The sequence below is a fragment of the Bidens hawaiensis genome, unplaced genomic scaffold (assembly GCF_021521415.1).
Source record: "Bidens hawaiensis isolate Kalapana, Puna unplaced genomic scaffold, B.hawaiensis_p1.1 tig00011760_1, whole genome shotgun sequence".
NCBI lineage: Eukaryota > Viridiplantae > Streptophyta > Magnoliopsida > Asterales > Asteraceae > Bidens > Bidens hawaiensis.
Genome location: NW_027491931.1, coordinates 697,367 through 820,033, shown reverse-complemented (window position 1 = coordinate 820,033; position 122,667 = coordinate 697,367). Strand labels below are relative to the sequence as shown.

Here is a 122,667-nt window from a genome sequence, read left to right as displayed (position 1 = left end):
AAATTAAATATGGTGAGTTTGAAGGTGGTGATGGTGACTGGTGGTGGTGGAATCGTAGAAGAGAGTGGGAGAAAGAGTGTTTTTTATGTATTTTTAGATTTTTAATTAATTATTAATATTTCTGTAAATAATGGGTAAAATGACCAATTTGCCCTCAGGTGCAAGTCACATGTCCTGACTTAACGAAAAAAATTAACTGGGTTAGGGCTAAAGGACAAACGTTGTTGGATTTGTAAACGTAAATGATAAAATATATCACTTTTGAAGATAAGGGACAATGAGTGAAATTTGGTACAAACATAAAGGACAATTTCTGTAATTCTGTCTATTTATAATTAAGAAACAGTTTTATAGTAAAAAAAAGGGAAAATTCTCAAAATAAGCGTTTATGAAAACGTTTTTAGGTTTTAGGTGTCATTTGTCAGAAACTCTCAAAATAGGTATTATAAACTAGTCGTGACGAGTAATTTATGATTACACACGAGTAGATTGTAGAACCAGTTTAAACTTGCCAAGTGCCCTTAAATTGACCGTAACGAGCAGATTCACTAATTATTTACTAGTCACGACTAAATAAGTTTCATGCCTCGTAATTAAAGTTCACGAGTAATTCATGCATCATTTTGTCGAGGCGACTAGTTTACCTGGTTTATATTCCCTACAAGAGTAGTTTATTAGTAGTTAACTTGTCGCGACTAAAGAATTTATGAATTACTCGTGGACGTTGATTACGATGCATAAAACTTATTTAGTCGTGACAAGTAAATGGTTAGTAAATCCGCTTGTTATGGTTAGTTTAAAGACATGTGTCAAGTTTTAATTGGTTATACAAACTACTCGTCATGACTAGATTATAATGCCTATTTAAGAATTTTTACAAATGGCACCTAAAACCTGAAAAACGTTTTCATAAACGCTTATTTTGGGAATTTTCCACAAAAAAAAATAATATGGTCATGAGTCTTATCAAACCCAGATAACTTTTAAAATTGGTTATAACATCTTATTTATTTTTAAAGTCATTTCATCATTAAGTCCTAATTACATTATTAACTTTCATACAATAGCTAAATTAAAAAGTTCTAAAAAAATATATAAATATTAGAAACGAATAATGTAAAATAACCCCGTGATACAGGGAAAAAAACTAGTTGTTTAATATTTATGGAGCATGTTTATGGGGATCTTAGATAAACGTTGTTTTCATATATTCCTGTGGTGATGTAGTGTATAAACTCGCACAAAAATGGATACGTGTCTGCATGTTATTGTACACATTTTTTGTTGAAACAAAAAGTAATAAAACAAAAAGTCAATGTCTAACATATATGTTTGTTTTCATGGTCAAAGTGGCTTTTCTTGTTGATTTACCTGTGTATAAATACCACAACAAACCATCTGGATTTGAAACAAAACAAAACCTGAAAAGCATCATGTCTAAAGAGTGGTTTCGGAGGGCATATGTCTGCACCAGGCCTTTTATGTTCATGATTTTGTTGCAAACTCTGTATGCTGTCAACGGTTTAGTTGTCAAGTCTGCACTAAACAAAGGCTTGAATCATTACACTTTTGCGGTTTACCGAAACGCATTCGCAGCTCTCTTCTTTGGTCCTTTTGCTTTCTTCCTTGAAAAGTCTGTTTATTAGTCATATGAATCTATGGTTGTCTTTCTAATTATCATTTGTTTGATCACTGTTTTTTTTTCTGTGCAAACAGGAATATTAGGCCAAAGATGACGATTTCGGTCTTCCTAAAGATCATGTTGCTGGGATTACTAGAGTATGTATTCGGTAATCAATATTTTAATTTTGAAACCGGAAATAACAAGGAAAAACTAAACATTGAAAGAGTTACGTACAGTTGTGGTTCTTTTTGTTATATTAATTTACCTAATTTGTGCAAATTCTCATTTGTCATAAACTATGCTGAACGTCCGTAGCATGCGTGTTTAACATATATGCATGAATGAATAATGATGACTAGTTTGTAACAAACTAGAAACTAGGTTGCGTGTATTATCTCCAATGATAATATTGGACGATTCTAATTAACAGGCCAGTGATAGACCAGAATTTGTTCTTTGCCGGAATGAAGTTTACGACGGCGACTTTCGCGACGGCTATGTGCAACATTCTCCCTGCCATTACCTTTGTTATGGCTTGGCTCTTTGGGTATTATTCTTATTCCTCAAGTTAACATATAATTACTTCAGCTTAGTTTTTAATATATTTTGGTAGACTTGAGATGGTGAGGATAAAGAGTTTACATAGCCAAGGGAAGATCATAGGGACATTAGTGACGGTTGGTGGAGCCATGATAATGACACTGATAAGAGGCCCTTCTTTACAATTTCCATGGACAAATCATCATACTCTTCATCATCAAAATTCTATAAACATTGTTAGTTCTCAAGACCAGATTAAAGGATCTCTCATGATCACCGCGGGTTGCTTTTGTTGGGCAAGTTTTGTCATTGTCCAAGTAAGTTTATATGATATTGCAACCAAATATTGGTGGCAAAAGATACTTATTCTCTTTCTTTGTTTGATACAAAAAAGGCAATCACATTGAAGTCGTACCCGGCTGAGCTCTCTCTCACAACGCTCGTGTGTATGATTGGTTCATTGGAAGGCTCTGTACTCACTCTTGTTGCTGAGAGGGCCAATGCCTCAATCTGGGCAATTAACTGGGACATCAAACTATTTGCGGCAATTTACAGTGTAAGAAAATATGACAAGGGGATTTGTTTCGAGACACCATATCTAGTAAACATAAAACTGCCGTTTACAGAAAAAAATGGTGTACGAAAATAAATTCCCTTGTATGAAAACTATAACAGTCTTTACTCGATTCATGTCTTTCGAATTTTTACTTTCCAATTTTAATTGACATTATCACGGCCAATTCATCTATTATGACTAGTGTTGGATTTATAAATCTCGCATAAAAAGTTAGCTATACGCCTCACAAGTGTCACAAATGTTGGAAGTTTGTGACACTCTTAATTTACGGTGATATGTCAAGGTGTTGTGAAATTTGGGTAGTTTCATATGATCTTAATCAACTATATATATATATATATATATAGAAAATGGTTCAAATAAAAAGAAAGAGTTTCCTAAGAATGGTAAGAACCAATAGAGTTTTGACAGGTGGCATTACAACATATGGTGAAAGAATAATTCTAATAAACTATGTCGGTTATAGTGATGAAAGAGTAATTATAGGAAACTATGACGGTTTTTGGTAATTTTAAATCTCAACCATTAATTAACATGATCAAATGGCTATGATTCATTCATGTAAATTACTCAAATCTGAAAAATACATTTGTTGATGAAAGCATAAAAGATAAATTACCTAGAAGCTTACATATACGTAAAAAGAAAAAGAAAAACATAAAAATTACATATACATATATGTAAAAAGAAAAAAAAAACCAACATGAAAATTGCATGTGTTGATAACATTTCTAATTTTGAAGGTTAAAAATTATTTGGGGAGATTTATTCATTAACGAATACTTAGTGAGATTTTCTAGGAGATCTATTATTATGGTTATTTGTTCAATAGACCATAATACCCTTATCTTTAATTAAAAATATATATTAATAAATAAATCTAATTGGTTGAAATGATTTTTTAAAGTTCTTAATAAGATTAATGGTTCTTAATTGATTTCAACCCTATATATATATATATATATATATATATATATATATATATATATATATCTATATAATTGTCTACCATAAAATTCTATGTGTCGTTCTCAGGTTGCTCCCCCCATTCTCTAGAGCCACCAGATTGCTTGATTTCTAAATGGAGACTTCTCATGCATTTGACCCGAAATCGCGGGTATGGGTCTTACCAAACCCAGATAGTCTTTAAATGGGTTATAACATCTCATTTATTTGTGAAACTCTTTCATAATCAAACAATAATTTTCGCAGGTCATGGGTCTCACCAAACCCGAATAACCCTTAAACGGGTTATAACATCTCATTTATTTGTGAAATAACCTCTTAATCATCAAAAAATAATTTCCACGGGTTATGGGTCTTACCAAACCATAATAGCCCTCAAATGTGTTATAAGATCTTATTTACTGGTAAACACTTTCATCATCAAACCCTAATTTAATTTATCTCCTTTACATGTTCTCCGTTGTTGGTCTATCATCTCCATCGACGGTTAACTTCCAATACTACCCACCATCGTCAACTTAATCAACGTCCCTCTTTTCGTTATACGAATATTTGTGTTCATATTTGTTTGTTAAAAAACTAAAAAACCTACACATCTCAATTGAAATACCCTAACACTAAAAAATATAATTACAAACTAATATATATGTATTAAATTAAAACAAAACTACGTTAAAAAATAAAATAAATCATCATAAAATAGCAAAAAACGATTAGAAACAAAAACTTAAATAAGCCCCCGTAACACGGGAGGATCAAACTAGTATATATATATATATATATATATATATATATATATAAGGCATGAGTTAGGAAACTTTTAATTTTTAAGAGATAACGAACTTGTTATTTTATATACAAACTATAATGCATATAATTTTTAAAATTTATGGGTAGAATGATCAATATCTTCTATAAACTTTCATTTACAAAAAATAAATAAAACTTAGGTCCCTAAACTTTACTCAATTTTTGTTAATTCTTAAAATAGTTAGACATATACCTTTTATTATAAAATAATCACCCCCACAACATTTTAACGGCCGTAATTTTTTTCACACGTTAATTTATTTTTTAAAAGCATTACACCATAAAAACAAACATTTTATTTTCCTTAATTTGAAAATGACATTGCCATACTTTTTAAATTCTAGAAAACTTACATGTTACGTGTTTGCGAGTTAGGATCATTAATGGGTCGGGCGGGCTTGGATTTGTTTAAGACTGGATTAGGGTCAGAACGGGTCAATTAAAAAAATGTTAGTTTGGTTCGCGTCAATCGGTACAGGTTCGGGTCGAAAGGGTTCATGTCATAACAGGTTTTGAGTTAGAACAATGTCCGGTCAGAATATGATACAAGTCAAATCGGGTTGGTATTAAAAATGATTTATTTGCAATTACTTTACGCGAATGACATTGTTTACGTGTTGACACTGGTTATGCGTTCGATGACGTGTTTCCACGCACACCCGCAGCATCGTGCGGACACCTATCCAGTGTATGGAAGATGGGTCATGCAAGTTTAAATGGGTGACCTGGTTTGGCAAGTGACACGGACTATGGTAGGGTTCTGCATAAAATTGAAAAAGTTGGTTCAAAACAAAAATATCGGATTTTGATAAAAACATCCGAATGATAAAAACAAAAAAACCAAGGCCCACAAGGTTTCTTAAGAACTCAAAAACCCAAATATTCGGATTTTGATTTAGTTTTGGTTCAAAATAGATTTTAAGAACATTCACAAATCTTTTCATATTTCTAAATTCAAAATTACACTTTCACTTTTTCTTCTTTCTTAATTAGATTCAATTAAATAATATTTTTCTTTATCTTTTTCATTACATTTTCTCTCTATTTACCTACAATCACTCATATAGCACCATAAACTACTCCATAAATTATAAAACTCACATAATTTAATAGATATGATGTGAATGCTTCAAGAGCATTATCATCTCTTCCTCTATTTTCAAATCCAAAATTATATGAAAACACATTACATTTTATCTTTCTGTTTCTATTAAATAATATTTTTTTACATTATTATTATCTTTTATTTCTCTTCACTCACAACTACTTCTAACAAATATTAAAAAATTTATAAGATGCTATATAAACTTTTCAAATATGCAGAAAATCACTATAATTTCTCTCTATTCTACTCACAACATCTTAAACTATTTCCTATATTATAAGAACCTAACTCAATAAATTTGATGGACGAATTGTTAATGCTCTAACCAAGCTATAAATAAAGAATTCGATTATTGGTTTATTAGTTTAGAGTATTCCCGTCCATTCCTCTCTCTCTAAAGCTAGAATTAGACTAAAATAATTGTTTTTTTTTATCTCTCTCATGTTTAATTAAATAATAATTTTTTCTATGTACATTTATTATAATATCATTACCTTTTCTCTCTGCTCTACTCACAACTATTTTCAAAAAATATTAAAATATTTAGAGGGTGCTACATGAACTTTTCAAATTTACAGAAAAATTATTGCATTTCTTTCTCCTCTACTCACGACACCCTAAACAATTCTCTAAATTATAAAAACACCACCCATATAATTTTATAGGTAAAATTTGAATGCTATTAGGGTTTCATGTTTGAATTTGGTCCTTAAACCAATACGTGCATATATTGTTGTTTTTTAATTTATAATGTATCCTTCATTTCTTATAAAGAACAATTAATAATTTATTTACAGTTATCCTTCATTTTAATCGGGTCTCACAACAAATGCTTTATATTATTTTAATAAGCTGTCTATTTAAAAAATATATATATATAAATTATAATGATTACTTTAAGATAATAAAGTTAAAACTTTATAAGGATTACTTTAAGAAAATGAAGTTAAAAGTATGTATACAAATGAACCGAACATTTAGTGAATTGTTTGGCGGGAAGAATATTTAGTGAATTGTTCATGAATTGTTTGGCGGGAAGTTCGTTTATTTAATAAATGAGCGTGCACGTGTATGAATAAAAAGTTTGTATTCTTTTTATTAAACGTACGAACACGAACACATATTTCGTTTGTTCATCTATGTTCGTGAATGTTTGTTCATATATGTTCGTTTATGTTTCTTTGTGTTCACTTAAGTGTGTTACTTTATTTTTGTTTGGGTTCATTTAAGCATGTTGATATATGTTCAATTATTTGTGTTTATCTTTTATTCATTTATGTTCGTGAACAGTTTGCTTAGATTTTACATAAACAAACATAAATGAACACGCACATATTCATTTTTAAACAAATGAACTAGACGGTCAATTAATCCGTTAGTGGTCAAATCCGGCTAAAATCGGGAATAATAGAACTTAGTTGGCATTTTCCGACGAGGTTTCGGCCCAAATCGGCGGTTTCCGGCGAGATTCCAGCCAAGATTAGCGGGTTTTAGCGAGATTCCAACCAATTTCCGGCCAAAGTGTGTATGTGTATATATAAAACTAGAAATTATATATAAAAATGTGCATGTGTATATAAAAAAACTGAAATAATACATTAAAGTCCAATACGATTAATCCCTGATTAATCATTAGTCCCCACGCCACTGTCCTATTAGCGGCTTTTACAGCCTTGTGATAAACATCCTTCACTCCCTCTTTGTAGTGCACTTATAAAATTTCTGAACCCAAGCTGGCACTCATAACTTTGGATTTCTGAATCTAATTTTCAACATTTTTAATCTAAATATTATGATTTAAGCTGCATAAATGAGACAATTCGGCGTACATGTTTATGTGAATATTCACAAAAGTGAAGAATTAAGCTACCTGTTGTGTACCAATATATTTGCCAGTTTCTTTGCTTGTTTTTGACAACTTTGTTTTTCTTGGCATGGTGTGGATATAGGGTATAATGTGTTCTGGCTGCGCATATTACATTTCCGGAGTAGTAATGCAGGAGAGAGGACCGGTTTTTGTGACCGCTTTCAACCCCCTTGGGATGGTTATTATCGCCATTTTGGGGTCTTCCATTTTAGCCGAGAAACTGAACTTGGGAAGGTAATAATGTTGATTACCTGATCACTTTCTTATGCTATTACTAGTTTTTATTTAGTTATAAGGTAACAGGTTCCATCCCTTTAGAGATCAAGGATTCAAACCTTGTTCTAAGCAGGTTAGGTAGATTTAGGAGTACTTTAGTTGATGAAAAAGTATAAAATAATTAAGTATAAATAACTAGAGACGTTAGATCCTAAACAAGTAACAATTTTTTGATGTTTTGAACTTTATCGGATTGTGATATAGTTGAAACCAGGTAGCATCTTTTATTTTTTATTTAGAGTTCTCAAAACATATTCCATCCATGCTTTATCAAAAGACATTTACTTTCAAGCTACAATTATAAGTCTTGAATTTATTGACCTTAATTCTTCTGAGACCAAACTATATAATCATATTTAATGTCAAATATCATACTTTGACCAAACCGATAATGGTTATATTTTATCGTAAATTCTTTATGGGTCGTGCATGGAGCATATACAGAGTACATTGTATTAGAAAACCACAAGAAAATAGTTTTTGTTGTTCTCGAGATGAAAGGATAATTGTGTATGCATTTAAACAAAACTTCTAAAGATTGTTTATATTTTTACAGTGTTGTTGGAGCAGTAGTTATAGTGGTTGGCTTGTATCTGGTCCTATGGGGCAAGAGCAAGGATCAAAACCAAAAAGCTCAAGACTCAGTAGATCAACAACCCTGTGATGGCAAAGGCACCCAGGATAAAACATGCTGTTGATAGTGAGATAATATCTGGTGATAATGACTTTGAATGATCATGTTGTATGTGTTTCTTTCTTGTAGATATATCATGTTATATATTTTTTTAATAGCTAACAAATAAAGAATTGTCTAGGTACTCAGTACAGGGTGATTCAATGGAAAATTTTCACTGTCAGCTGGTCTAACCCAGCCGTACGTAGCCCTTAAACATCTCCAATAGGTTATCTTCAGTTCTAGGAAAAACTCAACCGCTCGAAAACCCATTGATGATAAAAACACGTTTATTCATTGAGCTACCCTTCCCAAAATATTATATGTGATGATCAAACCTAAATCTCATTTAAAAAACTTAATCTTCCTACCACTACACATGTTCGAAAGTACATCATGTTTATTTACACATGTTGCTCCCTACATTTAATACATTTATTATTAATAAAATACGTCCGGCAATGATCCTAATATAATCTTTAAATGCAATTACCGTTACTTTGTTTAAAGTTTATAAAAATGACAACATAAGTTTGTCATTTTGTTATATGTAAAACCCCATTTTGCAAAACGTATTCTATTATCTTTAAGCATCTATTTATACTCTAAAAATATTGACTGTCACAAGATACCATTTTGTGTTCACCCAAAACAATTTCCGAGACCTTGAACACGAACTTCACTATCTCGTATAGATTTGATCGACAAGACTCAAAGACATACTGTTGAAAGAATAAAATTTATACTCGTTTTTAATATCAATTCAATGTTTTATTTGTGAGGTAAAATCTGGATAATATTGGGCTGGGATACATGTGGGCTTTGTTTTAAGTGGCTGGAAGCTAATGGGCCAAAGTGGGCTGAAGCAGTTGGGCTTGAAGTGTTGTTGTCCAAGTTTATATAAAGACTTAAAAACAGGATTTATTTTTACCAGACGTATTTGGTATTCTCACTTTCAAGTTGTTACATGAGCAGATAGATCTAGGGTTTGATTTCTGTTCGAGTTGTTTGAGATCATAGCTAGTTAGATCTTTAAACGTCCGAAATTAAAATCTTTGTGTTGATGATTTTGTAAGTAATCAAGATCTTGTAATCTTTCACTGGATTGGTGTGTTTTTGTTGGTTACATATAATAAAGATCAGTAGTTACTCTTCTCTGTTTATCATTTTTGACATGATATCAGAGCATAAAGAGCTCTGATTCTTGGGATTCCGCTGTTGTATCAATATTATTTGCAAAGATTCAGGGGTTTCAATTCGGAACCCTAATTTTTTGGGCGTTTTTCTCTAGTGTTGGCGTTTAGATCTGAGGAGTGACTCTGTCACGTGGTTCTTATCTTTACGGCGGTTGGCGATTCGCTTCTCCCTAGTTTTTTTTTCTATCAAAGATCTATAATCCTAAGTGAAGGTTGTAGGTCTTGACTCTTGGAAGGAACACCCTAACTTGGGCGCCCCTTGGTGAGTTCGTTCCATTTTTCTTGTTAATTTTATTACATGAATTAATTGTTTTAGGCATAATTGGCTGGTTAGGTATTCCAGCAAGTGGATAACATGGAGAGACATCCCCTGTTCTGTGTGTTGCATTCTTTAATTGTTGCATGTTGTTTGATCTTTGTGTGTATTCTTGTTAGTTGTAAGTATGGGTGATGCTTCTAGTTCTAGTACTTTGATTAGTAAGCTTGATGCTAGTGATCCTTTGTTTTTACATGCTAGTGACTCTAGTAGTCTCACTATTGTAAGTATCAAATTATCTGGATCTGAAAATTACACAGTGTGGTCTAATGCAATGAGTCTTGCACTTCAAGTAAAAAACAAAATCGGTTTTATAGATGGTTCTTGCATTAGATCCACAGACGATGAGATACTTTCAAAACAGTGGGATAGGTGTAATTCTATTATGCTAACTTGGATTTTAAACTCTGTTTCTGAGGAATTATATCTTGGTCAAGTTTATTCTAAATTGGCCTCTGAAGTTTGGATTAAATTAAAAGAGACATATGATAAAGTGGATGGGTCAATTGTGTTTAACATGTATCAAAAAATTAATATGTTTTCTCAAAATAACATGCCCGTGTCTGAATATTATCATAAATTGAACATTATGTGGAAACAACTTGACCAGATTCTTCAGTTACCTGCATGTACTTGTAATGCTTCTAAGAAATTTAATGATTTCAATTTGATGATTAAACTAATGCAATTCTTAATGGGACTTGATAGTTGCTATCAATCTGTTAGATCAAATCTACTAACTAGAGATGAGCTTCCCACTGTTAAGGAGGCGTTCTCTATAATCTCTAGGGAAGAATCACATAGACAGTCTAGTAGTAGTAATCAAAAGGGACAATCTCAAAATATGGGATTTGTTTCTAAATCAAATCACATATTTTACAATAAAAGGAATACCTCTAGAGTTCAAATCAAAGTGTGAAGTGTTCTCATTGTGATAAAATGGGACATACTGTAGATAAGTGTTTTGAATTAATTGGTTATCCTAGTTGGATGAAGCCTAGAAATGGACAAGGTAAAAAGACAAATGGTAATAATAATAATAATAATTCTGTGGTTGATAATGTTGCTTCTATTAATAATTCTACTAGTACCCCATCTGTTAGTGGTCTTTCTTCTGAACAAATTGTTAGGTTGTTAAGCTTGTTAGATGAGAAGACGGGGGATAGTCATCAAAGTTGTAATGTGTCAGATAATATGAGTCCTTGGTTTTGCTCTATGAGTATTACTAAACCTCAGTTTTGTTTTGCTAGTTCTAGTAATGTTAACAATGTGACTGGGTGGGTGGTAGACTCGGGAGCAAATCAACATATGGTTATGACTGATAAAGATTTAATAAATCCAATATATGTTATTGATCTTAATATAAAAGTTAAACGTCCTAATGGAACTAGTGTTGTGGTAACTAAAATTGGAAATATTAAACTAAGTAATCGTGTTACTTTATGTGATGTTTTTGTTGTTCCTGATTATAATGTGAATCTTATGTCTGTTCATAAACTTGCTAAGGATAGCAAGCTAACTGTATCATTTGATGAATTTAAGTGTTCCATACAGGATTCTTTAACAAAGAGTGTCCTGGTGACTGGTAATCAAATTGATGGCTTGTACATATGTGGTGGGTCTACTGTAACTGATAAGGTGTGTTTTAATAGCTATAGGGTTGTTAACTTATGGCATGCTAGGTTAGGTCACTCGTCTGACATTGTTTTAAAAGTATTAAAAGATCGTCTTAGTCTTAAAAATATAGACTCACTTGTTCCTTGTGATGTTTGTCATAAGGCAAAGCAGCACAGGGAACCTTTTCCCTTGAGTGATCATCACTCCAAGGAGCTAGGAAAGTTAATACACCTTGATGTATGGGGCCCTTATAGGGTTCCAAGTAGAGAGGGGTATAGATATTTTCTCACTATTGTAGATGATTATTCAAGGGCAGTGTGAGTCTATCTTATGAGACATAAAGATGAGGTTTTTGATAATATCAAGAATCTTATAAATATGGTTAAAACTCAGTTTAATAAAAATGTAAAAGCTTTAAGAAGTGATAATGGAACTGAGTTTGTAAATAATCAAATGAACTTGTATTGCCTTGAAAAAGGCATTATTCATCAAACAACATGTGTCTATACTCCTCAAGAAAATGGGATTGTTGGAAGGAAACATACACTTGTTAAATGTAGCTAGGGCTTTGCTTTTTCAAGAAGGGATTCCTCTTAGATTTCGGTCAGAATGTGTGTTAACTGTTGCGTATTTGATTAACAGGACTCCATCCTCTGTGCTAAATGGTAGGTCTCCGTATGAGTTGGTGAATGGGTTTAAACCGGTCTTGAGTCATTTAAGAATGTTTGGTTGTCTATGTTTTAGTACTGTATTAAATAACACAAATAAATTTTTAAGTCTTGCTAAAAAATGTGTTTTTCTTGGATATTCTATTCATAAAAAGGGTTACAAATTATGGAGTTTAGACTCAAAACAAATAATTTTTTCTAGGGATGTAAAGTTTTATGAGTCTATTTTCCCATTTGTTGATAATAATGTTTTGAAAGATGTTGACACAATTAACTCTGATGTCAACAACTTAAATTTTTTTGACTTGTTTGATCAAACTGAAACCGAACGTTCAAATGACCAAGACCTTCCCAATGATGAGTTTATAGCTTATCCAAACAGACATGAAACCTCTACCCATCGGTCTCAGCAGTCTAGAAATGATTCTATTACCACTGAGGGCAGGGCAGGTAATGTTGATCAGCAGCCTGGTAGTGTGGAATCAGATTCTAGCAAGGTTGGGGATGTAGGAAGGGGTAATGTTGTGTCAAATAATAATAATGATCATGCTTCTGAGGGAATAGAGGCTGAAATTGAACACATTACACCGGTTGTGTCAAGGAGATCTACTAGAAATGTTAGTTTTCCTAAAACTTTAAATGATTTTGTTGTAGAAGGCAAGGTCAAGTATGGTCTTGAAAAAGTAGTCAATTATTCTAATTTGTCTACGAAAAATTTGTGTTTTACTTCCTTATTAGACAAAAAATCCGAACCTAAAAGTTATTTAGAAGCTGCAACTGATCCAAATTGGGTCGCAGCTATGAATAATGAAATAGAGGCTCTAAATAGAAATCATACATGGGATTTAGTTGAGTTGCCGCCTACAAGGAAAACTATTGGGTGTAAATGGATTTTCAAAATTAAATATAAGTCAAATGGGGAAGTAGAACGATTTAAAGCTAGGCTAGTGGCTAGGGTTTTAATCAAAAAGGAGTTGATTTCTTTGAAACTTTTTCTCCTGTGGTCAAAATGGTGACTGTTAGATGTGTGCTATCAATAGCTGTTAAAAATGATTGGTCAATTTTCCAATTAGATATTAATAATGCTTTTTTGTATGGTGACTTACATGAAGATGTTTATATGTCTTTGCGTGAGGGATATTTCTCTAAAGAAGAAACTAAAGTGTGAAAACTAAGAAAATCTTTGTATGGCTTGAAACAAGCGCCTAGGATGTGGAACGAAAAACTAGTAAATGTGCTCATTGAGTTAGGTTTTGTTCAAAGTCAATGTGATTATTTCATGTTTGTAAAAACAAGTAATTCTGTGTTTATTGTGTTACTTGTTTATGTTGATGACATTGTTATAACGGGTAGTTGTAACAAAGAAATAATTAAAATTAAAGAATTTCTTAAAACTAAATTTTTGATAAAGGATCTTGGTGATCTTAAATACTTTCTTGGCATTGAAGTTCTTAAAATTGACAAAGGAATTTGTTTGTCACAAAGAAAGTATTGTTTAGATCTTCTAGCTGAGTATGGAATGACAGGGTGCAAACCAGTTAGTTGTCCTCTAGAACAGCACTTTGTGATAACCAATATGTGTAAAAAGGAAAAATGTTGCTTTAACCAATATATCTGGTTATCAAAAATTTGTGGGGAAATTGATTTATCTGTCACATACTAAGCCAGATATTGCATATTCTGTTCACTATCTGAGTCAATATATGCATAAGCCCACTAATACACACTTACAAATTGCATTGAGAGTGTTACGGTACTTGAAGGGTGCTCCTAGAAAGGACATCTTGTTTGGTAAAAGTGATACTCTGGATTTAAAGGCATATTCGGACTCTGATTGGGCTAAATGCTTGGAGACAAGAAAATCTGTCACCGGTTATTGTGTATTTTTGGGAAAGTGTTTAGTAGCATGGAAAAGCAAAAAGCAGTTAACCATTTCCAGGTCTTCTGCTGAATCAGAATACCGTGCAATGTGTGCTGCAACATCCGAGATAATGTGGTTAATCAACTTGTTGTCCGAACTTCAAATCAAGGTTAGTGTTCCTGTTAATATGTTCTGCGATAATATGGCTGCAATATCTATTGCAGCCAACCCTGTTTTCCATGAGAGAACAAAACATTTTGAATTAGATTTATTTTTCTTAAGAGATTAAATTTCAAAAGGTACAATAAAAACTATTTCAGTTAAATTTGAAAACCAAATTGCTGATGTATTTACCAAGGGTCTGCTAATTAGTCAACATACAGAACTGTGTAATAAGTTGTGTTTGTTTGATGTATTTAGCCATTGAATTGTGGGTGGGTGTTGAAAGAATAAAATTTATACTCGTTTTTAATATCAATTCAATGTTTTATTTGTAAGGTAAAATCTGGATAATATTGGGCTGGATACATGTGGGCTTGGTTTTAAGGGTCTGGAAGCTAATGGGCCAAAGTGGGCTGAAGCAGTTGGGCTTGAAGTGTTGTTGTCCAAGTTTATATGAAGACTTAAAAACAGGATTTATTTTTACCAGACGTATTTGGTATTCTCACTTTCAAGTTGTTAGATGAGCAGATAGATCTAGGGTTTGATTTCTGTTCGAGTTGTTCGAGATCATAGCTGGTTAGATCTTTAAACGTCCGGAATTAAAATCTTTGTGTTGATGATTTTGTAAGTAATCAAGATCTTGTAATCTTTCACTGGATTGGTGTGTTTTTGTTGGTTACATATAATAAAGATCAGTAGTTACTCTTCTCTGTTTATCATTTTTGACACATACTTAGACAGCACGAATTCTTCACGATCCTTGTTCGAAGCATCAATAGATCCGAATATGGCTTCACCTCCAGCTAAGCTAAACGTAACTCTCCATTTGCTTGTCACTCAACATTTCATCTGTGACATCTGCCCAAATCCGACCCGACCCAGGAACCCGTTTTCGGATCCGATTTTAAGATTTAAAATTTGATTATAATCTTTATAAATTTATCAAATATATATTACTAATAATAATAACTCCTTGTCGCCGTCCCGCCCCTTTTTCTCTCTTGTCGCCGTCCCGCCCCTCTGCTTAACCCTTAAGCCTTGAACCTCTTTCTCTTAACTCTTTGCTTGTGCTTTGGTTCTTCCCGCCTAAGGATGTCTGCGCAGCTCCACGCGCCAGACTCCTTACAAGGAAGCCTGCGTGAAGACCAGCTGTTCCTGCGATTCGCGAGGCGAACTGTTCCCGCGGCGCGCTAAGGATTGTAGTTCTTCCCGCGGCGCGCTAAGGATTGTAGTTCTTCCCGCGGCACGCTAAGGATTGTAGTTCTTCCCGCGGCGCGCTAAGGATTGTAGTTCTTCCCGCGGCGCGCTAAGGATTGTAGTTCTTCCCGCGGCGCGCTAAGGATTGTAGTTCTTCCCGCGGCGCGCTAAGGATTGTTCTGTCTGCCTTCGCCCTCGCGCACTCTAGCCTTCTCGCGCTAGACACTTAAGTCTTTTCTCCAGTTTAAGCCAGCCTGTATGCTTTTGAAATATCTTATCTTCTGTGCTATACCTGCCAAGGTATGGGCACAGTAGGCCAGATCTGACATCTGTCCGAAAAGTCACTTTCGGCGCAGCTTGCTTACCAACCCTCTGGGTTGTTAGAAAAAGTAACTGGCATAATCTTTTAAAATCTTCTTTTCCATGTCTTGAACAGTACTTTGACTGACCCCTCCCATGCTATGAACAGTAACCTGTCAGCCTTCCCCATCCCCTGTAGCTGCCACCATATCTTTTGCTTTTGATATCTTTTGCTTTGATTTGATAAGATCTTTTCCCCAATTCAAGGGATGTGTTCCCTGGGGTTTTCCTATAAATACAACTAATTTCTTGGATAATTAAACACTACACTCAAACACTTAAAACACTCCCCAAAATCTTTCTCCCTTACTCTCAGCCGAAGATCCTCAGCGACGCCTCCAACTCCCCTCTTTGCAATCCGTCTTCTCTTCTTTTCTGCCCAGAAATCTCGGTAAATATTTAATATATATTTTTTTTAAATAATTTGTTTAAGTGACTTGCATATATTCAAGACATAAAAACCAATCGCTAAACCAATAACCTTTTATTTATAGGTTAACTTTCGCTTGTTTAAAAGTTGGTTCTTGCATTATCTTTCAACACACCTTTTACAAGTGAGTAATCTCGAACCTAATCCCCTTTTTCTTTCAACGTTTTGGGATGTTCATGTGTTCGTACAACTTGAGTCTTAAACTTGTTTATGAAATTTTATGCGCAAAACCCATGTGTTATGGACGTTTACTAGTGTTGTATATTTGTATGTGAGAATCATTAACCGATTTGATCGGCCTATTCCGAAGTTTTCATGGATCCATTAGACGAACACGGGAGACCTATCATTTACGATTTTCTTGGTTTGTTTGCACATACACGTTTGATTATTTGTTTTTGCTCGATTTGGAGCACGCTATGAACTATGAGCTATGATCTATTTAGGCTTGATCACAATCTGTTTACACACTATGTTGAACACCAGTTATACACATGTCGCGCGCAGTGCTTTGTTATTATCTATTTATATCTATTAAACTTGATTTCTCACCGACACGCAAGTGTTGACGTTTTATTTTAACACATGTTCAGGTTTGCTGTTGCTGCTTTTGGAAACTCGAGGACACGTAGGATGTTTTCTTTTACTTTGGACCTAGTTTAAAATATAACAAGACAAATTTATGTATTTGAATATTTTGAGTTATGATATGTGATTTATGTTACTTTATGGTGTGTTATGCGCATGCGCAATGAAATGTATTTATTAAATATTGACACCCAAATAGTGTCGCGAGTAATGAAACAATTCGTAGCGCCCCGATGTATAATCCGCCATCGGTCGGGGTGTTACAGATTGGTATCAGAGCTCCGTGACTTTAGGATTAGGTGGTTAGACGTAACGACCTAGAATACCTAAGAGTCCCTTCTCGCGCATGAGAAAAATCTCATGATTGCGCGCTAATTGTTAATTACTCGATATTTATAAAATATGCTTGCGCATACGCAGCACATGATTTCATGTTTTATCCGCGATCTTTCGATTTTTATTGTTAAATTTCAGTTCGTTTCTTTACTTACATATTCGTTTGTTGTTGGGACTTAACATTGAAAATCCGAAAAGTTATGGTGATACATGAATAGTTGATTTTCAATCCCCATTAACTTTATGTTCTAAAATTGAAGATTTGAAAAGTCATGGTGATACATGAATTGTCAACCTCCAATACTCATTTACTCGTATATTTTAAATTGAAGATTTGAAAAGTCATGGTGATACATGAATTTTCAACCTCCAATACTCATTTACTCGTATATTTTAAATTGAAGATTTGAAAAGTCATGGTGATACATGAATTGTCAACCTCCAATACTCATTTACTCGTATATTTTAAATTGATGATTTGAAAAGTCATGGTGATGCATGAATTGTCGATTTTCAATTCGAATTCGTTACCTGTATTAAGTTTGCATTTAAATTCATATTTTACTTTAAAATTTGATAGCATTTAACTCCGCGAAACAAGCTTTACAATGATATACTTTGCGCTAAAACGATTTCCCATACCAAGATATTAGCAAAAACTAAAACTTTTATAGAATGCCTCCGCTATCAGCTCGCCGTCATCAGAGGAGAGAAGCCTCGCGCAGACGTATGCAGCGTCGTTCCCCGGAAATGGCCGCCGCAATAGCCCAAGCCTTAAATCAAAATAATACCAACCCCTCCGGATACAATATTAAGTCCTTTAATGCGGGTAACACTCCGAAATTCACAGGGCTCGAAGGAGCCACCGTAATGCTCCAATGGCTCGAGAAAATTGAGAACACTTTCCTCCATTACCCATTGCCCTCCAGACCGACGAACCTTATACGCCTCAAGTGTCCTGGAATCAAGGGCGCTTACATGGTGGAACGGAGTAGCTCACGCGCGTGGCGCAGAGGCTGCTTCTAGCATGCTCTGGGAGGAATTCAAGGATCTTTTGACTCGAGAATTCTGCTCTCCCAACGAAGTAAAGCGCCTTGAGGAGAAATTTTGGAACTTGAATTACAGTGGCGAAGCGCGCGAGTACGCTACGCGCTTTCACGAACTAGTTTGCTTGTCCCGCACCTTTTCTCTGCGCATCCTACTTCGAGATAAATTTCGGGACGAAATTTCTTAAAGTAGGGGAGACTGTGACATCTGCCCAAATCCGACCCGACCCAGGTACCCGTTTTCGGATCCGATTTTAAGATTTAAAATTTGATTATAATCTTTATAAATTTATAAAATATATATTACTAATAATAATAATTCCTTTCCGCCGTCCCGCCCCTATTTCTCTCTTGTCGCCGTCCCGCCCCTTTTTCTCTCTTGTCGCTGTCCCGCCCCTCTGCTTAACCCTTAAGCCTTGAACCTCTTTCTCTTAACTCTTTGCTTGTCCTTTGGTTCTTCCCGCCTAAGGATGTCTGCGCAGCTCCACGCGCCAGACTCCTTACAAGGAAGCCTGCGTGAAGACCAGCTGTTCCTGCGATTCGTGAGGCGAACTGTTCCCGCGGCGCGCTAAGGATTGTAGTTCTTCCCGCGGCGCGCTAAGGATTGTAGTTCTTCCCGCGGCGCGCTAAGGATTGTAGTTCTTCCCGCGGCGCGCTAAGGATTGTAGTTCTTCCCGCGGCGCGCTAAGGATTGTAGTTCTTCCCGCGGCGCGCTAAGGATTGTTCTGTCTGCCTTCGCCCTCGCGCACTCTAGCCTTCTCGCGCTAGACACTTAAGTCTTTTCTCCAGTTTAAGCCAGCCTGTATGCTTTTGAAATATCTTATCTTCTGTGTTATACCTGCCAAGGTATGGGCACAGTAGGCCAGATCTGACATCTGTCCGAAAAGTCACTTTCGGCGCAGCTTGCTTACCAACCCTCTGGGTTGTTAGAAAAAGTAACTGGCATAATCTTTTAAAATCTTCTTTTCCATGTCTTGAACAGTACTTTGACTGGCCCCTCCCATGCTATGAACAGTAACCTGTCAGCCTTCCCCATCCCCTGTAGCTGCCACCATATCTTTTGCTTTTAATATCTTTTGCTTTGATTTGATAAGATCTTTTCCCCAATTCATGGGATGTGTTCCCTAAGGTTTTCCTATAAATACAACTAATTTCTTGGATAATTAAACACTACACTCAAACACTTAAAACACTCCCCAAAATCTTTCTCCCTTACTCTCAGCCGAAGATCCTCAGCGACGCCTCCAACTCCCCTCTTTGCAATCCGTCTTCTCTTCTTTTCTGCCCAGAAATCTCGGTAAATATTTAATATATATTTTTTTAAATAATTTGTTTAAGTGACTTGCATATATTCAAGACATAAAAACCAATCGTTAAACCAATAACCTCTTATTTATAGGTTAACTTTCGCTTGTTTAAAAGTTGGTTCTTGCATTATCTTTCAACACACCTTTTACAAGTGAGTAATCTCGTACCTAATCCCCTTTTTCTTTCAACGTTTTGGGATGTTCATGTGTTCGTACAACTTGAGTCTTAAACTTGTTTATGAAATTTTATGCGCAAAACCCATGTGTTATGGACGTTTACTAGTGTTGTATATTTGTATGTGTGGATCATTAACCGCTTTGATCGGCCTATTCCGAAGTTTTCATGGATCCATTAGACGAACACGGGAGACCTATCGTTTACGATTTTCTTGGTTTGTTTGCACATACACGTTTGATTATTTGTTTTTGCTCGATTTGGAGCACGCTTTGAACTATGAGCTATGATCTATTTAGGCTTGATCACAATCTGTTTACACACTATGTTGAACACCAGTTATACACATGTTGCGTGCAGTGCTTTGTTATTATCTATTTATATCTATTAAACTTGATTTCTCACCGACACGCAAGTGTTGACGTTTTATTTTAACACATGTTCAGGTTTGCTGTTGCTGCTTTTGGAAACTCGAGGACACGTAGGATGTTTTCTTTTACTTTGGACCTAGTTTAAAATATAACAAGACAAATTTATGTATTTGAATATTTTGAGTTATGATATGTGATTTATGTTACTTTATGGTGTGTTATGCGCATGCGCAATGAAATGTATTTATTAAATATTGACACCCAAATAGTGTCGCGAGTAATGAAACAATTCGTAGCGCCCCGATGTATAATCCGCCATCGGTCGGGGTGTTACAGATTGGTATCAGAGCTCCGTGACTTTAGGATTAGGTGGTTAGACGTAACGACCTAGAATACCTAAGAGTCCCTTCTCGCGCATGAGAAAAATCTCATGATTGCGCGCTAATTGTTAATTACTCGATATTTATAAAATATGCTTGCGCATACGCAGCACATGATTTCATGTTTTATCCACGATCTTTCGATTTTTATTGTTAAATTTCAGTTCGTTTCTTTACTTACATATTCGTTTGTTGTTGGGACTTAACATTGAAAATCCGAAAAGTCATGGTGATACATGAATAGTTAATTTTCAATCCCCATTAACTTTATGTTCTAAAATTGAAGATTTGAAAAGTCATGGTGATACATGAATTGTCAACCTCCAATACTCATTAACTCGTATATTTTAAATTGAAGATTTGAAAAGTCATGGTGATACATGAATTGTCAACCTCCAATACTCATTTACTCGTATATTTTAAATTGAAGATTTGAAAAGTCATGGTGATACATGAATTGTCAACCTCCAATACTCATTTACTCGTATATTTTAAATTGAAGATTTGAAAAGTCATGGTGATGCATGAATTGTCGATTTTCAATTCGAATTCGTTACCTGTATTAAGTTTGCATTTAAATTCATATTTTACTTCAAAATTTGATAGCATTTAACTCCGCGAAACAAGCTTTACAATGATATACTTTGCGCTAAAACGATTTCCCATACCAAGATATTAGCAAAAACTAAAACTTTTATAGAATGCCTCCGCTATCAGCTCGCCGTCATATGAGGAGAGAAGCCTCGCGCAGACGTATGCAGCGTCGTTCCCAGGAAATGGCCGCCGCAATAGCCCAAGCCTTAAATCAAAATAATACCAACCCCTCCGGATACAATATTAAGTCCTTTAATGCGGGTAACCCTCCGAAATTCACAGGGCTCGAAGGAGCCACCGTAATGCTCCAATGGCTCGAGAAAATTGAGAACACTTTCCTCCATTACCCATTGCCCTCCAGACCGACGAACCTTATACGCCTCAAGTGTCCTGGAATCAAGGGCGCTTACATGGTGGAACGGAGTAGCTCACGCGCGTTGCGCAGAGGCTGCTTCTAGCATGCTCTGGGAGGAATTCAAGGATCTTTTGACTCGAGAATTCTGCTCTCCCAACGAAGTAAAGCGCCTTGAGGAGAAATTTTGGAACTTGAATTACAGTGGCGAAGCGCGCGAGTACGCTACGCGCTTTCACGAACTAAGTTTGCTTGTCCCGCACCTTTTCTCTGCGCATCCTACTTCGAGATAAATTTCGGGACGAAATTTCTTAAAGTAGGGGAGACTGTGACATCTGCCCAAATCCGACCCGACCCAGGTACTTGTTTTCGGATCCGATTTTAAGATTTAAAATTTGATTATAATCTTTATAAATTTATCAAAAATATATTACTAATAATAATAATTCCTTTCCGCCGTCCCGCCCCTATTTCTCTCTTGTCGCCGTCCCGCCCCTTTTTCTCTCTTATCGCCGTCCCGCCCCTCTGCTTAACCCTTAAGCCTTGAACCTCTTTCTCTTAACTCTTTGCTTGTCCTTTGGTTCTTCCCGCCTAAGGATGTCTGCGCAGCTCCACGCGCCAGACTCCTTACAAGGAAGCCTGCGTGAAGACCAGCTGTTCCTGCGATTCGGGAGGCGAACTGTTCCCGCGGCGCGCTAAGGATTGTAGTTCTTCCCGCGGCGCGCTAAGGATTGTAGTTCTTCCCGCGGCGCGCTAAGGATTGTAGTTCTTCCCGCGGCGCGCTAAGGATTGTTCTGTCTGCCTTCGCCCTCGCGCACTCTAGCCTTCTCGCGCTAGACACTTAAGTCTTTTCTCCAGTTTAAGCCAGCCTGTATGCTTTTGAAATATCTTATCTTCTGTGCTATACCTGCCAAGGTATGGGCACAGTAGGCCAGATCTGACATCTGTCCGAAAAGTCACTTTCGGCGTAGCTTGCTTACCAACCCTCTGGGTTGTTAGAAAAAGTAACTGGCATAATCTTTTAAAATCTTCTTTTCCATGTCTTGAACAGTACTTTGACTGACCCCTCCCATGCTATGAACAGTAACCTGTCAGCCTTCCCCATCCCCTGTAGCTGCCACCATATCTTTTGCTTTTGATATCTTTTGCTTTGATTTGATAAGATCTTTTCCCCAATTCAAGGGATGTGTTCCCTAGGGTTTTCCTATAAATACAACTAATTTCTTGGATAATTAAACACTACACTCAAACACTTAAAACACTCCCCAAAATCTTTCTCCCTTACTCTCAGCCGAAGATCCTCAGCGACGCCTCCAACTCCCCTCTTTGCAATCCGTCTTCTCTTCTTTTCTGCCCAGAAATCTCGGTAAATATTTAATATATATTTTTTTTAAATAATTTGTTTAAGTGACTTGCATATATTCAAGACATAAAAACCAATCGTTAAACCAATAACCTCTTATTTATAGGTTAACTTTCGCTTGTTTAAAAGTTGGTTCTTGCATTATCTTTCAACACACCTTTTACAAGTGAGTAATCTCGTACCTAATCCCCTTTTTCTTTCAACGTTTTGGGATGTTCATGTGTTCGTACAACTTGAGTCTTAAACTTGTTTATGAAATTTTATGCGCAAAACCCATGTGTTATGGACGTTTACTAGTGTTGTATATTTGTATGTGTGGATCATTAACCGCTTTGATCGGCCTATTCCGAAGTTTTCATGGATCCATTAGACGAACACGGGAGACCTATCGTTTACAATTTTCTTGGTTTGTTTGCACATACACGTTTGATTATTTGTTTTTGCTCGATTTGGAGCACGCTATGAACTATGTGCTATGATCTATTTAGGCTTGATCACAATCTGTTTACACACTATGTTGAACACCAGTTATACACATGTTGCGCGCAGTGCTTTGTTATTATCTATTTATATCTATTAAACTTGATTTCTCACCGACACGCAAGTGTTGACGTTTTATTTTAACACATGTTCAGGTTTGCTGTTGCTGCTTTTGGAAACTCGAGGACACGTAGGATGTTTTCTTTTACTTTGGACCTAGTTTAAAATATAACAAGACAAATTTATGTATTTGAATATTTTGAGTTATGATATGTGATTTATGTTACTTTATGGTGTGTTATGCGCATGCGCAATGAAATGTATTTATTAAATATTGACACCCAAATAGTGTCGCGAGTAATGAAACAATTCGTAGCGCCCCGATGTATAATCCGCCATCGGTCGGGGTGTTACATCATCCTTCGACATCTAGTGATCCAAAGCCTTACCATGAGAGTTCTGTAAGGCCCCGTTACCGGTGCTCTACTTTGGACGTTGGATTTACTCATAAACACAGTTCTAAACATCAGAGTTAATTAAAACATTCGCGGAACATTAAACATTCATAAAACTTTACATAAAAATCCATGACTTGTCTTAAAATAAGCATTCTTGTCTTTCAAAATATCATAACATTAAACATAAACATCTTAGGTCTTCAGATGCCAGACCTTTATTCTTCTGCCATGTGCCCTCGCTCAACCCAGCTGTCTCATTCTACTCACCTGCATGCATACTAAAAGTTAGCTACGCTGAGTGAGTTCTAGTTAATCATGTAATATACAATACCTTCGCCTACTTATACATACGCATCCGAAGATACGTATTATATTCTTAACATGTACCTCTTTCTTTCGTACATATATAAATATATACATTCTTTCTTTCATTCTTCCTTTTATTCTTTCTTTACATACTTTGCATCTATCAATACTTTACATACTTATACGTTTTAAAGAGTATTACGCCCTACTGCCTCGAGTATTATTAGGGCTCGGTCCCCTTTTCTGCCTTGAGTATTATTAGGGCTCAGTCCCTTTCTGCCTTGAGTATTATTAGGGCTCAGTCCATTTCTATCTTGAGTATTATTAGGGCTCAGTCCCTTCATTCTGTACCTGACTATCTCTTATATCCATTCGTAACATACGTACATATCATTCATACATTATGCACAACATTATATCCATAATCATAACTTGTCAATACGTGCAATATCCGAAGATCGTTCACGCACCGACAAGCAATCATTCACATCTTTCACATCATACATATATGGCATACACTTATCTCTTAGGATAAGGGTATTAACTAATCACATCGAGTATGCACACAGCCCCGAAAACATAACAAGGAATGGGGCTAGAACTCACCTGAATGCGGTTACGTTCACCGTTAATAGTTATTCCTTTCTTGAGTTGTGCGCGGCTAACTGTATAATGATTACATGTATTAATTAACTATTACTACTCATATTGTATTTCTATCTTTATATAACCCACAACGAACGAGGGTCCGGGGGCAGCGCCCCTAGCAGGGTCCAAGGGGCAGAGCCCCTGGCTGGGGTCGAGCTGCCAGGTCAGCTTGGTAAAAATTTATTTCTATTAACTGTCTTATCGCATTTTCCATTAGCATTTTGAATCATTGATTAATTTGCTACATAAAAGTTCAAGGGCTTTCTTGTAATTAAATCATTCTTTTATAAATCCAGGGACTGTTCTGTCATTCATCAAACTTCTAATTCGTTATCTCTTTTAACGAATGATTATAACGAATTGAGGTTAATTCGTTATCTTTTCCTTAACGAATCTGGACACGAACTAAGGCTAGTTCGTTATTCTTTCCTTAGCGAATCAGGTCACGAATTACCTCTAATTCATTAACTCTCCGTTAACGAGCTAGGGTTAGGTTAGAGAATGTCAGAAACATTCTCTGACATCGTATCCTCGTACCAGCCGCCTTTTCGGCGCTGTCGCCGGAAACACGCGATTTCGCCAGAAAAATGAGTTTTGACTCGTTTTTCACCGTTTTTCGCCCCGTTCGATCCAGATCTGAGCTAGGGTGATCCCTAAACTCATATTAGGTTCGGTTTATACCCGGATCCACCCGGATCTCGTGACTTAAACGGTTTAACGGTGTCGGTTCGTCATTTCGTGACCATATCTAACGGGTTTAAGCTCATACGACATAAAACTATCATTAACTCGGGTCGGTGCTCGGTTTCCTTCATGGTTTCGGTTTAGATAGGGAGAGAACTAGAGAGATAGAGAGAGCTTAAGTGTGTGTTTTGGTGGTATATGGAATATGTGTGAAATGAGGTAAATGGGTGATTTAAGGTTTATATAATTATGGATCATGGGCCTAAGCCCATGGTCTTTCTTCTTTCTTTTATAACCCAAGTCCATAACCCATATCCATTTAACCCAACACTAGCCCGACTCATAATAACTCGTATTTTCATTTATTAACCGAAACTAGAAAACGGGATGTTACAAGTTCGTCATTACATAGTCTTACCTATGCACCACTACACAAAGAAAGCATTAGTTCTAAAGTGCAAATGAGGTAGAAAACTTAAGTGTGAAAGATGAACTAAAGTATCAATCGAAAACTGGTGTTGGCATCAGGGGCGAAGCTCAATGGGGACCGGGGGTGGCCCCGGCCACTGCCGTTTTCTCCGTTGGTAGGGTAAATTTCGCGATTTTCCTTGAAAATTTTTATAGGTATTAAGCGCGGTCACCCCCGATGTATTTTTCCAAAATGCTACCGGTCACCACTGATTTTTTTTTTATAAATATAATACCCCATCGTTTAGTTATTTTTTCTAAAATATCGCATTATTTATAAACAAAAGTTACAAAATAGTAGTCGAATAGTAAAAGATTTGTTCTTATAAATATTTTAGGTCTTTACAATTCCTCTTCTAGGTATTCCACCCATAGGGATGAGATCGGTACCATACCATACCGATACCAAAATATTCGGTTCAGTACCTGTATTGAAGGTAAAATTTGAGATATACCGATACCGAAAATCAAAACTTTGGTACATATTCGGTATAGACGGTACCAAATCTGTACCGATTTCGGTACCGGTACCAATACTGAATTTGCTTATCTCTACTCACCCTTCCTCTCACATTATCATGAATATTTTAAGTATTTATTGGTTAAAAATTATTTTGATTTTTTATTATAAGAACAATTGTTTGAATAAATGATGAAAAATTAGATATATACATGTTATATTGTGATCCGACCCTATCATAGCTTTGTTATTGGTGGGATATACTGAGTACGATGATGATGATGATGATGATTGTTTGATCCGGCCCGACCCGAATCACCGGCACGAACCGAATCGTCGACTCGAAAATTTTTTAGTCCGTGACTTCGGTCATCCCCGTGACTAAGCCCAAGCTTCGCCACTGGTTGGCATACTCTACGCCACTTTTGGCGTATTATATAAGAAACGCTAAATCGTGTACACATGGTTTGGTCATCCCCTTTTTTCTGCGTACAATTTTGACTTAAAACCAAAGTTACACAAAGAGACTTGAAATGAATTATATTCCAAAATCCAATCTTATATATCATTTCTCCAACTATGACAAACATGAAGTAGTCTAAGGAATTTAAGTACTCAATCAATCCGTTGAAACAATATACCTGCATTTAAATTATGTGCATAGATATTGAAATATATTGAAAATCACAAAGGTCAAAATATATACTTTCTTAAGTTTACGTCTTACAATTTTTTATTTGCAGGATTCAAGTGCATTTTAGAACTAGGTCAGTTACATTTCATACATTTATTGGTTGTTGTATTTTTGGACTTTTTTTTTCTGAAATACGTAAAATAAGTAACTTATGTAAACATATTCATTGTTAAATTTTATAGTTAGTTTTGTTCATTTTTATTACTTACATTCATTTTACATTCGTCTTACAATCGTTTTACGTTCGTCTTACAATCGTAAAATATAAAAAGTATGTAAACAAATGGAATATTTTCTTTTTTGCTTGATATAGAAATATGTAAAAGATGTATAAGATCTAAATGGGCAAAACATGTAAATCGGGCTTCGGTGACACACAAAAATCGTCACTGTAGGTAGTTAGTGACGCTTTTTTTTTCGCTAAACATGTCACCAAAGGTCACGCCATTGAAGATGTTGTTTGGTGACACACAAAAAATCATGACTGTAGCATATAAAAATCAGTCACCGTAGAGTAGAGGTGTCACTATAGACCAGTGATTTTTGTTCCAATGTTATCAAATAATGTCAATATAAACCATTTACAGTAACATATGTTTTTTTGGTTAGTGGCAATATATCAACAACTGGTCACATGAATTTTTTTTTTCAATGTGACGTTTTACTTGAAATGGTCACATTGCACTATGTTCAGTGTGACTCTTGTTTAGGTTTTAGAGACACAAATCGTTTTTTGAGTGTGACTATTGGTTGGTATTTGATCAAAATTAGAAACCAAGTTGTTAATCTAAGTTGTGACTATTAAATCTTCTAGTGACATAACACAAATTAAAATGTGACCTAAAACGTTTAATATAAACTTATCTTCTTTTAAGTTTCACTGTTGTGTATCCTTTAGTCATACTAACTTTGAAAATATCTTGTTACATTTCCATTTAGTGACGTATATTACGTAGTTACATGACCCTAACACACTTGTTGTCACACTATTATTAAATAAATGTAAGTTTTTATGTATTTTAGTGACAAATAATTTTGAACAGTGTGACAATATGTACTTAGCTATCACACAATTGTTAATCTAAGTTGTGACTATTACATGCCTTCTAGTGACATCTCTTATTTTAAGTGTTATTGTTGTGTATCCATCAGTGATACTATCTTTGAATATTTGTTGTTACATTTCTCTTTAGTGACATATATTACGTAGTTACGTGACTCTATAACATACTTGTAGTCACAGTCTTTTCTAATGACTGTGCCTGTTTATGGGATGTAGACACAAATATTTATGTAGGCAGTGATTATATGTAGTTAGTTATCACACAATTGTTAACACAAAATTACCAATATATACCTTTTAGTGACACTATCTTTAATGAATGTGACCATATACATACGTTAGACACAAATTATTTAGTAAAATGTGACTATATATAGTTTATAATCACCCAAATGTAACCTTTTTGTGACATATGATAATTTAAAATGTGACCAAAATGAATTATAATCACATGAATTTGATTGCAATTCACATTTAGTGACATTTGCGAAAAGTTTAATAATGGAGAATATATAAATGAAACGATACAAAAATATCATTAAAATAAAATGAAATTCTTCTACATAAATATAAATTTTTAAACGGAAGTAATTACAAATATGCATCCTAATCTACCAACATCAAACTTTCTCATAAACTCATCAAATTGTTTTTGTCTCCTTTCTTCATTTTCCTTAAGTTCTTTTTCCATTTGTTCCGTTCATTGCACTTGTTCTTCCAACTCGTTTCTTGACTTCCTTTCATTTTCTAGTTCTTTTTCCATTTCGGATATAACTTTTTGAACCTAAAATTGTTAAAATATTAGCATCATAACTAGTAAAGGGTTAATGTGAGACAAAACCTTAAAGCCAAGTAGGGGTGTTCATGGTCCGGTTTTCACGGTTTTTCGTCAAACCATAAACCAAACCGTTGGTAACGGTTTTTGATTTATGTAAACCAAAACCAAATCGTATAACTTTTAAAACGAAACAAACCAAACCAAGCAGATATAAAATAATTAACTAATATATTACCCGAAAACGAGAAAACATACGAGCGATCACATTCTTTGGCACCATTCTGAATATAGCCCAAGGTTCATCATAGTGCTCGATTAGTATTTTTATGATATTCCTATGAATCTCATGACTCGCAAACCTATAATATTGAAATAACGAAGTAAGTATATTTGTAACATAAATAATGAAAGTGTTAAAATTAAAAACATACTTCCCATAGGTATCCCGAGGCACGATATATGATGTGTTCCAAAAGTATGCATTTGTAGACCATCGACATCGCCACTACCAAAACCATCCTCATGTGATCCAGCAAATGATGCCCACCATGATGGTTTTCACCCTTCCTAGGTACAGTGGTACGTCCACACATAGCACGACGACTATCACGCACAATCACATTAGACATAATGTATACACAAACACAAACTTGAATCAACGACTCACTGGTGATAATAATCAATGTCAACTGTACTAAAAGTCCTAACATGTATCCACACATCGTATCATGGCAAATCAACCAAACATTCATCAAAAAACTTAACTTATGATCACTTAGTTCACGAGACAGATTATAGCATGTACAAACTGATTTTATTCACTAAAATAAAGATTAAGTATAAATTCTACAACATTTACCACATTAGAATATATGAATTAGGTTTCTAAAAAAATTTTTATTATATTTTTATCATGCATACAAAACTCACAATAATTCAACCATTACAGATATGTACCAACAGTTCAGCAGATTGCACAACAAACACTTGTTTAATGGTTCTATCAACTCATTAAACCAAATTGTGCAAGACCAATTAAGTTATCTTCAAAACTCATAATACTAATTTTCAGAACTTGAACCAACCCGTTAGGTTTTGTCATTAGGGAGTTATGGTGTCGGAAAGACAGACCAGAATATAACTTCCCGAATCAGCTTTAACCAGTGTTTTTGTAAAATCATAAAAACTATTCAAAACTCGTCCAAGAATTACAAACTTTACCTTTCTGGAAACTAGACTCGTAGTACTATGTCCTAGAATCAACAATAGTTCAATAATCATCATTTAACAACAAGTTACATACCAATAAATAAACGAAAATTAATCTGTCAGCAAACTGTTGTCATCAAAACTCAAACCCTAACATATTTATGACATCTCTAGGGTACTAATTCATCAATTAACCTTTTAGTGATGAAATAAGATGTACTAAGATTCAATTAAAAGTGAAATACATACCTTCTTAGCGATGAAATAAGATGTACTAAGCTTCCATTATAAGAAATAACACTTAAAATTGAAAATCCTCAAACTGGTTCTTAGGGTTCTTTACACTCAACATGAATCCGGCATAAATCGAGATAAAATTGATGGAAACCGACACCACACGTGAATTCCTCTCGCAAAAATAATAAGATTAGAGCCCGGAATCAAAGAATTTGGATAAGAATTGAGTGAGTTAGAGAATTAAGGATGAAAGATTATGGTGGGTGTAGAGAGATGAAGAAGAAGAAAAAGAACAAGAAGGAATGAAGAAAAAGAAAAAAAAAGATAGGTTAAATACGTGGTTAAATTAGATTTAAAAGTAAGAGGGTAATTCAAAATTTTTTGAAGAAAAGAAGGGTGAATTTAATATGAAATTTTGAGGGAAGTGAAATTAATAGAAACTAAATATAATTAAATTTTTTTAATTTTAATAATTGATCCGCAATATCGAACCCACATGACTCTATAAATTACGTAAATTAACTAATTAGACTCGAGTTACGACACAACTATTTATTATTAATGTTTTAAGGGGGATTTTTTAACTAATATTAAACTAAGAAAGTAAATAAACAAGTAACCTAGAAACAAGCAATCAAACACAAGATCGAAACCAATAAGAGAATGAATCTACCTAGGTAAGAATCCCATGCATCAACAATCATCAAGCAATGGACAACTAACATGATATGGAAACTGATATCTAAACATATTCATCTAACAAGCCCTAAAGGACCCTTAACCGAATCAAACGAAATCCCAAAGAATAATTATTAGATTATTAAGCAACCAGTTGGAATGATTTCTTCACAGTTATCAATAGGGTAAATTAATAGTATCATAGGCAAGCAATCTCACGAAACACTAAACCCTAGATAACTTGATAAGCTAGACACGACATCATGAACAAGGATCAACACAATAAACAAGCAAGAATATTGTCACTTATCTAACCTAGAATGCGATTGACCAAGACACATGGACAACTCCTCACCTTACAGCTATTGGAATTTAGCAGAACATTCAAAATCCTAATCAACGATCAACAAGCTTCTATGATCTAATAGGCCTATTCAATCACAATAATCAAAACACCAAGTAATTGATTAAACATGAACCTTAAATCTAACGAACCAAAATCAAGAGATAAAAGATCTATGTGAAGCAATAGTTAACAATCAATCAAGATAACAAACACTCATATGCATCATGAAAGCAAAATCAAGTCTTTACTATTAAATCAACAAAACAATAATCAAAACAATCGTCCAAATCAAGAATCAAGCGTCAAACATGTTCATCAAACCTAGGTAGACATGAAGTCTAGCCTAGAATCATTCTTAAAAATAATCCCAAACAAGTATTAAAAACAAAGAGAAAAGACATGATAGAAACAATGAACAAGGAATGAAAGTTATAGCGATAAAACCGTTGGTGATTGATCCTTGAACACCTCCTTGAAAGAACTCTTGATCCTCTTCGATTCCTAGCTTCAAAACTCCTTCAAAACCTTGATTTTTCTCCCAAAATCGCTGGAATTAAGTTGTATATTCGTCTAGGTTTGCAATCCTCTCTTTATATAAACGATTTGGGCCTTAAATTGCAAAATATAGCCGATCAGATTGCCTAAGCGCCGTGCGACGGGCCTTGGCATCCCCGGTCGCGCAGCGCGGCGCACACCAGGAGGGGATTCCAAATTCTCTTGTTATTTTATTGCTAAATCAAGCTTGATCTCTTCCTTGAACTCCAAGCAACGATAGGAACCATCTTGGCCTTCTTTTCCTTGACTCTCAAAACACCATCTACATGAAAACAAATCAAAACTCTAAGTGAACTAATTATGTAACCAATGATGAGCAAAACCGAACTTAAACTTCACATGAAATGATAGAAAAAATTAGAGTTTAACATGCAAGACACCAAAATATTTAAAACACGATAAATATATATAAACTTGATTTAAGTCCTAAATTAATATAAGATCAAAGAAACATGAACTAAACCGAACTCAAACCATTAAATATACACAACTTTACAAGGGATTCGAGATGTATAAATAAACGTATATCAGCAAGTCACAAATTATTGGCCTTACAATCACCCCTTGACTTATGAAATTAATCGTTTAACCGTGTCACACATCGTCACAAATCACCCGATAAAATCTGAATCCTCTTTGTTTCAATTCACCCCCTCAAGGTATGACCCACCTAATCCATGAAGGATTTCTCGCTTATTTATTCACTATCTCGGATATTACGCTATATAGGCATGAGATGAGCTCGAATATCCATAACTCGATTTCGAATTACCAGGTTCAATGATTGAATGACACAACTTATTAGTTCCTCTTCAAATCCAAATCCAATATGTTCGAAGTTCACCACACGGTTGCAACTTCTCGATCGTCTGGAAAAAATATAAATAATAAATTTTGAACTCTCGGTCAAACAATGGCGAAGACCCGATCAATTTGACTTTCTTTGGTCAACCCAATCACTAACCTTCAAAATTTTACCTCCTATAAAAGAAACTTTCAAAAATAACCAAAACGTCCTTGGCAATAATCGCAACCCAAATGATAATAGTCTGGTGGTTCATCAATAGCATCAGCCTACATTGATTTTAATAGAAATCCCCAAAACTAACAGAAATATCAGTTCATATTTCAACGATGTGGGTCCAAAACCTTAATTTGCTAGCCACAAAAGATGGAAACTAATAGAAATTAGGTTGTGCAGGGGAAAGTTATCACTTAGTCCTTTTTGAGTTGCCATATGATAACAATTAAAAATAATGGCATACAACCCAACATCAATTGTTTATCAATTTTTGAGATATAATCTGATGAAAATCAAACCCAAATCCACTTCATTGATGAACATAGACATCAAACTAAAGCCTTCTAACATCAAATTAAACATCAAGCGTACTGGATCCACTGTTAAAGTTGAGGACTCATGCCGATTTTGACTTTCTTTACATTTGACTCATACATACTAGACCACTTTTCATTTCAAAAAACCCCCAAATCACCATGAAATGCTCACAAATCTTGTACATAAACATGTGAAATCCAAAAACGAACATTGATCAGTGATATCTTCACCAGGTAAAGCAACATATGCTTCTATTCAAACCAAAACAACCTCTTGTTCTTCATAAAAGCCCACTAAAACTTCATTAAAAAAACTAAAAATGAACCTCTAAACTGCGGTGGATCCAGATATGCGAATCCAAGAAGAACCTCAAGCGCTTTTATATCTAAAATCTTCAAACTTTATTACCAAAGCTTCAACGGATCTTCAAAAACTTCGAAAATTAACGTCTCGGTTCAGGTAATCGCGGAATTAGAACCCGAATATCAAGAACAAATTTGAATCAATTGGTTCAAACCCGCTCTAATGCCAATTGTAGGTCCTCTAACACCAAATCTAAACAACGAAGGAATTTTGTTCTTGATAAGCGGTCGAGACGGGTGCTGATCAAACAAATAATGTAATGATAATATTGAATGACTCTGTAATCGGTAATAAAGTTTTCATAATATTAAAGAACTGATCCCACCCAAGGTGAGCTCCCCTTAGGAGTTTGATTACACCATACAATACACACACACACATGACAAATACAAGTCCCTATTTATAGCAAAACACAAATCTTCTAGTAGACCTTTCCCTATTGAAGTTAAGCGCTTGCAACGAAGCTCTCGTCTCAGATCTGGAATTCACGCCCACTTTAATTATTAGCTTGACCATAAATATATTACGAGTTTCTTAATATTGATGTCGCAAGTCATAAATTATTGGCCTTACAAGGAGATAATGATGACATTCGTGATTCATTTGACAAATGATGGTGGTAATGGGGGTGTAGGAAATAAAGGAGACAGCACAGAAGATGCTCACCATGATTCTGAAGCACAAAGGCGGGCCAAAAACCTAGAAGAAGAAAAGCGTCTTCAAGAAGATCAAATCATGGAGCAAAACATTGAAAAACAATAAGGGGATATATGATGAGTTATCTTTGGGTTCATTGTATGCTATCACAAGCAACATTAAGTCAATGTATGATATTAACAACGAGCTTAATGATAGTGTAATTGATAATGTTGGTCCTTCGCAATACTTACTGAGCCTAAAATGTCAAATACTCCAGCTAAGAAGGGAGTAGCTACCGTTCGCAAGAGAAAATGGATTTCTTTCACTTTTCGTTGGATCTTTCAAGACCGATACGATCCCTTTCATGATGCTAGTCCTATAATATTCAAAAAATGGAGTCGTGAAAGTGGAGCTTGGGCAATTAGAAGATGCAATGGTGATCTCACTTATCGACAACATGGTTAGCTGCACACTCTCTCTGAAATGGACATGGATCACTTTTCAAGACAGACCTGTGAAATAGATAGAGAGGCAGGCGTGGCTCACTGGGTTAATGACAAAACAAGAAAGGAGGGCAAGGAAAAGTTTGCAGATTTTGAAGTCTATAAGGGCAAGAAGTTTAGTTACCCCACTGAAATAGATAAGAATTCTAAAAAGTTGAGAAAATTCTTGAGATAAAATATGTCTGCAGATGGACTTACTATTTATCATGGTGATGCTTTCAAGGATAACCTATTTGGTCCTTTAAATGGTTGGAGCTTTGATCAAATACAGGCGAAGCAGTCATATATTATGGAGGTGTTAATCACCTTCGTTTCTCTGAACCTCTACAAGTTTTTAATGGGAGATCTTGAAGACATTGGTAGATGCTAAACCTACATCATCAATAAGGGTTAGAGACGAAAACTGCTATACAAAAGCCTAGAGGGAGATTGTTGGACATTATTTTGTTATCTTAGGTTTTGTATTAAATAGCTCGTTAGTGTAATATTAACATAACTTTCATTTAACACTTTGTATTGGGCTTAAGGCCACTTTATCTTGTAAGCCAAATGGACAAGCCCATTTGGCCCAATTAATAGAAACCCTAAGGAGCATGGGGCTTCCTATAAAAGGAGCACTATTCACCATGCTCCTTAGACATATTTTGGCAAGCTTTATATTCTCTTCCTCTTTTGATGTTGATTCGGTTCTACTTAAACATAATCCGAGTGTTATTAGTGATGTCCGCTCACTATTAACACAGATTGATCTGAAACGAGTTGTTAGATTAATCCAGGAACCTACATACTGTGTGATAAACATGTTTTCTCGTTTGTGTGTTCTTCCGTTGCATCGCTTTGTTCCTAACAATATTAGGGATACTTTTTGTTAATTTCAGGTGACTAACCGATTGTTGTTTTGCTGAAGGTGTATCTGCTAACTCTCTCTGATTACTCTTATTGACAAAAAAAAATATTGAGAAGACCTTACATCTTCGTTTCTTTTATTTAGAAATCTTTCTACACTATTGTTTGTGATCTCTTGTAAAGGTTGTTATCTTCATATGTCGTTGGACTTGTCCTTTGGAGTAATGGTGGGTCGATGCGATGGGATGCAGAATATGAGAAACCGGAAGGTGTCTGGGGTACAAAAGATGATTTACAATTGTATGATGTATTTAAAAATCAAAATTAACCCAATAGGATTAGATTTTATTGATTTGGGTCTTGAGTATGATGTTTTAGAGGTGGACATTTAGACTTAAATAAGAAAATTAGTCTATCTACTTCACCACAAACTAGGCTAGATGGTGGGACTTGGTGTATAATAGGTTTTCATGAAGACGTATGATTTGGTTAACGACTTGTAGGAGATGGTATTGTTATGTCATGGTGTTGTCTTAAAGGCTAGTGAGCTTTGCGCGAGCTTTGCATGTTGCTTTTTTCTTGTCTTTTTGCTCCTCTATTATTATTATTATTATTATTATTATATAAATAAATATCAGCAGCTGTTGTCACAGAATATTAACTGTTTTACCATTTAAGATTTAAGTTTCATTATTCTGACAATATTGTTAGCTGGCAAGTTGGCTGAAGTTGATTTTGTTAAATTGCACTTGAAGTGTTACTTTACCCGGGTTCGAATCTTTGCTTTGTTGTTGACTATTGAGCATCTTTTTTATCTATTTATTGGACATCATGTTTTTTCAAATATCTTTGAATTTTGATTCTTCTTTTAAAGGCTTTTTTTAGTTTTATTTAAGTATTATAATTTGACGAAGTTAAGTTTTAGATTTAGTTTCGGTATCGTAACGAATCTACGCGATGCCAACTAAATACGCATCGGCTCATCGTCAAAACTCCCGATTTTGTTTCTTTATTTCGGTGCCGTAACGAACCTAGCCAATAACGAAATTATTTTTAATGTTTACTTCTGCTACGATAACGAACCTAACTGATACCGGCCGAATGTGTGTCGATTCGCCTCTGCAACACCCGTGTTTTTTTTTGTTTCAAGTATGTTAATTTTTCGAAAATATTTTTTGGGTTTAGTCCAGTTTCATGGCGAACCTATCGATACCTACTGAATTCTTGCCACAACGTCTGTATTTTTTCAACCGGATAAACATCATTTTATATATTATTTTTTGTATCATAAGCTATATGTTTAGTATTTTGTTTTTCTAATTTAGCGTTTGTACCGGTACAAACCTAACTGATACCGACCGTATGCCACTTTGATCATAAATTATACGTGTGCTGACACTATTTCGGGTGTTCACCTACAAATTCGATCGTGGCGAACTTAACCAATAACGACCGAATTTACGTCAAGTCGCCGCAACATGGCGGGTTTTAAACCTAGTTATTATTATTATTATGGGTAAGAATTTGTAAGATATGATTGGTGTTGAAGCTTGAAAATACTATTATGCATATTTACATTTCTAATTTTTTTTTTTAATAACTTTTCTCCTCTCATTCTTGAATTCTACTAACCTTATCATTTATAGCAGCACATACACACAATTATTGACTGACAATTGACAGAGCATCACTTTAGAAATCATAAACAGTTGCTAAAGCTTTGTCACTAGAAACAACAACAATTGTTATGTGGCAGCACTAATGCCCAACTTGAAACATATTTAATTAAGAAAACATATACCTATAACACTAATGACTTTTGGGCATAATCAAATTTAAAGAATAATAATTTAATCTTTCTACCATTTGCTTTTGATACATTTGGTTTTCTGGCTCCAGAGGCTGTGAAATTTTTGAGTAGGGTTCAGCGCGTCGTACACGGAACCTCTTCAGCTTCTAGGTCTCAAAGCTTCGTTTTTAACAGGATTGGCTTTGCTGTTCAAAAGGGGGTTGCGGCGCAGCTTGTTGTCCGTTTGCCTGCCACTTTATTGTAATCGTTTTATAGTAAATTATATAAAACTTCGATTACATATCTGTATACGACATATACGTGTGTGGACTATCTTTACCAAAATAAAAAATTGTCCCATATAATGGAAAATTGTGATCATCTTCAACAAACTAATTGGATGATCATACACACCAAATATAATTGCTTGGCAAAACACTGAATGCTTGTCCCTATCGTATTAGTATGCAAGTCCGACGTGGATATCATTAGACTTTTATCTACAACATTATTATACAATCCTTTATATATAGGGGGTTGATTAAATTAAATATAAAGTTAACTAATAATGTATCAGGAGCGTTCGTAGAATTTTAAACCATTATTACACTATTCTAATAGTAAGAAATGGAAGTAGTTGACTTATGCGAGGCACACTTGCAAAGAGTGTTGTTAAATGTGAAGCATGTTACGTCTATTTATGAAATGTCATGTACTCTTATAGTACGAGTACATTAGGTATGATACGGTCATACGCGTGTATACATATTTTATGTACTCCTGTGGTACAAGCATGGAAAGGTATGACGTGTACTCTCATGGTATGATGTGTTAACTTTACCTTAGGGTAATGCTTAGACTGGGTTGTTCAAAAGGTTAACGGCTCATGGTTAGCTTGAAGTTCACTTGAAAAATACTTGAAAAAAGCTTGTACCTAAACGAGCGGAACCCAGGGCCGTCGATGCAGCTTGTGTGTGTATAAAATTCCTTTTTGAATTTTAAACTTAGTTTGAACGAGTAAATTACACGCGCGTTGCGCGGGGAAATCAGTCGGTAAAACCCGATGGTGGTAGCAGAGAGTGAACCCGAATATGGTGGATATTTGCAACGTTCGTTATTGGAACTAAACTAAAAAAGTTTGTTAATTTAGCATGTTTAAAAAAGTATGCACGGACGTTGGTAAAATCCGACAGTGAGTCGACGTGAATTTGATCAATATCGGTTACGTTCGTTACGGTATAAGCAACGTTGGTAAAACCTGGACGTTTTCGGTCTCGAATGTTGAGGCGGTGAGTTAGAGCAGCTTTCATCATGTCTGTTACTGTTTTGGTTGCGTTCATTATGGTACCTAACTAAAACAAAAAAAAAACGAAGTTGAGGTGGACCAATGGTGGCATAGGTCGTTAAAATCGTGTGTTGGTAAAACCCGAGCGTTGTCGGTCGCAATCATTGAGGATGTGAGTCTACATGATTTGGTCGGTTTACGTCATGCTCATTATGGTACCGAAACTAAAAAATTGTTTGGTTACATTCATCATGATACTGAAACTAAAGCGTAAAATATATAAAGTTGAGGTGGACCAATGGGGTGGCGGGATCACTAAACCTGGAGTTGTCCAAACCCAAGAATGATCGATACCGGGCGTTGAGTTGGTTAGAGTACACGAATTCGATTGGTTAAATAAAATAAAAATGATGTTCAGTTGATATAAAGGAAAAAAATACATATTGATGTATCTTTAACAAGATTCAAACCAGGGCACACGAACAGAACAACATCAAGCCAACACACCCCTGCCACCAAGGCAGAACTAACTTTATGTTTACATTTCATAACTGTCTACTATATCTGAAAATTAAATCATGACACTTATTTCACTTACATGGCACCTTACATGGCACCAAAAGTCTAGTTTAGTATATCTAGATAATAAGCTCAAAATGCTAAATTATAATTTATATACTAAAAAGAGTTTTATATATATATATAAAATAAAATTTCTTATTTTTATTTTTATGTATATGAGCTTGTGTAGAAAATAAAAAATTGTTATTTTTCAAAATAACAAGTTGGCTCCCAAGCCGGCTCAGGCTCCGCTCATTTATAAACGAGCTAAGTCCGGGCCCACATTTCGAGCTCGTTAAGATAAACAAGTCAGCTCGGTAGAATCCATTAAGGCTCAGCATAGCTTGTTTACAACTCTAGTGACATTTAAAAGTTATGAAAGCTAGAACTTACTCATGTGCAAACTTTTAGTATGAATGTCAGATTTAGTAGGATGTGTTTGAGTGATGTGTGGCTTAGAGTAGGAGCTAACCGGCTTGAAAACTAGCATCCTTACTGTATAATATATATGTTTATGTTCTTTATTTAGATGTTTTGACGATGTATGACTTATGTACCCCCGTGGTACGAGACGTTCGGATTTCCGATGTGTTTATATGAAATTCTTTGAGTTTAAAAGCTATGTTAAATGTGTAAACCTAACCGCTATGACTCCTTGGGTTCATGGCGTTACATATGTTTGTCTATTATTAGCTACGGATACCAGTGGCTTCCAATATATATATTTTTGATTTAAATGAAATCTTACATAATCTGTTGAAATATCACCAATGAAATTTATCGACTAAAAATTGTCATAGGTGAAACACCAATTTTCTTGTGATGATACCGATAGAATTCTTTGTTTGTTGGTAGTTACTAACGGATTTATGAGGTGTTTGACGGCAACATTTTGGTTTGATTACAGATAGATTTTCCAATAGGTATTTCTATCGGAAGTACTAGGTTTAATATATATCATGACTTCATCCAACCCGTCACTGCTCTCAGCCTCCTCTTACTCTCTCGATCAATTGTCAAACACCACCACACCACGAAATAGCCACAACCGACACCACCAGACTACTGCAACAAAAAAACAATTTCATGAGCTCTTTGTGAGCAAAGCGGTCAATATTAGTGATACCAAGAGCCGAATATTACACTTTTCAATTTTATACATGATTAACATGGTATTTAAACCATATGTAGTCTTTCCATAAAAAAGATGTTGTCAAGAGTGCTCTTTGATACGAATTATCTACAAACCAAAATCATGAACATTAAACTTATTAATCTTCACTTTATTTTACCATTACTCCTAACTAATAATTTTTAAAAGCCCAAAAGCTTTGATACTAGGAAGCGCATGATCAAGTTAAGAAATAATCGATGAAAATATATCAAGACAAAGCCGTAAATAAGAACACGTGAATATAATTAATAATTATATGCCTCACACAATAGTGTGATTGAGCTACATGAGGAGTCGTGTGTATTTTCCATCATAGAAATTAAGAGTAATAAATAATAATTCACGAGATGCTTATCTTAATATAGCCATATTAGGGTTCACAGTTTGTTCTACAAGTTTACACAAATGACAGTGTGCCGCCCTCAAATTCCGTATGGTCCAAGTCATTGCAAAAACCATATATAGTTCTAATTTTGATCTATCTTGATCATTTGAGTATCGTCATTTATGAATGAGCATAGAGAATCCATGTTTACATAACTTGACACGCACTAGTATAATCAAACAAAGAAACGCGTTGAAAGCCGATAAGCGCTTAAGAAATTATCAAAGCCAAAAACTACAAAGTACGTGTAGACACAAGTAGGCATATGCCTATGTTGTTCCGTAAGGTTACGCTCGATCTGTTAGCTCTCGTGAAAGCTATCCAAAATCAAACAACAAAACTAGCAATCAGATAATTTAAGCTTTTCTGCTTAAATCTGTTATGTTTTTGATGTCTAACATGATGTTATGTTTAGATGTCTCATAGGAGAGATCAAATGATATGGAGATCAATCAAATTTTAACGAATTTTTAATTTTATTTCAAGGATTGTTATTTTACTCACATTAGTTCTAAATTTAACAAAATATGGGATTGCAATCCTACAATCTTTTATCTAGGCACAACGAATATAAGGTAGTTTTTCGAGTCATTAAAGTGACCAGCTCTTGTATATTTAATTTATCTCAAGTATTTTAATATTTGAAAACTTAATACATATATGTAAGGTATGTTTGGCAAAACTAGCTGTTAGCTGAAGGTTGGAAGCTGAGAGCTGATGACTGGAAGCTGCTAGTTGTTAGTTGTAGCTTTTTAAATATTTTTAGGTGTTTAACAGAGTAGCAGAAGCTTTTAATAAAACTAGCTGGGCCTCCGCGTGGTGAGACGAAATGGGCGCACAACCTAACATCAACCGCATAATCAGTGTCAGTACATGATTCACATGATGACAGTGCATACATACCCGAATGTAGACGTGTAATTCATGGAAAGGCTGTAAGCGTGTAACTGATATCGAAAATCAAGAAACAAAGCTTAAATATATAGTAATTTCAAATATATAATTTTTTAAACAAGCCTATTTTGATCCGAATCCTTTTCTAAACAGACATTGTTCTAATTTGAAACATGTTCTGACCTGACCCCTTTCGACTCAAAAGCGTACCGATACGAACCAAACTAATTTAACCCTTTTTTTATCGACTCGTTCTAACCCTAATTTGGTCTTACACATGACTTGAGCTCACATGACTCGACTTGTTACCGATCCTAACCGATAATCACGTAGTATGTTAATTTTTTAAAGTTAAATAAGTATAACAATATCATACTCATATTAAAGATAATAAAATGCTCGTTTTTATGATGTAATTTGTTTAAAAAATTATTAACGTGAGAAAAGGTTACGGCCCTTAAAAAAGTCGTGGGGCTAGTTAGTTTGAATAAGGGTTAAATGTGTAACTATTATACTCCCTCCGTCCCATTTTAAATGTCATGGGACCCAAAACACACAAATTAAGAAATGTGTGATCATTTTATTTTATGAGCTGTAAAATGATAATAATGTCCTTTAAGTTATTATGGCATTTTAATTGGGACAACAAAAAATTGAAAATTGAAACATCTAATATATGTAATAGTAAGGGCACAATTGAAAATTGAATTTATATGTATAGAAATGACATTTAAATTTGGACAACCAAAAGTGAAAAAATGCAAATTTAAAATGGGACGGGAGGAGTATAAATTAACAAAAGTTAATAGAAGTTCAATTACCAAGCTTGTAAATTCAAATGTAAAAGCTTGTAGCTAGCTCTTTCTCAAACACTAGTAATAGTAGCGTTCAAATGTTGAGCTTTTTTTACCAGCATAAAAGCTTGAAGCTACCTTAACCAAACAAACCTTTTTATTTAATATGAGCTTTTTCTTAAAAGCTTGTAGCTAAAATCTTCTAAAAACTCATTGTCAAAAATACCCGTAATCTTGTGTATGATCGATAATGCAAAGATGAGCTTTAGTGGTTGCTCAAAATGAAGAAAAAAATAATAACATAAATAAATAAAAAAGAAGAAGAAAGAAAACAAACAAATAAAATAACATTCATGCTAGGCACATAATATCACAATCAAAACTCACTTCACCTACCAATCAAATTCAAAGAGTAGTGAATTTTAGTGGAAAACCTCACCAAATACCAATCATCAGTTTGTGAAGCGCGCATTGATCGTGTAGAAATAATATTTTTTTTCAACGAATCTAATTCTGCAAAACAATAACCATTTAACTTTGGAGGTCAAGTTTCGTACACTTTGATTATTTATGAAGACGTCTTTCACGTTGGTAACGGTGTTTTGTCAAAAAAGTTATAACATTTGTATCTTATTATCCAGGTTCGAATCCCCTTTATATATAATGGTGCTGTTTATATCTCAGAGCACGCATATAAATCAGGATTCAAACCTGAAGCTTCTTAGAAAAAAATACTCTACAGAAAACCTCTTGACTACCACATCAAAGTGATGGCAATGGCTAATTTAAGATTTTTTTTTTATCCATACCATCCCCTTACCACAAAATTCAAAGGAACCAACCAATATCCTAATAACTATATGTACGTATTCTATAAATCACAACTTATGTTTGATATGTATAACTTTCAATAGTTTTTGATAAAGAGTTACTGGAAGCAAAATTCGAACATCAACCCAGCCCACCTCTTAAGAGTTACTTTGATTTAAATAAGTCTTAAAATATAGTGCTAACTTGAAATGAACATTTCTTGTCAGGCTATATCTATTATGGGATAACTAGCAAAAGTTAGTTATCGCGTAACGTCACTGGCATACAGGATAAGTAGCTACCCGTTAATTTAAGCGTTGTGTGATAACTAGTCACTACCGCGTTAAAATAATAATTAACGTATTAAAAAATTTAATAAAAAATGAAAGCGGTAAAGTTAGGCGAGGTGGATCATTTTTATTGATTTACACAATTAATTCATTTGGTTGATAGTGGGGTGGACCTATCATTTTCTTTGATAGCGACGTTATTGTGGTGGCGCACCCCATCTATGGCGCCCTAACAATAAAAAAAGCATGGCATGGTGTTCATGACGTCATTATACTAATTGTGTGACATGGATGACAGCTCAACAACACATGACCTAAATATATATATTACGTACATCACGAATTTCCCAACGATATATTGTAAACATTTCTCCCCATATAAGACAACAATATCCATCATCTATACATACTAAAATAGGTAATTAGTTCTTCTGAAATAATGACATTCAAACTTTTACAAAAAGTCCAGATCAAAACCATTGTGTATAAATACCACCACAAACCATTTCGCTATCAAACAGAACATATACCAAAAAACCATCATGTCTAAAGAGTGGCTTAATAGGGTATATGCCTGTACTAAGCCATTTGTGTTCATGGTTTTCTTGCAAACTTCCTATGCTGTGAATGGTTTAGTTGTCAAGTCTGCTCTAAACAAAGGCTTGAATCATTACACTTATGCTGTTTACCGAAGCGCGATTGCAGCTCTAATATTCGGTCCTTTTGCTTTCTTCCTATAAAAGTCTGTTTGTTCATGGGATACTAATGTATAGTTTTCTTTCTTGTTTTTAATTTGTTTAACCATTGTTTTTTTGATGCAAATAGAAAAATTAGGCCAAAGATGACGATTTCCATTTTCCTGAAGATCATGTTGCTGGAATTACTAGAGTATGTTTTCAGTATTATATAATTTTATTACAAATGTGGAAGAGAAAATAAAACACTAAAAAAATTAAGTGCACTATGATCTTTGTGCACATTCTCATTATTGCCCCTGTAGCGTGTGTGTTTGGCATATATGCATGGATTATGACTAGCTATAGTTTGCTACAAACTTGAAGAAATTATTTTTCGTATATTATTCTCCAATGATAATTACGGTCCATTATAAATACAAAGCAGGCCAGTGATGAACCAGAACTTATACTTTGCTGGAATGAAATTGACAACGGCAACTTTCACGGCGGCTATGTTCAACATGGCTCCCGCCATTACCTTTGTTATGGCTTGGATCTTTAGGTAATCTAGTTCCTTAATTAATGTTTAAGTCTTAATTTTTTTTTGTGTTCCTGTACTTTTGTTTTTTATCAAATTTGTTTATTTATCAGTTATTTAAAAAAAAGAAGCTAACTTTTGTTTAATTTATTAATAATATATATGTTTTTTTACATTAACCAAGAAGCGTTTTAAATTCTTACTTTTTAAGTTTATTCTCATCAAATTTTTTTATATTCACTAAAAGAAAACTGTTTCATTTGTCATTCTTACTTTGATAGGAATGGTAGAATGATTAAGGTGTATAAGTTCATACGTTCAAATTCTATAATGTGCAAACTTTTAATTAGTCACTAAAAAAAGAAACTGTTTCGTTTTCCGTATCTTTTTTTAGGATGGTAGTAAGAAACAAGGTTTCCAAGTAATTTACGACCAATTTTATTTTGGTTGGAAAAAGCGTCTTTGGAAACTATTATTTGATCAATTCCCAACTAAAACTGACAATTCTTTTACCATTGACATTGCGACTGTTTACCTACAAAAGTATCCGGTTTCTTACTTTGGTCCTCAACATTTTGCGACCATTTTCCTACCTTGATACGTTTGCGACCATTTTCTTATCATTTTTCAAGAATACACATAGCCCATGATCTGTTCTAATTTACGTTCTTGTACTAGGTTTAATAAAACCGTGTCCCCACTATAGTTACTAGGAATACTTTTATTAGAGACCAATCATGGGTTGAGTTACCACATATCAACTTAATATAATATTGGTTTCATTAAAATAACTAAATAAAAAAAATTATAAAAGCAACATACCAACTTAATCAGTGGCGGATCCAGAAATTTTGACAGTGGGTGCAAAAAACGGACAACATAGAACGGGCCAAGCCAAACTAAAACGGATCAAACCAAAATGCGTCAGATCAAATGAAATTACATTAAATAAATCACGTATAGAAATCTAAACAATAAATTTTCCCAAAACATAATAACAAAATACATATTACAATTGATGAAAACTTTTGCATAATTGTTACGGCACAATTCGCTCTTATGCACACAAATAAGAATAATTAAAGTTAAATAGTGTAGAATTATAAAAAAAAAAGAAAGATCGATACTCTGAATGTCTTCATATATTGGTCAAATTTTTATAATGGTCCGATTAAACTAACAAAATATATCATTATATTAATAACTAATTGATGAAGTGGTTCACAATTAAACAATCTAACCTTAATTGTTATTTTGTGAAAAAAAAACTACACTTACGTTTGAAAAGTTGGGTCGGAAAGTTGAGTTTGGGGCACTAAAAAACACGGATGGGGCACTTGGGGTCTTTGAACCTAATATAGTAGAAGTTTATAGAAGAAAATACGAATTTGAAGGGGTGCATACGCTCCCCCTAGCTCAATACTGAATCCGCCCCTGAACTTAATATAATATTGGTTTCATTAAAGGGTAAACTTAAAATACAAAGGGAGACAAAAATGAGAAGAGTGAGAAGGATTTGTAACCATACAAAAAACACCTTAAAAATAAATTCAAAAACAAAATAATTAAAAAAGTCATAACTCAAAATATAAATTAAAGTAAAAAATTAAAAAATCAAAATGTTTCCCCAATCATTCCCGTTCAAAAAGAAAATACAAAAAAATAAAAAATAAAAAAATGACGAAAAGACACAATGGCAAGATCAAAAACACAATAACAAAAATAAACAAAATACACAATTATAACTAAAAAAGACACAATAGATCGCAAAATATAACACAATGCCGAACAAAATATAACATAATGTTGAGCAATATAATATAATATGAAGAAAAAAAGACACAATGTTAAGGAAAAAAGACACAATCAATGACAAAAATAATCACAAAACACAATGATAAACAAAAAGACATAACAACTTTTTTTATTTACCATTGTGTTTTTTATAAGAACGAGATAGTCGTTGGAAACATTTTTGTGTTTTTAAATTTTTCGTTTTCTTAATAATTTTGAATTATAATTTTTAATTTTTTTAAAGGTTTTGTGTGACTAGAAATTTTTCTCATCCTTTTCATTTTTATTCTCCTTTACAGAAAAACTTGGCCCTTAGTTAAAATAACTAAATAAAAAAATATAATAAAAGCAACAACCTTGTTCTTTGAAGTTTCAACGTCCTACGTCATGACCCAAAAACCTTCAGTTTTGTTCAACTCTCATGCCAGATGTCCAAAATTGATTAGTATATGTACCAGTTTACAATTTTTTATTTATATCTTTTTTCATAACTTTTATAAACAAAACACCAAACATAAAAATAAATAACCTCCACAGCTAGAGAAACCACCAACAAAACAAAAAACACAACTACATGAAAAAAAATTACATCTTTGACCAATCTATATTCATATTTTTCAAGAGTAAAGTGTCGTTTTAGTCCTTGTGGTTTGGCAAATAATGCGAATTTAGTCCAAAAACTTTATTTTTTGCATATGGACCCTTCACGTTTCCCAGTTCTTGCCAATTACATCCAAATCACTAACACCGTTAAATTTTATCGTTAAGTCAGGGGTAGACATGTCTTTTCACTATTTCTTTATTATAATACTTATTTCAGTGAACTGCGGTTTTCGTCCTTGTGGTTTGTCCAAATCTGCGGTTTTAGTCCAATAGTTTTAAGTTTGCAATTTTCTTCCCTATGGTTTCATTTCACTTACAATTAAACTTGAATTCCCTAATCTCGTTAAGTTTAGTTATTAAACCCATCAGTGTGTCATTCACGTGAGGGGCAATTTTGTTCCTTTTTTTTTCCCTTTTTCCCCAAATACACCCCAGCCCCTCACGTGAGAGGGTTGCGAATTAGGGCTGAGGTTTATTTGGAGAAAAAAAAGACAAAATTGATCGTCACATGAGGGGCACGCAAATGGGTTAACGACAAGACTTAACAAGGTTAATAAATTCGGGTTTAATTGCAAGTGAAATGAAACCATAAGGAAGAAAATTGCAAATTTAAAACTACTGAACTAAAACTGCAGATTTTGACAAACTAGAGGGACGAAAACCGTAGTTTACTTAAATAAGTATTATAATAAAGAAAGAATGAAAAGACATGTCTACCCCTCACTTAACGATAAAATTTAACGGGGTTAGTGATTTGGATGTAATTGGCAAGAACTGGGAAACGTGGAGGGTCCATATGCAAAAAATAAACTTTTTGTACTAAATTCGCATTATTTGTCAAACCACAAGGACTAAAATGACACTTTACTCTATTTTTCAACCTATACTTGTATAAAAGAAAACCAAGCAATTTAATTTCTCCAATTAAATTCCTCCATCTTAATTAGTTTATCTTCAAAGATCTTATCGTTTCTTGCAATAATCACGATCCCATGAAAGACCTTCTTTTCAACTTCTCCAAGATCGACAGAATTATAAAATCTAACATGTACGCCTCTTACTTTAAAATCGAAGACGAAAGAAACTTTGTACCAACGACTAATATGCTCCTGCACCACCGCCGAAATCAAACACCCGGTGGTGATATGGTCCACCGTCTCGTAATCTGAATCACATAGAGCCTCCAGTGGCGGATCCAGAAATTTTGTTCAGTGGGGGCAAAACGTAATTGGTAAAATGGATCGGTTTTTACACTGTAGACGAACTAATTACCATATATTTAATAAACAAAGTGGGGCTGAAACACGCTCTTTAGTACCTATCTTTCTTCTAGAAAGTCATGACCAATAATGAAGATTATCTAAATAAACAAAAACTAGATTCGTAGTAACTAGTAAGACAACCTTTAGTACCGGTCTTCTTTTATCACATTATGTTTTGGATGGAAAGAATATAAAAGACTCCAGGCGTGTGAAAGACATTGAATGAGGGCATATTGAATTATGATCAATTATTATATGAAATTTACAAATTAATTAACAAGTTGAGTGGGGTCATTACCCCCCCCCCCTCCCTCCCTGCCATGCAAGTAAATCCGCCTATGATAGAGCACACCGACAAACCTCCATCATAATGTTCCTTTTAACAAGTGCATCCTTTGTTGGAATCATGTTCAATTCTGTTCTCCAAACATGAATATTGCATTTCGTTGGGACCCATTTGCTCCATTTCAATATATAACTGTTATTGAAGTCCTTATTCTTCTCTAACATCCTCTTCACCGAACACACCGAAAAATTGTCATCCTTACTTCCCAACCTCTTCACCGAGCGCATGCTCATTAACTGAAAACATTTCTTCTCACAAGCTGCCTCCACAACTCAGAGAGCAGCCCTAAAACACCGAAACAACGTTACTTAAGCTCAAAATTCCACCATTTCGATCAATCTAAGGATATGTTTTCCCCCTATTTTTAAGCCAAAAAAATCAAGCGATATTATGTCCAATGATATTTTCAATAATGAATTTTTTTTTTGCCTCCGAACCCTAATAATTTAATTACTAAATAACTTCTATTATTTATATTAAAATAAAAAACTGAGTACTTCCTCCGTCCCTCTTTACGTGTCATGGTTTGAAACACACAAAATTCAAGGTAGATTGAATGATTACTTAGTTTGTTTACCAAAGGACAATAATGCCCTTAAAAATTGGATCCATCAATATTGTTTATTAATGCTAGTTGTGTGTATTTAAGGTTAAACTTGAAAATTGGCTAATAAAATTTTAAAGTCGACATTTGTAATGGAAAAAACAAAAAAGAAAATATATAGACACTTTTAATAAGACGGAGGTGGTTCAAAGCATTTCTAATGTTTTTTTTTATATGCTGATGCAATTTTTATTAGAAACAGTTGTTTGTTTAATAAAAAAAATACTTTTATGTAAAAATTTGAGTCAGTTTCGATTACGTAGGAGGAAGAGAGATGTTATTTTTTTAATATAAGGTTAGACTACGTCACCAATAAAAGTTGTCTAACCCAACTATCAAGTGCCAACCTCTTCATGTGTCCTATGACAAAAGATCATAATTCTTGGACCCACCACTTGAATCCTTCTGCACTAATGTCCTTCTAACCGTCGCCCAATTTCTTCTCTTGTTCGCTCTCCTAACACTAGACCCAAAATAAGGCCCATCATTGGGTGAACGCGATCATCTCCCATCTTGGATCCCAGCAGCAACAACAGCTACTGCGTGGGACATTACTATCATCACAACTCGTAGACTTAAACAAGGTAGGAACGCGTTGAAGAATACGATGAAATTAGTGTCGCTAAAGAAGAATTTGACACCAGTTGAAGGTGCATGTAGCCAGGGAACGCTGAGTACGTAGCACCCACTATGGCACTTCGTAAAGACATCTTTCTTTCATTAGTGGATTATCATCTAATTAGTGTAGAGTTGACCGCTTGTTATGCTAGTATATAAATACCTTCATTTATTTCTTCCTGCATGATTGAAATATATTGAGTCTTGATCATAATTGCTTATACTCTCTATCTTCTCCTATCTAAGAGGAGTGAGGAGTAAGAGCATCTCCATCACTGCTGGAGGAGACAGATCGACCATCCTCGCCTTTTTTCCTTAACCTAGCTACCCATGAGTGTCTGTCTGCTCGTTGAAAAAGATTGAGTCCTAATAAGAGCTTCATACACCGTCACTTCTTTCTCATTTCCCTCACATTAGTGTCCGTCTGCTCGTCCAGATTGCCAGACTTCTTCTCCTCTCCTCTCCTCTCTCTCTCTGCAATTTCCACTCTATCACTTATCCATACAAGATCCAAATAGATCCGGATAAGGGGAAGACTCCCCCATTTTGCATGCTCTAAAAATGATACACATCAAAGAAACCCTCTAGCCGGTAGCATTTGACAATATCCTAGCTAGTTGATAGTAGCCCGAATAAATATTTGTCAAACTCTATATGAATACACCAAAATTCCGGCGCTTTAAATAAAATCTAAATGCAATTCTCTATAAATATATATAGTTTTCCAGTGATTTAAACTTGCATATTTCTTTACAATTACTTTTTCAAGTGTATTAAACGGAAAATATCGTTTGACAGTTTTCCGACCTAATGGTTATTTTATTTTTTGGTAGGCTGGAAATAGTAAAGATGAAGAGTTTGCATAGCCAAGGAAAGATCATAGGGACATTAGTGACGGTTGGAGGAGCCATGATAATGACACTTATAAGAGGCCCTTCTATACAATTTCCGTGGACAAATCACCATACTCTTCATCATCAAACCTCCGTTAACACTTTTAGTACTCATGATCAGATTAAAGGATCTCTCATGATCACCGCTGGTTGCTTTTGTTGGGCCAGTTTTGTCATTGTCCAAGTAAGTTGTCCGTATATATTTCGATCTTGTTCCATGGATTTTACGATGTGAAACCAGAAAAAAAGAAGCATTTGATGTGTTTTGCAACTCTAAAAGAGATAACTATCTTGGACAATAACATTTAGATGATACTAGCAACCAAATTTCAGCACAACAAATTCTAATTCTCTTTGTTTCATACATATGGTGTAAAAAAGGCATATACATTAAAGTCGTACCCGGCTGAGCTCTCTCTCACGGCGCTGGTGTGTATGCTTGGCACATTGGAAGGGTCCGTACTTACTGTTGTAGCTGAGAGGGCGAATGCCTCCATCTGGGCCATAAGCTGGGACATCAAACTATTTGCGGCAATTTACGGTGTAAGTACTAAAAGAGCAGTTCTCACTCTGCATATCCATAGGATTTTTTGATAGTTCACATTAATAATTAAGTATATAGAAATAATAAAAACAATATTAATCTACATAAAAAATAAAAATGTGGAAACCGCAAAAAATCACCTAGAAAAATACAGAGATTTAAAATTTTAATATTTGTTACTTTCATATGGTAAAAGCATGAAATTTAAGCGATTTTTCAACTTATATAAGTTATAAGTGTGGACTTGTTAACATGGTTTTCCACATTTTTAATCTATTATTAAGATTTAAATTGCCATGCCATTTTTTTTATTAATATTCCCACATACATGTGAAGAGTTGAGTTAATTACAATGGTTTGGATGCAGGGAGTATTGTGCTCTGGATGTGCATATTACATGTGTGCAGTAGTAATCCGGGAGAGAGGACTAGTTTTTGTGACTGCTTTCAACCCTCTTGCGATGGTTATTATCGCGGTTTTTGGGTCTTTCATTTTAGGAGAGAAACTGAACTTGGGAAGGTACACAACTGTCTCAGTTGATGATCACTTGCTTAAGCGATCATATGTTTCTATTAAGTTATTGGGTTAAAATATATTAAGATAATATAAAATAACTAAATTATAAATAGTTGAATACATTGGAGCCAAAACAAGTTTAGTATTTATGAAGTTGAGTTTAACCGTATGGAATTTCATGTTCATGTTAAGCTTGAAGCATATGCTAAGAGTTGAGTTAATCAGAATGGTTTGGATGCAGGGACTATTTTTCTTTAAGACATATAACGTTTGTGCTTCAAAATTTTACCGTGTTTCATTAAACAAAATTTCAAAATTTATTTTTGAGTTATTCTAAGTCCTAGGTATATGGACCTTGAACCTTCTTTGAGCCTATGCACGTCATTTGTCAAGGAAATATGCCAAGCAATAATAGTAAATTCGATCTTATACCATCTACAATCAAGTTAAGTCTTGTTAAACATGCATGTATATATATATTATCGGTGATAACTGTACATATACATGGTGCATATATATAGAAAGGTGTATTTGAAAACACACAAGAAAAAAATATTGTTTTTGTTCCCTCGAGATGAAAGCACGATCGTGTGGGCATAAAGGATAAATCACAACTTCTAAAGTGGACTCTCACCTAGTCACCGTATATATACCCCTTGTTTTATAGAAAGGAAACTCTCTTAAGGTTTTTTTAATTTTGCTATAGTGTTCTTGGAGCGGTAGTTATAGTCGTTGGCTTATATGTGGTCCTATGGGGCAAGAGCAAGGATCAAAACCAACAAGATCAAGAGTTATCGATAAACCAACAACATTGTGATGGCATGAAGACACTGGTGTTAAAGCACAATCTTGTTGAATCCTATGAGAAAACATCTGATAATCATAACTATGTTTAGGAAATGATCATGATGTATATATTTATTTTGTTTATCGGTCATGTCTGATATCTATAAAAATGTCGACAAGATTGTCATTACTATTAATTCACTTAAAAAGAATGATGAAACTCACGATCTAAAAAAATATAGGATCCAAGTTATATATATCTATACTATCTTATAGTAGATAGAGGAAAGACAAGATTGTAATTTTATCAAATCTCTTAATTTTGAGAGCTTTATCACTCTTGATACACAATGTACAACCTTGTAATGCACCACTTCAAAACCACATATCCCGTGTTTTTCTGTTTATCAGACGAGTCATTCAAAATTCAAATAGCCATGTTACACCAAAATAAAGAGAAGAGTTTTGAAATATAAACCACACTAAAAGTTTCCCTTCTCTCTCTCTTTCTCGCACCTAAATTATCAAGAACATGGTCGTTTAAGATTCGATTTAAAGGTTCTGATTACATGTTTGATTTCATATTCGATCGATTTCTAAAATGTTTTCTTCAATTACTATTTCTCCTATCGATGATTCCAGGTCCACCTTTAGTTCCAAGTTGGTTCTTTCATCGTCGCTCTACTCGGTAGAAGAATCGGAGGCGAAATCTTAAGGGAGATTATGGTATGTCGTCGGTAAGAACATCTGACGGAAGCCAGGATGTTCTTATTCATAATCAGGACCCAATAAAGTTAACTCTTGATGCCGTACGAAATTTGTACCTTGTATATATATCTATTGCGGCATATGATTCGGTGACTATCAAGTTGTTTAGACTTTTGATTCCTAGTGAACTTAATTAAACTCTAGCAGCAAGCTTTGATTGATTGTGAATGCCTAGGTAAATTCTTTTCCACTATATTTATTCATACATTTTAAATAATTTAATTAGTTAAATATAAATAATATAGACAATTTAAACATAAGAATTTACAAGTATAATGTTAATATATCATTTTAATTTTGAGAAATAGCGAGTAACTTCAATAATAAATTTCATTTTCTAAAGTAGAATTTTTTTTCATTTATCTTATAATAAAATTTGAATCAATACTACCCTGAATGTGTTTCCAGTCAAGGAAAAATGAAGGGAGATAAAGAGATTCGATACCTGCATGGCCAAGAAACAAACATCACTTTTTACCACTACACTAGAGAAGCATCGCGGCTAAATGTGTCGACTTTTTAGTAATTATATATATTGCATATAAGTTTTGTGAAAATAAGGGGGCCCAAAATTTTTGGAGGCCCAAAGCCCCAGCTTGGGTTTGTTATACTAATTGGTCGGCCTTGGTTACCAATGATACTCTAATAAGTCGATTGAATAGGATGATATCATTCTTAAAATATAAACGATTTTACATTTGTTGTGTTCTTTTTGTAGAATGTAGTCCAACATTTATGGCCTAAACCATAAAAAATTATGGATTATAAAGTGGCACGCTCGAAAAGCTCAGTTGGTTCCGAGCGTGTCCATTTTTCGAGTTCATCTCATGTGACCATTGTTCATTGAATTTCACAATTAGTTGTTCTAATTTTTCATAACGTGAATGTGCCTCGCTCTTGAGGATCTCGCCTCAGTTATCGGGACCTAAACGCTTTGGAGTGCCTCACACTTTTTAAAACAATGAATACGTAGATTCACCACAAATTGATCTTACGAACAGGTTTTTTAAAGACCATTAAACACTGCTAAGAGTTTTCACCTACTATTGTGACCAGAAACTTCTTGGATTGGATGTTGGTAGTGTTCTTGAAGTTACCAACTGTTTCCCTTTCCATTATTGTAACATCCTACTTTCGGTTATATTAATAAAATAAATTTTGTTTATTTTATAGTGTGTCGTTTATCAATTTAAATAAATAAACAAACTATAAGATGATGGGCTTGGACTTTAGAAGATGGAATAACAAAATGGAATGAGCATTAGGTCCATGGGCTTAAGGGAGTATAAATACCTCTTAAACCCTAAACCATTCCATTTTTATCCATCTCAACATCATAGCCTACACCATCAAAAACACACACAACACCATCTTATAACCCGAACCAAGATCCGAAGGCGGAAACCCGAGCTTGTTGGTGCTGGAACGTGGTGACGGACCAAAACAACATCAAGGCTTAACCGTGTTCGTAGTTCGGATCGTTTAAGGTACGTTTATAACTAGAAATCATTCATTAGGGTTCGGATTTGTTTGGGGAATCTTAGATCTGTTTGAGAATGATAAAAACGAACCCAACAAAGCAAACCTCACCGAAATCCATTACAGTTTGATAGGTTAATTGTTGAATGAATAAACGGGTTAGGAAATGATCCAATCGCACCCCATAAAACCTGATATTTGAAGGATTGGATGATTGGGGTTTGTAGGCGATGTGATTACGAGTTCATGGATACCAAAATCGTGATGCTTCGTTAAGATTTGAGGTTCAATTGCAAAAATCCGTTTCTGTTGACTATTTGCTGTTCTTGGCAATTTTGACTCTGACCCCGATTCAAAGTCTGGATAAGATTGATTCAGTTCGTTATGTTAAGATAACGAATTCGTCCATCCATTCGTTACGTCCAGTTAATGATTTAGTTCAACCATTTGTTAAGACAAGATAACGAAGTAGCTCAACCAGTTCGTTCTGTTAAGATAACGAATCAAGTGATTCGTTACCCACCAATTCGCTATGGAAAGATAACGAATCAAGTGATTCGGTACTTACCCAATTCGCTATGATAAGTTAACGAATCAGAGGACGAATCAGATGATAAGGTGACGAATCAGGATAACGAATGGGGATTTATCAAAGACGAATCAGGATAACGAATTTGAAAAATAATTTAAAGATAACGAATTAGCTAACGAATTATGCTTCATTCGTTATAGAGAATGGGTTAACGAATTTGAAAATAATTTAAAATCCTAATGGAAAATGTGTTAAGAAAGGGGCTCTGCCCCTTGAATTATGCTAGGGGCTGCCGCCTCTAGAACCCCGCTGCCAGGGGCGCTGCCCCCGGACCCCCGTTCGTTGAGGGTTATAACTAGACTAGAAACGCGTTATGAGTAGTAATAGTTAATTGATACATGTAATTATTGTACAGTTAGCTGTGCACATCTCAGGAAAGGAATAACAATTAACGGTGAACGTAACTGAGTTCAGGTGTGTTTCTAGCCCCATTTCCTTGTTATGTTTTCGGGGCTGTGTGCATACTCAATGTGAATGTTAATACACTTACCTTCAATGGTAAGTGTATGTCTTAATGACGAATGTGATAGTTATGAATGTATGTTTGACAGTACGTGAATGACCTTCGGGTATTGCACGTATTGTTAAGGAAAGTATAGTATAGTATGTGTGATTGTATGTGAATAAGGAAGTATGTACGACTATGATATGTATGATATTAAATGTAGGGATGTGATAATAAAAGGTAAGGTAAGGTTAAAGAGTTGCTGAGGCAGATGGGAGAGCTGAGGCAGACCCAAACTATGGTGATTGTTAAAACTTTTAGAATTCTCATTGCGGAAGAGGGGAGAGCTGTGGCAGACCCAAACTAGAGGCGTATACACAATTTTTTTGTACGGGGGGGGGGGGGGGGATACGGAATGATGGTGGGTCGATGTGATGGGATGCAGAATATGAGAAATCGGAAGGTGTATGGGGTACAAAAGATGACTTACGATTGTACGATGTATTTAAAAATCAAAATTAACCCATTAGGATTACATTTTATTGGTTTGGGTCTTGAGTAAGATGTTTTAGAGGTGGACATTTAGACTTGAACAAGAAAATTAGGCTATCTACTTCACTACAAACTAGGCTGAATGGTGGGTCTTGGTATTAAGGGCTAGTGAGCTTTGCATGTTACTTTTTTCTTGTCTTTTTTCTCCGTTGTCGCCGTCATCGTTGACACTTAAAAACTACCATGCATATTTATATTTTCTACTTCTTTGTTTTGTTTCTTTTTTTTCTTTTTCTTTTTTTCTTTTTTCTTTTTTTTTTTTTTTTTACTTTTCTCCTCTCATTTTTGATTCTAGTAACCTTATCACTTTTAGCAGCACGTACATATACTATTATTAACTGACGATTGACAGAGCATCACTTTAGAAACCATAAACAGTTGCTAAAGCTTTGTCACTAGAAGCAACAACTATTGTTATGTGGCAGCACTAATGCTCAACTTGAAACATATTTAATTAAGAAAACATGTACCTATAACAGTCATGACTTCTGGGCATCATCAAAATTAAAGAGTAATAATTTAATCATGGGTCTTTAGTTAACTAGTTTGGATCATTACATATCTGTATAGGACATATATGTGTGTGGACTATCTCTACCAAAATAGAAAATTGTCCGATATAATGGAAAATTGTGATCAGCTTCAACAAACTAATTGGATGATCATACACACCAAATAGAATTACTTCGTAAAAAACTGAATGCTTGTCCCTATCATATTAGTATGCAAGTCCGAGGTGGATATCATTAGACTTTTATCTACAACACTATTATAAAATCCTTTATATATGCGGGGTTGATTAAATATAAAGTTAACTAATAATGTATCAGGACTCAGGAGCGTCCGTGGAATTTTAAACCATTATTACACTTGCAAAGAGTGTTGTTAAATGCGAAGCATGTTACGTCTATTTATGAAATGTTACTCTTATAGTACTAATATAGTAGTGTATGGTACGGATGTATACACATTTTATCTACTCTTGCAGTACGAGCATGGTAAGGTATGACAGGTACTAGTGTGGTATGGTGCGTTACCATTACCTTAGGATCACGCTTAGACTGGGGTTGTTCAAAAGGTTAACGGCTCGTACAGTGACGGATTTGGACGAAAATTTTAGGGGTAACGTTCAAATTCTTTTTGTTTTATTGAATATTGATGTACGGCCTACATCAAGCGTACACGCATAAAGAAACAACGGACAATTTTTTATTTGATTTAGGCTAAAAGTTGGTTAGGCTTTAAACTTTAGTTGGACTTTAATTGGTTTTAACTTTTAATTTGATTGGGCTTTAAACTAACAGGGGTCACGTTATATTTTTTCAGGGGTAGCGAAATACAAAAACAATCAAATAATAAAATAGCTTGCATTACTGACGAAAATTTGAGGGGTAACGGATACTTCCACCTGTTACTAGCTACATCCGGCCATTGGGCTCATAGTTTGCTTGAAGTTCACTCAAAAAATACTCGAAAAAAGCTTGTACCTAAACGAGCATAACCCAAGCCAGGGCTATTCTCATTCACAATCAAACTCAACCCAACTATTTATTAAAATATTAATTTGTCTCTCATCCACCTATACAACCAACTAGACCTAAATTTTAAACTCCCACTGAACAACCTAATTCAAACCAATTTTATGTTATAGAATATAATTTAAATGTTAATATGAACTAAAAATTAAATATAAACTAAACTTAAAATTTCAACTCCCGTTGTCAATTCAACTCAATACAAAATTTTTTTTATTATAGAATATAATTTAAACGTTAATATAAAGTAAAAACATATAATAATAACTAAAAACTTAAATATAATCGAAACCATACTTGTTTGTGCAACAACAGAATCCTCAATGAAAAAATAAAAAAATAACCGAACTCATTTTAGTTTTAGTGTTATGTTTTAAAAAAACTGGATCAAATGCATTTTATTTTTAACATGAAAACAGTGAGAACTAATTTGCTGTTATCATTAGGTTTATTTTTATAGGTGTTTGCTGTTATTTTTTATTCATATTTGCTAATTTTCGATTATGAGACGTTATAAGTATTTGTTGATTAAATTTTTGTTGTTATTATTAAATTTTTTTCTTTTGCTGTTATAAGTATTTGCTGGTATTTGTTATTATTTTGTTCTTGATTTTGATTCTTTTGTTGTAATTTTTAGGTTTTTTATTTGTTATTATAAATCATTGTTTATGTAGATTGGTACTGTAGTTGGTATTGTTTCTTACGTTCTTATTTTTTTTTAAATAATATTATTTTTCTACGTTCTCATGTTATGATTAAATGTACATGAACATATCCCATGTTTTAAATATGATATTCTAATTTTATATGTTTTATTTGTAATATGCTTGACATTTTATTATGTTTTAAATATAAAAATAAGTGGCCAAGTAATAGAGTTTCTTATTTAAAATTGGATTAAATCAATTTTTTTGTTTGTCGTCGTGTAGACCTAACCAACTACTGGTCGGTCCAACTAGAGGTGTAAAAAAACTCAAATCTGAACCGGACCTAAAAAAATCCGGAACCGGTTTTTTTAACCCGGGTTTTTAATACCTGAACCGACCCTACCTGTAGGGTTCGGATAGGGTATGACTTTCGATGTTAAAACCCGAACCCGATCTAAACCCGATAATACCCGAAACCCGGTTTTAGTTATACCCGGGAACCCCGATTCTAGTTATACCCGAAACCAGGGAATACTCGGATATTAGTGTTTGTGCACATGTCCGGGTACCAACAGATCTATAGTCTTTCTCTAACGAATCTTTTTTGAATCACATATTTGATATAAGCACTTATTTAGAGCAGAGCTTTTTGATATACTAAACAACAATTTAAAACACATAAAATATATGTTTTTTTATATCAATTGTTTAGTTGTTTATATATGTTTGAATGAACTTTGAAGTGTGTATAAAAAAATGGAGTTAGGATAAAAAAAAAACAAAGTAGGCCTGTTAACAGAAGAACGTTACATAAATGTTTTTTTAATACCCGGAAATAGGGCTTTAAAATACCAGGAAAACAGGTTTTTTCAAAACCCGGAAATAGGGTATTCAAATACCCCGGGTATTGAAGACCCGGCTCAATACCCGACCCAGACCGGTACACACGGTATGGATTTTCAAGTCAATACCCGGACCCGAACCCGACCTGGGTTTAATTAATACCTAATTTTTGAATATCTGATTATACTCGAACCCGGTTCCATACTCGAACCCGGATATTTCTAATACCCGATTTGTGCATCTCTAGGTCACGCAACTTAGTCATGAGAAATAATTGAATTTCCATTTTCTCTTTGACTATTTGCACCAAACCGAGCGACCAAATAACTCCCAATGGGAGTGGTCTTAGAATAACGCTTAGACCGGGGTTGTTCAAAAGGTTAACGGCTCGTCTAGTGGCGGATCAAGACGAAAATTTTAGGGGTAACGTTAAAAAAAAATTTGTTACCGTATTTCATATTATATATATATATATATATATATATATATATATATATATTGAATTTAGTTGATCAATATCATCATTTTCTTGGAATTTTCGTTTAAAAATATTAAAAGTAAGACTTTTTTGTTTCATCTTTCAAGCTCCCTAATTTCGCAGAAACAAAATTTAAATCATAAATCCAAAATTAATTCTAATTTACACATAAACCCTAAATCCTTAGTCAATTCCAATTTACATTATTCAAATATCCAATAAACCATAACCAATCATTCGAATATTCAATTGCCCATAAATAATTCCAAATTAACAATTTATCCAAGAAAGTTAAAACAATTACAATTTTAGATAAGAGTAGAAGAATACCTAAATTGAATAAGTAGAAGTCGAAATGTGGATGAGGGACTCAAGGATCATCGGTCGTCGACTACTGGGCTGCAGAGTGGAGGTCCGGTAACTTGAGGAGGGTAGCAAGGGGCCGGGTCATCGTGGGGTGGACTATGGATGAGTGAAACTTTGTTTAATGGAATATTGATGTTTGGCCTAAATCAAGCATCCACACATAAAGAAACAATGAACAATGGTTTAATTTATTTGGGCTAAAATTTAGTTAGGCTTTTAACTTTAGTTAAGCTTTAATTGGTTTTAAATTTTAATTTGGTTGGGCTTTAAACTAAAAGGGGTAACGTTAATTTTTTTCCAATGGTAGCGAAATACGAAAACCATCAAATAATAAAATAATTTGCACTACCAACGAAAAGTTGAGGGGTAACGGATGCTACCCCCTGTTACTAGCTACATCCGCAATTGGGCTCGTAGTTTGCTTGAAGTTCACTTGAAAAATACTCGAAAAAAGATTGTACCTAAACAAGCAGAACCCAAGCCAGGGTTGGTTCAGCCTGTCGATGCAGCGTGTGTGTATAAATTCCTTTTGTGAATTTTAAACTTAGTTTGAACTAGTAAACTACACGCGCGTTGCGAGGGGAAATCAGTCGGTAAATGTAACACCCCGGCTAAAGCGGCAACTCCTGAGTGTGACGTATAGATTGCTCAAAACACATGTAACACTATTAAGTGGCAATATTTTTATTAATTAATTTAAACGTTAAGTACAAGGAAAATAAAAGAATAATTTAACAACTTTTTCATTTATTAAAGCAGCCTAAGTTTTAATGTTTTCGTCATTTCATCCTCTAATAAGTGTAACTGTAGCATAAATATAAACTAAAGTCAACTAATTGAATAGTTGGTTAGTTCAAACAAGTTTTGATATTGTAAGGCCCCGGTCCCGATACCCTACTTTAGCGTTGAATTTACTCATAAACACAGTTCTAAATATCAGATTTAATTAAAACTTTTCGTAGAATAATAAAATTCAATACAAACCATAAAAAACTTGTCTTAAAACATCACAAATTATCTCAACATAAAACATAAGATGAAAAATTATTCTTCTATCTTCAGATGTCAGCCATTCAATCCATGTCATGTGTCACCCTCATGCTAGCTCTTTTAACCTATTTACCTGCATGCATACTAAAACTCAGCTACGCTGAGTGAGTTCTAGTTAATCAGGCAACATACAATACATTCACATACTTATACACATACGAATCCGAAGATACTGATGTATGGATGAAATAACGTGCTTTAAATGTCTTATATTGTGTGTTTTACTTGTTTATATGTATCGAACACAAGTACTTTGATTGGTTTTATGTTTACAGGTGATTGGAGCTTAAGAGAGCTTAAAGAAGCGTATTTGGTGCATTCATGATGGAGTGGAAATGAAAGTAATGATATATGATATGATAGAGAATTGAAATACGAAGACGTGGCCACTAACGGGGAGAAAAATTGAGTTGAAATGAAGATTTTATGAAGAAAACAGTGTTTTGGTGTTGTAGCCGCCGTAAGGCAGTGACCAGAGGCCGTAGGCTACAGCCAGGCCGTAAGCTACGGTGGCCAGGCCGTAAGCTACGTCTGGGTCTGATGGAAAATCGTTTTTTTCTTGTTTTTCTTCCATATTTAAGCCAAATTAAACCCTAAATTGATTGAGCTTCATACTCTAGCCACCAAGGACGATTTTGGGGCAATTCTTCACCATCTTAACACCTATCAATCACCAACTCATCCATGGTTTCATCCTTCCACTCCATAATCAAGCTTATCAAGATGAATATGCAAGGCTAAACTGTAAGTCCCGAATCTGGATCACTACAATATGATATCACCCAAACACGATGTTAGTGCGGAATCCTAACCCCGTGGTGATTCAAGAACGATATAGAAGAACAATATGAATATAATGAACACGAAATAATTTGGTTTCAATGCATACGATTCTATTATCAATAAATCGTCCAATACATAAACCGATTCACACAAAATGTTGTGATCTCTAGATGGTGGCTATGAAAGTATTAGAGAGATCTATGGTTCTGCTCACCAACCGATCAACTCCTAAACCCTATACAATAAGATCTATATATAAGGTAGCCAAAAATTAAGCCCAAAGCCCACGAAGATCCCTTAGGGATCTCGGTTTACATACATAGCTCAACACGAAACCCAACAAACATAGAACTAAGTACAAACCACCAAATATGGACCCAACAATCTCCCCCTTGGTTTGTAGCTTCGTTCTTGTTTATTTCACTTCAATCTTGATCATGTCATTGTCTTTATATATGCGTCTGTGTAACCAAATCATGAACCAAAAATCTTGCCCTTAGACTAATGCTTTCAAGATCTTCATAATCTTAGTAAACATAATCAGCAACTTCAGTGATCAGCAACTTCAACATCTGCATCCAATAATCTATCATCTCCCCCTTTTTGACTGCATCATCCAATTTGAATCTCAGATACTTCATATGCTTCCGTTGTAAGAAATCAGTCTTGAAAGAACAATCAACTTTGATAGAAAGATCAACCAAAATATTTTTGAAAACAATTAAATAAAACAAAATAAGACATGCATAGTTTTGTAATTTGTATGTTTTTCCTTTTTTTATGATTTTCTTGAAAATACTTGAGATGAGATCATACCAGCTAAACCAAATATAACACATTCTTAACGCATTTGTTTCGACAAGAGTAATCAAGAAGTAAAAAATAAAATAAATGAAATAAAATAAAACTAAAAACAACAGATAAAACAAATTTAATCACCCGGTATTCTTGTAATTTAGCAAAAGTTTGAGATCAAATTTCAGTTTTAATAAAAACGCCGCCTTTTATGAAAAGATCCAAACATGGAGTCATATCGTTTAAGAGGCTGTCACTAAGATTCATGTTCAGCGTTATTATGACATAAAGAGACAGGTTGATAGCAGGTATAACGAACTTAGCATGACTTTTATTGCATCAGTGATATGAATTAGGTTCAGTTAGGCATAAAGTTTAGATGGACATCACTCATGGACCTGTGGTGCCTCCTATCTCTTCTCAAAGCGTATTTGGCTTTCCCCAGATCACCCCAATTTGACTCCAACCCCCTAGTGCTTGATCAAAAGATTTTTATAGATACTTAAGCAGAATTTTAAGTTTTAAGGTTGAACGTTGGACTTACAAGCCATTCGGACTTACAAGCCTTCATTTGAGACATGACAGGACTTACTTTTGTGCCCCCATCTCTGTAGTTCTAGTTTGACTCTTTAAGTTTTTGAAATGCGAATTTTTTTAATAATGCAATAACCCTTTTTTATTATTTTTATTTTTGATTTCTATTATTATTATTTTGTTAACAACTTAAGCAATAACTTATAAACATAATATTTTGGTGATCAAGACACTAACGGGCTTGTGTATGATTGGGTAATTGCTATTCTTCCTATCATTCTGATAGATGTATATGGAGACATGCACATTTCTTCAAAATGACCCTCGACAGTGTGTTTAGCAAATTTAGTATATATCACTTCAACTTTTACGCATCATGAAGAGCTACCATACAAATCAATGACTGTTCTAGAGCCTTTTAAGCTTAATAACTTCACCCGCTAGGCACACAAAAACAATTTATCTATCACTTTCCAAAGGTTGGATCAATTTTCATTTGAAAATATTTTGAAGCTTCTAAAAAGCTGTTAACTGAATAATGATATCACTTCCCAGAAAGTTACTGAAGACACACATGTTAAGAACTCAGTCACCCCGATCACTCTTTAGTTTTCAGGTAAATGGCTATCCCGTATGACCACTAGTGGTTAACAGGACCAAAAAAATACATATGAGAATACATGTCCCTCCAACTTGGAATTACCGACATAATTTTAAGTGAAAGAATTCAAAACACAAAAACACATCACAATCGCCCCAGATGCTTTCAGTCTTTAGATAAATGGCTATCCTGTGAATCTACAAGTAGATCACCGGACCAAACATATACAAGTATATGTTCTTCAAACTTAAGCAACCGACATAATTTTAAGCGAGAGTGAATCTTGAAAAACGTAATCAAAACTTTTAATTTTTTATTTATTAAACACACACATTCTTTTTGAATTTTTTTTTATTTTCTCCCCCTAAATTTGTGCATATTTATAAAATATGTACAATCTTTACCTCAAAAAGACTCAATCGTCGAAACGTAGTATTTAATAAAAACTTTTATGAACAACACTACTAGAAAAAGAGATGTTTTTCTACAACCAATTTGTAAGATTTGTTGGAAAAATTCAGTTTCTAACAATTTTCTAACAAAAAAGTTGTTGGAAAAGCACATTCTTGAAAATCGTTTTCAACCGTTTTCCAACAAATTTTCTTACAAAATTGCTACAAAAACATGTGGTCGTAAACTTCCTACAACTTTCCTACAAAACTATTCAGAATGTTTATTAGATATATTGTAGCAAAGTTTGAGCTTATTTTTTTGTTGGAAATCTGTTGGAATTACTTGTTGTAGGAAATTTGTAGGAAGTTTTTGTGAGAAAATGACTTGTTTTCTAGTAGTGCACGTGTGATAGTCAGCCAACTGATGTACTATCATTTATCATGTACCTTCAAGTCATTTTCTCATTTTTGGGAAACGAAATACACTATACTTGAAAAACTATACGTGAACATATATATATATATATATATATATTTTTTAATTTTTTATTGAAAATTTAAAATCTTTTTGACTGATCAATCTTTCATACCAAAGTGATACAGTTACCTTTCATCTTCAAGACATCATTTTCCCATTTGTGAGAATCTTCCCCAAAGAATAAGCTTGTTTTGAGATTCTGCATGCTTGCGAGTTGAATGTCTGGAACAGACCTTTTAATATGCAATGTATTCCCTGATTTGTTCCTATACATTTAGAGAGCAGATTTAAAAATGTTCTATCACCCTAAAATCCCGTCCAGGCAACAAATAATCCATTTCATGGTTTAAAGAATTAAAAACACTGGATATTTGCCTTGTCATGTGCCTACAACAACCCATTTAATTTAATAAACAATGAATTTGTGGTTGTTCCTACACGCATAGCGGGATCAGTTGGACATAGGAACCCAAGTCATAAATGTCTTGGGGTTCCCTTGAGCATCAACATATGTGACCTCTTGCCAACTCATATCTTTCCCATCTTTAACAGAATCACTTGTTAATACAGATTCTATTTGATGAGTTTTAAGTTTCCATGTCTGTCTTGGTTTAGTGAAATTTGAAAGAACAGACTTTGGAATGGAGAAATTCGAATTCGAATTCTTAGAACTCTCAACACTCTTTGATTTCTAAAAATTTATTTTTCTTTTAACAGTTTCTAAATCATTTGAGTGCCAACCTGTCATATTAACATTGAATCCTTGAGTATCTGTGACCCGTTGTACAGATACACGCGGTTTGTAAAATAAGCATTTTGTTTAACCATTGGATTCGGTTGAAGCCCACTATCTTTCCCCTGAGGAGCTTGTCTATTAACAGGACGGTAGTGACACTCCTTTGCCAAATGCCCGCCGTTCCCGCAGACGAAACACGCCTTCATCCTTCTTCTAATGTCAACGGAAGCACTTGCCTCATGTTGGAATTCCTTCTTAGGAAAGGTTTTTCCATTCTTCTTGCCCCTTGGTGCAGCCTTCTGATTTTGCTTGTAATAGGAAGCATATAGACGATGAACACAATTTCTGGCTATATGTCCTGGCGTGCCACAGTGGTAACATGTTTGCATCTTCATATAAATAGCACCCAATGATTTATCAACACATGGAAATCCGAAGGATCTATGAGGACGAGTCTGTCCTTGTGCTGATTTCTTATGTGCCTTCTCTTTGTGGCCACAACTCTGTGTGTTATTATTTGTACAATTTTGTGTTGTGGTGTCATCTGAGTTTAATGACACGTTAGAATAAGATTCATTTTCACTAGCCTGAACCCCTTTACTATAAGAAGAAACATCATTTACTATATCTGCACATGAAGTAGAAGAATCAAAATTGTTCACACATTTAAAAACAGGCTTGATTTCCTCTAGGGATCCTGATCCAACAATTTTAGATTGAACTTGTTTACCATACTTCATGTCTTTTACCTTTTCTTCCTGCTCTTTCGTAAGAGGAAGACTAGTATAGTTGCCATTGTATGGTGGGGGTACTTGACTATATCCTATACCCTCACATTCGTTTTCGTTCCACCATAACTGATTTTCAAGCATTGAATTGACTACTTTACTGGGACCATCGAATTTTTTAAAGTCTAGTTCAGCCCTTTCAAATTTATTAGGTAGATTCAAAATTTCTAACTTGGAGGCTTCCAGTTTAGAAGTTATTTTAGCAATTTCCTGTTTGTCATCTAGGTGGTGACAACATTTTATACTGAAATCAGATTTAAGCTTAGAGATGTCCTTTTTTTTTGCTTCTATTTTTTCTAGAAAGGCTTTTTCATTTTTCTAAGTTTAAAGTTCTCAGATTTTATCCTTTCCATGTCTCTAATCAAGTTATCATTGTGGAGCATATATAAATTAATTTTATCAACGCAATCTTGAGAACATGGTTGAAAACTTACCTCTGTAGAGGAACTCTGAAATACCTGTAAGGGAGTAGACTGATTAAGAGTACTTCCAAATATTCAGATGGGTTGTGGAGAATCCATTGAGTAATTAAAGAAATTAATATGATTTTCCCGTCAAAATTTTTCAAGAAAAATATGGTCGCCAAAATTCTCAAGAAAGATCTCCCACTGAAAAGAAGCGTCTAGGAAAAATTTTGTTCAAGACAAAATTTCCGATTTTCGCGCCAAAAATTCACTGCAAATCACCAAAAAAAAATTGTTTTCGCCAAAATTTTCAGAAATGAATTTTTACTTATAAGGAGTATCCAGGAAAAATTTCGTTCAAGAAAAATTCTCGCCAAAAATTCCTTTGACCGAAAACTCAAGATATTGACCGAGAACCAATTGCGTTGACTGAGATCTCAAACAGTTGACCGAGATCTAAAAATGTTGACCGAGAACCCACAAATTTGACCGAGAACAGAGAGCTTTGACCGAGAACTCTTGAAATTTGGCCGAAACTCGAGATTTTGACTGAGAACTCGAGATTTTGACCGAGAACTCTGTTTTCTAACCGAGAACTCCCAAAATCAGCTTTGACCAAGTAAATTTGGTAACAGAATGACACCCGAAGTCTCTGGGATTTGAATTTAAATCCTAAATCAGTCCAAATTCTTCCCCAAATTATCTCAACAACCTTAAAGAACATGAAGAACAATTGTTCTTCAATTTCCAGAATTTTTCAATGCTCCACAAACACGAAGATCCAAATCTTGAATCGTTGATATCACAATCGATCCTAGAATAGGTTAATAGGCTCTGATAACACTTGTAAATCCCGAATCTGGATCACTACAATATGATATCAACCCAAACCGATGTTAGTGCGGAATCCCAACCCCATGGTGATTCAAGAACGATATAGAAGTACAATATGAATATAATGAACACGAAATTCTTTGGTTTCAATGCGTACGATTCTATTATCAATAAATCGTCTAATACATAAATCGATTTACACATAATGTTGTGATCTCTCGATGGTGGCTATGAAAGTATTAGAGAGATCTATGGTTCTGCTCACCAACCGATCAACCCCTAAACCCTATACAATAAGATCTATATATAAGGTAGCCAACAATCAAGCCCAAAGTAAAGCCCAAAGCCCACCGTGATCCCTTAGGGATCTCGGTTTACATACATAGCCCAACAAGAAACCCAAAAAATATAGAACTAAGTACAAACCACCATATATGGACCCAACATAAACCATTTGTAACTTCCTCCGGGTGAACGGTTCGTTTAGGTTAAACATTAAACTTTGTTTTATTCATGTTTGGATTTGTTTTTGACATTGACACTGGTGTATAAACAATTTGATGTGTTGGTTATTTAAACTATTTGCATGTGTTAGTAATCCTTACTTTACAACTTGTTCGTTTGATGACAAAACCTGATAGCTTGTTGGGTGACATAGAGTAGTTTGATTCATACTAGTAAATAAGGTAATTGAATGATCAAATATCTTATGACAAAGATCTGTTTTTGATTACTTAATTAACTGACTTTCCAACACCAAGTCTACGTGGTGTCCAATTAATAAAACGAGTTTTGTGTGAAACCAAGAACCTGAAACCTTGAGGAGGTTGCATTTTCCTTAAATTGTTTTAAAGTCAATCGTTCAATTTCTGCTTGACGTTGTTTGTCCATCTTAGTCAGTTAAAATTAGATTAAATAATCAAACAAATTTTGTAACACTGACCACATGCTCCTCGTGGATACGATACCCTACTTACTCTATCTATATATTTTAATTAGGTTTTTGAATGACTAAAACGACGGTCATCAAAATGGCGTCGTTTCCGGGGGGGCTAGTGCGCTTAGTGTTGAGTTGCTTGTTTGATTAAAATAAAAAAATAAAAATTTAAAAATTAAAAAAAAAATCCAAAAATATTTTTGCTTTTATTTCTTTTTGTTTAAGTTCGGTATTACGCTTGGTACTGGTTGTTTTTGCTTGCGCGGGAACTTATTATAGTGTCGATAGCATACGTATAGTTCGATTATGAGTTATTATAGTAATCAAAGTTCATTGGGTGGCTCGCCAGACCCACCATTCACGCAAGAATTCTCAAACTTTGACCTATCACATCCTCAAACCCGAAACCAACCTGAATATGATGAGTTTGATGATTTTGAACTTTCATAACACAACCTTCGAAAAGCACAACAAATGATCCCTCGAAATAGACAATCAACACCTCAAAAGCGACATGCCAGATATAGTGTAAATGAAGAGGAAAGGTCATTTGGTATTGATAACGGGAGAGCTAGTACAATAAATAGGAGAGTTGGAAACCGGGATGGAGATTGAAATGAAGATGGGTATTGTGATCAGTTTAGGCACGAAGAGTTTAATGAGTTTACGCCTTCATTGCAACAATTTAATCAAAGAGGTCAAAATCGGGTCAAGTTGGGTCGACAAAGGTATAATGGTGATCAACAGAACGATTATGGAGGACAACAGGGTTAGGATGAGTATATGGATGGAGTGCCTAGGGCGAATCACAGAGCTCCAGTTAGAGGAGTTGCCAGTCATTTTATGCATATAGTATCAAAGAATGCCTCATTGTTCGAGCCATCACATCAGAATGCAAGATCTTTTGAGACACCAATTCAGAATTGCTATGAAGGAAGTCAAAGTAACTATCAAAGCAACTTACAGAATCAAGGGAATAGGCAAGCGAGTCAGCATGGGTCGAATGATAACTCCATCAATGAAAAATTGGATACAATTATTGAGTTAATGATGGGTATTCAGAAAGGCAATGCGATCAGAGATAAGGAAATCAAGGAACAGGTTGGACAATTAACTGAAGAAGTGGCAGTCATCAGAAGAGATCAAGGTAAGCTTTGTAGTGATACTCAAATATGTCCAGTTCGCAAATCCTCTAACACAACAAGTTTTCACATAAATGAGGTAAGTACTCGTCCTCTTTCTCAAATTTCTATTGTTGAAATTCATTCATCAAAATGTGTTACGGATGGGGTGAATGATATAACTGAGTCTAAGGGTGAGAGTAAACATGTTTAGGAAGTTAAAAGTTTTACAAAGTTTAAAAATGATTCAAATAACATGTTTTCTGAAATTACTAATTTAAATATGAAAGTTCCATTTCCAATGGCTTTACTTGCACCAAAAAAATTAAATAAATGGGAAACACCTAAGGCTGAAAAGTGGCAGAGTTTTGAAAAAGTGAAAATAAATAAACTGTTGCTTGAACAAATTAAAGAGAGTCCTGATCATGTTGAGTGTTTAGAAGAGTTAAGTACCCACAAACGACGTCACAAGTTTCCTAAACAACTTGATTTAACTGCTAGTGTGAACACCGTTTTGATGGGTACCCTTCCCCCAAAACTTCAAGATCCAGGAACACCTAATATTTCAATACAAGTAGGTGATATAAAATTAGACAGGGCTTTGTTGGATCTTGAAGCTTGTGTGAGTATTTTACCAGGGAGTTTCTATGATCAGTATGAGTTTGGGCCACTACAAAAATTAAAACCACAGTGGTGTTGGCTGATCAAACTCCTACGTGTCCTGGAGGATTGTAGAGGATGTGATTGTAAAAGTTGGTGAATTTTATTATCCTGCGGATTTCCTCATGCTTGATTGTGTAAAGAATACACAACTGACTGTTATTATGGGTAGGCTGTTCTTAGCTACAACAAAGGCTATTATTAATTGTGCTGAGGGAACGATTAGAATGAGGTTCGGGGAAAAGAAAATGAGTTTAAAGGTGTTTTCTAATTCATTTAATCATAAAACTGACAAGTGTGGATCTCCTGAGAAGGAGAATCAAACATAAAAGAAAGAATGTTTTATGATTAACAGGTTAAATGAAGAGTAGGTAAAGAAGAAGTCAAGAAGGAGAAGAAGAAAAAAGGTGTAGTTTGATTGTTACAGAGAAATGTGTAAATTTTATGATCAGGTATGGGGAAAATCTAATTATGAGAGTAGAACAATTTTAGGAGCGGAAGGAGGCAAGCACCCTATGAGACCACCATGAATAGCACATCAGGTATGGTCCGGCTGAAGACCTTAACAAACAATTTAACGCTAACTGGGAGGCAACTCGGCCTTGTATTCAGGTACGTGCATATTATATTGTATTTAAAACTTTGTGGGTGCATTCCTATAAACCCTCACGAGACCTCACTTATCCACCCGGACTACCGGGGGGGGGGGGGGTTTAAAGGTTTTGTTGCATATGCTAAATGCAATTGTGATTGCTACGAAAGTGAGTTAGGTCTTTTAACACTTTTACTAGTTCAAGAAATTTAATTATGAAATTTGTTTAATTTGGCAGTAATTAAAATTCACGGTTTTGCAAATAGTTTAAAAGACATATCCTAACAGTAGTGAGAAGCATGCTTCTACACGTGTGAGAGTTTGCAGATTTTGTTGAGTAAATTGAGGAGCCATGTTCGTTGAGAGCAATCACAAGTGTACTTGAGTTGCTTATTTTCTTATCAGATTATTTCGTTTTCATAATTCTCTTTGTTTTATTAGTTTTATTGTTAAAAGTGTAAATGTATATGTGTATAATTTTTAGGACCATTACACTAAGCCCGGTTTTAAAATTTATAATCAGTCAATTTTAACCCCGCCCTCAATAATATTTTTATTGCTAAATTTTGAACATTGAGGACAATATCAACCTCAAGTGTGGGGATTGGGGAAAAACTGAAATTGGAAAAATGAAATTTTTGGCATTAGAGTAGCTTGATTGTGCGCAAAAGCTGGAATTGTAACTTGTTAATTGTTAGTATTAATGCCAAGTAGAGATCTTTGGTCATGGTCAGTTTTTAAGCTTCTTGAAAGTCTTCCCATGCAAATGTTTTTCAAAAATAAAAAATTAAAATGGACCGTTTTGATGGGGATAACGATTCATGGGCAGGAGTACACATGTTTCATATCGGCAGTCTAATTCCTCCGGTACGTGTGTGAGATTTGCTTTATATATAATACACATATAATACATAGTATATACACATGTCATACGAGTTCCATTATAGAGACTAACCAGTATGTCCATGATACTAGAACTTGGTTGTATCATGCATTTCGAGATCTTAATTCCACCACCTGTATGGAGAAATAGGACTGTAGAAACCCACATATAATGGCCTTTACATGAAAAAAAATAAATACTCCATACCCTACATTATCCCCTAGGAGCCAAGTTTGTTTATTTTCCCTTTCGTTTGTTTAACCCACATTACAATCCGTGTTTGCCTTGGCCTTTATTATTTTTAACCCCGTGGATGAAATTCAGTATGTCAAGAGTTGTATATAAGTTGTTTGTCGATCATAGTACACAATGTACGTATGTCGTGGTTCAATTGTTTATATATATATTGATGTTAGTATTTGTCAAAAAAAATGAAAAAAAGAGAAAAAAAGAAAGAAAAAAAAGTTAAAAAAGAAAGAAAAACTCATAAAGTGTTCGTGTTTAAAGGCGTTATTGTTTTTATTAAATAGTCAGTGAATTGGTTGTTTGTTTGAATAAATTGGGTTTCATCCACCATAAGCTACTAAATAAATCTGCTTCCACTCCCTAACCTAAGCCACAACAAAACCCTTAGTTCTATTCTCTTGGCAACCGGTGGGTAATGGGTGGAGATATGACTTGCTTCCAAGCTTATTACATTGTGTTCATACTTGGTATAGAGGGCAGAGAGATACTAGCACATTTTATGTTGGTCCAGATATTAAACCGAGAGGAGAGATGTTATATTATGAGGGGTATGAACATGTGTGCCTTAACTCGAAACAAAGTACACTCATTTGGGCGGCTTCATAGTTTTAAAAACGTATCATTAAATTGGTTGGTGGGGTATCAACCTTGACAGTGTTAGTTCTTGGGAATTGGGTACGACCTTATACCTCACTAGTATTTATACTGATAATTGATGAACCATCAATCAAGGTGTATGTGTTTCATGATAGTTTGCTTGAGCGCAAGCAAATGGTAAGTGTGGGGATGTGATGTAAGGATGAAATAACATGCTTTAAATGTTTTATATTGTGTGTTTACTAGTTTATATGTATCGAGCACAAGTACTTTGATTGGTTTTATGTTTACAGGTGATCAGAGCCTAAAAGAGCTTAAAGTAGCTTAAAGAAGCGAATTTGGAGCATTCATAATGGAGTATAAATGAAAGTAATGAAATATGACATGATAGAGAATTGAAATACGAAGACGTGGCCATAAACGTGGAGGAAAACGGAGTTGAAATGAAGATTTTATGAAGAAAACGTTGTTTTGGTGCTGTAACCGCCGTAAGGCAGTGACCAGAGGCCGTAGGCTACGCCCAGGCCGTAAGCTACGGTGGCTAGGTCGTAAGCTACGACCGGGTTTGATGGAAAATCGTTTTTTCTTGTTTTTCTTCCATAATTAAGCCTAATTAAACCCTAAATCGATTATGCTTCATTATCTAGCCACCAAGGACGATTTTGGGGGCAATTCTTCACCATATTAACACCTCTCAATCACCAAATCATCCATGGTTTCATCCTTCCACTCCATAATCAAGCTTATCAAGATGAAGATGCAAGGCTAAACCATTTGTAACTTCCTCCGGGTGAACGGTTCGTTTAAGCTAAACATTAAACTTTGTTTTATTCATGTTTGGATATGTTTTTTACATTGACAACTGTGTATAAACAATTTGATGTGTTGGTTATTTAAACTATTTGCATGTGTTAATAATCCTTACTTTACAACTTGTTCGGTTGATAACAAAACCTGATAGATTGTTGGGTGACATAGAGTAGTTTGATTCATACTAGTAAATAAGGTAATTGAATTATAAAATATCTGATGACAAAGATCTGTTTGTGATTACTTCACCATGTCTATGTGGTGTTCAATTAATAAAACGAGTTTTGTGTGAAACCTAGAACTTGAAACCTAGAGGAGGTTGCATTTTTCTTAAATTGTTTTAAAATCAATCTTTCAATTTATGCTTGACATCGTTTGTCCATCTTAGTTAGTTAAAATTAGATTAAATAATCAAACAAATTTTGTGACACTGACCACATGCTCCTCGTGGATACAATACCCTACTTACTTTGTCTATATAGTTTAGTTAGTTTTTTGAATGACTAAAATGATGGTCATCAGATACATCTTATATACTTAACATGTTACCTTTCTTCCATACATACATACATACATACATACATACATACATACATACACTTGCCTTAGTCAACCAAGAGTATGTTCATAGTCTGCCGTCTATACCTATACACAAGGTCGTGAACACGAAAAAGATTTGCAGTCCTTACCTTTGTTCACCATTCATTGCATGTACAAGGTCCGCAGTCCTTCCCTATACCATCATATATTAACAACACGTACAAGGTCCACCGTCCTTCCCTATGTTGTCACCTATATCATAGCACGTATGAGGTTCGTTGTCCTCCATATGCTACCACATTGCATCTACAGCACGTTTAAGGTCCGCAGTCCTTTCCTATGCCGACTCCTATCTACAATATGTATAAGGTCTACAGTCCTTACCTACGTTGCATTTATCATCTATAACACATATAAGGTCCACAGTCCTTAACCACGCTATCACATGCCACGTCTATGTACAACACAAGTTAGAGAGATTCGCCATCCTAACTTAGTATGTCTGACATAGAGACCGCATACCGTACATACACCTACTTACACGTACCACATATACAATGAATATATATATATATATATATATATATATATAACGTACCAAGATAAACAAAGAAATTTACATCATAACATGTGGACAAACTAGGCATCCCTCACATTAATCTTCTAACAATCACCTTCCATGGCAATACGTGGAATATCTAAAGATCGTTCACGCACCGACAAGTATTCATTCATAACCTCAATATAATAACTATCTCATAAATCATTTATGGTATACACTTTCCACTTAAGGTAAGTGTATTAACGTTTCACGTTGAGTATGCACACAGCCCCGAAAACATAACAAGGAAATGGGCTAGAAACTCACATGTGTCCTGCTTTCGATGACGGTTATGTCCTTCCTTGCAATGAATGACTGACTGTGTAATAAGGCACATTAATCGATTACTACTTATAGAGTTCGTCGGTGTCCTTGGCCCTTCTTTCTAGGTCTCTTTCTTAATTTTAAGCATTACTTTTCGTTATTAATTAGTTTCTTTTTCTTAGCGTTATATACCGTAGAAGACCATATTATTTGCTCACATATGTATACGTCATACATACATATGTGTCATACATCCATATGCGTTCTATATATATATATATATATACGGCATATGTTCATACACGTTATACATACATACATATACAGTATACATACATACATGGAATGCATACATGTTATACATACATTCATATACGTCACATGGACGGCATACATATGTACATATATACTATATACATATACACATACACGGCTTACAAACATACACGTTATATACATGTACGGTATACATGCATACACGTCTAACATACATATACATACTATATATGCATATACGGTACACGCACATACATACACGCTGTATATATACATATGCGGTACCTATACATGTCATAGATACATATACGGTACATATACATATACGGCTCTCATACATACACGATGTATATACATATGCGGTGCATATACATACACGCCATACATATACATATACGGCTCACATATATATGCGGTGAATAAATATACATTACATGTACATATACCGCTCTCATACATATACGGCTCACATACATATGCGATACATACATATACGGTACATGTACATATTCGGCTCTCATACATATACGGCTCACATACATATGCTGTGTATATACATGCACGACATACATATACGGTACATATACATATACGGCTTACATAATTATACAGCCTATACTTATACGCCCATACTTATACGGCCTAATGTTCAGACCAACTTTCTTATTTCGCATTTTTAGGGTTTTTCTTCAATTCTGGCGCCGTTAGCCGCCGTTAACCACCATGGTTGGCTGGAGTTTGATCGTTTATGATCAAGGTAGCTTCGGGATGTCCAGGTCTGAGCTAAGGTGGCCCTTAAGCTCGTTTTTTGGTTGACTAAACACCCGAATAAAGCTAGATCTAGATTCAAACGGCCCATTCGGTATTTCGGGGACGCGGTGTCGGGTTCTAAAATGTTGGGTTAGCTGAGAAAAATGATTTCTTACATTTGGCTGGTCTTGGATCGTTGAATAGAATAGTGTAGAGAGTGTTTATCTTGAGTGTGTGTTTTTGATGGTGTAGGCTAAGGTGTAGAGATGGAGATGGAAAGAATTAGGGTTTAAGGGGTATTTATACTGCCTAAGCCCATGGACCTTAGGCTCATTTTCATCTGAGTCCCTAATTAATTCCATCTATTAGTCTACCATCCTTTTATCTTTATTATTATTTTATTATTATTTTTCTACTAACTCAAATTAATACTTTAATATTATTCATAGAAATTTCGGGATGTTACAGATATAATGCATAAAAATCATACAATTCCATGAAACTTAGTGTAGTAATAGGGCAAGCAATGTCTTATCCAATTGGTAACAACCAATGTTCTGACTCAGGGGTCCATTTTCCACTCATAAGATCGAGGTCCTGAGTGCAAAGGGGGGTGTATGATCATACTTAATGAGGAAACCATGAGCACGTAATCTTTGAGAAAGTAAGCAAATAATCACACAAGTCCCTGATAACGAATTGTAGTTTAAATATACGAAGCGAAGTAAAACTAAGTATTTGAGTAGGATATGTATGCTACCCTCCAAAAGTAAAAAGTAAAACGTAAAAAGGGATGTGAGAAACTCACCTTGAAATTGAAGTTAAACTTGAGATAACAACCGAAAGCGCGTTTAAGAAAATTGAAATGATCGAACATCACAAACTACAAATAAAAGGGAAATGCAAAATTTAAAGACTAACTATTGGGATTATAAAAGAAAAATAATATTAATTTTAGAAATTAGACAATACTTTAATATATATTTCATTAACTTATGACAAATGGGGACTTGGGAATTTTTTTATTTAAAATGAGTTTAAAAAATGAATTAAAGTTTATAAATCATTTGATGTTTATTAGTTGAAGAATTATTTGTAAATGAATAATTATAGCCTTTTAATATAAGATTAAATAACAATTTATGATTAAACGTTTTATTTTATTCTAGTAACATAATTACTTAATTTACTAATTAATTAACTTAAATGTTTTGCATGAATTATTTTAAAGAAATGATAGATATTAGTTTATGTTGAAATAAAATAAACAATAATTAATTACTCAATTAATTATCTAGAGAAGTCATAATACTAGTTCTATTATAAGAAATCTTTAATTGAAACCATTGTGTATATATCATCATATTTAAAAGAAAACGTTTATAAGTTTATGATGATCAACGGATAATAACATCTAGATAAGATTTATATTTGTTCTTGCAAAATAACTAGTTTTGATATAATATTTAGAAAATCAAAGTGTTTATCTTAGATATCCATGATCATAGTGATTCTTAAAACCAAAATATAATATTTTTATTATAATAGTATCATGGTCATGAAGAACAAATTATGAACATTCAACATAAAATAAAAACAAAAACTATAAAGTGCATGAAATCATAAAACTTACTTGTTAGTGCTTTCTATCTTAAAAAAATAGTGTATTGATGTGTAAAAATAATGGAGGATTAGTCTTTCTTTTATATTGAAAATATAGAGTTGTTATTTCTTATAGAACTTATGAATATTAATCATATTTAATATAATTAAAAACAAAAATTAAAATGGTTTAAAAGGTTTTCAAAATGTTTAAATCTTTCAATAAATTTTATTTAATTAAAACATTCATTGATTTATTTTTATTAGTTAAAAAAACATATGAAAATATGGTAATAATAATAATCCAAGATTTATTCTAGTGATTTGCATGGGAAAAGTTCATGAATAAATTATCTTGACTATGAATGTTTTAAATGAGTATACGATACTACAAGGGTGACGAAAAGTATAATTGCATAGAAATGATCACGTAAAATACATGAAACGATTATTTAGATTAATTAATCATATTATAAAAGTATATAAATTTAAACAGGAAAAAAAACCAAAAATTTAAAACCGGTCGGGTTTTCGGGTTTGAAAATTAACGAATGTTACAGTAAAACTCGAGGGTGGTAGCAGAGAGTGAACGTGAATATGGTGGATATTTGCAACGTTCGTTATTGGAAACCTAAAAAAGTTTATTAAATTAGCATGTTTACAAAAAAATATGCTTGGACGTTGGTAAAACACGACAGTGAGTCGACGTGAATTCGATCATTATCGGCTACGCTCGTTACGATATGATCAACGTTGGTAACACCCGGGCGCTGTCGGTCTTGGATGTTGAGGCGGTGAGTTCGAACAGTTTTCGTTGTCTGTTACGCTTTCGGTTGCGTTTATTATGATACCAAACTAAAACAAAATATAAATACAAAAGTTGAGGTGGACCAATGGGGTGGCACGGGTCGTTAAAATAGAGTGTTGGTAAAACCCGAGCTTTGTCGGTAGCGGTAGTTTAGGCGGTGAGTCTACATGAATTTGGCCGGTATACGTCATGCTGGTTACGGTGCCCCAAGTAAAAAAAATTGTTCGGTTACATTCATCATGATACCGGAACTAAAGTGAAAAAATATATAAAATATTAAGTGGACATATGGGGTGGCAGGATCACTAAAGCCGGGAGTTTTTCAAACCCAAGTATTATAGTTACCGGGCGTTGAGGTGGTCAGTGTACGCGAATTCAATCAGTTAAAACAAAAAAAAAATAATATAAACATTAAATTGTTGTTTAGTTGGTAAAAAGAAAAAAAATATATTGATGTATCTTTAACAAGATTCGAACCCGGGCACGGGTATAACATCAAGCCAACACACTCATGCCTCCCCAGGCAGAACTAACTTTTGTGTGTACATTTCATGGCTATGTAATATATCTGAAAATTAAATCATGACACTTATTTTACTTATGTGACATCAAAAGTCACTTTTACTATAATGATAATAGCTCATAATGTTAAATTAAAATTTATATTAAAAAAGTTATATAAAACGAATAAAATGTGTTATTTTTATGTATATGAACTTGTGTAGAAAATAACAAATTGTTAATTTTCAAATGAACAAGTTAGCTCAGATTAAGCTCATTTATAAACGAGTTGAGCCCGGGCGCCCACATTTTGACCTCATTAAGATAAACGAGTCAACTCGGTAGAGTCCATTATGGCTCGCCTTAGCTTGTTTGCCACCCTAGTAACATTTATATGTATTTATGGATGTTATGAAAACTAGAACTCATTCAGATGTAAACTTTTGATATGCATGTCAGATTAGCAAGATGTGTTCGAGTGACGTGTGGCTTAGAGTAGGAGCTACCCGGCTTGTAAACTAGCATGCTGACTATATAATATATATGTTTTTGTTATTTATTTAGATGTTTGATGATGTATGATTTATACACCCTCGTGGTACGAGACATTCTAATTGTTTTAAGTTTTCGCTATGTTTATATGAAATTTTCTGAGTTTAAGAGCTATGTTAAATGTGTAAACCTAACCACTATGACTTCTCGGGTTCAGGGCGTCACATATGTTTGTCTATTATTAGCGACGGATCCTAGTGGCTTCCAAAATATGTTTTTTTAATTTAAATGGATTCTTTCATAATCTGTTGGAATATTACCAATGAAATTTATCAACTTAAAATTGTCATAGGCGAAACACTAGTTTTCTTGTGATGATACCGATAGAATTCTTAGTTTGTTGATAGTAAACGGAATTATGAGGTGTTCAGTGACCAAATTTTGGTTCGATTTCAGATAGATTCTTGTAAGTCCTTGAGGCGGATCTTTCAATATGATATCAATGATCTCTATGTTATTGCGGAATATAATACGAGATGATTCGAGGCAAACGGGTAAAACCCGTAAAGCACACAAGAGGTGCTTCAAAACATACTCATATTAACATCTAATGCTTAAGAACTTGGTTACACAAACTCTCGTTCAACAATACTAAGTGAACAACCAACCCAAAAACCCTACATACGTATCTCTATATAGGGGAACTACAACCTAGCCCATTACAAGCCCAAAAGCCCACCAAGATCAACATGATCTCGGTTTACATATACGCAAAATACACAAAACTAAACCAAACGCAAACTAAGTAAACTAGACCAAAGTACAAACCAAACTAAATAGGCCCAACAATCTCCCCCTTGGTTTGTATCTTCGTCTTCAATCGTGCTCCAAAATGTTAGCGTCAGCTTCTCTATATCCGCCATACCACGTTCCCGTTATGGTTATGGATGCCACCATTCTTGAATATTCTTTGGCAGCAGCCTCAAATAATGCTTCAACAATAATCTGAAAATTGCTCAACGTCTTGATGTCTCGCTCATAAAACTTTAATAGAGTGGGTCAACAAAACAATATTGCCCCTTTTCAGATGAATAACAACAGTAGGTGTTTCACTGTTGATTGTCCAGAATTTCATCTCATCAAGTGATCCTTCCGGAATCGAAGTGGATAGAGGAATATGATTTGCTTTGTTGGTAGCGGGCCACATCACATTCACCATTGTCTTTCCAGTCTTGGGATCCCGAAAACCCTTAGCTTTCTTCACAAATGACTCAGCAGTAGTCATATTTGGGAATCCCTGATCGACTTGCCTCTTCAGGAATTTCCAGAAGTTTGTAGCTCTCTTGTCATGATTTGGATATGGATATGAGCATTGATGAGGTCACTGAGATCTAGGGCAGTTCATGAACCGAACCGAAACGAAACGAACGCGGGTATGCTCATACTTGGTTTGGTTTGAAAGCGAGCCCAACCGAGCGGATTTAATTTAAAGAAACGAGCGATATTTTTATGCTTGAACTTGGTTTGGTTTTGAAACCGAGCGGCTTGGTTCGGTTTGTTTTTGCTTGATTTCGTACAAAGTTTTCAATTTTAAATTTCTAAAACTTCAATATATCATTAATTAAGACTTTCAACTCTAAAACTTCAATATATCAATAAACTTTCACCTTTAAAATGTATAAAAACTCATAGTTAATAACAAAACATATATAAAACGAGTGGCTATTGTTTAAATTTAAACTTTGAATTCAACACAAAAGAGGGAAATTTTAAAAACTTTAAAAATTAGTATACTTATATATATATGCATAAAGTTTATATATAAAACTAATAAATAAAAAATAATTCGAGCAAAACGAACCGAACCAAACCGAGCGAGGCTTTGCTCGTGCTTGGATTGCTTTTAAACCGAACCGAGCCGAACGGCTCACTTCCAAACTGAGCCGAAATCGAACGAGCATTTTTCGAGCAATATTCGAGCGAACGACGAACGAGCGGTGAGCGGCGAGCAGTTTGGACAGCCCTGCTGAGATCCACCTTCATCCAGGATTCAAAATCTTTCATTTTCTTATAATACTCAGTGGTCCAGAACTTTCATTTCACCCACCACATAGACTTATCAATATCGAATCCCCATGACATGATCCCCATGTTGTAGATTTAGAGTAAACTTATCTGGATGGTCAGAAGATTCAACGTTCTGGTTGGAGTTCTTCATGATGAGTATCTTCTTTTGAAGTCTTTCAGATTGCTCGGCAGTTCTTGAAGGTGTAGAGAAATACTATTCCAAAGGGTCAGATGCATCAACATTTGGAGTCGTATGTCCACTGGAATTGCCACCTTGATCAACAATGGGTGTCTTTGATGCAACATCTTCACTGCCTTTAAATTCGTCTCCAAACTTTTGAATGAGTTTTTGTTGGAGGTCCAGGTACATGGCAGTAAGACCACCCATATTAGACTGAAGCTCTTTAATCTTTGAATCTTTATCCGAGTTGCTAGCTTCAAGTTCTTGAATGTGTGCGCACTTAAAAACTGAGTCTTGTTCGAGTTCAAAGACTCGACGTTGTCAGGCCTGCACATCCATAGGTTTAGCTTCAAGTGTAATCCCTTTGCCCTTATCCTGCAAAAACTTATCTTGGATAGCAAGAATGTGAGCTATTTTCTTAGTAGAACTTGATCTCGACTGACTAATCAGGTTAGATGATCCCGATGGCTCGTCAAAGAATGGGATATTAGCTTCAAAATCAAACTCTTGAGCAATATCATCAAAAATATTTTCTTGAGTTTGTGGTTCAGCTGAGGATGGACTTGTATCAACATGTGTCTCAGAAGTTTCCGACTCACATTCTGGTTGCCAGCTTGTTGTTGTAGTTGTAGTTTCAGTCAACTAGAGCGCCGGGTCTTGGATCTTTCTTTCTTTATTTTCGTAGAATAAGATCGGCGGCTGGGTCTTCAAGAATATCTTCATCTTTTGTTTCAATAACTGATTGAGGAGGTTTCAATGAAGTTGACTAGAGCTGCTCTTTGAATTTCTCAAACTACTGTAATTGATCAGCAGTAGGAGTAGTTTCATTTTCATGGTGTTCAATATCCATGTGTTGTATTGGAGAGTCTTCGTATTCATCATCGTCTGAAATGGTTTCAAACACAACAATGCGCCTCTGAGCAGGTATCACATGCTCATCAGTAACTTGAACATTGGCAGGAACAGGCTCAGTTTCAACAAATCTCCCAAACTTGATTAGCTCCTGAAGACCTTCCTACACAATCTTTGATCCCTTTCTTGACTGTCTCATCAGCCCAAAGGTATTGTGACCCGTGGCTTTCATATCTAGCGTCTCTATAGATTTGACAAGGTCAGGATAATGTGAGTCAAAGATCATCTGTAGAAACCTTGGATACATGAGAAACATCTCCTTCTTCTTTCCCTTCAAGCTGCTCATCATCTCATCTAACGCAAACTTAGAATAATTGTAGTTCCAGTTCATGATCAGAGCAGCCACCGCCGACATCTGAATGTGGCTAATCTCATCTGATCCCCTTTTAAGTCCAGGCACGCATGTAAAGAACGTGTGTATCAAGAACCTCAAGGATTTATGGAAAAGTTTCTTGATTGCTGGTGGATAGGATCCTTCATAACCCATCCTGACTGCAACTTCAGTAACAGCCTCAGTTGAGTATTCCGTTGGATAATCTGGTTGATCACCAAACAATAACACCTCGCGAATAATGGCCTATGAAAAGACGACCGGTTCTTTTGAACTTTAGAGTCAATGGTAACGACTCCCCCGGCAGCCTGTAGATTGATGGAGGCGTTTTTCAAGAACTCTGTGATCATCTTCTTGCATATGACTAGATTTTCTCGTATAGCATGAGAAATCCTGCATGTATTAAGACCCACGATCATGTATATGAACTCTTTGTGCGTCTATGGCGGATCATATAAACATCCAGCTATATTATGTGTATCCACAAACTTTAAAGGTGCTTGATCAGCCATTACTGCAACAAACGAATCAAGTTAGTAAAATTCACTTAAGTTAATCAACAATCTTGAAATTTTGAGGGTAAATATTAAATTTACAAGACATTAGGGACCAAACATTATAAAATCAGATTATATGGATCATAAGTGTAAATTAATAATGATTTTATATTAGATTTCTGTCTAAGGGAGAGTTTTCTGTCCACACAAAGAGATTTCGGTCCAAGATAAGGTTCTATGTCCACATTATTCGGTCTAGATTGGGTTTTTCTGTCCAGGCCCACCGAGAACGAGAGTTTTCAGTCATTCAAGGGAGTTCTCGGTCAACAAGTCAACCGAGAAATCATAGTTTGACCATATGTTCTCGGTCAAACTTTATGAGACAGAACCCTTTGAGTTTCCCATTGAAATCCAGGTCGTCTTCTCCAATCGGCCGAAATCACCATTAATGACAAAAACCTGCAAGAACCCTCGATACATTCCAACACAAATCTTAACCATATAAAATGTCCATCCTATGTGAAGTCTATCACATGAACACTAAGCAAATCTCAATTAAACACCCTTGACAATAGACCGAACATGCTTTCTCCTTTGTCTCTTTACCTGTTAATAAGCGAATATCACAATATAACTTGAAACATGAGCTAATTAATCTTGATTAGCAAGGATGATTAAGGGGTTTTCGGCCGGAGATATAATTGAAAGTTAAAGGATTTGAAAAAGTGATCTCAATTATGAAAATCCAAAGCCTTTTATATTAAAATAACTCCAGACGGGCCGAAAAGCTTGACGGGTCGAGATCTAGAGAAAACCGGGCCCAAGACACCTTGTTTAAACCAAACTTGAATGTCACATGAACTGAAAAGGTTTTAAGCCCAAATCAAGCTTGATCCATGGTTTTAAAAACCGATTTCTTATAACGTCTATTTCGATGAGAGTAATTAAGAAGTGAAAACAAAATAAATGAAATAAAATGAAACCAAAAATAATAATCAAAACAAAATGAATCACCCGGTCTTCTTGTAATTTGGCAAAATTTTTGGGATCAAATTTCAGTTTTGGTAAAAACTCCGCCTTTACCAAAAGATCCGAACATGGAATCATATTGATTGAGGTGCTTTCACAAGAATTCATGTTCAGCGTTATTATGACACAAAGAGACGGTTGATAGCAGGTATAATATACTTAGCATGATTTTCATTGCATTAGTGATACAAGTTAGGTTCAAATTTGGCATAAATCTTAGATGGACATCACTCATGGACCTATGATGCCTCCTATCTTTTCTCAAAGCGTATTTGGCTTTCCCCAGATCACCCCAATTTGACTCCAACCCCCTAGTGGTTGATCAAAAACATTTTATATATAACAAGAGGACTTGTAAGCTTTAAGGTTGACGTTGGACTTACAAGCCATCCAGACTTACATGCCCTTCATTCAGGGTGTTCAAAACAGATTTGAAAACCTCACCCTAGTAGCTCTAGTTTGTCCCTTTCAGCTTTAAAACCAATATTTTTCAATACAATATTTTATATACTCAAATTTTTTTTATTTTTTTTACTTTTTATGTAAATCTCAATAATAAAAGAACAAAGACATAATATTTTTGGAGATCAAGACATTAACGGGCCCGTGTATGACTGGGTAATAACTTTTCTGCCTATTATTCGGAGAGATGTATATGGAGACATGCACATATCTTCTAAATGACTCTCCACAGTAACTTTAGCATGTTTAGTTTATATCACATCAACTTTTCGCATCATGGAAAACTACCATGCAAATCAATGACTGTTCTAGAGCCTTTTAAGCTTAATAACTTCACCCGTTAGGCACACAGAATCAATTTTTCTATCATTTTCCAAAGGTTGGATCAATTTTCATTTGAAAATATTTTGAAGCTTCTAAAAGTTGTTAATTGAATAATCATATCACTTCCTAGAGAGTTACATAAGACAGTTCAAAACTCAGTCGCCCCAGTCACTCTCGGTTTTCAGGTAAATGGTTATCAAGTATATCCGTAAGTGGGTAACAAGACCAAACACATATATAAATACATGTCCCTCAAACTTAGAACAACCGACATAATTTTAAGCGAGATAATTAGAAACAAAAACACATCAAAATCACTCCAGTGGCTTTCAGTTTTTAGGTGAATGGCTATCCTGTAAGTCTACAAGTAGATGGCAGGACCAAACATATACAAGTATATGTCCTTCAAGCTTGAGCAACCAACATAATTTTAAGCGAAAGTGAATAAAAAAATTTTAATTTTAATTTTTTTATTTTCTTAATAAAAACACACACACACACTTTTGATTTTTTTTATTTTTTCTCCCCCTAAATTTGTGCAAATTTAGAAAATATGTACAAATTTAACCTTAAAAAGACTCAATCCTCGAAACAAAGCATTTTAAGAAACGCAACAATCCCATTAAATCTGGCTGTTCCGACCAGTTTTGTAAATAAGTCCGCCACATAATTAACAATGTGAACTTGCTCAAGAAGAATCAATTTACGGTCGTAAAAGTCACGAATAAAATGAATTTTAATATTGATGTGCTTGGTTTTTAAATGCTGAACAAGATTTTTAACAATAGCAATAACAGCATCATTATCACAAAAAATAAAATAAGGGTGTCAAGAAATTCCAAACCATAGTCTAGAAATTGATATTGCATCCATATAACCTGTGAGCAGCAAGCTGACGCTACAACATATTCAGCCTCGGCAGTGGATGTGGACACCGTTTATTGTTTCTTGCACTGCCATGAAATTAGACGAACGCCTAAGAACTGACAACCAGCAGATGTGGATTTTCTGTCAATATCATCTCCACCATAATTGCTATCAGGAAAGCATACAAATCAAAATATGAGTTTTTAGGATACCAAAGACCTAGCTTCGGTTGCCCTTTCAGATATCTAAAAATACGTTTAACAACAATTAAATGAGAGAGTTTAGGGTTAGCCTGGAAACGGGCGCATTGACAGACAACGAACATGATGTTAGGGCGACTTGCGGTGAGATACATCGGGGAACCGATCATTGATCGATAGTACGTTTTATCCACGGGATTCCCTTCAGGATCAGAGGACAGAATAGGTCTTTCCACCATAGGAGTTGCTGCACTCTTGGAGTTTTGAAATTCAAATTTCGCAAGCATATCTTCAACATACTTTCCTTGATGCAACAAAATCCCCGTCGAACTCTGACGAACCTGCAACCCTAGAAACGTTGTCATTTCCCCCAATGAAGTCATTTCAAATCTCTTCTTCATCACCTCTTCAAATTCAGAACACAACTCAGTACTTGTAGACCCAAAAATGATTTCATCCACGTAAATCTGAACCAGAATTAAATCTTTCCCAACGGTTATAAGGAACAAAGTTTGATCAATGGTTCCTCTCTTATAATCGTGACCCAGAAGATGAGCAGTCAAGGTTGCATACCACGCCTGAGGGGCTTGATGAAGACCATACAGTGCCTTATCTAACTTGTAGACATGAGTAGGATTCTTTGAGTCAACAAATCCCGGTGGCTGATCCACATAAATCTCCTCCTTAACTTCACCATACAGAAACGCGGTTTTAACATCCATTTGATAGACCGTAAAACCCATGAACAAAGCATATGCCAGAAAAATCCGAATGGCCTCAAGTCTAGCTATGGGAGCATACACTTCAGTGTAGTCTAAACCTTTAACCTGAAGAAAACCGCGAACGACGAGCCGTGCCTTGTTTCGAACAATAACCCCGGTTTCATCTTGCTTGTTTTAGAAAACTCATCATGTATCCAACGCTTTCTTTCCAACGGCCAGCTCAACCAATCTCCAAACTTTGAGCTTATCGAACTGATTCAATTCCTCATGCATAGCATCCACCCACCTTGGTTCTTGAAGTGCCATTTCCACTGACTTCGGCTCAATCTGAGAGATGAAACAAGAAAACAAACAATTGTTGATGTGTCCGGTCTGACTTCTGGTGGACACACCTATTTCAAGAGGACCTATGACATTTTCAATTGGATGATCTCGCTGAATTCTGGATGGAATTGATTGCTCGGGAGCATAACTGGTGGAAGGCAAGTTTGATAGATCTTCAAAAATTTCAGTGAGAGGGTTCTTCCATCCAGTTGCCGCCGTACCTTGTGAGTACGAGGTGTTGGCAATATATTTATTAGGATGACATCTGGGAAAAGGGTACTTCCGAAAATTTGATGAATAGGACTCTTCCCCTCAACTATTGGAATGTTTTCTAGTTGGTGTTGTTGAAGGCACAGTTTCGGTAACCTTTTCTTGTTGATTGTCTGACAATGGCTGAGTCGTATCTGGTGATTCTGTGGTGTCATCATCCAAAACTGGAGATATATGAAAGACAACATGCAAATCTTCTTTCTCAGAATTTAAAACATCAGCACCCGAAAATTCTGTATCGATAAGTGGAAACACATTGTAGGGTTTAAAGAGTTCATTATAATCGAACAACCAGTCGGGACCAATACCAGCATCGGTCTCGTTTTCTTCCAACCAACGTACATAATACGATTCTACTATCTGCTTAGTTGACTTGTTGTACACTCTGTAATTAGTACGACCGGCATACCCGACGAAAAACAATCATCAGCTTTGGCCCCAAATTTTGGAGTCGATTCAAGATTCAGCAGAGTGCATGGACAGCCAAACGTCCGAAAGTGAGAAACTGTGGCCATGTGACCGTAGAATATATCACATGGAGTCTTATTTGTGAGTTGTTGATCAGCACTCGATTTTGAACATAACATATCGTATTAACAGCCTCTGCCTAGAACAAGAATAATGGCAACTTTGAATCAAATAGAATTGTTCTTGCCGCCTCAATAAGAGTTCTGTTCCTTAGTTCAGTGAAACCATTTTGTTGCGGTGTTCGAGCTGAACTGTATTGTCGAATTACCCCTTCTCTGCACAAAAATAGTTCAATGTAGAATTCTTGAATTCTGTGCCATTGTCACAAGAATACCTTTCATCTTTAAGTTGAGCTGATTCTCCATAAGCACCACGAAGCGTTTAATCAGTTCTGCGGTTTAACTCTTATTTGGCAAGAATAACATCCAAGTAAAACATGAGTAATCATCAGTAATAACAAGACAATAAGAGCTGCGAGAAAGACTCAAAACATGAACTGGACCGAATAAGTCCATATGCAATAACTGAAAAACTGATAAAATTGTATTAACCAATTTTGGTTTATGAGATTTGCGATTGTGTTTACCCAAGGAACACACATTTTTCAATAGTAACAAACTCTTTGACGGGTAAACCATGCTCCAAGTCGTTTTTAGCAAGATGATTTAAATTTTTAACATTTGCGTGACCAAGTCGACGATACCAAAGCATGGCATTATGTTTTGAAACTTTTGAAAATAAGCATGCTATTTCATCAGGAACGTTTTTGTTTATGTCGATCACATAAGCATTATATTTTCTTTGTGATCAAACCAAAACCCAATCTTCTGGTATGATGATACCAGGTTTCAAAATCAAAGAATCATGGTAAGTAAAATGAGTTGAAAAACCATTGTCACATATTTGATACACGCTCAGCAAACTGTGTTTCAACACAGGAACAAAATTAACATTTTTAAATTTTAGAACACCATTACTTACAGTACCCTTCTGCGTAATCTTCCCTTTCTCTCCTCCCGTAAAGGAAACATACCCACCGTTAAAAATTTGAATGTCGTGTAGCTGGGAAATGTCTCATTTCATGTGCCTGGAACAACCACTATCAACATACCAAGGTCTGATGATATTCCTTTATAGCTGTTTTTGCACGATGTGAAAGATTAGTTAGACTTTGGTACCCAGTCCATAGTAACATTGGGTGAACCTGATTCATCTAAAGTTAGCACATGTTGCCATGACATGTCTTTTCGATCATCTAATATGGAACTTGATGCCTCTTTCACCGGAGACTTAGGCAACCATTCATGGTTTACAAGTGGATAACTTGGTCTCTAGTTTACCATTATTTGTACGAATGGATGACTTGGTCTCTAGTTTACAAGTGGGAGACGTAAATGATTTTGTCTTTCTTACTTGTTTCGGTTTAGGAACCATGTTCTTTTTTGAGACCGACCCACTGTTTCCACCATCTTTACGAAACAAGTTAGGCTTGGTCTAATGAGGACTAAACCTACCATATTTGTTTCTGTTCCAATAACTGTCAGAGGGATTAGCCTGGTGATATCTGAAATCTCGTCGATAGGTATTACGAGGCATATTCCTCTGATAGAATCCATAATATGGGACATATGGACGGTGTGGACAATTTCTAGCAAAATGTAACATCCTAAAATTTATAATGTTGAATAAAGAAAGTTACGTTTAGTGAATTCGCGTTATTAATTAATTAATGTCGAGTAAAGAACGGATCATGGACTTAGATTAATTAAGATGGGTTAAATGAGAATGGGCCTTAGGTCCATGGGCTTTAAGGGATATAAATATCCCCTAAACCAAGCTAAAACCCTAAACCCTCATTTCATTTCCATCATAATCTCTACACACTCCAAACACACACACACACACCATAAACGAGCAAGACCCAAGAGAGAGTAAACGTTAGTTGGTATTAGATCTTATTACACGAGATCTAGAGTGCATAAACAAGCTAACCAAGATCGAACGAGCGCTAAAGGTATGTTCTTGACCTTTAAAGTTTACGTAGTATTGAACGTTTTTACTTAAAGGTCCAAGCTTTATAGTATATACGGGATATATATACGATCGAAAACGTTTAAGGAACGTAGTGGGTGATGTCGAACCATAACAAGGGTATTAAAATCGCCAAAATGCTTGATAAAAACTAAACCCGTAGCTGAACTGGGCAACTTCGCCTGTAAAACCACAACTTCGCCTGCAAAAGCTTAACTTCGCCTTCAAAGCTTAACTTCGCCTTCAAAGCTTAACTTCGCCTACGGCCAAGTTCGCCTAGCTGGTAACTTCGCCTAAGGCCAAGTTCGCCTAATTGATAACTTCACCTAAGGCCAAGTTCGCCTAATTGATAACTTCGCCTACGGCCAAGTTCGCCTAATTGATAACTTCGCCTAAGGCCAAGTTCGCCTAATTGATAACTTCGCCTACGGCCAAGTTCGCCTAACTGATAACTTCGCCTAAGGCCAAGTTCGCCTAACTGATAACTTCGCCTAAAGCTAAGTTCGCTTAAGGTTTAACTTCTCCTAAAGTTAAGTTCGCTTAGAAAATAAATTAAAAACCTAATGGAAAATGTGTTAAGACAGTTAATGTAAATAAAATTTTTCCAAGCTGACCTGGCAGCTCGACCCCAGCCAGGGACTCTGCCCCTTGGACCCTGCTAGGGGCTGCCGCCCCTAGACCCCGCTGCCAGGGGCGCTGCCCCCGGACTCCCGTTCGTTGTGGGTACTAGTTAAGACTAGACAGATGATATGAGTAGTGATAGTTAATTGATACGTATACTTGTTATACAGTCAGCCGTGCACAACTGAAGAAAGGGATTACGATTAACGGTGAACGTAACCGTGTTCAGGTGAGTTTCTAGCCCCATTTATGTGTTATGTTTTCGAAGTTGTGTGCATACTCGATATGTTTGTTAATACGCTTATCCTAAGAGATAAGTGTATGCCTTATGTGAATAATGTGAAATGTATGAATGATTGCTTGATGGTACGTGAACGATCTTCGGATATTACACGTACTGTCAGGTTGTAACGCTATGTATAAGGTAAGTATGATATGTATGCTTATGTGTATGAATATGATAAAGTTAATAAAAGAAGGAAAGGATGGTTGTATGGTTGTATGGTTACGAAGAGGGTACCGGGCCCTAATAATACTCGAGGTATGATGTATGGTTGTATGGTAACGAAGAGGGAATCGAACCTATTAATATTCGAGAACTAGGGAACCGAACCCTACTAATATTCGAGGAAAAAGGGTACCTAGCCCTAATAATACTCGAGGAAAGAGGGTACCGAGCCCTAATAATACTCGAGGAAGGAGGGTACCGAGCCCTAATAATACTCGAGGAAGGAGGGTACCGAGCCCTAATAATACTCGAGGAATGTAGGGCGTAATGCTCTTTATAACGTAAGATATGAAAGTAAGTTAATACAAAAGAAAGTATGAAAGTATGAAAGTATGAATGAAAGAATATAAGTTTATGTGTATTGTATAATGTATGATTAACTAGAACTCACTCAGCGTAGCTGACTTTTAGTATGCACGCAGATGAGTAGGATGAGGCAGCTCGCTTGAGGAGACACGTGGCACTGAATAAGAGGCTGGCATCGGAAGACTCAAGACGTTTAAGTTTAATGTTTCGTTTATTTTGAAAGACAAAATGATGTTTTAAGACAAGACGTGTTTTGTTATGAAATGTTTTATGAAAGCTTTTATATTCTGCGAATGTTTTAATTAACTCTGATATTTAGAACTGCGTTTATGAGTAAATCCAACACGAAAGTAGGGCTACCGGTAACGGGGCCTTACACAATATGACCAGGATTGCCACAATTAAAACATGTTTGATGTTTTATATGAAATTCATTGTGGTCAACTTCATGTCTGAACCTATTGTGTGGACCAGTTTTCTTTGCCTGGTGTTTACTGCTTGACACAATGTTTGGTTTATCACCCCTTTTGTCATTAGAGCATCCCTCTTTAAAAAACTTAGGCAATGAGTTTTTATTATGATTTTTCAATTTTTTAAACTTATTAAAAACCACATCACCAGAATTCAAAGTTTTGACAGAATAAACCCCACAATCGTCTTTGCTCTTAAAACCAAAGTCCACACAAACAGTCGGAATAACAGAATTCAAAACATGTAATTTTAAAGAAACATTATAATTAATTTCTTTATTAATTAAAACACATGAATCATCATCCTCATCAGTCCAATCCTCAATGATTACTTTATCAACACATGAGGCAAACAAATTAGAATCGTTCACTCCTGAAGTGGATGCAGTAGCTTTTACTAAATCGGAAGCAGCTTTATCATTTTTAGCTGGTTTACCATACTGCATGTCCTTTACCTTTTCTTCATGATCTTTGGTAATAGGAAGACTAATGTAGTTGTCATTGTATAGTGGGGGTACGAAACTGTATCCCATACCCTCACCCTTGTTTTCTTTCCACCATAATTGATTTTCAATCATGGAATTGACTACTTTACTGGAACCATCAAATTTTCTAAATTCTAGTTCAGCCCTTTTAAATTTATTAGTTAGATTTGAAATTTCTAACTTAGAGGCTTTCAGTTCATCAGTTAAATCAACAATCTTCTGTTTGGCATCAAGGTGGTGACAACATTTTAAACTAAAATCTGATTTGAGTTTAGAAAAATCCTTTTTTTGTGCTTCTATTTTATCTTTGAAAGCTCTCTCATTTTTCTTGAGATTATAATTTTCGGATTTTACTACTTCCATTTCTCTAACCAAATTACTATTATGAGACTTGAAGAGATCTACTTTGTTAATGCAAGCTTGAGATCATAGTTGAGAACTTACCTCGGATGAGTTGGAGGGATTGAACGCCATGAAAGCAAATTGAAGCTCCTTAACTTGTTCCTCAGCTGCATTCTCCACTTCAACACTTTCAACACGAGCAAAGTTGGAAGTCTGATTGTTTATGTTGAGGGCTGCCATCTGATCATTCCAGGAGAATTGTTGAACTACCATACCCCGTTCACCTTTAGCAGTACCTGTGCCATTTCCTCCCCTAGCATTTCCCACTAGAATCAGAGGCCTTTCCATGTTTCCTTCCTTTTCCGGGTTGGTGCATTCACGAGCAAAGTGACCCAGCTCATGACAATTGTAACACCTTAGAGTATCCTTGTTAAAACCCACCTTCTGATTAGTTGGCACGTTCCAGTTGTTTCTGCCCGTCCATAGAATATCAATTTAGCTAGTTTACCATACTGCATGTCCTTTACCTTTTCTTCCTGTTCTTTGGTAATACGAAGACTAATGTAGTTGTCAATGTATGGTGGGGGTACGAAACTGTATCCCATACCCTCACCCTTGTATTCATTCCACCATAATTGATTTTCAATCATGGAATTGACTATTTTACTGGAACCATCAAAATTTTCTAAATTCTAGTTCAGCCCTTTTAAATTTATTAGTTAGATTTGAAATTTCTAACTTAGAGGCTTTCAGTTCATCAGTTAAATCAACAATTTTCTGTTTGGCATCAAGGTGGTGACAACATTGTAAACTAAAATCTGATTTGAGGTTAGAAAAATCCTTTTTCTGTGCTTCTATTTATCTTTGAAAGCTCTCTCATTTTTCTTGAGATTATAATTTTCGGATTTTGCTACTTCTATTTCTCTAAACAAATTACTATTATGAGACTTGTAGAGATAGACTTTATTAATACAAGCTTGAGAACATAGTTGAGAACTTACCTCGGATGAGTTGGAGGGATTGAACGCCAAGAAAGAAAATTGAAGCTCCTTAACTTTTTCCTCAGCTGCATTATCCTCTTCATCACTTTCAACCCGAGCAAAGTTGGAAGTCTGATTGTTTATGTTGGGGGCTACCATCTGATCATTCTAGGAGAATTGTTGAACTACCATACCCAGTTCACCTTTAGCAGTACCTGTGCCGTTTCCTCCCCTAGCATTTCCCACTGGAATAAGCGCCCTTTCCATGTTTCCTTCATTTGCCGGGTTGGTGCATTCACGAGCAAAGTGACCCGGCTCATGACAATTGTAACACCTTAGAGTATCCTTGTTAAAACCCACCTTCTGATTAGTTGGCACGTTCCAGTTGTTTCTGCCCGTCCGTAGATTATCAATTTAGCTAGTTTACCATACTGCATGTCCTTTACCTTTTCTTCCTGTTCTTTGGTAATAGGAAGACTAATGTAGTTGTCATTGTATGGTGGGGGTACGAAACTGTATCCCATACCCTCACCCTTGTTTTCTTTCCTCCATAATTGATTTTCAATCATGGAATTGACTACTTTACTGGAACCATCAAATTTTCTAAATTCTAGTTCAGCCCTTTTAAATTTATTAGTTAGATTTGAAATTTCTAACTTAGAGGCTTTCAGTTCATCAGTTAAATCAACAATTTTCTGTTTGGCATCAAGGTGGTGACAACATTGTAAACTAAAATCTGATTTGAGGTTAGAAAAATCCTTTTTCTGTGCTTCTATTTATCTTTGAAAGCTCTCTCATTTTTCTTGATATTATAATTTTCGGATTTTACTACTTCCATTTCTCTAAACAAATTACTATTATGAGACTTGTAGAGATCTAATTTATTAATGCAAGCTTGAAAAAATAGTTGAGAACTTACCTCAGATGAGTTGGAGGGATTGAACGCCAAGAAAGAAAATTGATGCTCCTTAACTTTTTCCTCAGCTGCATTATCCTCTTCATCACTTTCAACCCGAGCAAAGTTGGAAGTCTGATTGTTTATGTTGGGGGCTACCATCTGATCATTCTAGGAGAATTGTTGAACTACCATACCCAGTTCACCTTTAGCAGTACCTGTGCCGTTTCCTCCCCTAGCATTTCCCACTGGAATCAGCGCCCTTTCCATGTTTCCTTCATTTGCCGGGTTGGTGTATTCACGAGCAAAGTGACCCGGCTCATGACAATTGTAACACCTTAGAGTATCCTTGTTAAAACCCACCTTCTGATTAGTTGGCACGTTCCAGTTGTTTCTGCCTGTCCATAGAGTATCAATTTAGCTAGTTTACCATACTGCATGTCCTTTACCTTTTCTTCATGTTCTTTGGTAATAGGAAGACTAATGTAGTTGTCATTGTATGTTAGGGGTACGAAACTGTATCCCATACCCTCACCGTTGTTTTCATTCCACCATAATTGATTTTCAATCATGGAATTGACTACTTTACTGGAACCTTCAAAATTTTCTAAATTCTATTTCAGCCCTTTTAAATTTATTAGTTAGATATTAAGTTTCTAACTTAGAGGCTTTAAGTTCATTAGTTAAATCAACAATCTTCTGTTTGGCATCAAGGTTGTGACAACATTTTAAACTAAAATCTGATTTGAGTTTAGAAAAATCCTTTTTCTGTTAATATATTTTATCTTTGAAAGCTCTCTCATTTTTCTTGAGATTATAATTTTCGGATTTTACTACTTCCATTTCTCTAAACAAATTACTATTATGAGAGTTGTAGAGATCTACTTTATTAATGCAAGCTTGAGAACATAGTTGAGAACTTACCTCGGATGAGTTGGAGGGATTGAACGCCATGAAATCAAATTGAAGCTCCTTAACTTGTTCCTCAGCTGCATTCTCCTCTTCAACACTTTCAACACGAGCAAAGTTGGAAGTATGATCGTTTATGTTGAGGGCTGCCATCTGATCATTCTAGGAGAATTGTTGAACTACCATACCCCGTTCACCTTTAGCAGTACCCGTCCCGTTTTCTCCCCTAGCATTTGCCAATGGAATCAGCGCCCTTTCCATGTTTCCTTCCTTTTCCGGGTTGGTGCATTCACGAGCAAAGTGACCCGGCTCATGACAATTGTAAAACCTTAGAGTATCCTTGGTAAAACCCACCTTCTGATTAGTTGGCACGTTCCAGTTGTTTCTGCCCGTCCATAGAGTATCAATTTAGATAGTTTACCATACTGCATGTCCTTTACCTTTTCTTCATGTTCTTTGGTAATAGGAAGACTAATGTCGTTGTCATTGTATGGTGGGGGTACGAAACTGTATCCCATACCCTCACCCTTGTTTTCTTTCCACTATAATTGATTTTCAATCATGGAATTGACTACTTTACTGGAACCATCAAATTTTCTAATTTCTAGTTCAGCCCTTTTAAATTTATTAGTTAGATTTGAAATTTCTAACTTAGAGGCTTTCAGTTCATCCGTTAAATCAATAATCTTCTGTTTGGCATCAAGGTGGTGACAACATTTTAAACAAAAATCTGATTTGAGTTTAGAAAAATACTTTTTCTGTTGCTTCTATTTTATCTTTGAAAGCTCTCTCATTTTTCTTGAGATTATAATTTTCGGATTTTACTACTTCCATTTCTCAAAACAAATAACTATTATGAGACTCGTAGAGATCTACTTTATTAATGCAATCTTGAAAAAATAGTTGAGAACTTACCTTGGATGAGTTGGAGGGATTGAACGCCAAGAAAGAAAATTGAAGCTCCTTAACTTGTTCCTCAGCTGCATTCTCCTCTTCAACACTTTCAACACGAGCAAAGTTGGAAGTCTGATTGTTTATGTTGAGGGCTACCATCTGATCATTCCAGGAGAATTGTTGAACTACCATACCCCGTTCACCTTTAGCAGTAACTGTGCCGTTTTCTCCCCTAGCATTTCCCACTGGAATCAGCGCCCTTTCCATGTTTCCTTCCGTTGCCGAGTTGGTGCATTCACAAGCAAAGTGACCCGGCTCATGACAATTGTAACACTTTTGAGTATACTTGTTAAAACCCACAATCTGATTAGTTGGCACGTTCCAGTTGTTTCTGCCCGTCCATAGAGTATCAATTTAGCTAATTTACCATAGTGCATGTCTTTTACCTTTTCTTCCTGTTCTTTGGTAATAGGAAGACTAATGTAGTTGTCAATGTATGTTGGGGGTACGAAACTGTATCCCATACCCTCACCCTTGTTTTCTTTCCACCATAATTGATTTTCAATCAGGGAATTGACTACTTTGCTGGAACCATCAAATTTTCTAAATTCTAGTTCAGCCCTTTTAAATTTATTAGTTAGATTTGAAATTTCTAACTTAGAGGCTTTCAGTTCATCAGTTAAATCAACAATCTTCTGTTTGGCATCAAGGTGGTGACAACATTTTAAACTAAAATATGATTTGAGTTTAGAAAAATCCTTTTTCTGTGCTTCTATTTTAACTTTGAAAGCTCTCTCATTTTTCTTGAGATTATAATTTTCGGATTTTACTACTTCCATTTCTCTAAACAAATTACTATTATGAGACTTGTAGAGATCTATTTATTAATGCAAGCTTGAAAAAATAGTTGAGAACTTACCTCAGATGAGTTGGAGGGATTGAACGCCAAGAAAGAAAATTGATGCTCCTTAACTTTTTCCTCAGCTGCATTATCCTCTTCATCACTTTCAACCCGAGCAAAGTTGGAAGTCTGATTGTTTATGTTGGGGGCTACCATCTGATCATTCTAGGAGAATTGTTGAACTACCATACCCAGTTCACCTTTAGCAGTACCTGTGCCGTTTCCTCCCCTAGCATTTCCCACTGGAATCAGCGCCCTTTCCATGTTTCCTTCATTTGCCGGGTTGGTGTATTCACGAGCAAAGTGACCCGGCTCATGACAATTGTAACACCTTAGAGTATCCTTGTTAAAACCCACCTTCTGATTAGTTGGCACGTTCCAGTTGTTTCTGCCTGTCCATAGAGTATCAATTTAGCTAGTTTACCATACTGCATGTCCTTTACCTTTTCTTCATGTTCTTTGGTAATAGGAAGACTAATGTAGTTGTCATTGTATGTTAGGGGTACGAAACTGTATCCCATACCCTCACCCTTGTTTTCATTCCACCATAATTGATTTTCAATCATGGAATTGACTACTTTACTGGAACCTTCAAAATTTTCTAAATTCTATTTCAGCCCTTTTAAATTTATTAGTTAGATATTAAGTTTCTAACTTAGAGGCTTTAAGTTCATTAGTTAAATCAACAATCTTCTGTTTGGCATCAAGGTTGTGACAACATTTTAAACTAAAATCTGATTTGAGTTTAGAAAAATCCTTTTTCTGTTAATATATTTTATCTTTGAAAGCTCTCTCATTTTTCTTGAGATTATAATTTTCGGATTTTACTACTTCCATTTCTCTAAACAAATTACTATTATGAGAGTTGTAGAGATCTACTTTATTAATGCAAGCTTGAGAACATAGTTGAGATCTTACCTCGGATGAGTTGGAGGGATTGAACGCCATGAAATCAAATTGAAGCTCCTTAACTTGTTCCTCAGCTGCATTCTCCTCTTCAACACTTTCAACACGAGCAAAGTTGGAAGTATGATCGTTTATGTTGAGGGCTGCCATCTGATCATTCTAGGAGAATTGTTGAACTACCATACCCCGTTCACCTTTAGCAGTACCCGTCCCGTTTTCTCCCCTAGCATTTGCCAATGGAATCAGCGCCCTTTCCATGTTTCCTTCCTTTTCCGGGTTGGTGCATTCACGAGCAAAGTGACCCGGCTCATGACAATTGTAAAACCTTAGAGTATCCTTGTTAAAACCCACCTTCTGATTAGTTGGCACGTTCCAGTTGTTTCTGCCCGTCCATAGAGTATCAATTTAGATAGTTTACCATACTGCATGTCCTTTACCTTTTCTTCATGTTCTTTGGTAATAGGAAGACTAATGTAGTTGTCATTGTATGGTGGGGGTACGAAACTGTATCCCATACCCTCACCCTTGTTTTCTTTCCACTATAATTGATTTTCAATCATGGAATTGACTACTTTACTGGAACCATCAAATTTTCTAATTTCTAGTTCAGCCCTTTTAAATTTATTAGTTAGATTTGAAATTTCTAACTTAGAGGCTTTCAGTTCATCCGTTAAATCAATAATCTTCTGTTTGGCATCAAGGTGGTGACAACATTTTAAACAAAAATCTGATTTGAGTTTAGAAAAATACTTTTTCTGTTGCTTCTATTTTATCTTTGAAAGCTCTCTCATTTTTCTTGAGATTATAATTTTCGGATTTTACTACTTCCATTTCTCAAAACAAATAACTATTATGAGACTCGTAGAGATCTACTTTATTAATGCAATCTTGAAAAAATAGTTGAGAACTTACCTTGGATGAGTTGGAGGGATTGAACGCCAAGAATGAAAATTGAAGCTCCTTAACTTGTTCCTCAGCTGCATTCTCCTCTTGAACACTTTCAACACGAGCAAAGTTGGAAGTCTGATTGTTTATGTTGAGGGCTACCATCTGATCATTCCAGGAGAATTGTTGAACTACCATACCCCGTTCACCTTTAGCAGTAACTGTGCCGTTTTCTCCCCTAGCATTTCCCACTGGAATCAGCGCCCTTTCCATGTTTCCTTCCGTTGCCGAGTTGGTGCATTCACAAGCAAAGTGACCCGGCTCATGACAATTGTAACACTTTTGAGTATACTTGTTAAAACCCACAATCTGATTAGTTGGCACGTTCCAGTTGTTTCTGCCCGTCCATAGAGTATCAATTTAGCTAATTTACCATAGTGCATGTCTTTTACCTTTTCTTCCTGTTCTTTGGTAATAGGAAGACTAATGTAGTTGTCAATGTATGTTGGGGGTACGAAACTGTATCCCATACCCTCACCCTTGTTTTCTTTCCACCATAATTGATTTTCAATCAGGGAATTGACTACTTTGCTGGAAACATCAAATTTTCTAAATTCTAGTTCAGCCCTTTTAAATTTATTAGTTAGATTTGAAATTTCTAACTTAGAGGCTTTCAGTTCATCAGTTAAATCAACAATCTTCTGTTTGGCATCAAGGTGGTGACAACATTTTAAACTAAAATATGATTTGAGTTTAGAAAAATCCTTTTTCTGTGCTTCTATTTTAACTTTGAAAGCTCTCTCATTTTTCTTGAGATTATAATTTTCGGATTGTACTACTTCCATTTCTCTAAACAAATTACTATTATGAGACTTGTAGAGATCTATTTATTAATGCAAGCTTGAAAAAATAGTTGAGAACTTACCTCAGATGAGTTGGAGGGATTGAACGCCAAGAAAGAAAATTGAAGCTCCTTAACTAGTTCCTCAGCTGCATTCTCCTCTTCAACACTTTCAACACGAGCAAAGTTGGAAGTCTGATTGTTTATGTTGAGGGCTCCCATCTAATCATTCCAGGGGAATTGTTGAACTACCATACCCCGTTCACCTTTAGCAGTATCTGTGCCGTTTTCTTCCCTAGCATTTCCCGCCGGCATCAGCGCCCTTTCCATGTTTCCTTCCTTTGCCGGGTTGGTGCATTCACGAGCAAAGTGACCCGGCTCGTGACAGTTGTAACACCTTAGAGTATCCTTGTTAAAACCCACATTCTGATTAGTTGGCACGTTCCAGTTGTTTCTGCCCGTCCATAGAGTATCAATTTAGCTAGTTTACCATACTGCATGTCCTTTACCATTTCTTCTTGTTCTTTGGTAATAGGAAGACTAATGTAGTTGTCATTGTATGGTGGGGGTACGAAACTGTATGCCATACCCTCACCCTTGTTTTCTTTCCACCATAATTGATTTTCAATCATGGAATTGATTACTTTACTGGAACCATCAAATTTTCTAAATTCTAGTTCAGCCCTTCTAAATTTATTAGTTAGATTTGAAATTTCTAACTTAGAGGCTTTCAGTTCATCAGTTAAATCAACAATCTTTTGTTTGGCATCAAGGTGGTGACAACATTTTAAACTAAAATCTGATTTGAGTTTAGAAAAATCCTTTTTCTGTTCTTCTATTTTATCTTTGAAAGCTCTCTCATTTTTCTTGAGATTATAACTTTCAGATTTTACTACTTCCATTTCTCTAAAGAAATTACAATTATGAGACTTGTAGAGATCTACTTTATTAATGCAAGCTTGAAAAAATAGTTGAGAACTTACCTCAGATGAGTTGGTGGGATTGAACGCCAAGAAAGAAAATTGAAGCTCCTTAACTTGTTCCTCAGCTACATTCTCCTCTTCAACACTTTCAACACGAGCAAAGTTGGAAGTCTGATTGTTTATGTTGAGGGATCCCATCTAATCATTCCAGGAGAATTGTTGAACTACCATACCCGTTCACCTTTAGCAGTAACTGTGTCGTTTTCTCCCCTAGCATTTCCCACTGGAATCAGCTCCCTTTCCATGTTTCCTTCCTTTGCCGGGTTGGTGCATTCACGAGCAAAGTGACCCGGCTCATGACAATTGTAACACCTTTGACTATCCTTGTTAATACCACCTTCTGATTTGGTTGCACGTTCCAATAGTTTATGCCATCCATAGAGTATCAATTTAGCAAGTTTACCATACTGCATGTCCTTTACCTTTTCTTCCTGTTCTTTGGTAATAGGAAGACTAATGTAGTTGTCATTGTATGGTGGGGGTACGAAACTATATCCCATACCCTCACCCTTGTTTTCTTTCCACCATAATTGATTTTCAATCATGGAATTGACTACTTTACTTGAACTATCAAATTTTCTAAATTCTAGTTCGGCCCTTTTAAATTTATTAGTTAAATTTGAAATTTCTAACTTAGAGGCTTTCAGTTCATCAGTTAAATCAACAATCTTTTGTATGGCATCAAGGTGATGACAACATTTTAAACTAAAATATGATTTGAGTTTAGAAAAATCCTTTTTCTGTGCTTCTATTTTATCTTTGAAAGCTCTCTCATTTTTCTTGAGATTATAATTTTCGGATTTTACTACTTCCATTTCTCTAAAGAATTTACTATTATGAGACTTGTAGAGGTCTACTTTATTAATGCAAGCTTGAAAAAATAGTTGAGAACTTACCTCGGATGAGTTGGAGGGATTGAACGCCAAGAAAGAAAATTGAAGCTCCTTAACTTGTTCCTCAGCTGCATTATCCTCCTCAACACTTTCAACACGAGCAAAGTTGGAAGTCTGATTGTTTATGTTGAGGGCTGCCATCTGATCATTCCAGGAGAATTGTTGAACTACCATACCCCCTTCACCTTTAGCAGTATCTGTGCCGTTTTCTCCCCTAGCATTTCCCACTGGAATCAGCGCCCTTTCCATGTTTCCTTCCTTTGCCGGGTTGGTGCATTCACGAGCAAAGTGACCCGGCTCGTGACAATTGTAACACCTTAGAGTGTCCTTGTTAAAACCCACCTTCTGATTAGTTGGCACCTTCCAGTTGTTTCTGCCCGTCCATAGAGTATCAATTTAGCTTGTTTACCAGACTGCATGTCCTTTACCTTTTCTTCCTGTTCTTTGGTAATAGGAAGACTATTGTAGTTGTCATTGTATGGTGGGCGTACGAAACTGTATCCCAGAACCTCACCCTTGTTTTCTTTCCACCATAATTGATTTTCAATCATGGAATTGACTACTTTGCTGTAACCATCAAATTTTCTAAATTTTAGTTCAGCCCTTTTAAATTTATTAGTTAGATTTGAAATTTCTAACTTAGAGGCTTTCAGTTCATCAATTAAATCAACAATCTTCTGTTTAGCATCAAGGTGGTGACAACATTTTAAACTAAAATCTGATTTGAGTTTAGAAAAATCCTTTTTCTGTGCTTCTTTTTTATCTTTGAATGCTCTCTCATTTTTCTTGAGATTATAATTTTCAGATTTTACTACTTCCATTTCTCTAAAGAAATTAATATTATGACACTTGTAGAGATCTACTTTATTAATGCAAGCTTGAAAAAATAGTTGAGAACTTACCTCGGATGAGTTGGAAGGATTGAACGCCAAGAAAGAAAATTGAAGCTCCTAAACTTGTTCCTCAGCTGCATTATCCTCTTCAACACTTTCAACACGAGCAAAGTTGGAAGTCTGATTGTTTATTTTGAGGACTGCCATCTGATAATTCCAGGAGAATTGTTGAACTACCATACCCCGTTCACCTTTTGCAGTACCTGTGCCGTTTTCTCCCCTATCATTTCCCACTGGAATCAGCGCCCTTTCCATGTTTCCTTCCTTTGCCGGGTTGGTGCATTCACGAGCAAAGTGACCCGGCTCATGACAATTGTAACACCTTAGAGTATCCTTGTTAAAACCCACCTTCTGATTAGTTGGTACGTTCCAGTTGATTCTGCCCTTCCATAGAGTATCAATTTAGCTAGTTTACCATATTGCATGTCCTTTACCATTTCTTCCTGTTCTTTGGTAATAGGAAGACTAATGTAGTTGTCATTGTATGGTGGGGGTACGAAACTGTATCCCATACCCTCACCCTTGTTTTCTTTCCACAATAATTGATTTTCAATCATGGAATTGACTACTTTACTGGAACCATCAAATTTTCTTAATTCTAGTTCAGCCCTTTTAAATTTATTAGTTAGATTTGAAATTTCTAACTTAGAGGCTTTCAGTTCATCAGTTAAATCAACAATCTTCTCTTTGGCATCAAGGTGGTGACAACATTTTAAACTAAAATATGATTTGAGTTTAGAAAAATCCTTTTTCTGTGCTTCTATTTTATCTTTGAAAGCTCTCTCATTTTTCTTGAGATTATAATTTTCGGATTTTACTACTTCCACTTCTCTAAACAAATTACTATTATGAGACTTGTAGAGATCTACTTTATTAATGCAAGCTTGAAAAAATAGTTGAGAACTTACCTCAGATGAGTTGGAGGGATTGAACGCCAAGAAAGAAAATTGAAGCTCCTTAACTAGTTCCTCAGCTGCATTCTCCTCTTCAACACTTTCAACACGAGCAAAGTTGGAAGTCTGATTGTTTATGTTGAGGGCTCCCATCTAATCATTCCCAGAGAATTGTTGAACTACCATACCCCGTTCACCTTTAGCAGTATCTGTGCCGTTTTCTCCCCTAGCATTTCCCACCGGAATCAGCGCCCTTTCCATGTTTCCTTCCTTTGCCGGGTTGGTGCATTCACGAGCAAAGTGACCCGGCTCGTGACAATTGCCTTAGAGTGTCCTTGTTAAAACCCACCTTCTGATTAGTTGGCACGTTCCAGTTGTTTATGCCCGTCCATAGAGTATCAATTTTGCTTGTTTACCAGACTGCATGTCCTTTACCTTTTCTTCCTGTTCTTTGGTAATAGGAAGACTATTGTAGTTGTCATTGTATGGTGGGCGTACGAAACTGTATCCCATAACCTCACCCTTGTTTTCTTTCCACCATAATTGATTTTCAATCATGGAATTGACAACTTTGCTGGAACCATCAAATTTTCTAAATTCTAGTTCAGCCCTTTTAAATTTATTAGTTAGATTTGAAATTTCTAACTTAGAGGCTTTCAGTTCATCAATTAAATCAACAATCTTCTGTTTAGCATCAAGGTGGTGACAACATTTTAAACTAAAATCTGATTTGAGTTTAGAAAAATCCTTTTTCTGTGCTTCTTTTTTATCTTTGAATGCTCTCTCATTTTTTTTGAGATTATAATTTTCAGATTTTACTACTTCCATTTCTCTAAAGAAATTAATATTATGACACTTGTAGAGATCTACTTTATTAATGCAAGCTTGAAAAAATAGTTGAGAACTTACCTCGGATGAGTTGGAGGGATTGAACGCCAAGAAAGAAAATTGAAGCTCCTAAACTTGTTCCTCAGCTGCATTATCCTCTTCAACACTTTCAACACGAGCAAAGTTGGAAGTCTTATTGTTTATTTTGAGGACTGCCATCTGATAATTCCAGGAGAATTGTTGAACTACCATACCCCGTTCACCTTTAGCAGTATCTGTGCCGTTTTCTCCCCTAGCATTTCCCACCGGAATCAGCGCCCTTTCGATGTTTCCTTCCTTTGCCGGGTTGGTGCATTCACGAGCAAAGTGACCCGGCTTGTGACAATTTTAACATCTTAGAGTATCCTTGTTAAAACCCACATTCTAATTAGTTGTCACGTTCCAGTTGTTTCTGCCCGTCCATAGAGTATCAATTTAGCTAGTTTACCATACTGCATGTCCTTTACCCTTTCTTCCTGTTCTTTGGCAATAGGAAGACTAATGTAGTTGTCATTGTATGGTGGGGGTACGAAACTGTATCCCATACCCTCACCCTTGTTTTCTTTCCACCATAATTGATTTTCAATCATGGAATTGACTACTTTACTGGAACCATCAAATTTTCTAAATTCTAGTTCAGCCCTTCTAAATTTATTAGTTAGATTTGAAATTTCTAACTTAGAGGCTTTCAGTTCATCAGTTAAATCAATAATCTTCTGTTTGGCATCAAGTTGGTGAAAACATTTTAAACTAAAATCTGATTTGAGTTTAGAAAAATCCTTTTTTCTGTTCTTCTATTTTATATTTGAAAGCTCCCTCATTTTTCTTGAGATTATAATTTTCAGATTTTACTACTTCCATTTCTCTAAAGAAATTACTATTATGAGACTTGTAGAGGTCTACTTTATTAATGCAAGCTTGAAAAAATAGTTGAGAACTTACCTCGGATGAGTTGGAGGGATTGAACGCCAAGAAAGAAAATTGAAGCTTCTTAACTTGTTCCTCAGCTGCATTATCTTCTTCAACACTTTCAACACGAGCAAAGTTGGAAGTCTGATTGTTTATGCTGAGGGCTGCCATCTGATCATTCCAGGAGAATTGTTGAACTACCATACCCCGTTCATCTTTAGCAGTATCTGTGCCGTTTTCTCCCCTAGCATTTCCCACTGGAATCAGCGCCCTTTCCATGTTTCCTTCCTTTGCCGGGTTGGTGCATTCACGAGCAAAGTGACCCGGCTCGTGACAATTGTAACACCTTAGAGTGTCCTTGTTAAAACCCACATTCTGATTAGTTGGCACGTTCCAGTTGTTTCTGCCCGTCCATAGAGTATCAATTTAGCTAGTTTACCATTCTGCATGTCCTTTACCTTTTCTTCCTGTTCTTTGGTAATAGGAAGACTAATGTAGTTGTCATTGTATGGTGGGCGTACGAAATTGTATCCCATACCCTCACCCTTGATTTCTTTCCACCATAATTGATTTTCAATCATGGAATTGACTACTTTGCTGGAACCATCAAATTTTCTAAATTCTAGTTCAGCCCTTTTAAATTTATTAGTTAGATTTGAAATTTCTAACTTAGAGGCTTTCAGTTCATCAATTAAATCAACAATCTTCTGTTTGGCATCAAGGTGGTGACAACATTTTAAACTAAAATTTGATTTGAGTTTAGAAAAATCCTTTTTCTGTGCTACTTTTTTATCTTTGAATGCTCTCTCATTTTTCTTGAGATTATAATTTTCATATTTTACTACTTCCATTTCTCTAAAGAAATTACTATTATGAGGCTTGTAAAGATCTACTTTATTAATGCAAGCTTGAAAAAATAGTTGAGAACTTACCTCGCATGAGTTGGAGGGATTGAACGCCATGAAAGAAAATTGAAGCTCCTTAACTTGTTCCTCAGCTGCATTATCCTCTTCAACACTTTCTACACGAGCAAAGTTGGAAGTCTGATTGTTTATGTTGAGGGCTGCCATCTGATCATTCCTGGAGAATTGTTGAACTACTATACCCCGTTCACCTTTTGCAGTACCTGTGCTGTTTTCTCTCCTATCATTTCCCACTGGAATCAGCGCCCTTTCCATGTTTCCTTCCTTTGCCGGGTTGGTGCATTCACGAGCAAAGTGACCCGGCTCATGACAATTGTAACACCTTAGAGTATCCTTGTTAAAACCCACCTTCTGATTAGTTGGCACGTTCCAGTTGTTTCTGCCCTTCCATAGAGTATCAATTTAGCTAGTTTACCATACTGCATGTCCTTTACCTTTTCTTCCTGTTCTTTGGTAATAGGAAGACTAATGTAGTTGTCATTGTATGGTGGGCGTACGAAATTGTATCCCATACCCTCACCCTTGATTTCTTTCCACCATAATTGATTTTCAATAATGGAATTGACTACTTTACTGGAACCATCAAATTTTCTAAATTCTAGTTCAGCCCTTTTAAATTTATTAGTTAGATTTGAAATTTCTAACTTAGAGGCTTTCAGTTCATCAGTTAAATCAACAATCTTCTGTTTGGCATCAAGGTGGTGACAACATTTTAAACTAAAATATGATTTGAGTTTAGAAAAATCCTTTTTCTGTGCTTCTATTTTATCTTTGAAAGCTCTCTCATTTTTCTTGAGATTATAATTTTCGGATTTTACTACTTCCACTTCTCTAAACAAATTACTATTATGAGACTTGTAGAGATCTACTTTATTAATGCAAGCTTGAAAAAATAGTTGAGAACTTACCTCAGATGAGTTGGAGGGATTGAACGCCAAGAAAGAAAATTGAAGCTCCTTAACTAGTTCCTCAGCTGCATTCTCCTCTTCAACACTTTCAACACGAGCAAAGTTGGAAGTCTGATTGTTTATGTTGAGGGCTCCCATCTAATCATTCCCAGAGAATTGTTGAACTACCATACCCCGTTCACCTTTAGCAGTATCTGTGCCGTTTTCTCCCCTAGCATTTCCCACCGGAATCAGCGCCCTTTCCATGTTTCCATCCTTTGCCGGGTTGGTGCATTCACGAGCAAAGTGACCCGGCTTGTGACAATTGTAACATCTTAGAGTATCCTTGTTAAAACCCACATTCTAATTAGTTGTCACGTTCCAGTTGTTTCTGCCCGTCCATAGAGTATCAATTTAGCTAGTTTACCATAATGCATGTCCTTTACCCTTTCTTCCTGTTCTTTGGCAATAGGAAGACTAATGTAGTTGTCATTGTATTGTGGGGGTACGAAACTGTATCCCATACCCTCACCCTTGTTTTCTTTCCACCATAATTGATTTTCAATCATGGAATTGACTACTTTACTGGAACCATCAAATTTTCTAAATTCTAGTTCAGCCCTTCTAAATTTATTGGTTAGATTTGAAATTTCTAACTTAGAGGCTTTCAGTTCATCAGTTAAATCAATAATCTTCTGTTTGGCATCAAGTTGGTGAAAACATTTTAAACTAAAATCTGATTTGAGTTTAGAAAAATCCTTTTTTATTTTTCTTCTATTTTATATTTGAAAGCTCCCTCATTTTTCTTGAGATTATAATTTTCAGATTTTACTACTTCCATTTCTCTACAGAAATTACTATTATGAGACTTGTAGAGGTCTACTTTATTAATGCAAGCTTGAAAAAATAGTTGAGAACTTACCTCGGATGAGTTGGAGGGATTGAACGCCAAGAAAGAAAATTGAAGCTTCTTAACTTGTTCCTCAGCTGCATTATCTTCTTCTACACTTTCAACACGAGCAAAGTTGGAAGTCTGATTGTTTATGTTGAGGGCTGCCATCTGATCATTCCAGGAGAATTGTTGAACTACCATACCCCGTTCACCTTTAGCAGTATCTGTGCCGTTTTCTCCCCTAGCATTTCCCACTGGAATCAGCGCCCTTTCCATGTTTCCTTCCTTTGCCGGGTTGGTGCATTCACGAGCAAAGTGACCCGGCTCGTGACAATTGTAACACCTTAGAGTGTCCTTGTTAAAACCCACCTTCTGATTAGTTGGCACGTTCCAGTTGTTTCTGCCCGTCCATAGAGTATCAATTTAGCTAGTTTACCATACTGCATGTCCTTTACCTTTTCTTCCTGTTCTTTGGTAATAGGAAGACTAATGTAGTTGTCATTGTATGGTGGGCGTACGAAATTGTATCCCATACCCTCACCCTTGATTTCTTTCCACCATAATTGATTTTCAATCATGGAATTGACTACTTTGCTGGAACCATCAAATTTTCTAAATTCTAGTTCAGCCCTTTTAAATTTATTAGTTAGATTTGAAATTTCTAACTTAGAGGCTTTCAGTTCATCAATTAAATCAACAATCTTCTGTTTGGCATCAAGGTGGTGACAACATTTTAAACTAAAATTTGATTTGAGTTTAGAAAAATCCTTTTTCTGTGCTTCTTTTTTATCTTTGAATGCTCTCTCATTTTTCTTGAGATTATAATTTTCAGATTTTACTACTTCCATTTCTCTAAAGAAATTACTCTTATGAGACTTGTAGAGATCTACTTTATTAATGCAAGCTTGAAAAAATAGTTGAGAACTTACCTCGCATGAGTTGGAGGGATTGAACGCCATGAACGAAAATTGAAGCTCCTTAACTTGTTCCTCAGCTGCATTATCCTCTTTAACACTTTCAACACGAGCAAAGTTGGAAGTCTGATTGTTTATGTTGAGGGCTGCCATCTGATCATTCCTGGAGAATTGTTGAACTACCATACCCCGTTCACCTTTTGCAGTACCTGTGCTGTTTTCTCTCCAATCATTTCCCACTGGAATCAGCGCCCTTTTCATGTTTCCTTCCTTTGTCAGGTTGGTGCATTCACGAGCAAAGTGACCCGGCTCATGACAATTGTAATACCTTAGAGTATCCTTGTTAAAACCCACCTTCTGATTAGTTGGCACGTTCCAGTTGTTTCTGCCCTTCCATAGAGTATCAATTTAGCTAGTTTACCATATTGCATGTCCTTTACCATTTCTTCCTGTTCTTTGGTAATAGGAAGACTAATGTAGTTGTCATTGTATGGTGGGGGTACGAAACTGTATCCCATACCCTCACCCTTGTTTTCTTTCCACCATAATTGATTTTCAATAATGGAATTGACTACTTTACTGGAACCATCAAATTTTCTAAATTCTAGTTCAGCCCTTTTAAATTTATTAGTTAGATTTGAAATTTCTAACTTAGAGGCTTTCAGTTCATCAGTTAAATCAACAATCTTCTGTTTGGCATCAAGGTGGTGACAACATTTTAAACTAAAATATGATTTGAGTTTAGAAAAATCCTTTTTCTGTGCTTCTATTTTATCTTTGAAAGCTCAGTCATTTTTCTTGAGATTATAATTTTCGGATTTTACTACTTCCACTTCTCTAAACAAATTACTATTATGAGACTTGTAGAGATCTACTTTATTAATGCAAGCTTGAAAAAATAGTTGAGAACTTACCTCAGATGAGTTGGAGGGATTGAACGCCAAGAAAGAAAATTGAAGCTCCTTAACTAGTTCCTCAGCTGCATTCTCCTCTTCAACACTTTCAACACGAGCAAAGTAGGAAGTCTGATTGTTTATGTTGAGGGCTCCCATCTAATCATTCCCAGAGAATTGTTGAACTACCATACCCCGTTCACCTTTAGCAGTATCTGTGCCGTTTTCTCCCCTAGCATTTCCCACCGGAATCAGCGCCCTTTCCATGTTTCCTTCCTTTGCCGGGTTGGTGCATTCACGAGCAAAGTGACCCGGCTTGTGACAATTGTAACATCTTAGAGTATCCTTGTTAAAACCCACATTCTAATTAGTTGTCACGTTCCAGTTGTTTCTGCCCGTCCATAGAGTATCAATTTAGCTAGTTTACCATACTGCATGTCCTTTACCCTTTCTTCCTGTTCTTTGGCAATAGGAAGACTAATGTAGTTGTCATTGTATGGTGGGGGTACGAAACTGTATCCCATACCCTCACCCTTGTTTTCTTTCCACCATAATTGATTTTCAATCATGGAATTGACTACTTTACTGGAACCATCAAATTTTCTAAATTCTAGTTCAGCCCTTCTAAATTTATTAGTTAGATTTGAAATTTCTAACTTAGAGGCTTTCAGTTCATCAGTTAAATCAATAATCTTCTGTTTGGCATCAAGTTGGTGAAAACATTTTAAACTAAAATCTGATTTGAGTTTAGAAAAATCCTTTTTTCTGTTCTTCTATTTTATATTTGAAAGCTCCCTCATTTTTCTTGAGATTATAAATTTCAGATTTTACTACTTCCATTTCTTTAAAGAAATTACTATTATGAGACTTGTAGAGGTCTACTTTATTAATGCAAGCTTGAAAAAATAGTTGAGAACTTACCTCGGATGAGTTGGAGGGATTGAACGCCAAGAAAGAAAATTGAAGCTTCTTAACTTGTTCCTCAGCTGCATTATCTTCTTCAACACTTTCAACACGAGCAAAGTTGGAATTATGATTGTTTATGTTGAGGGCTGCCATCTGATCATTCCAGGAGAATTGTTGAACTACCATACCCCGTTCACCTTTAGCAGTATCTGTGCCGTTTTCTCCCCTAGCATTTCCCACTGGAATCAGCGCCCTTTCCATGTTTCCTTCCTTTGCCGGGTTGGTGCATTCACGAGCAAAGTGACCCGGCTCGTGACAATTGTAACACCTTAGAGTGTCCTTATTAAAACCCACCTTCTGATTAGTTGGCACGTTCCAGTTGTTTCTGCCCGTCCATAGAGTATCAATTTAGCTAGTTTACCATACTGCATGTCCTTTACCTTTTCTTCCTGTTCTTTGGTAATAGGAAGACTAATGTAGTTGTCATTGTATGGTGGGCGTACGAAATTGTATCCCATACCCACACCCTTGATTTCTTTCCACCATAATTGATTTTCAATCATGGAATTGACTACTTTGCTGGAACCATCAAATTTTCTAAATTCTAGTTCAGCCCTTTTAAATTTATTAGTTAGATTTGAAATTTCTAACTTAGAGGCTTTCAGTTCATCAATTAAATCAACAATCTTCTGTTTGGCATCAAGGTGGTGACAACATTTTAAACTAAAATTTGATTTGAGTTTAGAAAAATCCTTTTTCTGTGCTTCTTTTTTATCTTTGAATGCTCTCTCATTTTTCTTGAGATTATAATTTTCAGATTTTACTACTTCCATTTATCTAAAGAAATTACTATTATGAGACTTGTAGAGATCTACTTTATTAATGCAAGCTTGAAAAAATAGTTGAGAACTTACCTCGCATGAGTTGGAGGGATTGAACGCCATGAAAGAAAATTGAAGCTCCTTAACTTGTTCCTCAGCTGCATTATCCTCTTCAACACTTTCAACACGAGCAAAGTTGGAAGTCTGATTGTTTATGTTGAGGGCTGCCATCTGATCATTCCTGGAGAATTGTTGAACTACCATACCCAGTTCACCTTTTGCAGTACCTGTGCTGTTTTCTCTCATATCATTTCCCACTGGAATCAGCGCCCTTTCCATGTTCCCTTCCTTTGCCGGGTTGGTGCATTCACGAGCAAAGTGACCCGGCTCATGACAATTATAACACCTTAGAGTATCCTTGTTAAAACCCACCTTCTGATTAGTTGGCACGTTCCAGTTGTTTCTGCCCTTCCATAGAGTATCAATTTAGCTAGTTTACCATATTGCATGTCCTTTACCATTTCTTCCTGTTCTTTGGTAATAGGAAGACTAATGTAGTTGTCATTGTATGGTGGGGGTACGAAACTGTATCCCATACCCTCACCCTTGTTTTCTTTCCACCATAATTGATTTTCAATAATGGAATTGACTACTTTACTGGAACCATCAAATTTTCTAAATTCTAGTTCAGCCCTTTTAAATTTATTAGTTAGATTTGAAATTTCTAACTTAGAGGCTTTCAGTTCGTCAGTTAAATCAACAATCTTCTGTTTGGCATCAAGGTGGTGACAACATTTTAAACTAAAATATGATTTGAGTTTAGAAAAATCCTTTTTTCTGTGCTTCTATTTTATCTTTGAAAGCTCTCTCATTTTTCTTGAGATTATAATTTTCGGATTTTACTACTTCTATTTCTCTAAACAAATTACTATTATGAGACTTGTAGAGATATACTTTATTAATACAAGCTTGAGAACATAGTTGAGAACTTACCTCGGATGAGTTGGAGGGATTGAACGCCATGAAAGCAAATTGAAGCTCCTTAACTAGTTCCTCAGCTGCATTCTCCTCTTCAACACTTTCAACACGAGCAAAGTTGGAAGTCTGATTGTTTATGTTGAGGGCTGACATCTGATCATTCCAGGAGAATTGTTGAACTACCATACCCCGTTCACCTTTAGCAGTACCTGTCCCGCTTTCTCTCCTAGCATTTGCCAATTGAATCAGCGCTCTTTCCATGTTTCCTTCCTTTTCCAGGTTGGTGCATTCACGAGCAAAGTGACTCGGCTCGTGACAATTGTAACACCTTAGAATATCCTTGTTAAAACCCACCTTCTAATTAGTTGGCACTTTTTAGTTGTTTCCGTCCATAGAGTATCAATTTAGCTGGTTTACCATACTGTATGTCCTTTACCTTTTCTTCTTGTTCTTTGGTAATAGGAAGACTAATGTAGTTGTCATTGTATGATGGGGGTACGAAATTATATTCCATACCCTCACCCTCGTTTTCTTTCAACCATAATTGATTTTCAATAATAGAATTGACTACTTTACTGGAACCATAATTTTCTAAATTATAGTTTAGCCCTTTTAAATTTATTAGTTAGATTTGAAATTTCTAACTTAGAGGCTTTCAGTTCATCAGTTAAATCAACAATCTTCTGTTTGGCATCAGGGTGGTGACAACATTTTAAACTAAATCTTATTTGAGTTTAGAAAAATCCTTTTTCTGTGTTTCTATTTTATCTTTGAAAGCTCTCTCATTTTTCTTGAGATTATAATTTTCGGATTTTACTACTTCCATTTCTCTAAACAAATTACTATTATGAGACTTGCAGAGATATACTTTATTAATGCAAGCTTGAGAACATAGTTGAGAACTTACCTCGGATGAGTTGGAGGGAGTGAACGCCATGAAAGCAAATTGAAGCTCCTTAACTTGTTCCTCAGCTGCATTCTCCTCTTCAACATGAGCAAAGTTGGCAGGCTGATTGTTTATGTTGAGGGTTGCCATCTGATCATTCCAGGAGAATTGTTGAACTACCATACCCCGTTCACTTTCAGCAGTACCAGTCCAGTTTTCTCCCCTAGCATTTCCCACTAGAATCAGCGCCCTTTCCATGTTTCCTTCCTTTGCTGGGTTAGTAGATTCACGAGCAAAGTGACCCTGCTCGTGACAATTGTAACACCTTAGAGCATCCTTGTTAAAACCCACCTTCTGATTAGTTGGCACATTCCAGTTGTTTTTGCCCGTTCTCTTAGTAAAATTCTTTGCTCTAAACACTGCCATGGCGATTTGCCAAGAGATATACATTTCTTCCACATCATCAGGATGAATTTGGTCAAGCTCAGTAGCTACTATTGGTTGAACTAAATCTCCTACAAGAAAGGTATTGTAGCAATTCTTGAACCCCACCATCAAAGCAATGTTTTCCTGAGTTTCCTTTGAGATAGGAGGAACTGACTGGAACCCTGACTAGAAGAAGCAACAGACGTTTGAGGTTTAATGGTAGCAGCAGGTGGTTGAGCAGGTTTAGGAAAGAAAACTGGAGATGGTTGCGTTGAAGCTTGAGAGAATTGACCCTGAGCGGATTTAAACATTGAAAAGTTTTTTTGAGGTTGATACTGCTGATTATGTTTCCCCTGAGTGGCTTTGAACATAGAGAAGTTGTCTTGTGAAATGAGTGCATTACTGGAAGCAACACTGTAGCCAGCTGCATTGTAGGACTTTGCATGGTTTATGGCACGTTGCTTGTCATCCATGTCACAAGCCTTGATGATTGCCATAACTTCTGATAGTGTTAGCCTGTTGATATTTTCGTCTTCTTCATTACTGCCATGTTCATATCCCAACTTTGAGGCAAGGAGTTTACCAGCTTATTGTTTGTTTTAGCTGCTGTTAGATTGATATTTGCATATCTTATCTCAGTCACAAGAGCTATGAACCTATGCAGCTGAGTTTCCAACGACTCTCCTAGAACGTGATTAAACATGTTAAACTTTTGTCGCAACAGATCTTTACGACTCCTCCTCATGTCTTCATTACCCTCATATACTTCAATCAAGGCTTCCCATAGTGCCTTAGAAGACTATAGTTCTCTAAATCCCAAGGCAATCTCAGGTGAGATTGCCATAGTCAACGTTGAAAGTGCATTTTCATCTTCTTCCATTTTCTCAAATTCAGCATCATCATACAGTTCAACAGGCTTTACAACAACTTCCTCAAAGTTCTCACATTGGTAGGTGATAGCTTGAGGACCTCTAACAATACTTCTCCAAACTTTGGCATCTTTCATTTTAACGTATTTCTCAAATCTGAACTACCACTGGCTAAACCCCTCATGAGACATCAGACAAGGTATGCGAGTAGCAGTTCCCATTATGGAGTCTAGTTCTTGATGAAATGTAGCATTTGATGACCTATTACCATTAGTTAGTTGGTCCATTTTAACAGTAACTAGTAAAAACAGTATTAGTCCAGTAGATGAAGTCCAAGTATTTTTCAAAGCCCAATAGATCTCAGCCTAAGTGCAGTCCAGCCGAGAACCAAGGATAATGACAGAAAACAACTTTAGGCCGAAAACTAATGTTGACCGAGAACAAGTATTAACCGAGAACTCTCAAATTCAACTGAGAACTATCAAATTTGCCCGAGAATACTTGAATTTGACTGAGAACACCCAAATCAAGCCGAAAACGATGATTACTTGTTCAAATACCCAGAGTATTTGGCCGAAAACCCTTACATAACTCTTAAATCGATCTAAATTTTCCGAGAACAAAGTTGGCTGATTTAAAATTTGGCAACCAACTAAATCCTGAGTTTTATGGGATTTGAATTGATTCCTAACCAACTTGATCTTTTACCAAAATAAACTCTTTCTTCTCCAGCGAACTGTTCACCGGAGATAAAAATACCAAAAACACCAATTAGGCGATGTGTTACCCTTCTTACATACATTCATAATTAGGCGATGTGTTACCCTTCACATATATTACTAGGCGATGTGTTACCCTTCTTACATACATACATAATGACTTACATATATCCGGAGACACATATAATACCTTGTCCTTAAATATCCATAAGAGGAACATTACACAACATTCATTATAGGAAACTCTACAATAGTCCATAGAAGGAACACTATATATTATCCACAGAAGGAACAACATATATTATCCATAGAAGGAACACTACATATTATCCATAGAAGAAGCAAGCGTGTACTATCCATAGAAGGAACAATATATATTATCCATAGAAGGAACAACGCTTATTATCCATAGAAGGAACAACGTTTATTATCCATATAAGGAACTCTATATATTATCCATATAAGGAACAACGTTTATTATCCATATAAGGAACATTCACTTAATCATATAATATCCATCTAAGAAACACTAATGGGGTCCACAGTTCTTATATGCGCTGTTACATTCCACATCTATGTCCAAAGGAAGTTAGACGGATTTGCCATCCTATCTTACTATGTCGGACGTAGAATGTGCCCACGTAAACAAGCATACCACATCATAACATACAGACGCACTGGGCATCCTTCACATTAACCTTCTAACGATCACCTTCCCTAGCGATACGTGCAATATCCGAAAATTGTTCACGTACCGACAAGCATTCATTTATCTCTTCCATAACTTTCACATAAATCATATATGGCATACACTTACCACTTACGATATGTGTATTAACTAATCACATTGAGTATGCACACAGCCCCGAAAACATAGCAAAGAAATGGGGCTAGAAACTCACCTGAGCACGGTTCCTTTCTGAGTTAATGGTAACTCCTCTCTTTAACTGGGTGCGGCTAATTGTATAACAATTACACGTATCAGTTAACTACTTCTAACTATATCACACTTCTAATTATGGTAACCCCTAGCAACGTGGGTCCGGGGATAGCGCCCCTGGCAGCGGGGTCTAGGGGCGGCAGCCCCTAGCATGGTCCAAGAAGTAGAGCCCCTGGCTGGGGTCGAGCTGCCAAGTCAGCTTGGAAAATCTCATCAAAACTCAATTTTTATTAAATATTTTACATCATACGCTACCCCATTCGTTATGACAAATGATTCCATTCGTTATAACGAATGACTAGGACCATTCGTGTTTTCTTGAGACGAATAGGTGATTCATTCGTTACAGGAGCACACTAATGTGTTTATAATGAATGGTTCTATTCGTTGTCTCCTCATGGCGAATGAATGGATAACGAATGAATAGACCATTTGTGATCTCTATTAGGCGAATAAGAGGTTCATTCGCGCGAATGGGTCTTATTCGTTATAACGAATTTAATGAATGGCCTGCCATTCGCTTATCATAGCGAATAAGCATCAGTAATCATCCATTTGTTGACTCAGATTGTCAAAGTTAAAATTGCTATGAACATAAACAGTCAACAGACACTAGATTTGCAATTACCCGTGAATCGTGTTGAAACAACACCAAATTGGTATTGTTAGAATCGCAAACACATCGCCTAGTAACCCCAATAAACCAATCATCCAAACGTTAAGGTTTAATTGTACATCTGATCCATGTTTATATCCGGTTCTTAGTTTGATTAATTAACCCACAAAAATGTTAACGGATTTCAACGAGAATCATCACGTTTGATTAGTCTTTACCTAATGAATCTCATTCAATCAAAAAGAATTAATTTCAAGGGTTTCTTTTGATATAACTAGATGAACGAGCCGAGCATAAATGAACTAGCTTTCCGTTATAAAACGTACCTTTAGGCGAATCGATTTACGAACACGGTCTGATCTTGGTGCAGGTCTTGCTCGCCAAGATGCTCTAACACCTCCGGATCTTGGTCCGGGATAGAGGAGGGTGTTTGTGTGTGTTTTTTAAGGCGTAGGCTATGGTGTAGAGATGGATGAAAATGAAAAGGATTAGGGTTTAAGGGGTAAAAGGGATAACTAACCTGTAATCAATGAAGTAGCGATGAAAGCTGCAATGAAGAAACAAAGTAATTATCCCGAAGACAATGATTGCATCTCCATTGCTGCTGTGAAACAATAACCACTAAACCCAAGCTCCATCTCGTAAATGGAAGGATCAGCGACTCCTGTAGCATGTGGGAACAATCAAATCAACACGGATTGCAAAAAGACAATAAACTGACAGAGTAAAAAGAACTCATCAATCAATTTGGTCCTCACCTAAGACCTGCAACTTAAAAGGCACACAATTAGAAAACTGTATAGCATTACAAAAAAAAAAATCCAAGAAAAGAAACATCATGGATTCTGATATTCAGCAATGGATTAATAAATTGTCATATAAATAACTTAATAACTAACCACATGCTCAATATTTATAAATCCATTTTTACACACAAAATCAATCAACGTGTGAAACATAATTAATTAATTAGTGTGCCCATGGTATCGATGATGAGTGGCTACTTTATATGAATGCCTAAATACTACCAAGCACATAAAAGAATAATAAGACTTAATTAGCAAATATATAATAGCAATTAAGCAAAATTTTCCCCAATTTGTACACCTAATTTGTGGAAATCATAACATCTTCTTGATAATCGAATTATAGACATCCTAAATCTTCTTGATACACCATCGATGGTGTATTGTAACTCAGTCAAATAGAAGACGGATGGTAGCGATTATACTAACTTGTTTTAGACTTTTAGGGCTTTAATCATCGTAAAGAAGTGAGTTATCGATGAAGAGAAATTGTAAATCAAAAATGCTACATGGGCATATTCAAAATCAGGGACTTGACTTGATGTAGAAGGGTGACTGATGGTCAGGACCGTCTCCGAGAATATAAAAAAAAACCAAGGCCTGGGACATGAAAAACAAAAGGCCCTAAAATACAAAACAACAGGTTTTTTTAGCAAAATGAACTAACAAAAGTACTTAAACGAATTGTGATGCTCTTTTGGCATTTTTGGGAGCAAAGCCCTCGATTAACTCTTTGTAATCTATGGTCTCAAAAATATCGTTTTCAATAGCAATAATCGCCAATCTATTAACTATCAAATATTCAATCATAGTATCAAGTATCAATTGAAAAAAGTTAACAAATATCAAGTATCAATTACAGGTTTTAACTATCAAATATTCAATTATAATGCCAATTAGATCATGTTTATCCTAAGAAGAAGATTAAAAAACACTAGTTGAGAACAGTTCATTCGAGGCTTAGACTTTTGTCAGTGGATCAATAATGGTTCTTCTTATCTCAAGTCAAGTAAGACTCTTTGTAAATATTGAGAGGTCATATGAATGCCAAGTTTGAATATTAGTTAGGATGCAGCTGTTATTATATATATTTTTTAAATGCCAAATGGTCTTCAATTTCAATGTTATTTTATTTGCAACATATAAAAAACCAATCGACGACAATTGTTCAGTTGCCATTTGCACTTTTGTTTTAACTTTTTTGATTTACGAATGTAATCTGCTATTTTGGAAAAAAAAAATAAAAATAAGTTAAAAACCTGTAAATCTGTAATAGGAAGACTCTGATCACCGCCAGACTGGTCGCCGTTGGCCGGAAAAACTCAAGGTCGTCGGAAGTCAGATGGTCGTAGGTTTAGATTGCACGTTACTGCCTCCTGTATGTTTAAATTTCAAATTTCCAACCCTGGTTATATGTTTTGTTGCTGAGCCTCCCTTAAATGTAACTGGGCCTAAAATACTTATATATATATAAATTAAAAAAACTCATGGGCCCTATAAAGGTTGTGGGCCTGGGGCTTGAACCCCTGCCCATGGGCCTGGCCTGCTGATGGTGGTTGTGTAGGATGATGGTTTGAAAGGGAGAAACTGATTTTATTTGGAAAGTGGAGGGAACAGTTGGCCACTTTGGCTTATAGTTACCATATAATTTAATTACAAAAGTGTTTCATTAACTTGTACGTTTATGTTTCATTGACTTGTACATTATAATCTACACCTGAATATTGAGTAAATTTTATATCAAAACGTTGACGAAAATAAGCACGTCGTAAGAGTAAATTCTGTTTTATTTAAAACATAAGATATCAAAAGATATAGAAAGAATAATAATTTTGAATAAACTTGTCAAATACATGGGTAAAGATGAGGGGTCTCAATTGTAATTGTTTTTAAAATTTACAAAAGTTAGATAAACTTAAAGGGGAACTAATGTAACTATATTGTGAAAAAATGAATGTTTACTAAATAACTTCTGATTAAAAGACAAAAATGCCCCTAAAATCTATCTTTTCTATGTTTTATATGTTGTATTTTATTAATAACAATTTATACCTATTAAAAATTAAGAAATCCTTCACTCCCTCTTTTATATATAGTAAAGATAAAGATATATTACTTACATCACATCACATCACATCACATCACATCACATCACATCACGAGTTTCCCAAAAATATATTGTAAACATTTTCCCTATATAGAACAACAATGTGATGTCAATATCCATCAATTATATATACTATATCTTCTAAAATAATGCCATGTCGACATTCAAACTTTTATAAAGTCCAGATCAAAGCCCTTTTGTATAAATACCACCATAAACCATTTCGCTATCAAACAGAACATATACCCATAAACCATCATGTCTAAAGAGTGGCTTAATAGGGTATATGTCTGTACTAAGCCATTTGTGTTCATGGTTTTCTTGCAAACTTCCTATGCTGTGAATGGTTTAGTTGTCAAGTCTGCTCTAAACAAAGGCTTGAATCATTACACTTATTCCGTTTACCGAAGTGCGATTGCAGCTTTCTTCTCTGGTCCTTTTGCTTTCCTCCTAGAAAGGTATGTTTGTTCATGTGATACTAATCTATAGTTTTCTTTCTTGTTTTTAAATTGGTAGATGTATCCGATCATTTCCTAAAGGGACCTCATGCGAGAGAGACGGGATGCGGGCGCAACACTTGTTGGACGCTCTTAGTGGTGAGGGATCAGTGACTTCCATGGGTCTGCTCTCAGCCATCACTAAAGTAGTCAACTTATGGCTAGGGGGTTTGTGCCCCAAGGTGCTCGCTGAGTTTATTGCTTCGGCCCCCCTTACCCCTTTATTAAAGTCGGATAATGGGATTCGGCCCATTGCTGTGGGGGCTATCTGGCGTAGGTTGGTTTCTAAAGTGGCTATGAAGATGGTTGGGAAGAAAATGACTCAGTATTTAGGGGACTTTCCGTTTGGGGTGGGGACCCCTAATGGGGCAGAGGCGGTGCTTCACAGCGCGAACCAGTTTCTTAACTCCTTTCACGCGGACGGTTCTTTAGCTATGTTTACCATGGACTTCTCCAACGCCTTCAATATGGTCGACCGCACAGCCCTTCATCGGGAGGTTCATCATCATTACCCGTCTATCTATCTATGGGTCCAGTTCCTTTATGCCCAGCCGGCTAGGTTGTACGTTGGTGATGACTGTATAGGGGCTACTACTGGGGTTCAGCAGGGAGACCCCCTTGGGCCCCTCCTCTTTGCCTTAGCATTACACCCTCTTGTTCTCCGGGTACAAAATGACTGTAACCTCCCATTTCATGCTTGGTACTTGGATGATGGGACTATTATTAGTGGTGCCAACGAAGTCGCTAAAGCTCTAGACATTATCAGCTCGGAAGGGCCATCATTGGGGCTGCAACTTAATATTAAGAAAACCGAGGTTTTTTGGCCAGCGTGTAATGGGGTGAAAGTAAAAGATGGGCTCTTCCCTAGTGGGATTGGTAGACCAGAGAGAGGGGTAAAGCTCCTTGGAGGGGCTGTTAGTCGAGATCCCTACTTTATTAAGGAGTTGGCGAGGCGGAGAGCATCTCGTGCGGTTGATCTTATGAAACTCTTACCTTGCCTTAGGGATCCCCAGAGCGAACTCCTCCTACTTAGGTCTTGCATGGGGGTTGCTAAGTTGCTTTTTGGGTTACGAACATGCCACCCCCATATGATGGATGATGCGGTATCCTGTTTTGATAAGGGGCTTCGAGAAGCCATCGAAGACATAGTTGTATGTGGAGGCCAGTTCTTTGGTGATCTTCAGTGGCGACTTGCATCTTTACCGATGCGCTTAGGGGGTTTAGGCCTTCTTTCGGCACATGATGTTGGGGTTTACTCTTTTGTAGCGTCGAGGGCTCAGTCTTGGAAGCTACAGAATCACATCTTAAGGAATAGCGGAGTTGTCGACCTGGACTCAAACTACGTGCAGGCCCTGAAACGCCTAAATGGCACTCTCCCAAACTTTGACATTGGCGGTTTCTCTAATATGGACACCGCCCCACCAAAGCCTCAAAAAACTTTGGCGAATGCCCTTTTTGGCAAAATCGCTCAGAGCCTGGGAGAAGTTTTTGGATTGTCCCACCGACAGAAGGCGGTTATTGAATGCTTACAAGGTCCTCATGCCCAATATTTTCTGACCGTTATCCCGATTGATGGCTTGGGCCAAAGCATGTATGCGGTCGAGTATAGGGCCATTATTAAGTACCGTTTGATGGTCCCAATGTACCCAGAAGACGAAACATGTCCGATCTGCCGTAAGGCTTGCCTGGATAAATTCGGAGAGCATGCGGTTCATTGCAAGGAGATGCCTGGGTTCAAATACCGACATGATTGGGTGCGGGACGTTCTTTGGGACATCTTAAGGCGAGCTGGGATATTAGCTAAAAAGGAAGCCCCCATAAACTTCCTTACAGACCCCACGGAAGGGAGATCCACTCTACGACCGGCAGATTTGCTAGTCTTTGGTTGGGCCGGGGGAAAACACGTTTGTGTTGACCTCACAGGGGTATCTTCCTTAGCTGGTTTGAGGGATAATGGGTTTGTAGCTGGGCAAGCAATGAAAAGGGCTGAAACGAAGAAGGTGGAGAAACATGCTAAAGCCTGCGAAGAGAACCAACATGTTTTTGTCCCTTTGGCTTTTGATACCT

General features: G+C 35.5%; 3 protein-coding genes across 7 annotated transcripts in view; all 3 read left to right on the top strand.

The window, feature by feature from the left end:
• Positions 1-1,259: 1,259 nt before the first annotated feature.
• LOC143538914 (WAT1-related protein At2g39510-like) lies at positions 1,260-52,871 on the top strand. 2 transcript variants are annotated; one of them, XM_077032358.1, is made up of 7 exons: positions 1,260-1,633; positions 1,717-1,779; positions 2,055-2,171; positions 2,238-2,481; positions 2,559-2,720; positions 51,740-51,891; positions 52,595-52,871. In XM_077032358.1, the coding sequence occupies exons 1-7, from the start codon at positions 1,263-1,265 to the stop codon at positions 52,782-52,784; spliced, it is 1,299 nt and encodes a 432-aa protein (XP_076888473.1). In that variant the 5' UTR covers positions 1,260-1,262; the 3' UTR covers positions 52,785-52,871. The 2 variants fall into 2 exon arrangements, with proteins under 2 accessions (XP_076888473.1, XP_076888472.1); XM_077032357.1 differs by lacking the exon at positions 51,740-51,891 and adding an exon at positions 7,572-7,723 and having other exon boundaries at positions 52,595-52,870.
• LOC143538913 (uncharacterized) lies at positions 9,266-13,819 on the top strand. 4 transcript variants are annotated; one of them, XM_077032354.1, is made up of 3 exons: positions 9,266-9,461; positions 9,623-11,588; positions 12,210-13,819. In XM_077032354.1, exon 3 carries the CDS (start codon positions 12,289-12,291, stop codon positions 13,249-13,251), a length of 963 nt encoding a protein of 320 aa, XP_076888469.1. In that variant the 5' UTR covers positions 9,266-9,461; positions 9,623-11,588; positions 12,210-12,288; the 3' UTR covers positions 13,252-13,819. The 4 variants fall into 4 exon arrangements, with proteins under 4 accessions (XP_076888469.1, XP_076888468.1, XP_076888470.1 ...); XM_077032353.1 differs by having other exon boundaries at positions 9,266-9,509; XM_077032355.1 differs by lacking the exon at positions 9,266-9,461 and having other exon boundaries at positions 9,516-9,896; positions 11,505-11,588.
• Positions 52,872-120,359: 67,488 nt separating the features above from the next.
• Positions 120,360-122,667, top strand: part of LOC143538915 (WAT1-related protein At2g39510-like) — a 10,835-nt gene continuing 8,527 nt past the window's right edge. Inside the window, exon 1 of the mRNA XM_077032359.1 lies at positions 120,360-120,561. Within this exon, the coding sequence (XP_076888474.1) occupies positions 120,362-120,561 (200 nt within the window). The 5' untranslated portion in view covers positions 120,360-120,361. The remainder of the gene's footprint in view (positions 120,562-122,667) is intronic.

Excerpts from the sequence above, each read along its gene's own strand:
- LOC143538914 (XM_077032358.1), top strand. The coding sequence starts at position 1,263 with ATGTTATTGTACACATTTTTTGTTGAAACAAAAAGTAATAAAACAAAA. Across the intron at positions 1,780-2,054 it reads ATGTTGCTGGGATTACTAGA|GCCAGTGATAGACCAGAATT; the intron begins GTATGTATTCGG and ends TCTAATTAACAG. Across the intron at positions 51,892-52,594 it reads GAGAAACTGAACTTGGGAAG|TGTTCTTGGAGCGGTAGTTA; the intron begins GTACACAACTGT and ends ATTTTGCTATAG.
- LOC143538913 (XM_077032354.1), top strand. The coding sequence starts at position 12,289 with ATGTTTGGTTGTCTATGTTTTAGTACTGTATTAAATAACACAAATAAA.